This window comes from Elgaria multicarinata, chromosome 16 (genome assembly GCF_023053635.1).
Source record: "Elgaria multicarinata webbii isolate HBS135686 ecotype San Diego chromosome 16, rElgMul1.1.pri, whole genome shotgun sequence".
Lineage (NCBI taxonomy): Eukaryota > Metazoa > Chordata > Lepidosauria > Squamata > Anguidae > Elgaria > Elgaria multicarinata.
Window position 1 is genome coordinate 28620262 of NC_086186.1, and position 127061 is coordinate 28747322.

Consider the following 127061-nt stretch of genomic DNA (forward strand, 5'->3'; position numbering starts at 1 on the left):
AAGAGCGCCTGGGTTCGCTAAGAGTGGACTATGGTGTGAAAGGGCTGTGAGCTCAATTCAGTTCCCGAAACGAAACTCCTAGGCTGAGAATGTGCTCAGAGGCACTATGTTCTTTCATGCATTTTGCCCCTGGCTCTGGCTAGTGGATCTTGGAATAGAACTAACAAGACTGAAGTCTGCCTGCACCTACTGGAAGCGACCAAATCTCATATTGGCTGCGGATTCACTAAGCTGTTTTGCCGGCACAATATTAAAAGACACTATATGGACTTTCTTAAGAGGATTGTTATAAAGGCTTTTGAGATTTGTGCTGAAAACTCAAAAAGCATTTGGTAGATGCAGAGTGCTACTTTATTACCATGACTAGCTTCAGATATAGCTTCCCTCGGAGGATGTGGCTATAAAAATGTGTAGTCTGGAAGCCATGTCTAGGGTGGCCATACAGAAAGGAGGACTGGGCTCCTGTATCTATAACAGTTGTGTAGAAAAGGGAATTTCTGCAGATGTCATTTGTATATATGGAGAACATGTTGAAATTCCCTCTTCATCACAACAGTTAAAAGTGCAGGTGCCCTGCCCTCTTTTAAATCTGGTCACTCTAGTATAGCTCCTGCAGCTTTAACTGTTGTGATGAAGACGGGGTTTCACCAGGTGCTGCATGCAGGCAAATGACACCTACTGAAATTCCCTTTTCAATACAACTGTTAAAGATACAGGAGCCCTGTCTGTCTTTTCATATGGCCATCCTAGACATAGGACAAGTGGTCCTATGTGATTCAAAGTTGGGGAGCTCCACCTTATAGAATCAGACACTCTGCTTTACAAACACACTTTCAAGATTTATTTAAAAAGGGGGCTTTCCTATAGCGCTCTCTCAGGCTGTGGCCTCTCTCTCCTCAGGCCAGAAGCAAAGGGTGTGCCCTTAACTCCGTCCATGTTTCTCCCAGGAAGCACAACTCGTTCAGGCTGAACCCAGAAGTTCCATCACATTGTTATGCTCCGGGCTTAGTCAACAGTCTGTCGTGAATGGTCTGCGAACAGTCAGGCCTGAAAGTCTTGCACAGGGGTTGATTTTTCTCTCTGTGCTAATGACGGGTTTTCTTATTCTGCAGTTATAGCCATGCTGCCACATTGGCTCACATGTTTACAAGGCAGCGCATCATAAAGACACTTCTGAAGGTTTGTGTGTTTGAGTGTGATGGAAAAGAAGCCCGCAGTGGCTCAGCTTATGGAAAGAATTACTTCAGGTGTTTACAACTTAGAACTCTGTGGATGACTACTGGATAGGCGGTGCCCATGAAAAAAATATAATAAAAAGAAATTATGATGTATGTTATCCAGAACTCTGCTGGGTAGTGGATGGTTAAAAGCAAATGTCTCAAACTCCTCGTATGTGAGGTGTAGGAGAGATACAAAGTGGGGATCGTTTGATGGAAAGGGCTGTGTAAAAGTTGAAAACAGATAAATAAGAGGGAAGAGAACGCACTAAGAAAACTTCAAGATGAATAAATCTCAAGGCAAGCCCTCCGATCTCCGCACCTTGCATAAAACATCCTCTTCCAAATTGTTTCCTGTAATAACTATTAGGTTTGACTAGTTGCTGATGTGGTTATGAGTTCCATTCTTTGGGGGTGATTTTTTATTTTTTTTTAATAAACAGGCATTGGGGGGAAAGGAGGGGGAGAGCGTGATGCTATTTTTGCTGTGCATTTTTTCACTGGTGTGTGTGTGTGTATGTAAAACAGAACTGCATTAGTGAATCCAAGGATACTTTTGGACGCTCAGTGGAGCATCCTGCATTTCACTTTTGTATACTTACGGCGGCATGGCTTGGCCGCCCTTCGCCACTCCACAAAAAAGTTCCCTCTAAGTGTCCAGTTCTAAGTGTCCACCCAATAATGTTCATCAGAGAAACAGATCCTGTATTTATTACAGATCCTTGGGTGGCTCAGGGCTTCTTCACACAAGTGAAATAAGGTATGCTTATGACTGGCCACTCATGGAAGTTTGCGGGTCCATTTGCCAACGTCAGCAACCTCCTGCATGTCTCCTGCACCTTCCCGGAATTCTGTGTTTGTTTGTTTGTTTGTTTTAAAACTGTGTTGTCCTGATTCTGCTGAAATATCTCAGGATTTCCTACCGTGTACAGGGGAAGTTGTGCTACAAATCACTCACTAGAGGTCGCTGTCCCATTCAGGACTATGAGCAGCGAGAGGAGGGGATGTTTTCCATTACAGACCAAGTGGTCGCTCCTCTCTGGCCGTGTAATGCAGCCCACTACGATTGTGCAAGAGAAGCAGGAAGCAAAGCCCTGGTAAGGAAACACAATTTCCCCTTAATCTAAAGAAGCTCTCAGTGTCCTCCCACCTACCCACCCACTGCAGTGATTCTTTATCACAAGGGCCAGCAGAATCTATGAGGGCCCTGATTGTACGAACCTTTCCAGAACCTTTCCCGAAGCATCAGTGAGCTCTGAACAGATGGTATGCACACATCACTGAGACGTTCTCTTGAGTAATCCCTTTTGAAACGACCAGGAGCAGCATGGGAGCACCTTAGGACCAAACTAGACATGGTGCTAAATGCACTGTTGCTGGTCATCTCAGGGTGTTAAGGAAAATGAGTAGCAGCCATGAGGCCCCAACGATTTCATCAGGGGAGATTTAGCCCTTTCTTCCTCTGACATGATTCCAATGAAAATTGTCCCCCACCAACCAGGGGCTATACACCCCCATGGAGAAAGTCGCAGCTGCTGGTGGTGCGGTCATCAGGATTATGATGGGTGAGGAAAGTGTTAAACAAAAATCACCCCCCCCCCATGCCCACTAATCATAAAAAAGAAAGCCCTTACATGATTAGCAATAATCATTTAGCATTACATCTCATTTGGCCCTGGGACTCTTTCCAACTAAAGACACTGGGGAAGGAAATAGGGTTGGCTTGCCTTTCAGTGGAGCTTTTCAGCTTGTAAAGCAGCCAAGGTCTTGCAAGGTCAGAACTTTCCTGCACCTCAGGGTTAGCAAAGTGTATCTTTTAGGGTGACCATATGAAAAGGAGGACAGGGCTCCTGTACCTTTAACTGTTGTATAGAAAAGGGAATTTCAGTAGGTGTCATTTGTATGCATACAGCAACTGGTGAAATCCCCTCTTCATCACAACAGTTAAAGCTGCAGGAGCCCTGCCCTCTTTTTTATCTAGTCACTCTAGTACAGCTCCTGCAGCCTTAATTGTTGTGATGAAGAGGGGATTTCATCTGGTGCTGCATGCCTACAAATGACACCTCCTGAATTTCCCTTTTCTATACAACTGTTAGATACAGAAGCCCTGTCCTCTTTTCCATATGCTCACCCTAGTATGTTTATCAAGCACTGGCATAGGCATGCATAACCCTATAGGAGCACCCAGCACAGACTGGTTTTGTGCATGGGCATTCAGGGCCAGCAGTCAGACACCCGTGTTCCACTGTGACCTGAAGTCATTCGCATAAACGCATCCTCCTCATTTGACCACTGCAGCATCTAGTCGCCTCTTGCACATGTGAATGCTCTAACAGCCCAAAGCCAACATTCGTATCGCCCTCAGCCCAGTGCTTCCCCGTGGAGCCGGTTCAGCCATCCACCTGCCAATCACCAGGTGCAGCACAGTGTACTAAGCTGCCCTTCAGGTAGCTCGTTTTACTCGCTTTCACCTGCCGATCCAGGGAAAGTTGGGCACGCGCGAGTGCCGTCCTGCCTGTGTGGTTTTCCCTACTGTAGTTCACAGGGTTTTGAATTTCATAACTTTGGTACCGCTGCTGACCGCGTCTTCTGCAAATTGTAGGTGTGAGCTTGTTTAATCTGTTTAATGCTCTTTCTTTCTTTCTTTCTTTCTTTCTTTCTTTCTTTCTTTCTTTCTTTCTTTCTTAAAATAGGTTTTGAAATAGCAAACGGCAGGGTTGCCTCCTGGCGTGAGAGTGTGCCTTTATTTTCAGGTGCCAGTCGTACCGTGGGTTCCTCTCCACACTGGAAAAGAATTCATCAAAGAGAAGGCCCCTGATGCCAGAAAAGTTTCCATCTCGTAAGGAATGACTGACGGATGCTTCTGGCATCCCACGGCTCAGCTCAGAATCCAACACGGGGCCTCTCCAGGCGCAGATCCTGTTTGCCAGGGTCAGCTCTTCCTCGTTTTATTCTCGGAGACTTCACTCGTGCTTTGAGCCTTTTACAGTGTGGGCTCCCCTTGGAGGCGAGGTGGGGTCATGATCCCTAGGTGCATGAACTGGCCTCTTTACATGAAGGGCCCACAGCGAGCAGCATTAGCTGCAGACCCTCCTACAAGTTCCTCACCCGCTGTGAGCATGGCACGTCCCATACTGTTTGATTCACATGAGCAATAATCAAGCACAGAGAAGCTGAATGATGCACAGAGATGCATGAACCAGAAAAACAACTGTTAGTTCAGTCTTGAAACACTTGTACGGAACGGTGTGCGTGGATTGAACCACACACGGCCACACTGTGGTGCTGTTCACACAACACACTAACCAACACTCAGTGATTGTGTGGGGGTTGTTGTTGAACCGTGGGTTGTTAACCACCCTGAACAACCCAACTATTATATTCAGTGGTATATAAATGTTACAAATAAATAAATAAAACAAGCCATGGGTTCTCAAGGTGGCTTGTTCAAGACAAACAAGCCACCCTGTGGAAAATGCCCTCGGTTCAGACAACCTGCTTACCCACGGTTCAACCACTGCGTGTGGGTTAGCATATTGTGTGAACCCAGTCTAAGGCTGTGTCTGGGCTGGCTGGTTCTGAGTCTCTCTTCCTGCACCAGCCACATGATCAGTTGCTACCAGCAGTTCATAGGGCTGTGCACCCTCCAGGATGATGCCCATAAGGAAAATGACGACGGCTGGCAGTAGGTCCAGATTCCTAATTGGCTCTGGCTTGCAAAAGTCAATGATGCTTCCCAATAACCAGGGTCATGCAATCACCACAGCTCATCATAGCTTATTTAAGCCGGGTGGATTGGGTTCCATTCCAGCAGCCATTTTGAATATTCATGCCATGTGGTTTGTGGGTTTTTTTGCCATGGTTTGTCATGACATTCAAACCTGGGTGGCTGGGGTTGTTTGAGGGTTAAACAACCCTCAAATAACCCTACAGCAGACCATGGATTATTTGAGAGTTGTTTAACTGTCAGAAGACTCCTGCCACCAGGGTTCAGATGGCATGACAAGCCGTGGTAACTTCCCACCAGAGACTGAATAATCAATATGGCTGCCGGCTTGTGCCACAACCTACCGTGGTTTAAATAAGCCACGATGGATGCAGCGATCATGTGAACTGGCCGAATTACTGTGTTGTCTTGTTCAGTTTGGGAGGACTGTTCTCCGCACTAGCCCTTAGCTTTTCATGGCTGGGACTGGGAAGAGATCTTCTTCTGCACATACATCATTGACCCGCATGTGCAGTTTGTTCAGGCAGGCTGCTGGAGCCTGCAGATGAAGAAATTCTCTCTGCAGTGGCAGCAGCAGCCAGTGTGCTGATGGCACATGTGCGCAAGTAGATTGACACACCCTCGTCATTGCTGTGGGGCCCATGGGGGGTTGGGACTGACCCCCCACCACCACACACACATTTAATGGATTGGACAGTCATGCAATCATTTATGGCCCGAATTGCATATTATGCATATTTATGGCCCGAATTGCATATTATGACCCAGAGGGCCACCGTACGCACGCAGCGCATTGCACATATAATGCCCTGTGCCCGCACAGAGCGTTTCATCAGGACCTGTGCATTTTGTATGTGTGGAAACTTTATTTCCTGGGAGGGAAGCCGCTGCCGCCGAGCTCACGGAGGCCTGGCAAGAACATTCCAGCTGGCGTTTGATGCTCTTGATAGTCTCCCATGGTGCTTTGCAGGGCCTCAGCCTCAGCGCCTTCTCTTTTCCAAACAGATGTGCTTTGAAAGGGAAAAGGCTGCTGCCAGCTTGTCTGACTCCTTGGTCCTGACAACATCCGACCGGCCACATTATCAAGTCTTGCCGGGACTTATCAACAGACAGAGTTAAACAAGCTTGTGTTTATCTGGGGGAAGCTGAATCAATGGCGTTCTGGGACAAAGAGCTGGCCGGCACCAGGCAAATCTCTCGCTGGCATGGGAAAGGGACGGCCCGCCTGGCCTCAACAAAGAGCTGTCGTGAGGGAAAGGCACCAAGAACAAGGCCTGGGCTCCTGCTCTGCAGAGGCTGAGGCTGGCCTCACGGGGAGGAGGGCGCCCTGCTTTGGGAAGCCAAGGGGCCTCTGCCAGGTTGAATGGAGCAGAGCCGGATTTCGGCCCAGCGGATTCTTAATCGGATCTGGAGAGAGGTTCCCCGAGCAGAACTCTGGCCGTGTTCTCACGCACATGCAGGCTTCTGTAGGCTTCTCCACTCCTGCACATCAGGGTGGCCCTCCGGATGTTGTTGGACTACAATTCCCAGTATCCCTCACCATTTGGCCATGCTGGCTAGGCCTGATGGGAGTTGCACGACAATGACATCTGGGGAGCCACGTGTACGTGTTGGACAGGACCCCCTGTGGCCATTATCCGTCGCAACTCCTTTGAACCTCTGTGGTCAGAGGCATTATGGCAAACGCTGGACATGGACAACAGGGTGCGGCTGTTGTTAGGTCTGGGCCCAGGGGTCCCTGGGCCAGAATCGATTTCCCAGGGGGCGGATCTATTCCCCAGAGCCCCGAGTGTCTGTTGATGCCAATGGAAGAATTCTTTCTTTGCTTAATTGCCATCCACAGGGCGATTTTCAAGGGCAGGTTGCAGCTAGGGAGGATTAAATCTTCCTTCCCTGCATGGCAGAGTTAAGCTTTGGGGTGGGGTGGGGGAATCCATTGGTGCCATTCAAAGCTTTTCTTCTAAGCTTAATTGCATGGAGACAATTCTCTTCCAGGAGGGGGAGAGAGAGAAATGGGGGAAGGGGCAACCAGATACTGCAAATAACGGGGCTGTTCACACAACATGCTAACCGACACTGAGTGGTTGAGTGTGTGCTGTTTTGAACCGGGGGGTGGGGGGTGTAGCATGTTGTCTGAACGCAGCCAAGGTGGCTTGTTAACTATGCAGTGTGACTTATTTTCTTGAACAAGCCACCTTGAGAACCCATGGTTTGTTGCTGGGTTGTTTAGGGTGGTTAACAAGCTATACTGCATGGTTAACAAGCCATCTTGGTTGTGTTCCGACAACACGCTAATCCAAAGTTCAACAAACAATACCTGATTCAAAACAATCTCTACACGTCGTACTGAAGGCGCTTCCATGCGCCCCCAGTACGCCCCCAAAACAATGGTGTGTTCCTGCCTACCTGCAGCCCAGAAGAGACGGAGGAGGAGGAGGCTGGGGAATCCGGCCACGTCCTTGTCGCCGTTGCCGCCGCCTCCCCGCCAGCCTCCTGCTGCCGGGGTAAGAGCGACCCGGATCGGAGAGCTCGGCGGAAGCGGAAGCCAAGCTCTCCGACCCGGGTCGCTCTTACCCCAGCAGCAGGAGGCCGGCGGGGAGGCGGCAAGGACGCGGCCGAATTCCCCAGCCGCCTCCTCCTCCGTCTCTTCTGGGCTGCAGGTAGGCAGGAACACACCATTGTTTTGGGGGCGTACTGGGGGCGCATTGAAGCGCCTTCAGTACGACGTGTAGATTCCCTGCCTACTCAACCACTGAGCATAGGTTAGCATATTGTGGGAGCAGTGCCAAAATTGTAGCTGAAGAGAAACTACTTGCTGATTTGGAATGATCTGGGGAGGGTGTAAATCAATGGAAGGATTTATTTAGATGATTTGGATGAGAATTTCATTGCTTGGCTTTGCCTTCTGTACAATTTAAATAAATCCTAGTGATTATTTCTAAATTTGCATATATAGATATAAATTAACATACGCCGATTTTATACAGGTTTGTGCCCTATGGCACCACCATTTCCCCGTGTTTTCTCCCCTGCCACCCATCCCCCGACCCACTGGAAACGAAATAAATTACTGCTAGTTTCCAGTTCTGGACAGAAGATGACTTTTCTCAAAGGAAGAGCTTAGTAATTGAAAAGGGGAAACTTAACCAAACGAATCACATCCCTTTATAATCTTATTTCCTCTTGTATATCTGCATGGGGCAGGTTTGGGCAGAGTCCAAAGCCTCAGATTAATTCAATTCAGGAGGCGGCGGCTCCAGAGATCCTAAGTAGAATGGGGAGCAGTGCGGGGAGGGCGTGCGGGCGGCGGGGGGGGGGGGAATGCATCGTCAAAAACTGAAGATAAAGCCAGCCAAAGAATGTGCCTTTTCCTGAATGGCTGTCCTTTCCCTAGTGGGAGACAGGCCCAGCTACTTATGGAAAACACAGGTTCTGCCCTACATGTAAATATCTTGTTGCTTTAAAAACGCTGGCGTAAACCACACGCACGCACGCACGCACGCACACAACTGTCACACACACAACTGTCACACACAACTGGAGGTCAAGAGTGGTTCAGAATATTTCTGGCAATGCAAATGGAAGGGGCCCTCTCTAGCTTTCCACGCGTCTGTTGCCCTTCCTTGCTGAGCGTCTCTTGGAGATAGCCGGCGGTTTGCAGGAAGGAGCCTCTTCATATCTGGAGCGCTCTTATCTTCCTGGTGAAGTTGTTTTGACAGCATAAGGCCTGAGGCAGGACAAAGACCTTTTGGGGGGTGGAATGAAGTCAGGAATGGCCATTAGCAAGGAGTCTGCGTCAGCAGCACACGCTAGACGCAGTGGAGGCCGCTAGGACGAGAAGTCAAGAGGACAGGCCAGGACAAAGAGTCAGGAAAGGCCACGCCGAAGGTCATCTGTGGCTACAGCGCCGTCTCCGCATGGCCAAGGTCCAAACCGCTTGCTTCCCTGCAAAAGGGATTTGGGCCTCCTCCACCATCTCCTTCCAGATCCATTTGAAAACTCTTTTTTTTTTGCAAAGAGATCCCTCACTCATAGCCCAACCTACGGGTACAGTGTTGGAGCTGCTTTACCAGGGCTGCAATCCGTAATTAGGAAATGATCCATTCTGATTACTTGATTAATCCGTTTGGGCCAATTCTTATTGATGGTGCTATATAAATAAATAAATAAATAAATAAATAAATAATAATAATAATAATAATAATAATAATAATAATAATAATAATGTAAATTGTAATTGTTGGAGCTGCGGAATTTGGGGCACCCTTGGTTAGTGTCGGGGTTACATTGATTCCAGTATGCTTGTAATAGAGAATGAAAATCATTGCAAAGACAGCCTTTCTTTCTAACGATGGATGAATGGTAACTTCTGTTTTATTAACGTGTAAGTTGTCTGTCCCCTTGATTTAGCTTTTTATCATTATCACTGCCTGATGGCGCCCCCAAATAGTTTTACCTCCCTCACCAGTACCACAAATGCTCTGACTACAGACCCGAGTGAGTGTGGTCTAGCAAGTAAAATTTAGGGTGGAGGGGGGGGGGGTGCTGGGGCGTTGTGGCATCTGGGACGATGTATTTGTCATGCTAAAGTACACACCAATTCTCATGAGGCTTAATTTCTTCTTGCTTTTGCTAGTCGTGGAGTTGAGCACGGAAGCTTAGCATCCCAGTTATGAAGCCCTGCTCATAGAATCATAGAATCATAGAATAGCAGAGTTGGAAGGGGCCTACAAGGCCATCGAGTCCAACTCCCTGCTCAATGCAGGAATCCACCCTAAAGCATCCCTGACAGATGGTCGTCCAGCTGCCTCTTGAAGGCCTCTAGTGTGGGAGAGCCCACAACAACCTCCCTAGGTAACTGATTCCATTGTCGTACTGCTCTAACAGTCAGGAAGTTTTTCCTGATGTCCAGCTGGAATCTGGCTTCCTTTAACTTGAGCCCGTTATTCCGTGTCCTGCACTCTGGGAGGATCGAGAAGAGATCCTGGCCCTCCTCTGTGTGACAACCTTTGAAGTATTTGAAGAGTGCTATCATATCTCCCCTCAATCTTCTCTTCTCCAGGCTAAACATGCCCAGTTCTTTCAGTCTCTCTTCATAGGGCTTTGTTTCCCCTGATCATCCTGGTTGCCCTCCTCTGAACATGCTCCAGCTTGTCTGTGTCCTTGAATTGTGGAGCCCAGAACTGGACGCAATACTCTAGATGAGGCCTAACCAGGGCCGAATAGAGAGGAACCAGTACCTCACGTGATTTGGAAGCTATACTTCTATTAATGCAGCCCAAAATAGCATTTGCCTTTCTTGCAGCCCTATTGCACTGTTGGCTCATATTCAGCTTGCGATCTACAACAGTTCCAAGATCTTTCTCGTTTGTAGTATTGCTGAGCCAAGTACCCCCCATCTTGTAACTGCATTTGGTTTCTATTTCCTAAATGTACAACTTGGCATCCCATGCCTGAGGTAACTTCTCAGGGGGAGTCTACACCAGCCGTTTATTGCAGGATTTATTTATTTATTTATTTATTTATTTAATACATTTTTATACCGCCCAACAGCCAAAGCTCTCTGGCTATCATAGTCATCACTAATGAGCCACGTGATGTTCACCTGCTCCCGCGGCGATCTCGGCTCCACCTCTCAGTTTTCCCGGAATATCCCTGACTGCTGTTGTCGCGTTTTTTCCGGCTCTCTTCGACGGCATTCCTGTCCCTACATGTGTTGCTACATGTCTGTGCTTGTGCGCATCTCTCATGGGTCATTTAAAAAAGCCCTGTGCCCTGGAGCCATCTGCCTAACCCTGCCCACTTGTACCGATTTACATGTGGAAGCGCCATAATGGGGCACACGTGCTCCCGCAATGGCACTCCTGTAATTGTGGTACAGATCAGTCACGTGTGCCCCATGAGGGGCGATCGCGGAAGCGGGGAACCTTCGGGAGCGTGCCTCTTCCGTTGCGAAAGGGCTGCAGGTGGAGATTAGCTCCTTAGACTAGAATACGGTTTTTATTTATTTATTTATTTATTTATTTATTTATTTATTTATTTATGCATTTTATATCCCACCTTTTTTCCTCCAAGGAACCCAAGGTGGCATAAATAATCCTCCTCTTCTCCATGTTATCCTCACAACAACAACCCTGTGAGGTGGGTTGGGCTGAGAGTCTGTGACTGGCCCAAAGTCATCCAGTGGGTTTCCAAGGCCGAGTGGGGACTAGAACCCGGATCTCCGGACTCCCAGTCCAACACTAGCCACTACACCACACTGGCTCTCAATGTTGCACCACACAGTTACTTCCCATGTTGCCACTTTTAGATGTACACCTAAGATATCTATTGCACACCTAAACACATAAGCCTTTACAATTGCAATCATGAATTTGCAGCAAGTAGATGCAACACCCAGATGTCTTTCAGTGGCTGCTGCTTCTTCTGGAAAGTTTAGGGTTTTGTTCTTGCCTAGGCTGGCCATATGGAAAGGATGACAGGGCTCCTGTATCTTTAACAGTTGTATCAAAAAGGGAATTTCAACAGGTGTCATTGGTATGCATGCAGCACCTGGTGAAATTCCCTCTTCATCACAACAGTTAAAGCTGCAGGAGCCCTGCCCTCTTTTGTATCTGGCTTCACTGGCAAAAGACCTTTCAAATCAACATCTGATTCAATCTTAGTATGTAACATCAGCAAAATACATGTTTCTTAAGCTTACGTGTTTAAAGCCAAGTCTACCACAGCATTTGCTGCTGTTGTTTTGTTGCAAACACTGGATAATTGAGTTGTGCCGAGAATGTTTAATTAAGTGCACGTGGATGGATCCATTCTCCTGGTGCAAATCAAGTTAATGTTTCACAATTTTTTTCATAATTACTTAATGTAAAAAGCTGTAATCGCAGTCCATAACGACTTCCTAGCGGCAGGCTCCTTTATAGACTATGGAAATATGCCGTGTGTGGAAATAAACCATCTTGTTCACTGGGCTGAATTAAAACCAAATGCTTGAACATCTAATTAAAAAAAAGTTCTTCTTCAGGCTGGGAAAGGAGAGACTTAATGGCCGTGGCGATGCAAACGTTTTCTCTTCCACCGTTTCAGAGTTCGGCAAGAGTGCTCGTTCGAGAATACCTGCTCACAAGGTCCTGGTTGATCTGGTTTTTGTCATTTGCTGCAAATGCATGGCTTGGTGCCTGTGCATTCCAGATGCTAAGCAAGCCGAAGGAGAAGAAAATTAAAATAAACCCAAGGAAAAATAGAGGAAGAAGATAGTGCCCCAAACTGGCAATCTGTTCATATGCAGGAATTCTGATCTATGCTCTGAGCTCCCCCACCACATCCATTTAGATGGAGAAAGTAGGTGCACATGTGCATTCCTTTATGCGCAAAGATATGCTGCCTCCACTGAAATTCTAGTGGATTAGCCAACGTGCCCAAACGCTCCACTACAGCACACATGGGGTCTAGTATGGGCATCTTAAGTATTAACTTTAAGCATTAATAGATGAATAGCCTAAAGTATTAACCTGAATAATCTTAATAAATTAAGTGATTTTGATGAGATTTGCAGCCTATGGTTGGGATCCAAAGGAGTGCTGTGTGCATGCAGCTAGCACTTTGTTTTCTGATTTCTCTGCAACCGTTTTAATTGTTGAAGAGACAAGCCACTGTTCCATTTAAAAAGAGATTTGTCTCTTTGGCTGGTGAAACGGGTGCAACAAAACTCAATTTTCTCTTGCATAGGGTGACCATATGAAAAGGAGGACAGGGCCCCTGTATCTTTAATTTATTTATTTATTTATTTAATTACATTTATATACCGCCCCACAGCCGAAGCTCTCTGGGCGGTTTACAACATTTTAAAATAGTAAACATTAAAAGTATACAATTTAAAAACACACACACACACATAAAAACAGTATAAAAACAACAGTATCCATTTAAAAATAACAATTGTGGGGTCCATTAAAAACAAACTTAACATTGTTAAATGCTGTTAAAATGCTGTTAAAAATGCCTGGGAGAAGAATACATCTTTAACAGTTGTATTGAAAAGGAAATTTCAGCAGGTGTCATTTGTATATATGGGGAACCTGGTAAAATTTCCTTTTCATCACAACAGTTAAAGCTGCAGGAGCCCTGTCCTCTTTTGAATCTGGTCACTCTAGTATAGCTCCTGCAGCTTCAACTGTTGTGATGAAGAGGGAATTTCACCCAGTTCTCCATATATACAAATGACCCCTGTTGAAATTCCCTTTTCTATGAAACTGTTAAAGATACAGGAGCCCTGGGCCGGATCTACACTACTGCTTTAAAGCGCTTTATAACGGTTTTATAGCGCTTTATAACTGTTATAAAGCGCTTTAAAGCAGTAGTGTAGATCCTGCCCAGGGCTCCTTTTCCTACTCTTGCATCATTTCTTTGGACACTGACCACAGGCCGCCATCTTGCCAATTGTTACTGACATGTAGCCTCTTCCTGGATCCCCCAGGCTGGATACAGGTGGGGTCATACTTCGGGTAGAATTATTGAAATCAACGGGGCTTAAGTTAGTTTTGAGCAACTCAAGTCCCATCTATTTTAATGGGGTCTACTCTAGGTATGACTAAATCTGGATCTAGCCTGACCACCATCTAATGGGAAAGAGAGAAAAGTATTTTTGTTCTCAATCCCAGGCTCACCTGCAGTCTGAAAGGGCCAGGGGGGAGGCTTGCCTGTCCCAAATGGAACATAGCTGAGCAAAGGCCTCGTCCTGAACTTTTAACATTTAGCCTTCACCATGGCGTTGTCTTTGATGTGGTTTGGGGGATGGGCTAAAGATGAGTTTTGTTGATTTGGCGTAAATTACACACTGGCTATTTTTAGACTAGGTGGTGGAGTTTGATGCTTCTTGTAGGTTTGGCAAAATGTGCTCAAAATTGCAAAAAATATGCTTTTGATTACACCATGGATGCTGCAGTGATGTGGAGCACTGAAGCGAGAAACCTTTCAGTATTTATTTTAATCTTAGCTGAACAAAAAACATTTAACCTCTTCCTGTTGATTTTTTACGAATTATGGATGGAAATTAGTCCGAGATTGGCGCTGGTGATGCTGAACATGTAACCGCATTGCATCAGCAAATTACGCCTCATTTCTAAACTTTATGGGATAGTCCCTCAGTGTGGGTGGAGAAGTGGATGGTGAACCTGAAACATGTCCTGGATAGTATCACTATTGGTTTTGAGTGCAAATGAGCTGAGGGATGAGAGAGCCCTGCTAAGTCCAGACCTCTGGGCAGCCAGACACAATACCAGGCCAGGAAAAAAGGGTGGTTCCCCACACAGCCACCCACCAATTCAAAAAGAATGTTATTGGAGCTTTTCAAAGATAAAATAGGGTGACCCTATGAAAAGGAGGACAGGGCTCCTGTATCTTTAACAGTTGCATAGAAAAGGGAATTCCCTCTTCATCACAACAGCTAAAGCTGCAGGAGCTATACTAGAGTGACCAGATTTAAAAGAGGGCAGGGCACCTGCAGCTTTAACTGTGGTGATGAAGAGGAAATTTCACCAGGTTCCCCATATATACAAATGACACCTGGGGGGATTCTACATGTCGTACTGAGGGCGCTTCTATGCGCCCCCAGTGCGACCCCAAAGCGATTGTGTATCTTGCCTGGCGAAGAGACGAGGAAGAGGGTCGCCGGCCGGCGAGGAGATCGTCTCTTCGCCAGGCAAGCTACACGATCGCTTTGGGGTCACCCTCAGTACGACGTGCAGAATACCCCAGGTCTGACCGGTCAGGGGTCTTCCTATTGCCTGCCATTTGCACATCTCTTTTCTCATCTGGCCTGAAGGGGGCTCAGAGCCCTGGACGCTGCCCACCTCCAGGTAAGAGAAATAACTCAGGTAGGCACCATTCTCAGCCCATAAGGTTTCTGGGTCATACACCAGAGTCCCTGATGGCTGCACACCTGCCTGACATCATCTTCTCTTGGTGGGTGTATTGACGAGGGGTTGGCAGATGCCACCCAGCTCCATTTAAAGAGGATTGGTTGCGCTCCAGGTTCCCTTGCTTCAGCCTTATGTTCTATGTAGACACAGCCGTAGGCTGGAGGCCAACGTTTCCTTCTTTAGAGTAGCCTTCCCCCAACTGGTTGCCTTCCAGATGTTTGGGACTTCAGCCCAAGCCAGGCATGCCAACAGTAGTTCAACACATCCAGCAGGTGTGAAGTTGGGAAGGCCAGTGAAGACAGTGTGCCTACTTTTGTGTGTTCACACTGGGCCAGATAGTTTAGCCCAAACATTTTTGGCAGTTTGGAGTGAAAATGGCACCAGAAGATGAGAACATCAGAACATAAGAAGAGCCCTGCTGGATCAGACCAAGGGTCCATCTAGTTCAGCACTCTGATCACACAGTGGCTAACCAGCTGTCGACCAGGAAACTATAAGCAGAATACAGGTGCAACAGCACCCTCCCACCCATGTTCCCCAGCAACTGGTGCACACAGGCTTACTGCCTTGGATACTGCAGGCAGCACACAACCATCAAGGCTACTAGCTATTGGTGGCCTCCTCCTCCAGGAATTTATCCAAGCCCCCTTTAAAGCCATCCAGACTGGTGGCCATCACTACATCTTGTGGTAGTGAATTCCACAGTTTAATTATGCGCTGTGTGAAGAAGTGCTTCATTTTATCTGTCTGGAATCTCCCACCAATCAGCTTCATCGGATTGGATTGGATTACTCTCCCCGGGCAGGGTTTGTTTTGTTGCGATGCGTGATGGAATGTTGTTCCCAGAGGCCTTATTGGAGGGAGAAATGGGTGCACTCATTTCTAAACCCACCCACCCCAAATGCCCCTGGGAACGAAGCTGCATTATGATGTAGATCCAGGGCAGGATCTACGCTACAACAGTTTATAATGGTTTTGACAACTGTTCGGGCCCAGGACACATTCCATATACTGTTTTCATACCATTTTCAAAGTGTTACATCCTGCTTGGTGTAGATCAGGGGCATGCCTGTCTATATAGTTTCTTTACCCCGGCGTAAATGCGTAGATTCGTGTTTCAGGACACACGATGTAGCCGTCTATTTGCCGCAGCGCCAGGGTTTTAGCGCAATAATGCACATATTTGCATTTGTGATTTACCGCGACTTTTGCTTGCGACGTCCGAGTTTGCACCGCGTTATGGTTATGTGTTGGGGGAGTTAAATCGCATTTTGACATGTGGGCATAGTTTTGAGGAAAAGACAATGTGATTGGCCAATTTCCCACCTATCGGCTGCCTCGTTCCTTCGCACCGTTTTTAGTTTGAATTCTCTGATTCTGCGGAGCTCCACAGAGATAACTTATTAAAACAAAGAGGTAGGAACGGGCGTCCTCCGCTGCTGCCTCGTTCCTTCCCCCACCCGCACTCCCAGTTTGTCTGTTATATGAATCTGCAGAGCTCCGCATATAAAATTTATAGCTTTCATCGTCTCTACTCCGTAGCATCGTGTATGTGTATGTGCGCCTTTATAACTGCACTACAAAAATAATTCAGGACATAAATTGCTGTTGCTGCTGCAGTGTGACACTCTTTACCTAGATTCGAATCAACGAAAATTCAGGTTTATATTCAATGAAGAGCAATCCCATTGTCGTATAGACGGGGGCCTGGCCAGGTTTCAGCCAGAAGCAGTCAGAACTCTAATGGAGCTGAAGAACGTCCGAACAAAGCAGGACGAGCTTCCCACATTTCAAATTCAGTGAAGCAATGCACATTACTACCTAATTGCAGGGGTTTGGGGGTTTTATAACTATCAAGTCCAGAATCTAAAATGACCTAACTGCACCAGTGTTTCATGAGGGAGCTTGTGACCTTCTCTTTTGAATTATATGCACAAATGTAAGGGACAGGAAGATGGGGGGGGGGGGGCGTGATTCTTTCTTCCTGTTTCCACCTTTTCCCTGAACATCTGGGGCCATTCTGGCATTTGGGTGCTGTGCACCTGTTACGCCACAAATAGGAGAAAAAGTGAGGGAGGAAGCAGCAGCCAGGCACCTCTCCACCGTGCCTGGGTCCAGCTCCAGCTGAGAGCCCCCTCCCTCCTGCTACCAACTGTCTCTGGAGAGGCCACCAGTGAGGGAGGGAGCAGCAGCCAGGCACCTCTCCACCGTGCCTGGGTCCAGCTCCAGCTGAGAGCCCCCTCCCTCATGCTACCAACTGTCTCTGCAGAGGCCACCAGTGAGGGAGGGAGCAGCAGCCAGGCACCTCTCCACCGTGCCTGGGTCCTGCTCCAGCTGAGAGCCCCCTCCCTCCTGCTGTCAACTGTCTCTGCAGAGGCCACCAGTGAGGGAGGGAGCAGCAGCCAGGCACCTCTCCACCGTGCCTGGGTCCAGCTCCAGCTGAGAGCCCCCTCCCTCATGCTACCAACTGTCTCTGCAGAGGCCACCAGTGAGGGAGGAAGCAGCAGCCAGGCACCTCTCCACCGTGCCTGGGTCCAGCTCCAGCTGAGAGCCCCCTCCCTCCTGCTACCAACTGTCTCTGGAGAGGCCACCAGTGAGGGAGGGAGCAGCAGCCAGGCACCTCTCCACCGTGCCTGGGTCCAGCTCCAGCTGAGAGCCCCCTCCCTCCTGCTGTCAACTGTCTCTGCAGAGGCCACCAGAGAGGGAGGAAGCAGCAGCCAGGCACCTCTCCACCGTGCCTGGGTCCTGCTCCAGCTGAGAGCCCCCTCCCTCCTGCTACCTACTGTCTCTGCAGAGGCCACCAGTGAGGGAGGAAGCAGCAGCCAGGCACCTCTCCACCGTGCCTGGGTCCTGCTCCAGCTGAGAGCCCCCTCCCTCCTGCTGTCAACTGTAACTGCTGAACTTTGCAACTAAGATTGTAGTGCCTGAATTTCCTTTCCTTTTCCCCCTCCTCCTCCTCCCTCCCAGTCCCCTTTCCTTTTGTGTCATGTCTTTTAGATTGTAAGCCTGTGGGCAGGGACTGTCAAGAAATACTTTTGTAAGCCGCCGTGAGAGCCTTTTTGGGCTGAATGGCGGCATAAAAATCCTTAAATAAATAAAATAAATAAATAAATAAAAAGTCTGTACCTTTAGAAATCTTTTCCTCCTGAAGGGTTTTTTAAAAATGCAAATAACAACTGAGGAATTTAGTGGGCCCTCAGCAACCCAAGGAGAGATTACGAGACCCGCGTGAGGAAATGAGCACTAAAACAGGTCAACAAAGTTTAGAAACGTGACAGAGGGTCCGTTCTTGGTTTTATCCAGGAGGGATCTCCAAAAACCTACATCAGGACTTATACCATGTACACAGAGACCAAAGTAACAATAAAGGGAGCAACAGAATGACTGGCTAAGATAATAATAATAATAATAATAATAATAATAATAATAATAATAATAATAATAATTTATTTCTTACCCGCCTCTCCCTTTGGATTAAAGCGAGGAACATTAGTGCAACAATCTCTACCTATAAAGCAGAAAGTAAGTGTGTGTCATGGTTGTCCCAAAATGTTTACTCACTTCCTTAATGCTGTTCACCCAGACAGATCTTCATGTACATGGATCAGAAAAAATCTAAAAACATGAATTTGGGGTTTTAAAGTATTTTTTAAAAAATTAATTAAAAAAACACACTAGGTTTATGCCTAGAATTCCCAGCATGCCTTGGGCGGAACCCCAGCATGCCTTGGGTAGGAGGCTAGACTTACTGGCCTTTGGCGGCCATTGTGATTCCTAAAGTCAGTCAATCCAATTCCACATCAAAGGAAACAACCCACATAAATGGGCTGCATCCATTTGCGGTGCCTCCTCCCACTTGCTATGTGTGGTTTTAAATTCATAACAACTGCATGTCTTTGAGAGGCTGAACTCTGCACATGCTCAAAGGCACCCAGTCCTGATACCGGTTTTCTCAGAAACTGAGGAAAACACATGCACAGCTTTCACCCTTAAGAGAGAGGGAGGGAGGAAAGGGAAGCACTCTGTGCATGCCCAGGAACAAGGTTGATGAATGGGGGCACGTGTCTGGCCCAGTCCCGGCCCTTCAGTACAGGCTCCTGATGGATCACTTCATGGGTGAGAAGTGTGGGCTGAGGCAGTCCCAGCAGGGCTTGGCCGGAGTTGTGTGCATGTCCACTGACAGCCACTTACATCCCCTTCTTGGTGATGCTACTCCTGGATGCTCTGTCAAGGAGCAGCATAAGCCACGAGAGGAGGAAAGCGCCTCTCAGAGGATATGGGTGCCCGAGGACCACCGAAGGCATGCTGGGAGGTGTAGTACTGGCATCACTATCTCCCAGTCCTATCTCGGCCCCCACTAATTGACTTTCCCCAACTGCCACTAACTCCGCCCACCATTCCATTCTAGCCTCAGCTGTCAGTCATTCCTCCATTCACTCTTCTGTTTCAATAGCCTTGGGTGGGAGGGGATTTATCAGGCTGTGGCAGCCATCATCTGGAACTGGAAGTGGCACCATCCTGGTCCTGAAGGGAGAGCGCCTGGGTTGGCTGCCTCAGTTACTACTAGACCCCATCAGGAGCAGAAGGGAAGAAGGGCACAAGGCATGCTGGGAGTTGTAGTTTTTGCTTTCTTTAGAGACAAGAAAAATCATGACAACATCTTCAAGACGGAGCTGGCCAGGCATATAGAGGGTGAGAGAGAGAGAGAAAAGAAACTAATTTAATTTGTTTTAAAGTTACCTCACAGGCCTAGGACAGGCCTACCTTGCAGGGCTGTCAAGAGAGTAAGAGAGGGGCAAGAAAATTAATTTAATTTGTTTTAAAGTTACCTCACAGGCCTAGCACCAGCCTGCTACTTTAAGATGGTGGATCCGCTTCCCTACTATATGTTATTCAGATATCTGGGCAATGGCAGGTATATTTTGAAAACGTATTTTTAGGTTTGCATCTTTTTTAGATGGTAGAAAAGGGTGTTGTGTGTCCTGAATGTTTTTGAAGTTTAGACAGCTGCGCCGGCCAAGGTATGATGGGAAGTGTAGTAGGCTTTTCAGGTAAAACAAAAAATGTGGTTTATCACAAAGCACTAATTTAAAAGACAGTTCTTATTAACACAATTTCCCATTTATTCTAACAAAACAATTTACAGTACTAACTCAACCAAACTAAAAAAAAACAACCACCCTAAAGATGAATGAGTTGTATAGAAATTTATTATATATCAAATAAACGTTATAAATGTTATTCACGGACCTGAGCAACGCCAGGCATATCAGCTAGTACAATATAAATGGAATACATAAAATTAATTAAAAGAGCATATAAAACCAGTACAACAACAAAATAACAATCAACACATCTTAACAAATTCTTGGTTTCAAATTCATCTGGTAGACCTGCCGGAAAAGGCTAGTCTTTAAAGCTGTCTTAAACACAGAGAGAGCATTAAGCTGACGATTCTTCTCCAGCAGGCCCTTCCACAGTCTGGGGGCGGCAGAAGAAAAGGTCCTCTGGGTAACGGTTGCCAGCCTAGTTTTGGCTGACTGGAGTAAACCCTTCCCAGAGGACCTGAGTGTGTGGGGCAGATTGTAAGGGAGAAGGCAGTCCCGCAGGTAACCTGGACTCAAATCATGTAGGGCTTTAAACGTAATGACCAATACTTTGTACTTCGCCCGGAAACTAATTGGCAGCCAGTGGAGTGATTTCTGACCGTCTTAGTAGATCTGCTGGCAAGGTCACTGGTGGTCACCTGGCCTGGAACTGAAACCAGGAAAGGCCCTTTTGCTGCTCTAGGCATTAAAAGTGGTGGGTGTGTGTACCCCGCCCCCGGTGCCTTCCCATGTGATCAGCAACATAACAATCAGGCAACATGATCAAGAGCTGACAATGATGCACTTTCCTTGTTTTTAATTTAAAATTTTGCTCATTTCATTGTTCACCCCAGCCTTCCCCAACCTGGTGCCCTCCAGATGTGTTTGACTGCAATTCCCAGCCAGCATGGCCCTTGGGCACCAGGTTGGGGAAGGCTGGTTTACACTACGGTGCCCCTCACTAAGTGTGGCGCTCAGATTTCTGAGCTCTCCTGAATACAGATGAATATCCCACTGTCACCCATAAGCATGTGCTGAAGAAATGGTCACCGTTGAGGCAGGCGTTCCTGGGAGCGGCACCTCTCCAGGAGGTTGCATGCTTTGCCTCCCTTGTTGGGCCCTGACAGGGGCGCACGTGGCCTGGGGCTGCATCCAGTGAAAACTGGCTTGGACTGGCTCAGCTGAAGGTCTCAGTGCTGGTCCACCGGCCCACGTTTGCCACGTGGCGTCTACACTGCCAGGTGATAGACGAGAGACAGGCTCTGGTGCTATTGAAAAGTGTAAAAATCTTTAATAAAACCTTTTTGTACCAAAGGCTCGACGTTTCGGAGTAAAACAAAATCCTTCTTCAGGAGCTGACACTAGACACACAAGCTGCTGTAAAACAACCTGTTCTTGTATATTAGAAAGTCTTAAGCTTTTCTTTCTCCAAGGCGTTCTGTGAACGAACTGCGTTGTGCCGAAAAGTTCTTTCTCCAGTGCCGAAAAGTTTCCTTTCTACAGAGCCTTGCGTATGTGAATGAGGCACCCTCGCAGCCTCAGAAAGGCTTTTCAATGGAGTCCATTCACTTATTCAGTGGCAAGTCGTTCGTTACTGAGTAACTGATAACAAGGAGAACATTGGGAACTGCCTTCTACCGAGTCAAACCATGGCCCCATTGAGCCCAGTATTGTTGACACTGACTGGCAGCAACAGCTTTCCAGGGTTTCTGGCCCGATTTTTTCCTGCCCTGCCCGGAGAAGCTGCCAGGGATCGAACCTGGGACCTTCTGCATGCAAAGCAGATGCTCTCCCACTGAGCCATGGCCTCTCTGCAGAAGGAGACAATGTCTGTGCACACATGGACCGCCTCTGACTGATCAGAGTAATTTGGAACAGAGGAAGGCCTTCTGCCGTGCCTCAAACGGCCAGGGCCCACCTCTGCAGCACATATCCCGGTTGGCGTCTGTGCATCCTCTCAACCTCTGTGCTCTACAGGTATGCGCATGCACACGCATGCACGCATGGTCATCCAGAATGCGCAGGCTGGGAGTAGGCAAGCCAAGCTCAGGGAGCTGAGCTGCCCCCCACTCACACACTAGCCAGGCCCTCCTTCCATTGGACTGGCGGGCCCCAGACGGCCCAGAATGCTTCTCTGTGTTCAGGCCCACAACCGTGTCCTTCCCAGCGGTTACATCAAGCAAAGAGCTGCTTTTGCCAGATTGCCTCTGTTTAAGCTCTGTTTGTTTGTGTATTCAGCGGAGTTCTCTGTTATCGCCAGCCAGTCCTGACGCTGGGCTTTTCCTGTTTAAGATTCTGACTTCTGATTCTTCCCCCCTTTTCCTTTTGTTTTTTGTTTGTCTTTTTCCTTCCCAGTTGTTTCCAGTTTTAGTCCTCATCAGCCAGGGAATCGGGTTGACTTTTGGCACCCATGGGGTCATCTTTCCCCGTTTGCCCTTACGCCTGCTCCGTCTGCCAGCCCTGTGTCTGCTTTCTTAGCAGCAGTTCAAGGTGGACGATGCCTTCTGGAGCTCCATCTGATGAGCGTTTTATTGCACGCTCGCTACCAGGCACGCACGGATTTTTGCAGGTCCCTCTCACGGTGTCATCTGCTTCCTGCCCCTTCTACCCTTCTTTGTACCACCAAACAACAACAATGACAACACCCCAGTAAGTCCGACTTATTTTTAAAGATGGATGTTGCCGCTCTCTCCGGCTGTGTGCAGGAGAAGCAGCGCGATTAAAACGGCCCCTGAATGGGCGATGTGCACGTTGTTTACTTCCTCTTTCAAAAGAGGAAGTAATGAGGGACAAACGCATGGGCAGAAGCAATGATAAGCAAACATGATTTCCCCCTGTATGATGACGTACCTAGGGCATGTCTACACCAGCCAGTTATCCCAGGGTCAGCCCAAGGTTGTCCCTGTGCATCCAAACGATGCACAGGGAATCCCAGGGTCAACCGGGGACGACCTCTCAGTTGTCCTGGGATAACTGGGACTGCAGTTTGCCTGTTTTTTCCCACGGTCCCGGGACAACCCTCAGGACCGCAGGCGGTGTGGTGAGCGCTCCCAGGTCCTCCCTGCGAGTAGCGGGGCCCTACAAATGGGCACAGAGCTGGGGGGGGGGGGAATGCCGCGCCCATCGGGGTGGGGTGGACAGCATTTTCACCCCCCGGGATGACTCTCGGCATGTTGGTGTGCCAAGTTTTAAGGGCTTTTTTAAAACTTACTTCCCCCCAGATTTTAGCCCCACACTTCTGCAGTGCGAAAAAAACCATACAAACGCTGCACCAGGAACGTCCCTAGAATCATAGAATCATAGAATAGTAGAGTTGGAAGGGGCCTCTAAGGCCATCGAGTCCAACCCCCTGCTCAATGCAGGAATCCACTTTAAAGCACACCTAACAGATGGCTGTCCAGCTGCCTCTTGAAGGCCTCTAGGGTGGGAGAGCCCACAACCTCCCTAGGTAACTGGTTCCATTGTCATACTGCTCTAACAGTCTGGAAGTTTTTCCTGATGCCCAGCCAGAATCTGACTTCCTGTAACTTCAGCCTGTTATTCCGTGTCCTGCACTCTGGGAGGATCGAGACTTCTGTGACGACGCGCTGGCATTTAGACACAGGGGAATGATGCCGGAAGCAGATAAACCTGGGATCCCTTCCTCTATTCCGGAAGGCCCCAAAGTGTAGATGAGGCCCTAGACTCTGGGCACAATGGCCTGGGAAATGGCCCCATGCAATCTAGTTTGCAAAGTAAGCATTCCTGGGTGGCAGGTCAGAGACCGGGGCCTTGTTGGTAGGGTGACCATATGAAAAGAAGGACAGGGCTCCTGTATCTTTAACAGTTGTATTGAAAAGGGAATTTCTGCAGGTGTCATTTGTATATATGGAGAACCTGGTGAAATTTCCACTTCATCACAACAGTTAAAGCTGCAGGTCCCCTGCCCGCTTTTAAAATGGTCACTCTAGTATAGCTCCTGCAACTTTAACTGCGGTGATGAAGAGGAAATTTCACCAGGTTCTCCATATATACAAATGACACCTGCTGAAATTCCCTTCTCTATACAACTGTTAAAGATACAGGAGCCCTGTCCTCCTTTTCATATGGTCACCCTACTTGTTGGCAACACACAGCACGGAGACCAGTTGTGTCAAAATGTGTGTGTGTGTGTGTGTGTGTGTGTGACAGGGACACCAATGCCAGCCACAACCTGGACAAGGATGCAAAAGGGGCACCGGATGGCGTCATGCAGACTTCCCCAACATGGTTTCCTCCAGATGTTCTGGCCCATGCTAGCTGCGGCTGATTGTGATTGTCTTCCAACACATCTGGGGAAGGCTGGTGTCATATATTGAACAACTATTCGTGTTTAATTATGCAATGTTTTCTCTTTTGGGGACAAATTAGCCATGTTTTCATGGTGGTAGGTCTTCTGTTTGAAGAGAGATGTAAATTGGGTTGTTTTAGCATTTAGCATGAATGTGTAGGTCTAACTACGGGGTAGACAACATGGTGCCCGTGGGCACCAAGGCATTCTCCAACATTTTCCTTGGCACTCAACCCTCTAATTTTAATTTTCTTAAAAACATTTCAAAAAAATGTGATTTCCAGCAGCTAGGATGGCTTCAAAGCAAAGTGATGGGCCCCAGCCACTGCCATTTTCATTTCCCATGTGGGGCTCAGAGGCATTCATAAGGAATGAAGCTCGCTGGCTGCAGAACGATACTTTCCTCTGCACCGAGCCCAGCCTTCAAGAAAAACAAGGGAGAAAGAAAGAGGGGGGCCCTCACCGTCATTTGGTAAATTGGAGGCGGGGTGCAGGGTATGAAGGGCACTGGTAGGGGATCAGGGGATCCAGCTGAGAGCAACTGGGTTGGGAAGGGTTGTATGCTTGCATGTCTGGATGGTGACTGTCCTTGGAGAAAATGAGCGGGGGAGAGAAAGCATTTAGGATTGATCTGGAAGTGCAGTGGGAGGTATCCTGCAAGAGAGTGTTGTTTTCCACATACTTGCAGTGTGTGCGTACATGTCTCTGCAGAGGCCCCCAGTGAGGGGGAGGAAGCAGCAGCCAGGCACCTCTCCATCATGCCTGGGTCCAGCTCCAGCTGAGAGCCCCCTCCCTCCTGTTGTCAACTGTCTCTGCAGAGGCCACCAGTGAGGGAGGAAGCAGCAGCCAGGCACCTCTCCATCATGCCTGAGTCCAGCTCCAGCTGAGAGCCCCCTCCCTGCTGCTACCAACTGTCTCTGGAGAGGCCACCAGTGAGGGAGGAAGCAGCAGCCAGGCACCTCTCCACCGTGCCTGGGTCCAGCTCCAGCTGAGAGCCCCCTCCCTCCTGCTACCAACTGTCTCTGGAGAGGCCACCAGGGAGGGAGGAAGCAGCAGCCAGGCACCTCTCCATCATGCCTGGGTCCAGCTCCAGCTGAGAGCCCCCTCCCTCCTGCTGTCAACTGTAACTGCTGAACTTCGCAACTAAGATTGTAGTGCCTGAATTTGCTTTCCTTTTCCCCCTCCTCCTCCTCCCTCCCAATCCCCTTTCCTTTTGTGTCATGTCTTTTAGATTGTAAGCCTGTGGGCAGGGACTGTCAAGAAATACTTTTGTAAGCCGCCGTGAGAGCCTTTTTTGGCTGAATGGCGGCATAAAAATCCTTAAATAAATAAAATAAATAAATATAAATGAGGTGCTTGCATGTGTATGTATGTGAGAGGGAGGGAGAGAGAGAAAGAGAGAGAGTTCAGTGTGTGTGTAGGCACACATATGGGTGAGAGAATGGGCAGGAGGGTGCTTTTGCATTCATGTCCTGCTTCTGGGTTTCCACTGGACAGCTGGTTGGCCATTGTGTGAACAGAATGCTGGACCAGATGGACCCTCGGTCTGGTCCAGTGGGGCTCTTCTGATGTTCTTATGCAATGGCTATGCCTGTGAGCGAGTTTGCACCAGGGTGGTTCATAAGCCATAGAGTTGCTGGGTGGTTTGTTAATCCTCGCCAGGTTCAGATGTCACAACAACCCGTGCCCACAAGGGTAATTAGGGAATTCAGCTGGCACACAAGGAGGTAGTCAAGAAAGCCCCTGTGTCTTAAATTGGCAGATGTGCTCATAGACCCGAAAAGGTCGCCTTCCTCTTGATATAGGTCAGCCTTCCCTGATCTCGTATTTTCCGGGCATTTTCGACTTTATCTCCCATCAAGTATCATGGCCAATGTTCAGGAATGCTGGGAGATGTAGGCTAAAACAATTCATAGAATCATAGAATAGCAGAGTTGGAAGGGGCCTACAAGGCCATCGAGTCCAACCCCCTGCTCAATGCAGGAATCCACCCTAAAGCATCCCTGACAGATGGTTGTCCAGCTGCCTCTTGAAGGCCTCTAGTGTGGGAGAGCCCACAACCTCCCTAGGTAGCTGATTCCACCATCGCACTGCTCTAACAGTCAGGAAGTTTTTCCTGATGTCCAGCCGGAATCTGGCTTCCTTTAACTTGAGCCCGTTATTCCGTGTCCTGCACTCTGGGAGGATCGAGAAGAGATCCTGGCCCTCCTCTGTGTGACAACCTTTCAAGTATTTGAAGAGTGCTATCATGTCTCCCCTCAGCCTTCTCTTTTCAAAGCTAAACATGCCCAATTCTTTCCGTCTCTCTTCATAGGGCTTTGTTTCTAGACCTCTGATCATCCTGGTTGCCCTCTTCTGAACACGCTCCAGCTTGTCTGCGTCCTTCTTGAATTGTGGAGCCCAGAACTGGACGCAAAACAATTTGAGGGCATCAAGTTGGGAAAGGGTGAAAGAAATGTGCTAACCTTTTACAATGTTCCTTGTCAAAACACTTTGGGTAGCTTACATGAAATTTATTTATTTATTTATTTATTTATTTATTTATTTATTTATTTATTGCATTTCTATACCGCCCAATAGCCGAAGCTCTCTGGGTGGTTTACAAACAATTTGCCTGCTTGCCCTGCGTGCCCGTTTGAGCCCCTGCAGTTCCTCACAGGCTCTCTGTTGGCAGCCTAACGCATCAAGGGTGCAATCCTATGCATTTAGACATTAAAAAGTTCTAGAATTCCCAGGGAGTTCTAGAACTTTTTAATGTCTAAACATGTATGGGACCGGGGCCGAAAGTGCATTTAACCAGACACTGAATCCTGCTGGCCTGAAGGGCAAAATCAGAGGCACATGACTGATTACCTATTGCTGATTAGAGAACAGGAGCCAGCCAGCTGGGTCTTTTGCACAGCAGCTTCAGAAATAATGCATCACGAATCATTCAGTCTATGTGATTGTTGAGAACTTGTCATTTCAGCCACAGTAGCTTTCAGGACCACAGTGTGTGGAGGACAGAGCGGGCCAGCACTTGAATCTGACACGTCCAGCAAGGTGTCAAGGGCAGGCACCGTTGGGCCCCTGCCAAGGGCCCACAGCCCAGCAGGGGGACCCACAGACAAGACTTGTTCCTCCTCTTCCCCACTGGATGCTGCTTCTTCACTTGCCTCATTTAGGCCCAGACCATGTTGGTGGTGAGAAGGTGGAACAGGAGATGCCGCTGCCTCCTTGCTCCCTGGCTCTCTACTGGCCAAGGAAGCAAGTGGGAGAAAATGATGAAAAGAAGGAGGAGGAGGAGGCGGAGGAGGCGGAGGAGGAGGAACTGGTGGCCATGGCAGTGAGAAGGTGGACCCACTGAGGGTATCTTGCCCAAGGATCCTCAACTATGTAGAGCCAGCACTGCTCCCTGCCTGACCGGGCCCTCTTTGCTGGGCAGAAGGAGAACCAGCATGAGATTGGAAGCTTGATCCCTGAATGAGCTCATCTGATTCCCAGAAAATAGCCAGCCCCATGTCGTTTTCGAGTTGTTGAACTATCAAGGGCCAAGATTCCTCTCCTATGAAAAAAAAAAAAGCAGGCACAGAACTTGCAGACTCTCTCGTGCTCCCAATATATTCTTTTTGTCTCCATTGGCATGGGAAAATGTACTTTCCATTGCCCAAACATAAATTACTCTTCAAGCGAAAGTTTGGAATTCAGAAGTCTGCATTTTTAGTGGCATGCTGAGCAGAACCTTTTGGCAGCTGTACTGAGCAAACACACGCAGAAAGGAGAAGGGAAGAAAAGGGGGCGGACAGCATCAGGAGGGATGGAGACATCTTTGTGGCAAAGGCATCGTTCAGATCTATTCTGGGCAATGCATAGCCAAGGGATTCCATCCAATATCTTGGAAATCAAAGCCATAGCTTCAAACACTGGAAGGTGTCGCTGAGAATTTATTGCCCACAGCTATTTCAAATCAGCTCTCCTATTTTGGAAAAGCAAGCAAGATTGCTGATTGTTTGTCCTCAGAGCCAGCCCAAAATATTTTGTTGCCTGAGCCAAAGAACAAGATGGCATTCCCTCCCATCCCGCATTGAATGGATTGGCAGTTGAATCTTTGTTCATCGGACAGCATCCTCCACCACACAGAGCAGGCCATATGACACACAGGTTTCTCTTCCAGTATCTTGCTGCCCCCTCCCAGCATCTGCTGCCTGAGGTGACTGCTTCACTCTGCCTAATGGGAGGGCCGGCCCTGTTTGTCAGGATTCTCTCTGTGTGTTTTTAGATAAGACAAAGAGCCAGGAAGATCTCCTGGGCCAGTCACAGTGAATTTAACAGTGGCTGCATATTGTGTTCTTCACAATTCCCATTCTTTTCACCAGAGCTTGTGTAGCACATCCTGGTGGATTGTGCCCAACACTTTCATGTCGTCTCCCAGTGGTTCATTGCTGGGGCCATAGCTCAGTGGTAGAACACCTGCTTTGCATGCAGAGGTTGCAGGCTCCATCTCTGGCATCTCCAGGTAGAGCATGAAAAACTTCTGCCTGAAACCCTGGAGAGCCATTGCTGCCAGTCAGTGCTGACAATACAGGGCTTAAATGGACCAATGATTTGATCGAGCTCCTCATATTCCTATGCTAGACAGAAGGAGATATCCTTGCATCACCCTAAATCCTATAGCAGCTGAGAGGGTTCCTGGCTCCTTTCTTGACCAAGGATGGCTGCAACAAAAACTACAAATAAATAATGACAGCAGCCATTATAATAATACTAATAAAACCCTTTCCAACAAAGTCCATGAGGCATGTGACGCTTTTGGAAGTTATGCTTGTCCCAGCATTCACAGCATCTTTCCAGCTTTTTCAAAGGCTCTAATTTGTTGCATTTGGAATCCAAGACTGGACTTCTGCGCATACAGATGGGTATTTTCCTTGGAGGCGAGGCGAACAATTCAACAAGAAGGAACCTCCAGTCACACAGGACCTGCCAAAACCACATATATGGAGCAGAAGAGATGATACTTGTGTGGCTGAGATTAGAGAATGCTGTGTACAGCTCTGGTCACCATACTTTAAAAAAAAGATACTATAGGGCTGGGAAAAGTGCAGGAAAGGGCAACTTAAATGATGAAGGGGCTGGAGCATCTCCCCTATGAAGGAAGGTTACAACAGCTGGGATTGTTTAGCCTGGAGAAAAGGAGGCTAAGAGGAGACATGACAGAGGTGTGTGAAATTATGCACGGTGTGGAGAATGTCGATAGCGAGACATTTTTTTCTCCCTCTCTCATAATACTAGAACCCAATGGGCTCATCTCCTGAAGCTGATTGGAAGGAGATTCAGAACAGATAAAAGGAAGGACTTTTCCCACACAACGCATAGTCAAACTGTGGAATTCGCTACCACAAGATGTAGTGATGGTCACCAATTTGGATGGCTTTAAAAGAGGGGTGGATAAATTCCTGGAGGAGGCGGCTATCAAGGGCTACTAGTCATGAAGGCTATGTACTACCTCCAGTAGCAGAGGCAATAGGACTATGTATACCAGTTGCTGGTGTGTGCCGATGACGTCTAAATATACTTCTCTATGCCTTCGACAACAGCGTCAGCTAAGGATAGTGTGCCTCCTCTGAATGAATGCTTGGAGGCGGTAATGGGCTGGATGAGGACAGACAAACTGAAACTGAATCCAGACAAGACGGAGGTGCTTACTGTCAAAGGTCCCAACCTGGGTTTGGAGGTGTGTCAACCAGTTCTGGATGGGGCTACACTCCCCCTGAAAGACTACGTTCACAGCTTGGGGGTGCTCCTGGATCCGTCTCTCCAAATGACAGCTCAGACAGATGCGACGGCCAGGAGTGCCGACCATCAGCTTCGGCTGATACGCCAGCTGTGCCCCTTCCTCGAGTTGGAAGACCTAGGACTGTAACTTCAAGGCTCGACTTCTGCAATGAGCTCTTTGTGCCTAGTCCGGAAACTTCAACTAGTACAAAATATGGCAGCTGGGTTGGTCACCAGTACACCTAGGGGTGACCATATTACACCAGCTTCAAAATCACTTCACTGGCTGCCAATTAGTTTCCAGGTGAAGTACACAGTGTTGGTTCTTACCTTTAAAGCCCTACATGGTTTGGGTCCAGGTGACCTGTGGGATCGCCTCCTCCCGTACAATCTGCCCCACGCACTCAGATCCTCTGGGAAGGGTTTATTCCAGTCAGCAAAAACTAGATTAGCAACTTTTACCCTGAGGACCTTCTCTGCTGCCGCTCCCAGACTATGGAATGGCCTCTTGGGAGAGATCCGCCAACTCATTAGTCTTTCTGAATATAAAAAAGCAATAAAGACGGATCTCTTGCAGCAGGCCTACCCAGTCTAATTTTAAGCTGTCTCGCTGGCTGTTATTTTAATAATGTATTAATTTGTATATGTTTTAATCAGTTTTATGTATTTTATAATATTTTTTATTTTATGTTGTTCCCTGCCTTGATCTAGAGGGAGAGGCTGGTAATAAATATATTATTATTATTATTATTATTATTATTATTATTATTATTAGTGCTACTGCATCCATGTCCTGCTTGTGGGTTCCTGGTCAACAGCTGGTTGGCGACTATGTGAACAGAATGCTGGACTAGATGCAGCCTTAGTCTGATCCAGCCTCAGGGCTCTTCTGATGTTCTTTTGATAGTCTTCTCCGTCCCTCCCTTAAAAGAGAGTTTCTGATTGTTGTGATGGGGCCAGATTAAGCAGTGGTTAAGGCATGAGCATCAGTGTAGATCAGGCCTGCATCTCTTAAGCTAAATGCAGTCCACCACCAGACCTGTCCAGTTGTCTGTTAAGACCCTTGATAAATCCCCTGTTTTTCATGCCTGCATGGGGCTGAGAAAAGAGGGTGTCAGCCCTGCTCTGGGTCACAACCCATACCTGGAGGCCTGTGTATGGCTGGTCACCAGTTGTGCAGGCATGCAGTAAACCCTGAGGATCTGTCTTCTGGAGCAGAGTGTCCCTCTCCTGGGCCCATCATGAAAGTCAAGTTCAATCCTTGCATGACAAAAAATAGGATACCGGTGGGGTGGGGTGAATCCCATTAAGGTTTGCATTTATTTTTTTTAAAAAAAATCTTCCAGAAAAATCAATAGCAGTGTGACATAGAACGAATTGCCATGTTTTAAAGGCTTTGCTTGTTGACAAATGTCATTCTTGCTTTAGTTTAGAATGATCCCGGCAAAACTTAGCAGGCTTTTCATAATTGCCACTGGCACTGTTTAAGAAAACGTCAGGAATAAAGGAATAAAAACACCTCATAGCACTTTGGTTGAGGAGCTGGGAAGGAAATCAGGTCGATCAGGTTCAAAAGGGAGACAGATCATTTGTAAAAGTAGTAATCACTTGGCTTGCACTTCTGGGACAACAAGACAGAGATATTGTAGTGCTGTGCACTGATGTGGAGGTTTCATTCTCACTCCACTGAAGTCAGGCTATTTTAAATCCATAAATCTTTAATTGATTGGCACTATTGTGGAACACCTTGCTGTTCCAATTTGTCCAGTTTAATATCATTCATGTAACTTAATGCATGCTCCCTGCCTCCGTCCCTCTCTCCCCTTCTTACCCCATGCAAATCAACAGAAACTGCAACAGCCAAATTTTCAGCCTCGCTCCTGTGCCAAGTTGCTCTCTTTGCATGTGCTTTCAGGGACTTTCCCACCGCTGGCAATGACGTGAACTTCCAAACTCTGCCTGAAAACATAGCTAGGATGCTTGGCACCACGACTGCTTGCAACAGACGGTGACCTTGCAAGGCTCGGTGGCTGCCTGGGAGCTAGAAGGAACTAGGGTGACCATACGGAGAGGAGGACAGGGCTCCTATCTCTTTAACAGTTGCACAGAAAAGGGAATTTCAGCAGGTGTCCTTGCTATGCAAGTAGCACCTGGAGAAATCCCCTCTTCATCACAACAGTTAAAGCTGCAGGAGCCCTGCCCTCTTTTGTATCTGGTCATTCTAGCTATACTAGAGTGTAGCTATACTCGAGTGACTAGATACAAAAGAGGGCAGGGCTCCTGCAGCTTTAACTGTTGTGATAAAGAGGGGATTCCACCAGTTGCTGCATGCATACAAATGACACCTGCTGAAATTCCCTTTTCAATACAACTGTTAAAGATATAGGAGCCCTGTCCTCCTTTCCGTATGGTCACCCTAACCAAGACTCAATGAGCGAAACTTTCAGCACAGTTACCTGTTGCCAAGAACAGTTGTTGTTGTTGTTGTTATTATTATTATTATTATTATTATTATTATTATTATTATTATTATTATTATATTTATATACCGCGCCATAGCCGAAGCTCTCTGGGCAGTTTACAAAAGTTAAAAACGGTGAACATTAAAAAATGAACATTGAACATTGAAGTGAACATTATTTATTTATTAAATTTATATACCGCCCCATAGCTGAACATTACTGTTGATACATGTGATAGAAGGATTGTGGAAGTTCCTTATGAAATGTAATGCAGTGGATTAATCAAAATAAGACCTGGAATAGGAATGGTGAAATCCATATTGTGTGGAGAAAATCTGTTTCCTTCCTGAAGGTCAAATTAGAATGGACAGTGGCAGCCAGATTAGTTTAATCTCATTCACATATGAGGCGAGGCGGGGGTGGGGTGGGGTGGGGTGGGGGTCTCTCTTAACTTCAAAAGAGGTGCAGGAATGAGAGAAGCCAAAACAACAACAGCACCCTTAACTCCTTGTCAACTCCTTGTTGCTCCAGGCGCAGAGCAAGATGATCAGGCAAGACAGGCTGCAAGGAACGTGCCCAGGGCAACCAATCCTAATTAGCTAAGGCCCAGGGCAGGGTGCCCAGGGCAACCAATCCTAATTAGCTAAGGAAGGATGGGAGGGGGAGAGAATTCACCTGTCTGGCTCTTTTGATGTTAAAAACAGGGCCCCCCTCTTTTGATGTTAAAAACAGGGCCCAGCTATATATGTGAATTGGGGTAGGGTGACCATATGGAAAGGAGGACAGGGCTCCTGTACCTTTAACAGTTGTATTGAAAAGGGGATTTCAGCAGGTGTCATTGTTATGCAGGCAGCAGACATTCCCTCTTCATTACAACAGTTACAGCTGCAAGAGCCCTGCCCTCTTTTGTATCTGGTCACGCTAGACCAGATACAAAAGAATCTGTCCAAACCTTCCCTTGACCAAGTCTCAAATGTACAATTCTTGGCTAAGGTGATTGAGAAGGTGGTGTGTTGCAACTCCAGAGGCATCTGGGTAAAACTGGTTATCTGGATCCATTTCAATCAAGCTTTTGACAGGAATATGGGAATGAGTCTGCTTCGGTGGCCTTGGTGGAGGACATGGGTGGTGGGAGCATGATCCTGTTAGTTCTCCTGGATCTCTTGGCAGCTTTTGATAACATCAGCCATGGTAGCCTTCTGGACCACTTGGTGGGTCTGGGTCTCGGAGACACTGGGGCTGTCTAAAAGTCATCTTTGCCCCACGGTGGCTGCGAATCCCCACTGCGTCGGTTATATGACGCAGCCAACAATTCACAGCCACCGTGAGGCAAATAGATGAAGATGTGCAGCAGAAAAGTCAAGAACTTACCCCAACTTTTCCCACCACAGCGAAGTCACTACAGCTCTTCCACTGCCTGCCCCTGCCCCAGAGTTGCACTGGGGGCATTCTCGGGAGAAGGCAACCTCTCATTGGTTACCTGAAGCCGTGGGAGGGGCAGGGGTGGGGCCGGACACCTGAACAGCTGCCAGAGAGCCCACACTGCCTCCTCCAGACTGCCTTCATCAAGATTACTTGCTGCTACTCCACAGCAGCGATACTGCGGGGTTTGGCCAACCTGGCGCTGTGAAGGCAGGCTTCCTATTTTGCAGGGATTCCATGATTTTCTGTTGAGCCATGTCTAAAAGATGGTGCTGGGGGATTTCTGTTCAACACCCATGGTGTTCCACTGGGTTCTATCTAGTCCCCAATGTTATTTAATATTTACATGTAACCACTGGGGGAGTTTGGGAGTAAAGTACCAGCAATGTGCTGATGACTCCTAGCTCTATTGCTCTTTGTCACCTAATATTAAGGAAGCAGGCAAAACCCTTGAGCAGTTCCTGGGTTTGATAATAGGCTGGATGAGGGTGAAAAAGCTGTAGTTAAACCCAGGCAAGATGGAGGTGTTGTTGATCAGTAGAAAGGCTGATTTGGGGATTGGGATTCCACCTGTTTTGGAAGGGGCTGTGCTGCCCCAGAAGGATCAGGGCCATAGCTTGGGAGTGGTCCTTGATCCTACGCTGCCCCTGGATCTTCAGGAGGCAAGGAGTACATTTGCAGAATTACGCTTGGTGTGCCAGCTGCAACCCTTCCTGTGCTGGTCTGGCTTGGCAACAGCTATCCATGCCTTGGTTACATCATGATGACTGAGGTGTCATCAATATGCGGATGATACCCAGCTCTACCTTTCCTTTTCATCAAACCCAGGTGAGGCAGTGGCTGTTCTGAACCAGTGCCTGGGCACGGTAATGGACTGGATGAAGGCTAACAAACAGACTCAATCCAGACAAGACGGAGGTACTGTTAGCGGGTGGTTCATCTGTCCGGCAAGGTGATGTTTGCCCTGTCCTGGACGGGGTTGCACTCTCCCTAAAGGATTGGGTCCGTAGTTTGGGGGTGCTCTTGGATCCAGAACTGTCACTTGAGGCACAGGTGAACTCAGTGGCAAAGAGCACCTTTTATCAGCTCAGGCTGATATACCAACTGCGCCCTTATCTGGACAGAGATAGCCTAGCTACAGTTATCCAGGCTCTGATAACCTCTCGTTTGGATTACTGCAATGCGTTATACATGGGGCTGCCTTTGAAAATGGTCCGGAAACTTCAACTGGTACAAAACAGGGCAGCACGGTTACTAACAGGGACTGGCCGACGAGACCACATCACGCCAGTCCTTTTCCAGCTTCATTGGCTGCCAGTCCAGGTCCGGGCTCAATTCTAAGTGCTGGTATTAACATTTAAAGCCCTAAACGGCTTGGGGCCAGGCTATCTGAAGGAACGCCTCCTCCCATATGTACCTGCCCGGACCCTAAGGTCATCCTCAGGGGTCCTTCTCTGCAAGCCCCTGCCAAAGGAAGTGAGGCAGGGGGCTACCAGGAACAGGGCCTTCTCTGCTGTGACACCCTGGCTGTGGAATGAGCTCCCTAAGGAGGTTCGCTTGGCACCTACATTATATGCTTTTAGATGCCAGGTGAAGACCTTTTTATTCTCCCAGCATTTTAACAGTCTATAAATAAATTTTAACTTGGTGTTTTAAAATCGTAATTTTGCATTGCTGCTGTTTTTATCTGGTTGAGCTTTTATATTGTATTTTATATTATGGTTTTATACTGTTGTTTTATACTTTGAATGTTTTTAATTTTTGTGAACCGCCCAGAGAGCTCCAGCTATTGGGCAGTATAGAAATTTAATAAATAAATAAATAAATAAATGTTTAGACTACTGCAATGTGCTCTAGGTGGGTCTAACCCTGAAAAGTGTCCAGAATATTCAATTGCTGCAAAATGTGACAACTAGGCTGCTAACTAGTGGATGGTATCAGGACCATATTATACCTATTTTAAAAGATCTGCATTGATTGCAACTCCCATCATGTTGGCTGGGGAAGATTGGAACTATAGTCCAACACATCTAGAGGGCACCTGGCTGGGGAAGACTGTATAGTATTAGTGGTCCGTATAACATCTGACTTCCTCCATTTGCTCCCATTAATGCCTCTTCATCCCAAACTCTCTCTGTGTGTGTAGGGATGTGGGGGTTTCTTCTAAAACAGAAAGTAAATCCAACCTTTTCTCAATAAGGTGTCAAAAAATACATATGTATTAATGGGAAAGAAAACAGAAAACTCTTCCAAGAGGAAGGGACCTGAAAATAAATGACATCAACTGTGAATTGTGCAAAACCTTTGTGTAGGACCAAGACGTGTGGGATCCTATTTGCTCTGTTAATGAAGCATTTAATGAGCTCTCACACCCTTTCCTGCATTGCATGGCTTGCATTAACAAAGAGGTGTATGCTAATCAGCCAGCTGGCATTTGCATAGAGAAAATGGAAGGGAGGGGGGGGGGGGGAAATATCACTCTATATTCCATAAAACTGCCAGTCAAATGTTCACAAATTGTAAGAGTGAAAGGGAAACGCTCGGTGCCTGTCCCGGCTGAAAGCCAGCCCCGTTGTGCCAGTAACCTGTGCAGTGCCATGAGACAGAGATTCTACCTGGTGCTGGTGCAGAGCCGATGAAATAGTGCTTGATGCAAAAGGGACCACTCCTTCAGAGTTCCCTCCAATGTTACAGAACATGCGCAAGAGATGACATCTTTAACTGTTGTGATGAAGAGGGGATTTCACCAGTTGCTGTATGCATACAAATGACACCTACTGAAATTCCCTTTTCAATACAACTGTTAAAGATACAGGAGCCCTGTCCTCCTTTTCATAGGGTCACCCTAACCCCTTTGACCTTCAGACTTGCAGAGTCAAATAGGAAGCCTGTTTGGGAATTCTCTGCTGGTGAGTTGGAGTGCTGCAGTGCATTCCCCTTGGCTGAGGACTGTAAACTGGGGCAAGTCATTTGCCACCATGCACCTGGGGGGTGGGGGGGAGGAGGAGGAGGAGGCAGCTCCAACAACCATTGCAACCACGCTGCAACCTTTCCTTGTTTGAATTTGCTTCACAAGACTCTGGTCTGTGTGACTACCACGTCCCAAACGGTACAATGATTGCCTTAAACCAAGGGTATGCCAAAGGCCTGGGAAATATCTCCACAAGTATGCATTGCTCGGTTGTCTCTCCACATCTGTTGCTTCAGGCAAGCTTACCTTTCCTTTAGCAAACCGAAATTGGTAAAAGGTTGCCAAATCTCTTTGGACAATGTGATTGATACATTCTCCAAAATGAAAGCAAGGAAGACGTCATTCAAGATTAATTCTATAATTCATCAATTGTAATAAAATGGTTTTTTAATTTGAATTAAGTGAATTTGGATCATTTCTACTTTTAATTTTAGTAATCAAACAAAATACTTATAGATATTATGATAATTTATGAGAGTGTAAACCATTCCTTTTTGCATTCCATTAAAGTAGCTTTGCCTATGAATTGGCACTCAAGGTTATTCATGAATTTATCATAATTAAATACTACATGCTACATTTTACTATGCTCAGCAGTATATGAATGCCACAAATAAATAAATCAATAAAATGATACAATGCATTTATTATGTTGATAGTCCATGTACTTCATTACACTTCTTATCAGCTGACAGCATTTGTGGGGGGGGGGGGGGCATAGGAAGGAAGCTCCAAGAATTTATTTTGCCCTAAGTTACCTCTCCGCACCCCCTTTCCTGGTCAGTATAGAAGGACTTTCTGCCTACTGCTCCATTTTTGCCCCTCCTAAGCCTCAGCGCTGGTCAAGTACTTGCTCGAGCTGAAATACCCAGTCTCAGCAATCGATCTCTGAGCGTCTGGGGTGGGGGAAGGCACATGGATTTGGGTACAGCCACCCACAGCAAGGCCTTGAAGAGTACAGGACCTGGTTCCCCTCCCTGCCTTGTAGAATCATAGAATAGTAGGGTTGGAAGGGGCCTATAAGGCCATTGAGTCCAACCCCCTGCTCCATGCCGGAATCCACCTTAAAGCATCCCTGACAGAGGGCTGTCCAGCTGCCTCTTGAAGGCCTCTAGTGTGGGACAGCCAATGACCTCCCTAGGTCATGGGTCCCATTGCCGTATTACTCTAACAGCCAGGAAGTTTTTCCTGATGCCCAGCTGGAATCTGGTTTCCTGTCACTTGAGTCCATTATTCCGTGTCCTGCACTCTGGGATGATGGAGAAGAGATCCTGGCCCTCCTCTGTGTGACAACCTTTCTAGTATTTGAAGACTGCTATCATGTCTCCCCTCAATCTTCTCCCGGCTAAACATGCCCAGTACACTGACTGTTTTCTTCTTCTTGTGCCCATAGCTGCTTCCAGAACATTTGGCTTGCTTTCCTCAGGGCTGCAACGTCATGGGATTTTACAGGCCACTGAAACTCTCTGCAACAAGATTTCAGTTTGAAGCTCAATGACCACATGTCCTCTTTTACCGAGGGCAATCCTTCATTTTGAAGGCATCCTCTATTTGAAAGGCTGCCCAATCCAAGCCCAGTATAGAGATAAAGAAAGAAGAGCTAAAAGGGCTTTGACTTTGCCCAACAGCAGCACCTGGGCAGCATCCTGAACAAGGTATTTATTTATTTATTTATTTATTACATTTTTATAGCGCCCAAGAGCCGAAGGTACACGGGTCTCCCGGTCACTGTCTGAGACGCTATGGTGAAATGTACTGTATTTCTATTTAAATTATAATAATTATTTCTAAACTTTTATCTCTCTACATACATCTGCGTATACAAATGTTATGCAAGTCGGGTGTCCTCTTATTGGTGACGCATGTCTTATTTTTTAATGGATTCCCAAGTGGCTGCTTTACTGCTGGCCTTTGGAAGAGAACCACATACCTCTGCAGCCAAATTGCACATTTTGACAAGTAACACTAAGAATGTTAATGTTGGACTTGCTGGCTTAAATGGTCCCTTCCAAGTGTGATTCTATGTGTGTATTTTATGGCAAATACTCACTACACATATACATTCCTTTCAGATTCCGGTTAACTCTTACAGTTTCCAAACAGAGAACCCTGGAAATTATTTGTTATTGAACCCAAGATCTCTGCATCAATTACGATTCCCAGCGTTCTCAGTCACCCCTCCGGGAATTTGTAAGAGAAGCAACGGCAATTAAACCAGTCTGGGACTGGGATGAGCCCATAAGTAATGTATAGCAGGAGTGAGCCCTTTGTCCATCATAGAGAAGGGGCATGTTGTGTCCATGAAGGGTTTTCATCTGTTCTGCGTACCGAAGGAAATACAACAAGCATTTTGAGTGCCTGTTGAGAAAATGGAGCGCCGAGAAAAAATATGGAACAACAACAAAACATACCAACCATGGTTAGGAAAGCTATTTCACTGCCCTCAATTATGAATTTTGGTCTGCTGAGTTTAACTCCCCACCCACCCCGCCCCGGCTCATTTAAACTTGCCATCTCTCAAAAGGCAGCCCTCCTTCCCTGGAAAAAACCCGACACTGATAGAGCAACCGGAGTGCCGGTTCCAACCCAGGGGCTGGCCGTGAGGAATTGTCGAGGAGAGAGCCAAGGGGGAAGCCGTTATCTCAACAAGGTCTCCTTGATGTCTCGCTCACAGGGGCTCCAGAGGGGAGTCTAGGCCGGCCAGCCCAGCGCCTGGAAACCGAAGAGCCGAAGCCTGCCAGGTTGGGCGATAACACGCCCTGCTGCCCATCTTGATTTGCAGACCCGGCTGGGGAAGTCTTGAGAGAGGGCGGCTGTTGACAGTTTTTCCCCTGTGAAAACGCAGGGAGGCCGCGGCTCCCAGCCTTGCAAAAGGGATGGTCCGGAGGCCCTTGCGCATGTTAAAAGGCAGGCGATTAGATAGCAGGCCGGCCTATCTTCCTCAGCGTTCTGCTGATGCAGCCTTCGCTGGGGTTAAATGGGAGCCATCGAGCTTAACCAGACAGACGCCGATGCTCTCCATCAAACTGGCCAGCACCAGATAAGCTCCCCAAAGTTACATGCCTTTCACGTCTCCGATGGGCTGACCTTTGCTGGGTCCTGGCTGTGGTTTCTTGCAGACGGCCAGTGGAGCCAGTGACTGGATAATGGAATATAATATATAGGGGTTTTACTTCAAGGCGTGCAACCCTCTCCCTCCCACCCCTCTCCATTCCCCATATCTGCCCCAGCTGCAAACAGCAGGAGCTTATTTTCCCAGGATCCCTTAAGCCTCTTCCCTTGAGCAAGTTCTCAGCAGAAAAACACAAGTGACGGAGTACCTCGGAGCAGGTATTTTAACCCCTTTCCTTGCTGGGAAGGCTGCTAGTCTATCTAAATGGCAAGGGACGCTGCTCTGCTCTTTGTCCAGTTGGGTTGCCGCCCGGCCTCATTCACAGAGTTTCATGACGACGACGTCGTCGTCTTCCACTTGTCACCCTCCAGTGTTTTCCTGCCTATCTAGTCCAGCATTCGGTACCCAGAGGGGCAAACCACGTGCCTCAAGGAGAAGTAGGACGTGAGCCCATTAGCAGACTGCTCACTTGAGGGAACGGTATTAAAGGCAAAACTGAAGTACTTTGGCCACCTAATGAGAAGACAGGACACCCTGGAGAAGAGGCTGATGCTAGGGAAAGTGGAAGGCAAAAGGAAGAGGGGCCAACCAAGGGCAAGATGGAGGGATGATATTCTGGAGGGGACAGACTTGACCTTGGGGGAGCTGGGGGTGGCGACGGCCGACAGAAAGCTCTGGCGTGGGCTGGTCCATGAAGTCACAAAGAGTCGGAAACGACTGAACGAATAAACAACAAACAACAAAACGTTAGCGCTCCCCAGCCGTGGCCTCTGATACTGGATGTGACACACAGCCATCACAACTTGCTGCCATTGATGGCCTTATCCTCCATGGTTCTTTTTTCTGTCTTTCTGATCCCCTTTAAAGCGGTAAAAACAGGAAGGATTTTAGGTTCGACAGAGATCAAAACTCAGACTGTAGGAGTCAGAGTCTAGAGTGCTAACCATGTACACCTTGGAACCTTAAAAATGGTTTGAACGTGGTTTAATGGCCATGCCCACACCCCCACTGCCTATTCCAGAATTCTGGAAATCTGAAATTTGGTGCAGTTTCTGATCACCCCTTCTGAAAGGCTATTAGATCATACTGAGGATGAACATCCATGGGGTCACCTTGGATAGCTCCTTCAGAGTTCCGACTGACACCCGGAGTGGATTCACTGCCCTGTTGACATCACAGCCAGCAGCCTCCACTGACAAGACCTACTGTGAAAATCACGAGCGGATGCTGGCCTTTGACCCATCAAACGTGGCAAAGGTGTGGCCGGATGGAACAAAAGGTGTGGACAGGAGGAGGCAAGGCACAGTGTGGGGCATGGAGGCATCTGCCCGTTCCCGAAACACGGCTATTATTGGTCGACTGGCCAGTCACTTTGATTGGCTGTAGGAGCGCAATGTAAGGGGCAGGCACTAATCCGGACTCCTCTCGCCTACCGAAGCAGACGGTGTGCTAGTTGAAGCACAACTCTGCCAAAGGTGCCCTCTGGTACTGGGCTCTGTGGCTGGGATCCGTGGGTGCACTGCATGAGCAGAGGGGAAGGGAAGGTGGCACATCATGGCTTAACCCCCCAAAGTCCTGGCACGGGTCCCCTGCTGTACCTAGGGAGTTGCTCAGGGATGGGTGTGGCAGCTAGATTCCTGTCTTCCTTTCCCCTTCAAACTGTATCACTGCCATCCTGGGGGCTTTGAGCTTCATCCCACGTACCTGCTTCCCTCGGATTATCCCCGTAGCGCTAAGCTTTTGCAGTTGTTGTTGTTTTTGCTACCGGGCAACAGTGATCCTTTGCATACCAGGAAGTGAGTTGAAGGGAGGAAATGTAAAAAAAATCATTAAAAAATCAACCAAATTCAAATTTGGTATGCTTAAAGCTCTCCCTAATATCTATTACTGTGCCAATTTTGGTGACTTTCTCTTTAAAGCTTACGCAGATGTAAGCATTTCTTTAAAATCCTGCTCCTGCTCCCCAGCGGCGGCTCGGAAGATACGCTCAAAATGCAGGGGCTAAATATGGCGAGTCTTTTGGCTTTATTGCACAAGTAAGGCAGGATGCCTGGGAGTACTTCACAATCAAAGCCGATTATAAGGTGGGAAATGTCTGAGTCCTTTGCATGCAATTTGCAGTGATTGCACAGTATAATGCTGGTGTGATAAAGCTCTTTGTCTCTCAGAGGCCACAGTCTCACCTTCCAGGAGTGGGGCTTCAACCCACGTCTCCTGTTTCCCCTGTCAACGCTCTACAAAAACGTGCCACGACGTCAAAAAGCTGTAAGGAAAACTATTCAACTCTTAACGGTTTGTTGGTGGAGTTCTAAATTGGATAGTGTTTTCTTCTGCGTTTGTGTATAATGGCAATTTGCTAAGACAAAATAAAGATCTTCTCCTACACTCTTCTTTCATCCTTTTGTTGTTAACCTCGTTGCTGCGGAGTCTAGGGCATGCCCAGCACATGTCATTAGGGTGTGCACCCAGGGAAATTTATTTATGGAAGAGGGGCTGACCAAGGGCAAGATGGATGGATGATATTCTGGAGGTGACAGACTTGACCTTGGGAGAGCTAGGGGTGGCAACAACCGACAGAAAGCTCTGGCGTGGGCTGGTCCATGAAGTCACGAAGAGTCGGAAACGACTGAACGAATAAACAACAATTTATTTTTAAGGCGAATGTTCATTGAATTCTCAACCATAAAGGACATTATTTTTAATCATTTATTTTTTAAACACTGTTGACGCTGATGCCCTCCTCTGCGTTTGGCTTGCCTGACTACAGGAGGGCCATTGCAGGTGAGGGGGGCGGAATGAGGTGATGCTCCTCAAGCCCCCGCATGGGGGGGGGGCTTTGTAGTGACACTGGCCAGTGGAGGGGCTTAGGAGGCAATATTAGCCTTCGGGGCCTTTCCTCCTAGCCTCTTTGAAGCAAGGATCCCAGCAGAGAGATTCCTTTTCTCTCCTGCTGCCGGGAGCTGTTGGGGGCAGCGGAGCAGCCAGAGGGCAGCCGGAGGACCATTCCTGCTGCATCTGGATCCCTACTCAATGGTCCCCCAATTTGGTGATTATTGTTTGAGAAATCAGGGTGTGCCTGGGCACACCTGGCACACCCCTTGCGCACACCTATGTGCGGAGGGCATTTTTCCTTCTTCAGGGGGTCCTCACTCTCTCCTTTGCAAAATGCTTGTTGCTCTCTTGCAAGCATGTTACATACTTTGTCGTAGACATTGTCTGTGTGGACTCTTTGGTACCACAGCAGGCCTCAAACTCTTCACTGGAGGGCCCTCTTCCTGTAGGCTGCTGCCAGCTGTCTTGGGGCTGCCAGGGGACTTGAACCCCCTGTTCTTCTGGCAACAAGCATCAGTTTCTGCCCTCCTAACCTCTGGGTCATGGACTCCTTTGACAGGAAAGGCACTGTGGATCCTTTTTAGCAGCTTGCTTGTGCATTATACGTGGGAGGGATGTGTTCAGTGACATCATTGCAGCATCCTTACCGCTATTGCTTGTTGATGGGATGTCACCAGGTGCTGCATGCATACAAGTGACACCTGCTGAAATTCTTTTTTCCCCCAACTGTTAAAGACACAGGAGCCCTGTCCTCCTTTCCATATGGTCACCCTATGCAGCACCTGGTGAAATCCCCTCTTCATCACAACAGCTAAAGCTGCTGGAGCCCTGCCCTTCTTTTGTATCTGGTCACTCGAGTATAGTTCCTGCAGCTTTAACTGTGGTGATGAAGAGGGCATTTCACCAGGTGCTGCATGTATACCAATGACACCTGCTGAAATCCCCTAGTCTATGCAACTGTTAAAGATACAGGAGCCCTGTCCTCTTTTTCATAGGGTCAGACTATATCATAGGCTAACCTGTGCCTGGCTCCAGGTTTTTAGGGGCTGTTGGGCAAAACGCCCCCAGTGGGCCCCTCCCTCCATGAGCCCACCTTCTCACCGCAATGGCCCCCAGCTGCGATGGCTCTGCCACCGGTCGCAGACAGCTGTGGCTTCTCCCGCTCCTCCTTCTCAGCACTGCTGTCATCTGGACCAGAGTGAGAGGCAGGGGAATGAGCAGGTTGCGATGGGGAAGAGGAGAGGCTCTTGGCTCACCTGCTGGGCCGTGGGCCCTCGGCAGGTGCGCGACCGTGTCGACCCTTGACACCGGCCCTGATTGGAGATGTGGCGTCATTGTATTGCTCTGCTCCTTTATTATTATTATTATTATTTATTTATTTATTTATATAGCACCATCAATGTACATGGTGCTGTACAGAGTAAAACAGTAAATAGCAAGACTCTGCCGCATAGGCTTACAATCTAATAAAATCATAGTAAAACAATAAGGAGGGGAAGAGAATGCCAACAGGCACAGGGTAGGGTAAGCAGGCACAGGGTAGGGTAAAACTAACAGTATAAAGTCCGCACAACATCAAGTTTTAAAAGCTTTAGGAAAAAGAAAAGTTTTTAGTTGAGCTTTAAAAGCTGCGATTGAAGTTGTAGTTCTCAAATGTTCTGGAAGAGCGTTCCAGGCGTAAGGGGCAGCAGAAGAAAATGGACGGAGCCGAGCAAGGGAAGTAGAGGCCCTTGGGCAGGCGAGAAACATGGCATCAGAGGAGCGAAGAGCACGAGCGGGGCAATAGTGTGAGATGAGAGAGGAGAGATAGGAAGGAGCTAGACCGTGAAAAGCTTTGAAGGTTAACAGGAGAAGTTTATATTGGATTCTGAAGTGAATTGGAAGCCAATGAAGAGATTTCAGAAGCGGAGTAACATGGTCAGAGCGGCGAGCCAAGAAGATGATCTTTGCGGCAGAGTGGTGAACAGAAACCAACGGACTGATGTGAGAAGAAGGAAGGCCAGAGAGAAGAAGGTTGCAGTAGTCCAACCGTGAAATAACCAGTGCATGAACAAGCGTCTTGGCGGAAGAGACAGACAAAAATGATCGAATCCTGGCAATATTTTACAGGAAAAATCGACAAGATTTAGCTACTGCCTCAATATGAGGAATAAAGGAGAGCGAGGAGTCAAATATAAAGCCAAGGCTACAAGCTTCCTTGACCGGAGTAAGCGTAACATCATTGACAGTAAGAGAGAATGAGAGATGAGGAGAAGGTTTAGGAGGAAAAACGAGCAATTCAGTCTTTGCCATATTGAGTTTCAAACGACGATGAAGCAGCCAAGCTGAGATATCTGAAAGACATGCCGAGATACGATCGTGAACATCAGGAGAAAGTTCCGGAGATGACAGATATAGTTGTGTATCATTGGCGTACAGATGATATTGGAGGCCATGAGATTGAATAAGCTTGCCCAAGGGCAACATGTATAAGGAAAACAACAATGGACCAAGCACCGAGCCTTGCGGAACCCCTACTGAAAGGGGAAAGGAGGAAGACGAGCTGCCATTAGCCAACACGCTGAAAGAGCGACCCGCTAGATAGGAGGCAAACCAGTTATAGACAGAGCCACAAAATCCAAGGTCATGCAGGGAGACCAACCTAACAGAAATCTCTCAGCCGGTCCCAAACATTGGGCCACAATAAATTGTCGGTTGCCATCAATCTCCCATGATCTTGGGGCTGCAACTCCGGACCAGCTCCAGTGCCAAGTGGTCAAAGAAAAAAGTTGCAAACGGTTTCCACTCCCAGAAGTCGCTTATTGAACTCCACTACTAACAAAAGTCCTCTTAAAGTGGTTACATTTCCTTGATTTTAGGGGCCCTGCCTTGAATGGTGCTGGTTGTGAACCAACCACTCAGCGCTTTGAGTGACCATTTTTGGTTTGCAACCAACCAACCTTAAAATAGATGGAGAACCTTTGGTGAGGAAGAAACTCTTTCCGGACGAAGCACACCGGAGATTCTCTCTGTGTCCTTTTGTGAAGGCCTATCTGGGTCTCCCATCTCAGCTCGACTTCCAGTAGCTCTCTTATGCCCGGCCTCCCTCTCATTGTGAGTGGCGCATTTTGGAAATGACCTCAGGCGCTTGTCAGAGACTGGCGACCCATGCTCAGAGTGACTAACCCAGCCTGTCTCCAGCCCTCGGACAAGCCCCGTCGGCTAAATAAAGGACAGGCCCTGACGTGCGAAGAGAAAGTCAAACAGGCAGACAACGAAAGCTTAACGCTGTATAACAGGCAGGCCGTTGGACAACAAAAGGTGGAGGTGGATACATGTCATGTCAGGGGGTGGCTTTGGGGTTCGGGGCTCGACGTCTGCGGCGACAGCGGCAGGGCCCGGTAACCCCCCCTCCTCTCCCTTACCTGCCTCCGTCCGCGGTCCGTCGGCTTCTTCAATTGAGCCCGCGGTTGCGGCCCAGACTTCCTGGTGGAACCGCGGGCTCAATTGAAGAAGCCGACGGACCGCGGACGGAGGCAGGTAAGGCCCCCCTCCCCCTTGGTCCCTTACCGGGCTCTGCTGCCGTCGCCGCACGGGCGGCGACAGCGGCAGGGCCCGGTAACCCCACTGCCCTCCTCTCCCAGCCTTACCTGGCGCCACTCCCCTCCACTGCGGAGCTCCGATTCGGAGCCGGAGCTCCGCAGCGAAGAGGAGCACAGTATGGGCGGAGCGGCGCGGAGCAGGCCGATCCAAAATTTTCGGATCGGCCCGCGGGGCGGAGCGGGGGGTCCGTGCACACCCCTAATGTATTGGATCCCCCTCTTTTTTTTTAAATCTGTTACTGTTTTTAAATTTAATGTTTTAAATTTTACTGCAGGTTCAATTCTATTTTAACTTTTGTAAATTTATATTTATATGTTTTAATTGTACAGGTTTTAATCTTATAAACCAGCTTGAGTCCCAGTACAGGGGAAAAGGTGGGATAGAAATCAATCAATCAATCAATCAATCAATCAATCAATCAATCTAATAATGATGATGATGGTGGTGGTGGTGGTATGTTCCCCGGTTCTTTGCTCCCTGGAGATGCCTGTGTGAAGCAGTCCTGCTGCTGCCCTTTAAGAGTGAAGCCGCAACGCTGCAGAAAATATTTACTGAGTTGGTACAAGTGGCTCTCTCCTGGAGGGGCTGGCGTCTGCTCTGAAATGTACCAGACGCCAAGCTCTTCAGCAAGAGCTGCCACAACAGAACTTATTGCCCAAGGCAGCTGATAGAGAGGGGGAGGCGGGAGGGAAGCCGCCAGGCCCGGCTGTCTGCCTTTGTGTTTTCCAAGGAAGGGAAATTATTCTTTCTTTTTTGTTTAGCCTGCCTGCTTTAGCTGGCTCTGACCTGCTCCTCTAAGCAAATTCCATCATAATGCATGAATAAGCTTTTGCGTTAAGAGGACAGAGCGCCATTTCTACAGAAGAAATGAATTTGTACGTGTGTGTGTGTGTGTGTGTGAGTGAGAGAGAGATGCCTCTAACCTTGCTTTTACTTGTAAAAATTGAAATGTATGTTTTAATTTTATTTCCCTCCCTCTCCACCAGTTATATTGCTCCTTTGCTGCCCAATCCTACGTACAATGACTAGGAAATACATCCCACTGAGTCTAACAGGGATTAGTTTGCACAGGATTGTAACCTTTAAAAAGGAGGGTGTAATGAATTTGAGTTTAGCAAGTTAATATTTATCATTATTGAATTTTAGAAGAATCAGGAAGATTTAATGCTATAATTTTAATATTTCTCACAGCCAGATTTATTTTTTTAAAAAGAGAAACTGAACACTTCAGATTGAATTTCTGAGATACGCATTCGTGGGAAAATGTTGTTTCAGCTCCTGATTTTGACTCCGGTTGCCTCAAACGAGTCGTGCCGGCTGGGCTGGTTCCCACATGCCCGTCTATCGCTGGATGACTGCAACATCTAGGCATGGCTTAAATGTGTGCTTGGACTGTCACTACTGTTGAAGCACACGACAGCAAATGGATTGCTTGGAGCTTGGAGGGGAGTTGGAGGGGGTGAATAGTGACACATCTCAGGACTAGCCAGGGGGAGTAGCTGCTGAGAGACTGCCTGTCCACACTCCTTTGGTTCTTGCTTAGCCCAGAACAGTTCTCTGCCCTCTTCTGAGAGCTCCATCACACTTACTTTTTTTTCCTGGTATGCACCCGCGATTTCCACCTCCGTTTCATTAGCGTGTCAAGCGCTGGTCACTCGTTTACCTTTTCACTGCGCCGGCGCGCACTTCCTGGTATTACTGCCCCACCTCCTTCCTCCTCCAGTTCATTGGTTCTTGTGGTTCATGGACATTCTGATGGACGTGGGTGCCCTCCCCGGCCCCCTGCTCTGGTTTTGTTGTCTAAAGTTTAGTGTTTTAGCGTTTGTGCCTACTGGACACTTTGTACAGTAGGCAAAAAGAGGAGGGAAGTTGAAATGGGTGGATGATAGCGGAACAAGAGTGGGGTTGGAGCAGTGAAAGTCCGTTCGAATGACTCGGCGTACTAGAGGAGAACGCCCCCACCGTCCTCTTTCATCAGCAAGAGCACCCTTCAATGCACACGCCCCCAAGAAGGTAGGTTCTGCAACATAGCACGAGGACGGCAATACACAGGGATGGAAGGGCGGTTCTACCTCACATGGAGAAAAAATGCCGCACTTTCCCCGCCCTAGGAAAACACGGAAAATGGAGGGGAAGAAGCAAGATGACTGCAGGACAGGGACGACGTCGTGTGAGGGTCGCGATAAGGCAGGACAAAAGTGCGATAAAACACTGGTGTGATGGAGCTCTGAATTTCTCAGCATCTGCTGGTTCTTTGCTCTCAGCAACCCAGGTCTCCCTCTTGCTTCCCCCTCTTGCTCTGATGGGGAGCCCCTCCAATGTATCACCCAAAAGACCAGGATGCTATTCAGCACCCATAGGATCCAACCTGTACCCACCGTATTGCAACACCAAAGCCAAAAAACGACTCCTAACTTTGCTGAAGTGATGTCCATGTCTATTACAACCCCTGCACATTTTCAAGGAGTGCAGAGAGAATTGGTTGAAGGAAGATTATGCTGGCAAATGTCTCCGGCCTTCTAACGCCTTCACCATCCTTCATCCAGAGACACGTAGAGCACCCTTCTTCTGTTCATCAGAGGGGGGAAAGAGGTGGTGGAATAAGCAGACTACTGTGAATTATTATTTTTAAAAATCCTTTAATGGTGCACATTATTATGAATTATACGAATGTTACAGCAAGAGACAATCGTGGTCTCTGTTATTCCTGCCTGGGGTTAAAACCCCAGACAATGTGGTCAGTTTTAGGAGGCTGGGAAATGGACGGCACACTTTTAGTCAGCGGAGGAGGGCCTTCTGCCTGAAGTACCTCTGCTTATGGCTGCGGTTACTATAAAGCCTCCATTGTTTTCTGGGCCTTGTTGCATGCTGGGTGATTACACGGTGTTGAAGACGTGTTATGCTTTGCTTGCCAAAACAATAACAGATCATTTACATAAACAAGGACATGGTTCAGATTCCACACACCCCCTTCGTCCCCCAGAAATATGTGGTTGGGGGCTGCAGCTTCATGTTCGTAAGAATAGCTTGATGTGGGGAGGGGTTATATGTATTTATTTATGACGTGTTTGTCACCCCATAACCAAAATTCTTTGGGTGACAAACAGTTAAAAACAATTTAAAAACAAAACGGACAAAGCGCAATATCAGGAGGAGAAGGACAAATATCCAGTAAAACCATATAGCCATGGCAAAGCAGAGAATGACATTATTCCATTCTAGGTGCTTAAGCAGGTTACTGCTGGTCTATACTTGTCAAGATCATCTGGGTCGGCTTATAGCCACCTACCATGCATTTATGCTGTTTGTTGTTTATCTATTTGATTTGTACACCAAATGGCACGCAAGGTGGCTCTGTGTGTCCTTTGTACGTGCATATTTTGCAAACGCGCAAACTAACTTCGGTTGACAACAAAATGTTGTTACAGCTGTGCAAAGTCGGGGGGCGCGCGCGACCTTTTATCTAGGCTTTTGTTGAGTTAAAATGAAAAGCTTCTGTAATGACTAGATGAAGCTTGCTTAAATAGGCACTGATGGCTGGTGGCAACTAGCTTCGGAGCATGGAACACCCGCTAGGGTTGGAATGAAGAGAAACAGTTTGGCAGTTTGGACTTAGGTGGTGTCTGTACGATGGCGCATTGGCGCTGCGAGCCCCCAAGCCTGCACACTTGCAGGGTTGTCCCAATGGCAAGGACCTAGAGCGGGGTTTGCCTCAATCAGAGGAGGAGCTGCTGCCGCCCCGTGCACTGCCGCTCTGCCATGCAAGTGGTGCTGCGCATCTGAGCGTGTGTTCCCCCGCCCCCAGTTTTTTCCAACCTCGGGCTTTCCCCGCCAAACATTCCTGCTACACATTAGAGCACGGAATTCCAAAGAGTTGCATGCCCTAGTTCCACATGCCAATGGAAGTTTTGGATTTCAGTTTCTCAAATGCAAGTCTCCCTTCCAGTCATATGGGAAATTCTTTTTTCTCTTTGCTTTTTTAGGATGAGAGACATTTCAAAACCAGTTTCCACAGCCCTCAGCCCTTCCACTGCCGCTGGAGGAACCGCGACCTTCCAGCTCCCTGTCCCGCCCCCTCCTCCCTGTCCGGCCAATGGAGACCAATCAGGGGTTGCTATTGGCTGGGACACACCTCCACTGCAAATCCAGAGCAAAGCCACAGACGGAGGTGCACTGTCGTCACCTTGCTCTACAGAAAAAGGCTGGGGTAAAGGCACTGACTTTTCGATTTCGTATCTTCCAGGGAAGGGCCTGGGATGGCTCCGCTATGGCTGCTGCATCATATAAATGACCGAGCGCCACTGCGGAGCCACCCTGGGGCTTCCCCCTCGTTTAGACAACCCCTTCGTCAGTAAAGAAGACAGAATATGTTTTGCAGCTGTCTGGCTATAAGAAGCTTTGGCAGGCTTCACGAGCCTGCTGGGGCAGAGACGCTGCTTTTAAAACCCACAACTGTCTTTCCTGGTGTTCCCCCATGCACAACATTTATATTAGAAAAAACATCAAGTTGTCACTACCCTTTTCACAAGGAACTGAGCCTATAAAAGTCTGCCTCCAGAAGCTATTACTGCTGCTTCTGGGGAAACCAAAAGTGGGAAATGATATTTTTGCAGTCACCACAGCTGGTCATTCATGCTGACCGGCACTATTAATCACATCAGCAAGAACCTGCGATTCCTATTGGGTCCTCCTGATGGGTTCACCCCCTGCACATTATATGGATGCAGGTCCCTAGGTATCCACTTGCGTTTTAATTTTTAAAAACGCAAAACACAGCACAGGCAATTGAAGTCACGCCAGCATAGATGGCACATCAATATAGCATTATTTTTTAAAAAATAATACATTATTTCTTTGATTGTAAGATGCATACTAATTTCAGTACCACCAACAGAAAAAAACCACCCTGAGACGCACCCCATTTTTAGAGAAGTTTATATGGGGGGGGGGGAAGTGAGTCTTAGAATCGAAGAAATATACTTTCACTTTACCTATTCAACTTGTATGCAGAACACATCATGCGACGTGCTGGGCTTGACGAATCCAAGGCTGGAGTTAAAATTGCAGGAAGAAACATTAACAATCTGAGATATGCAGATGACACCACTTTGATGGCTGAAAGCGAGGAGGAGCTGAGGAGCCTTGTGACACAGGTGAAAGAAGAAAGTGCAAAAGCCGGGTTGCAGTTAAACCTCGAAAAAACCAAGATTATGGCAACCAGCTTGATTGATAACTGGCAAATAGAGGGAGAAAACGTGGAGGCAGTGACAGACTTTGTATTTCTGGGCGCAAAGATTACTGCAGACGCTGACTGCAGCCAGGAAATCAGAAGACGTTGACTTCTTGGGAGGAGAGCAATGACAAATCTCGATAAAATAGTTAAGAGCAGAGACACCACACTGACAACAAAGGTCCGCATAGTTAAAGCAATGGTATTCCCCGTAGTAACCTATGGCTGCGAGAGCTGGACCATAAGGAAGGCTGAGCGAAGGAAGATAGATGCTTTTGAACTGTGGTGTTGGAGGAAAATTCTGAGAGTGCCTTGGACTGCAAGAAGATCCAACCAGCCCATTCTCCAGGAACTAAAGCCAGACTGCTCACTTGAGGGAATGGTATTAAAGGCAAAACTGAAGTACTTTGGCCACCTAATGAGAAGACAGGATACCCTGGAGAAGAGGCTGATGCTAGGGAAAGTGGAAGGCAAAAGGAAGACCAAGGGCAAGATGGAGGGATGATATTCTGGAGGTGGCGGACTCGACCTTGGGGGAGCTGGGGGTGGCGACGGCTGACAGAAAGCTCTGGCGTGGGCTGGTCCAGGAAGTCACGAAGGGTCGGAAGCGACTGAACGAATAAACAACAACAAATAACGATTCCTACTTCCCCATGCCAGACTGTTGTTGTTTTTTGTGGGAGGGATTACTGAGTTCTTGCAAAGGAAGCCTGAGGTGTTGTTTTTATAATTAATAGCATAATAAAATATTGCACAACAGATTATCCAAATATACAGTGTTTCATTTCTGTGTTGCTGATAGAAAACAAATTGCCTATATTTTATGGTTTTAGCGCTGATGACCGCATGCAATCGCTGCCCCCTCGTCCTTTGCAGCAGGAGGGATTCCTCAAAAACAGACTGTGAGGCTGAGCTGTTCATCTACCTCCTAGTGGACACTGATGCTAATGCAGCATTCGCCCCTCATAGTCCTTATGATGTTAGGAATCATGTCGGCCGTAAAGCAATTAAATTTATCATGGATTTTTATCTGATATTTGCATAGCTCTCACCTTCCACACCGAAGTTATGCTGGCATTAGTTTCAAACAGAGGTTGGTTAATATGCAAAGTCGTTCAGCTACAGAAGTGTTTTGAGTTTGGGCCGTCCTGATGACTGTGAACGAGCTTAGGGCCCTTGAACAAGAGAACTATGATGGTCCAGCCACTGGGAATGAAACATCCATCAGAGTTTAGGAAGTTCAACGCTCTAGCTAGCGGGACGGGAACCAAATAACAATTTGGAACCAGATTTCTTGTTTACGTTTAGAAAGTGGTGCTGAGACTTTTGCAGAATTTAGGTGACATTGTGGTGCATCCACGGAGGTAGGGTGAGACGGCGGACTGGAAACGCTGGCTGTGCTACCAGCAGGGCCGGTGCTACCATAGAAGCCACTCAGGTGGCCGCCTAGAGTGCCAAGCTAAGAGGGGCGCCGCACAGTGCAGCACTCACGTACGTTGTTGGCTGTGAGCCAGGCCAGCCAGGCCCGAGGATTCAGCTGGGCCTGGGCGGGCAAGATGGCGCCCCATGCCCGCCCAGCCGAAGCAAAGCCAGGGACGTTGGGATGGGGTGGGGCTCCATGTTCGGACTTCCGCCTGGAAGCCGCCCTCCCAGAGCTGCTCTAGCCACCCGGAAGCCGCCTTCCCAGAGCCGGAAGGCTGCCGCCGCCAGAAGAAGAAAAAGCACGCGGTGAGCTCGACCCTGGCTTAAGCCAGCCTCTGCCTTATTCCCGAGGAAAGGGCACCAGTTCGCCTTGCCTCTCTCCTCAAACAGGCCGCGATGTCCAGGCAGGCGGGCAAGCGGGACTCCCTCTCCCTTCCCCCAGGAAAGCTGGGGACTTGTGGACTCCTCGCAAGGCAAACTCTCCTGCTTCCCGATCCTGCGTGCGTGGATCAACGGGACTTGCGTCCGAGAAAGCATTGCACCGGGAGGCACCAGTGCGGCCCGATCCACCTATGCCTCCTTACTCGGAAGCCTTATTCCCCCGAGTAAACGTGCGGAGGGGGTCGGGACACCAGGCTGCATAGCGGGTTGCGTTCGCACGGAAGTAAGTCCCGGTGAATTCCAGACGGCTCGGTCCCAAATCAATGTGAGCCAGTCCCAGCTCTCCACATGGCGCACACGTTCGGACTTCCGCGCAATTTGGGTGTGTGTGCAAGTAGCTCGCCTTGCCTAGGACGCAAAATAGTCTGGCACCGGCCCTGGCTACCAGGATCCTTACTTGCTTCTACTATGCTCCGCTTAATATATTTGCACGTAAAACAGGGACTACAAAGCCACCCAAAGCATCCAGCGCTCTCTCACCTGGAGGAGAGTTGCGCTACCACTGGCATCTGTGATTAAGGCCAGGCTCCCGGCTGAGCCCCAAACGCGGAGCTACTGAAGAGGCCTCCCACTGCGCCTCTCCATGATCCACTGCTCCGGCTTTGCCTGCTTCCAGTCCCCTTTCGCCCTGTGGCTCGAATCGTTCAGATACGCCCACTGCTAGTCAGTGATGCACCTGGGTAATGTTAGGACTCCGTGGCTGAGTTCGGACCACACGCTTATCAGCTGGGTGAGCAATAGGAACAGACTGGGAACCAAATGTTGATGAGCGTGTCGTCTGAACTCAGCCTGAGCTTCGTGGATCTGCAGGCCTTTCTAGATGGCGAAATGTCTACGGGCGGTCGCGTTTCAAAAGGTGGTAAGCCAGCCCTCCTGTGGTGGTGGTGGTGGGTGGGCTCCTGCGCATTCTGCCCCAAGTGAGCCACCTGGTTGTTGCAGAACTCTCCAAGCGCACAGGAGGCTCCTCATCACACCTCTGCCTGCACACACCTGCCTCCCGTCAGGAGGCCTGCAGGGCCCTGGTCCGCTTGGAGAGGGCTCCCTCTTACCCGCTCAGAAACAAGGCCCTTTTGGGGGCCAAGACCAGCCAGGCCCTTCCGAAAAGGCAAGCCGGGGCAGGGCTGATCAGTCTGGAATCTTGAGAGCTGGAGGAAGAGGAGGCAGGACAACAAGGAGGGAAGGGCCCGATCCTAGGCAAGCCTCCTCCTGGCTTCCTCGGGAGGAAGCCCCGCACGTGGGGCTCCTCTGTTTGCCCCCATTCCCGGGAATAGTAGAAACCAACTGCCTCAACTCAGGACATGTCGCTGCTCTGTGCGTTTACTTGTGTGTAAGCCCCACTGACTTCAATGGGACTCCCTCCCCGCCTTTCCCAGCCGCAGCCGCTTCATTCAAGACAGCGAAGGATGGAATGTTGCATAAAAATTGCGGCGAGCAGCCAATGAGAGCAACGGAATTTCTTTCATTCAGTGACAATCTCTTGATCTCCAGGAGGCAGCGCCAGCTCCGCCGCTCAGCCAATCACTGCGCTGCAGGGGCGGAGCGCCTGCCTGCCAGAGGCCAACCAGAGCTTTCGGAGCCTGAACTTTTGCCACCCTGAACAAGTTAATGTATCCCGGGGGCGGGGCCAGCCTCGCAGACTCCGGCTGGGGAGAGGCGCCTTAACTCTTGGAGCGCCGGGCGGAACGGAGAAGGGCCCCCTCGCCAGAGCCAGCCGGGCATCATCTCAGCCAGGTTGCCACCTTCCCTGGCCTGGCCCAGCGCCTGTGTCTTGAACAGCAGCCTGGCGGGAAGATGGGAAGCAGCTATCGCTGCTGCTGCAGGAGATTGCCAACTATGTGAGCCTTCTAAGACTCACGGCCTGTTTTTTGCAGATCCAATTGACAGAGGCGAAGGCCCTGATCAACCACCCTACCTACTGTTGTTAAAAACTTGGGAATAAGGCAAGGGTGGGGTGTGTCTCTTTCTCACTCACGCACAGCTGAACAGCCATTCCAGCAAGCTGTACTGAGCGAGATGAGAGTGAGTAGGTGAGTCATTCCACCAGCCTTGCTGAAAGACTTAATTTTTTCCTCCTCCCTCCCCATTCCTTTTTCCTTGCGTGTCCTGTCTTTTTAGATGGTAAGCCTACAGGCAGGGACTGTCTTCTTTTACACATTATTTGTAATAAGCCACACTGGGAGCCTCTTTTGGTTGAGGAGTGGGATTAAAATACTTTAAATAAACAAACTATAACAGCTTAGTACAATGGGATGGAGGAAAGTGCATCAAGAATGGATCAGACCAAAGGTCTATCTGTCTGCCCCAGCAGTGGCCAGCCAAATGCCTCTGTGAATTGCACAAGCAAGGGATGAGGGGAGCAGCCCCCTCCCCCAGCATCTGCTTCTGAACATGGGAGAATCCATTTCAGCTCCTTTAGCGTTCTGACCGAAACCCGGAGCGGATTCACCATCCCACCGACATCAGAGCCACCAGCCTCCACACAGCCTGCCCTGCAGCTCCCTACCCTACAGTTGCAAAGTAACATTCAGCTGCTTGGCCAAGTCAGATTTTGCATATGGAATGACGGCCACACCTTTGCCTCCAGCAGCAAAATGTCTTCGGCCGGCCCTGCATACCTGACACTTCTATGAACCCAAAGTGTAATGGTATATACAGAAATGTATAAAATAATTATTGGCCGTCTTGAGGCCCAGCATTGGGCAAAAGGCGGGATACAAATAATAATAATAGTTAATGTTCACAATGGAAGGGAAGGGGAGAATAACCAGAAAAAGTATATCGGTTTATAGAGAAAACAACTTACCCAAAGAAGTTGACAAGGCTCTTTTGCGCCACTCAGGTAACTGTGGAAATACCAAATACTGTAGTTTATTTTGAATACATTATACATTATTTAGCCTCAACAATGTGACAGACACTTCTCTTATATGATCTGGGGGTTAAGTAGGGTTGGGTTTGAATTTACATTAAAACAACTCAACAGCTTGTGTTTGCAGCCTCTCAGGTTTTACAAGATCAAAGTTTTATACAGTTTAGGCCTTTGCTAATTTATTAAGATAGGCCTGGTGTTGGGGCCTTTGTTTCTAATGCAAATTTTGAAATGAGATTTTGTAGATGCTATTTAAAAAAATACCAGCAAGCCTGTATTTACAAGCTGAAACAAGGAGAGAGGATTCACCATCATAGGCTGCTCCTGCTGCAGGCGGTTTGGGGCATACGGACCAGACTTCCCATAACAAAGGGGCGGTATTGTGATGAGACCGAGGGAGCGGAGTGAGGGATGTGATTCTTCTTAGGACAGAGCGCCCCTCATATTCTGCTGACCTGGGATCTGGGATATTCCTTTAAAACAAATGGCTCTCCCAAATATGGCAGCTGTATTTGGGGTACATCTATGCAAACTTTATCCTTTTTTCCTGCTTCCCTTGGAGTAGTCTCAAATATTTCATATTGTGCCTTCCTTGGGCTTCCACCTACATGTAGTTTCTTCCTTCCTGAGAATGCAAGAAAACTCCTGCAGGTACTTCTGCAATGGCTATTAATCACAATGTCTGTATATTATCTCCAGTATGCGGGGCAGTATGCTGGGGAATATGGGCAGGAGGGGGCTTTTAGAAAACTGGTTGGCCACTGTGAGAACAGAATACTGGACTAGATGAGATGAGACTTTGGTTATCCTTTGTTATAAGGTTACAATGTTTGGGGCTTTTTCAGCTGGAGAAAAGGTGAGGAAGGGGAGATGTAATCAAGGTGTACATGGAGTAGGGGAGGTGGATAACATAAGGACATCAGAAGAGCCCTGAGGTTGGATCAGACCAAGGGTCCACCTAGTCCAGCACTCTGTTCACACAGTGGCCAGCCAGCTGTCAACCAGGGACCAACAAAGCAGGACACGGTGCAACAGCACCCTCCCACCCATGTTCCGCAGCAACTGGTGCACACACAGGCTTACTGCCTCAAATACTGGAGGTAGCACACAACCATCAGGGCTAGTAGCCATTGCTAGCCTTCTCTTCCAGGAATTTACCCAACCCCGTTTAAAAGCCATCCAAATTGGTGGCCATCACTTTATCTTGTGGTAGTGAATTCCATAATTTAACTATGTGCTGTGTGAAGAAGTCCTTCCTTTTATTTGTCCTGAATTTCCCACCAATCAACTTCATGGGATGAAGTATTTTGAGAGAGGGAGAAAAATGTCTCTCTATCCACATTCTCCATACCATGCATAATTTTGTACACCTCTAGCATGTCTCCCCTTAGTAAGAACGCTTAACTTCTGTGAGACTATCCCAGAATTCTCTTCTGCTCTGCTTTCTCTCCAGGCTGACACAGAGAAGACAGCCTGGGAAAAAGCTGGAGAAGGTTCTAACTGCTCACGTTCCTCACAGAATCCAGCATGATACATGTTGGACTAGGGCAGGGGAGAACCAGGATCAAATCCCGCACTCGGCCACACTCACTTGGTGACCTTGGCCACTCTCACTCAGTCTAACCTACCTCACAGGATTGTTGTGAAAATAAACTCGGGGAGGGGAAAACTCTGGGCTCCTTGGAGGACAGGTGAACCATCCATGCAATAAATGTACACATCCTTTGCAAATTTGCAAAGAATCCTCCTGGAACCCCCAATGCAGCAACAAGGTTTGGGGGCAAACATAATGGCGGAGCAAGCCCATTCGGTGCCCGTGTGGCCTGATCCCATGTGGGGCCGTCCAGAAAAAAATCCCTCTGAGGCTGCAATTCTATGCACGCTTACCTGGGACTAGTAGGCCCCATTCATCACCGTGGGATTTAAGCATGCCTAAGGGGGCACATTCAACGTTGCTGATTCCTCAATGAGTGCATCCTTAAAAAGCGGATATAACTAATGTAGTTGATCAATGAACACTTGATACAGAATCAACCCGGAGGAGGAGGAGGAGGAGGAGGAAGAGGGTTTAAATGAAACAGGAGACCCCAGATTCTAGCGGCTTCTCTCAAGGCAGTTGCCCCTGACGCTGGAGCTGCTCTTTCCAGTCCCCGCCGCCACCCGCAATCCAGCCCTCTTGGTGCTCTGCCTAGGACGCCGAGGAAGCGCACGGCAGGGCCCCGGGGGGGTGGGCTCCCGTCCCCGGGCCGTCTTCGCCCACCGCCCCCGCCCGGCAGGAGCGCCTTCCCTGCCCGTCCTTAGGCTGTGGGGCCGGCGGGCGAAGAGGGGCTGCCCGGAGCCCCAAGCGCCGCGCGGGGAGGCGGGGGAGGCACCGGGAGGCGTTCTCCTTTAAGAGTTAAGAAACTTGAGACCTTGTTTGCGCAACCCTCAGTGCAGCTCCGCGCCGCCAAAGTGTCTAGACTGGCACATGATGGGAGGGAGCCAATGACTCCAGCGCTCTCCTAGGGGGCCCTGCGTGTGTGTTTTAGGAGAACAAAAAAGCGAGCGAGAGGCGAGAAGGGGGGGAGAGCCAGCGAGCCCGGGTCCGCCGCCGCCGCCGCCGCCGCCGCGCCGAAGGCACAGAGCTCAGCGGCCCCCAAGCCGGAGGAGGAGGAGGAGGAGGAGAAGGGGGCGGCAGAGAGCGAGAGCGAGAAGGCGGCGGCGTGGTGGTGGTGGAGGAGCAGCAGCCGCCGGGGGCTTCACCCGAGGAGGTCCGCTCTGCCCCCACGAGCCCTGCCTGCCTGCCTGCCTGCCTCTCCGAGCGCCCAGGGCTCCGCTTCGCGTGGATTGCAATGCCGCCGCCGCCGCGCCGCCGCGCCTGAGCGGATCGCTGCTTGGCCACCACCACCCCGACCCGCGGCGGCTCTTCTCCCTCTCGCGCGCGGGGACCCTTCCAAGTCGGCGCAGCCATGCGCGAGGGCTCGGCCAGCCCGCTCCTCGCCCCGGGGGGCGGCCGGCCTCTAACTTGGGAAGCCCGCGGAACTTTCTAACCCGTCCAGCACAGCGGAGCGAGCGCCCCGACGACCGCCGCCGCCGCCCCCCGACGACCACGACGACGCGGGTTCGCAGCGCCGGCTTCCCACGATAAACCACACCAGCCCGAGCGCGGGAAGGGGGGAGGCCCCCCGTGCCTTTGTTGCTGCCGCGGGGACGGCCCTCCCGATTTTCCCGTGTTGTTTCCCGGAGGGCCGCCTTTTCTGCCCGGGCCGGACTCGCCTGGAGAGCGCGCCGTTCGCCGCGGTCCTCGGCCCCGGGCTCGCGGGGCCCGGTGATCCATGTAGGGCCGAGGGGGCCGGCGGCGGCGGCGGCGGCGGCGGCTCATCCCCGGCTCGCGCCCTCCCCTCCCGCGCCGCCGGCCTGCGCCCCCTGCCCGCGCTGCCTTCCCTCATGTGGCAGCGCGGCGGCCGCTTCTCGGCGATCGGCGGGGCCGGGCGGGCGGGGAGCCCCAGCGGCTGCTCCGGGCACGGCCGCCGTTGCGGCAGCTCCCGCTGGGTCTCCTTCATGCGGCGCACGGTTGCAGGGATCTGACCCGGAGCGAGCGAAGGCCGGCAGCTCCGCGCCCGGGCCAAGCGTATGTTCAGGTCCAAACGGGCAGGGCTTGTGCGGCGGCTTTGGAGAAGCCGGGTCTTTCCCGACGGAGGCGGAGATGGTGGCGGCGGCGGCGGCGGCAGCCTCAGGAAGAGCCGTGAGCGAGGCGGCGGCGGCGGGAGCCCGGAGAAGCCGCCCTCGAGCGCCAGGCGAGCGGTGACCGGCGGAGGCGCCGTCGAGGAGCCGGGCGCTTTGGAGCGGCCCATGGCGCACGGCGAGGGCGACCCTCCGGCGCCCGCGGAGGGGGAGGCGGCGCGGGAGGAGGAGGAGGAGGCGGCGGCGGCGGCGGAGGAGGGCAGCCGCAGCGCCGCCGAGGGGGCGAGCCCGTGGCGGGCGCAGGAGAGCGACGGCAAGACCGTGACGTGCTGCCTCTTCACCGAGAGGGAGCCCGACGGCGCCTGCCCCGGGCCCCGGGAGCTGCCCGCCCGGGAAGGGCGCTCCAGACTGTCGCTGGCGGAGCAGGAGCTCAAGGCCGTCACCTACTCGCTGCTGAAGCGCCTCAAGGAGCGCTCCCTCGACAGCCTGCTCGAAGCCGTCGAGTCCCGCGGAGGGATGCCCAGCGGCTGCGTGCACGTCGCCCGCGCCGAGGTGCGCCTGGGCGGCCAGGCGGCTCCCCCGCACCTCCTGTTGGGCAAGCTCTTCCGCTGGCCCGACCTCCAGCACCCGGCCGAGCTGAAGGCCCTTTGCGAGTGCCGGAGCTTCGGCCTCCCCGACGGGCCCACCGTGTGCTGCAACCCCTATCACTTCAGCCGCCTGTGCGGCCCAGGTAAGGATCCCTTCGCTCTCCTGGGGGCCCGGGCCGGGCCGGGGGCCCTGGGCGGCGGGGAGCCGCGATGGAACTGGGTCCAGGGCCCGCACGCGACCACCCCCGTGCCTGCAGGGCTCCCTGGCCTTTGGAGCTGAGCTAAGGCTTCTGAATGTAGATGCTGGGGACCAATGCTTGGACCTTTCCTCTGGTCCAACTGGAGAAGGACTTCCTTAGGGCTGTAAACAAGTCCTTGGAAGTGTGTGTGTGTGGGGGGGACACACCTCTGGTCTTTGGGCTGAATGCAGACCCCTGGACTCACCCAAACTGCCACTGCCCCCCCCCCCCACTGGCCTGGGTTCAAGTTGTTGAACTATTTATTCTGGCCCCCACCTACAAAGCTGATGGAAGGAACCTTGCACAAGTTGGAGATGGAGAATGTCTCTTTCTCTCCTTCCCCCACAAAGGTAAGAGTCATACCTGTAACTCCGCCCACTTTTAGTCTGGCCCCGCCCACTGCTGGAATGCAAGACCAGGTTTTGAGGGAAAGGAAAGGGGTTCCTTGACCGTGTGGTAAAGGTTAGCAAATGCATTGTGAGATCCCACAGAAGGTGCCATGCCTGACACAAAGTGACCTCTGTCCCAGAAAATAGATGCCAGAGTCAACTTCCTTAGGCCTGGAAGGTGCCAGAGGACACTTGAGCGTTGGAGTCTTGTTCGTTTGAGCAGTGCTGAGCTCCAGAATTTGTATTTTATTCCAGATCTCAAGCTTGGAAAGGCGACACAGTGACCTCAGGGCCTTAATTTTTTGCATAGGGCGTTTCACAAAGTTCAATGCCTGTTGATGGTCTGTATATGTTAATAAGCATGAGCATCTTTGAGCATGTGCAAACTGCACTTTGGGATGATGGCACATTGCACTGAGGACAGAGGGTGAGGCTTCCAGGAAGTCTTGAGCCAGGGCACGTCTGTTTAGGGTTAACAACTTCCTTCCTTTCCTTCGTACACCAGGAATTTTGGTCTGAATTCACTTTGCCCAGCGCACAAATGGTTCAAACGTTTTCTGAGGCCACCCAGTTTTGGTATAAGAGCTGCTTCTCGCAAGCGCTGTGAGGTGTCATGAAGAAGTGCCTTGCCTCCTCCTGGAATTCCTTTGAAATGTGGTGTGAGGAGGCAATTGCAATCTCTTGAGGTGTTTCTGGAAGCAGTCACGAAAGCAAGATCCCAGCACATCCTCCCCAGCCCAACAAATCTAATCATGGCTTCACCACCCGAGCCCTTGGTTTGAATCTGCCCTTGGTCAGTGGAACTGGTCATCTCAGGTACAGGGCTTTGCACCTGAAGTCCGTGGACATCTGCCACTGCTAGGCATCTAGACCTGGCAGAGACTGCTAAGATCAAGCAGTGACCTGTGTGTGTGGATGGGTCATCATGGATCTGACCCCACAGAGAGAATGGCCAAATGAAATCTCAGGTAGGCAATCCTTTTCAGTGGAGTCACACTTCCATCTTCCAGCAACCAGAGCCAAGTGTTGAGAAATCAAGAGCTGTACATGCTTGTTTGGGCTGGCCCTTAGGCCTCGCACCATCTGTGGCAAGTAGCTACTTCTCACTGCCAGGGCTGGAGAACTCTCCCCAGGACCTTGGTGGGCCTCCCTTTTTCCTGGAGGTCCCTTTAAGAAATGAAGTAAAAGGTGGAGGGTTAAGCTTTCAGCCCCTCAAAGTAGTTTGCTGGAAAATCCTATAGCTACAGTTGCCACTCTCTTCACCCACCCACCCCCACCCACCCACTTCTAACTCTGGATTGGCAATGGTGGTGGTGGTGGGCTGATAGTACATCCCCTGGCGGTAGAGTGAGCATTGCTAAGAGGCTTCTAGTAGTCCGATATGTGTATCTCCTTTGCCCGAATGCTGTTAGAACGAGGAGCTTCACGGTTGACGGGAAGATAGATGAATGAATGAATAAATAAATAAACAAAACCTAGAGATGTTTTAAAGTCTACCAGCCAGAAAGCCCCAGAGCGAAGCAAAACTGGCAAGGTTGCACCTTTGCTTGCATTTCAGTTCCTCCCCCTTTTGGAATTGATTGTAGCTTAAATCAAGGAACGCGCTCTGGGTCTGTTTTTATATGATGTGCTTTTTGTATGCACACACAGACACACATGCACTTGTTTTCTTAAATTAAAAGTCAGTTTTGCATCAATTTGCCCATGTCCTAAAACAAAAGTGTGTAGGGATAATGACTTCATACACGGGCTTTCATTGCACTGCATCCTAGCTTAGTGTTTGTTCTGTATTCAGTCTGCGTAAACCTTTGCCAAACGTGGTCTTACAAGCGTACTCTGAGGGCTGATTCACACATGCATGGACATCCCTTGATTTCTCTAATCTGCACGTGATTACTGTGCACTTGCTGACTGGCAGCTGATTGTGGGAATGGCCTCCACTGAAAAGCATTGTGTTGGACGTGATGCGAGGGGCAATGCAAAAGTTCTGCCTGTGGTGTTATGCCTGGGGGGTGGATGGCCCATGCGCACGTACACATCTTCACTTGATGTTGCATTATCTGGTGATGCTCACACAGGTGTGAAGAACGCTTAACACTGCTTACTTGGAAAGCTGATCTCTTCCCTGGAAATTTGTATGTCAAGCTTACCTGTTGTTCACCTTTATTTAATGTATATAACCCAAGTTCTGCCTCTCCATGGGCACGTTCAAAGTAGCTAACAAAATAAACAATACTACCTGGTTCTCCCAAACAGTAGATGACAGTTGTATCGCAGTTCAGATTGCAGATGGAGGGGGGGACTCAGTGCTACTCCGTGCAAAAATTTTCCTTGCACATACAAGGCAACCAGACTACCTGAAAAATCATCTCCTTCCGTATTTACCTGCCCGTTTCCTCAGGTCATGTTCAGATGCCCTTCTCTGGATGTCTCCACCAAGTGAGATTCAGTGGGTAGCTACCAGGAAAAGGACCTTTTCAGTGGTAGCACCCCAATTTTGGAATGCTCTTCCCAGAGCATCTCACTTGGCACCCACCTTGTGCTTCTTTCAGTGCCAGGTGAAGACCTTTTTATTCTCCCAAGCATTTTAAAAGCTTCTTGGAGTTGCTTTCAGATTGTTTTAATTTTCTGCTGTGAGTCTTGTTTTATTGTTCCTAGTTTTGTCTTATTTATTCAGTTTGAACTGTGGTGGGCTTTTCAATCTATACAATATGTAGTTTATTGGGGTGTTATGATTTTAAATTTTGTAAACTGCAAATAGAGCTATGCTTGAGTGGGTGGTATATATGAGCATTGAAAAAAATAAGGAATAAATAGAAAACTAGGTGTCAGGAGAAAGGATTTTGGCCTCGGCTTCAATCTAATATGCAGAGACTATTTTTATCTATGGAAAATTGTGCAAACCAATGAGCCCCCATCTCCTATCTGAAGTGTTAGAAGCAGGTTGGCTCCTTCCCTTGCTGTTTGTGAGAACTGGACATGGGCAATGCAAAATGTATTTATTTTAAATATTTATAGGGCCAAGAAAGCAGCTCACATAACAAGAACGAAAACATGCATGTTAAAATGATAAGAAGCCCTCCTCCCTCTGTGACAACCCTCATGTAACCCATGGGCTGTTTTAGGGTTATGCGAGGGTTGTTTAACCTTCACATAAGCTGCCGTCATTCAGTTTGCATGACACGGTAAGCCATGGTGAACAATGAATATTTAAAAGGGTGTTTGGAACACACCACAACCCATGGTGGGCTGCAGCGATCATGTGAACTAGCTTCATTGAAGTGGGGCGGGGGGGGGGGAGTGGGGGACTTTCTTTTCCTGCCCATTCAGTGTCTCCAAACCATTGTCAACCCTGATCTACATTATGCTTCCTCTTGTTTTGCTCCAAATCCCTCTTGGCAGGAATTGTGGCTACATTGTTTTGTACAGTGCCATTTAATGCTAAATAAAATATTCACAGCTCATGGGAATCCCACGCATTCGCCCTCAGTTCGCAAACATTTTACCACACACGATCCACAAGCATTTCAGCTGGTATAAGCCAGTGGCTAAGAGACTGGCTTATACCAACCCACCTGCCAGCCCCGGGTTCAAATCTGTCCTGCTCCAACTTACTAGGTTGCTGTAGGCAAGCCACTTTTTCTCAGTCTCCCTGTCAGCAATTGGGGTGGTGATAATATGAGTCTACTTTACAAGGCTGTCACAGGACTGTAACAAGACAGTATATGAGAAATGCCTTGAACATTTGAAAGCCCCATAGAAATGCTAAGTGCTTATTATTTTCAGAGCCATCAAAGCTAGAAACAACAGCAGGGGACCCTAGTGAATTCTGCACCCAGTCCCAGATTCTGTGCTTGGGCAGAATGATCCATGCAGTCATGGCTGTGTGTCCTGCCTTTTGCCCCTAATGCAAAATGTGGAGATGCGATAGGGTGTACTGGCAGGCTTCTGGTGTAAAGCAACTGGGAGACTTGGTGTAAATTTCCCTTCCGGTAAGAGACAGTAACTCATGTGCCTTTAAAGCGATGAGGCGCAATGGAGTTCTCTTTTAGTGATGAGCTCGTTTTAAGTAGTTTGTGTGTCTGCCTTTCTAGGAAAGCCTTCTCCAACCTGAGGCTCCTCTATTCAGTGTGTTAGAATACGACTCCCGACATCCCAGCCAGGATGATGGGAGCTGTAGTCCAGTGAATCTGGAGGGCACCAGGTTGGGGAAGGCAGATGTAGACGGAAGGATTGGCGCCGTGAAGAACCTTGGCGCCATGAAGAACCTACAGAGCCTTCTCCGTAGCGGCACCCACCCTCTGGAAAACCCTCCCTCGTGTGGTTCAGGAGGCAAAATATGTAACATCTTTTAAATGCCTCCTGAAGACATACCTTTTACACAGGCTTTCCCTGGTTTTTAATATAGCTGGTTTTGTATTGCCTTTTTAACTTTTTAATGTTTTAAATTTATATTTGTTATATTTTATGGTTTTTAATTTTGCACTGCCCAGAGAGCTTTGGCTGATGGGCAGTATAAAAATGTAATAAATAAATAAACAAAGGGTTTGAATAAGTTTTGATCCTGAGGTGTATTAGGAGATGAGATTCATGGGTTCCTAAGGTAGTAGAGTGCATGATTTGCATATAGAAGGTCCCAGGTGCAAAATTCGGCCTCTGGTAAGAATGGAGACTAGTGGAGGCTGGTGTCTCCATTGTCATTGGGGCAATGAATCTGGCTCTGGGTTTCAGTCAGGACCTTGGATAGCTCCTTGACATTTCTGACTGAGACCCAGAGTGGATTCATCGCCCCGCTGACATTGAAGCCACCAGCCTCCACTGTTGGGGTCACTCCTGTCTAAAAACCCCGATAGCGGCTTCCAGTTAGTGTAGTTGGATTGACAATGTGACTCGATATCGGGCAGCTTCCTGTGTTCCCACTGCAATGGGTGCTTCCTGCTGGTCACCACATCATGTTTGAAATAGCCTCCAGTAGCCCTCTCCCTCCGTAGCTTTTAGGGAAGGGTCCTAGCTCAGAGGTATAGCCCCTGCTTTGCCTGCAGGAAGTCCCAGATTCAACCCCCAACCTCTCTAGGTAGGGCTGCCAGTCAGTGCCGACAGTACTGGGTTGGATGAACCAAAGGTCTGGCTCAGCAGAAGGCAAGCTTCTGATCCCCCTCCTCCTGGCCAGATTTCCACGGGTCCTTTTTGTGAATGCAGTCACTTCAAGGAGCACCAGAAAGGAAAATGCAAAATTATCCCACCTGTTTACACTCACAAAGCACCTTTATGTCATGCTTGTGCTCTGGCCAGTAAGGAGTTAACCTTTGCAATGGGGCTGGAGTTAAAAAGAGGCAGAATTCCACTGACGCCCCCGTTCTCCCCCCGCCCCACATAGCTCCTTGTGGCAATTAGGCCCAGAATCACAACCTTGTACTCTGCAGTAGTTAATCGGGACTAAGCCCCGTAAGTCACAACCACGGATGAGATTCCGCTCTTCCGCCCCTGTTTTGCCCCCTCCGTGAGGGTTGGCACTTTTGATAAAGGGGGCATCTCCCACAGAGCTTGGCAAGAAAATTGGCTTGTGAGGAGGAGAAGGGGACACTTCAGAAACTTCCAGGAGGCTCATTCCCAACTTGTGTTGCTCTTGGAAGAAATTCACACACACAAATTCACCCCCACCCCTCTCCCACCCCACCCCGCAGAGAATCATCCCCTTCCTTGCCTACATTGCTGGAATTTCTGCTGCTCACTGAAGTGTGCCTTGATAAGTCTCTCCGTGGCAAGAGGGGGCCGGGGGGGGGGTCCAAGGGTCTCCTTTGCCTCCTTCCTCTGCTTTGACAGCAAGCAATTGATGTGTGTTTTTTAAACAAACCTCCCCCCTCCAACTTGGGGGAATTTAAAAGACAAATCCACTTTGAATCCACTTTGGATGCCTGGCAAGTGGGAGTAAAATCTTGGCCTTTTCAAGGCAGGGGAAGAAAGATCTGGAAGAGCTGTTGACTCCCTTAGCAGTGCAAACCTGAGAATATTTACACGGAAGTAAGTCCCTTCCCACCGAGGTCACCCCCGCAAGGAAGTGTGCCTCGGACTGCCGGCTCAGGTTGCGCGGGACACGGTTGGCCCCCTTTTCTTTGGAAAGCAAACTTGGGGCCCTTCCGTTGTTTTGGGGTAATTGTATCGGTTCGGTTATGCCGAAGGAGACGTAACTTCTGGTTTTTGAGGCATGGAAAACCACTGTTTTCTAAGGGCAAAAGAATATGAGAATTAAAGAGAACCGCACACACACATACAAATCCTTTCCCTCTCCCCCACTTTCTTTTTCTTTCTTTTTGGGGGCCTGGCATTATCCCTTTCAGTTGAGATCAGTTTCAAGTTGTGCTTAACACTCCCCCCCCCTCTTCTCCCTTCTTTCCTAAGGAGGTCCCCCACCCCTCTTGCTATTTAGGTGAAGAAGTGGTGATAATATGCAGTTTGCATTTTGCTGGCGCCAGTCTGACTGGCAATTTATCTGACTGCCTCTCTTAAAGCTGCAGTGCCTCTTTTCCCAACTTTTTTCTCTCTCAAGTGTTTTTTCTCCCTTTTTAAAAACTTTTTTTCCTAAAGTAGCAAAACCTGTACTTCTCTGCCGTAACCACTTTAGAGAAGGAAGAACTAGCTATCTGAAACTGAATGTATTAGTTTACATGAAATATCTCTTCTACCAGCAGTGAAATTCAGTTAAATCTGGAAATTAAGCGTCAAAGAAAGTTTTGCTGGGTGCTCGTTGCAATATCCTGGATCTTGTTAGCTCTTTTCTGGCGTGTTTCTGCTTAGTTTTCTCCCTCCTTAATTCATTGCTCCCTTAATTCATTTCAACAGAAAAATCCTCAAGAATACGAGAAGTTCTACTAATAATTTCCCCTTTAGGGGAAACTCTCCTTAATTTTATTTGTTTTGCAGTCCGAATTCTGCCTTAATTCAGTCACTTTGTATCTTTCCTACAGGGAGTAGGATGGAATCTTTCTCTGGAATATTACTGGAACACCAAATACCGTGTTCTTTGTAACAGATGCGCATTAATGTGAGAAGTGGGCTTTGGTGGATCCAGTATTGCTGAACACCTCCAAAGGAAGTGTAGCTTTCCAAAAATGTGACAGTCTTATTAGGAATGTTCCTACTGCAGAGTTAAACTGGTTTCATTCTACAGATATAAACTGGTTTGACTATCTCATCTCCTAAAGGAAACCTGGAATTTGTAGTTTTTTGAATTGGCTAAAGATCTTGGAACAGTGAATTTTCAGTCTATGAAAAATACAACTCCCAGATTTCCTTGAGGCTGATGAAATGAGGACAAAGTGGCATAAACTACTTGATTTTTTAAATTTACCTTGTTGAGGACTCCATCATGTGATTCCTTAAGCTTGCAATATTCAGAGTACTAACTTCAGAGTAATTTGCATTGAATTAGTGGTACTTACTCCCCAGGCCTGCAGTTCTCAGTGTACACTAGTAAATAACTTCTGGAACTTGAAAATCAGTGGTACCCAGTTCCAAGTAAGGGATTGATGTGTATTGTGCCTTTTTAACTTCAGACAACATGCTAAGCCATGGTTAGGCCTCTAACCCCTTTGCAGCAAATGTTTAGTGAGCATGTTTAAACCGTGGTTATGTAGCCACTGGCTAAGGTGACCATATGAAAAGGAGGACAGGGCTCTTGTATCTTTAACAGTTGTATTGAAAAGGAAATTTCAGCAGGTGTCATTTGTAGATATGGAGAACCTGGTGAAATTCCCTCTTAATTACACCAGTTAAAGCTGCAGGAGCCCTGCCCTCTTTTAAATCTGGTCACTCTAGTATAGCTCCTGCAGCTTTAACTGTTGTGATGAAGAAGGAATTTCACCAGGTTCTCCATATATACAAATGACACCTGCTGAAATTCCCTTCTCTATGCAACTGTTAAAGATACAGGAGCCCTGTCCTCCTTGTCGTAGGGTCACCCTAGTAGCCACCAAGGTTAGGAATGGTTCACACAACTCATGTAACATTTTGTTCAAAATGCTTAACCGTCATGGCTTAGCGTGTTGTCTGAACAGGGCCAATCTCAGTGAACATCAGAGCTGCAATAGGCCAACCAAGGTAGCTTACTTTCATTTGATGGGACGGCGCTAGAGGACAATGGGGCTGAGGGTTGCAGCTGGTCAGTTCCTCAAGATCCATTCTGTATATACCTTGATGCAGCTTTGCCCAACCTGGTGCCCTCTATCTCTGTTGGACTACAACACCCATCATACTCAGCCAGCATGGCCATTGGTGAAGGCTGCCTTGAAATCCCATGACTTTTCTGGACCTTACTTATGAATCTTTGATCTTCTTGGGGTGACAGACGCTCAGACCGTGCCCCTCTAAATATGACGAATGGGATTCCAGCCTTAGTTCAACCAAGTGGTTACTTCCTTGGGGTGGGAGCACGAGCTTTCTGCAACTTAAATTCCCAGATGGTGCTAACACAAGTTCTCCTTCCTTTTCAGAATCTCCACCCCCTCCTTACTCCCGGCTGTCTCCAAATGATGAGCAAAAGCCACTGGGTAAGTTCCTTGTCCTCCTCAATTTTCACTGCAGTTTGTTGGGCAGAAATAAGAAGTTGGGGTGTGGGTTGGTGTGTGGGTGGGTTGGTTTACATACACATGAATTGTTCCTAACTGCGAGGATACTGCAATGCGTTATACGTGGGGCTGCCTTTGAAAACGGTCCGGAAGCTTCAGCTGGCCCGTTTACTAACAGGGACTGGCCGGCGAGATCACATTACGCCAGTCCTTTTCCAGCTTCATTGGCTGCCAGTCCAGGTCCGGGCCCGATTCAAAGTGCTGGTATTGACATTTAAAGCCCTAAACGGTTTGGGGCCAGGTTATTTGAAGGAACGCTTCCTCCCATATGTACCTGCCCGGACCTTAAGATCATCTACAGGGGCCCTTCTCCGTGAGCCCCTGCCAAAGGAAGTGAGGCAGGTGGCTACTAGGAGGAGGGCTTTCTCCGCTGTGGCACCCCGGTTGTGGAATGAGCTCCCCAGAGAGGTCCGCCTGGCGCCTACACTGTACTGCTTTCGTCGCCAGCTGAAGACCTTTTTATTCTCTCAATATTTTAACACTTAATTTTAACTTAAATTTAAATCTTACTGTTTTAACTCTGTATTTTAATCTTATATCAATTTTGTTGCGTGGTTTTATCCTGGTTGTGCTTTTTATACTGTATTTTGTAATTGTGCTTTTAACCTGTTGGTTGTTTTATTGTGGTTTTAATTTTTGTGAACCGCCCGGAGAGCTTCGGCTATTGGGCGGTATAAAAATGTAATAAATAAATAAATACATTTTGGCAAATGCTGGACAGTTGAGAGAAACGACAGCCTTTGGGCTTACAGATGTTCCAGTGATGCAGAGCTTGAGTGGCAAAGGTCACCTTTTTGCAGTATCATCACCAGGCTTCCCTGACGTGGGATCAGAGGCGACAAGTGATGTAGAATGCAGCCTCGTGGTAATCTCAGCTTTTATTTTAAAATAGGGGAGGGGAGGGTGGCTGTATGAAAAGTAGGACTGGGCTTCTGTACCTTTATCAGCTGTATAGAAAAGGGAATTTCAGCAGGTGTCATTTCTGTGCATGCAGCACCTGGTGAAATTCCCTCTTCTTCATCACAACAGTTAAAGAAGGCAGGGCTCCTGTAGCTTTAACTGTTGTGATGAAGAGGGCATTTCACCAGGTGCTGCGTGCATACCAATGACACCTGCTGGAATTCCCTTTTCAGTACAACTGTTAAAGATACAGGAGCCCTGTCCTCCTTTCCATATGGTGACGCTATGCATACAGCACCTGGTGAAATGCCCTCTTCATCACAATAGTTAAAGCTGCAGGAGCCCTTAATGATTCTTTAATTCATATGTTTTGGCAATGACCCATAGTTGCCCCTCTTTGCGAGGAGGTTAAGATTAGGATGAACTTTGTACTGAAACAATCTATAATATGGAACAGTGTCCATGTCCTCCTAAATTACCTACTGGCCTCTTGAAAGTTAACACATGGTCAGTGCAGATTGATCTTCAGAGCCCTTATGACAGCCAAAAGACTTATACTTTTGGAAGGACAAATTCTTACCTTCCATAATGCAATGGATCGAGGACCTAATAACTTTACTAACTTTTGAACGAGTGTTATATAGACGCAACTTGCGAGTGGATAAACATATGGATATCTGGTCTGCTTTTCTTGAAACCTTTGTATAACTCTCTCCCCCCCCCTTTTTTTTTAACGGTACATACGATGGAAAATGATAATTTTATATACACAATGTATGGTTTCCCCCCTTTTCACAATGTATTTTCTGTTCTGTTGATATTCACAATAAAAAAGAATTTTTTAAAAAAAAAGCTGCAGGAGCCCTGCCCCTTTGACCAGATACAAAAGAGGGCAGGGCTCCTGCAGCTGTAACTGTTGTGATGAAGAGGGAATTTCACCAGGTGCTGCATGCATACCAATGACACCTGCTGAAATTCCCTTTTCAATACAACTGTTAAAGATACAGGTGCCCTGTCCTCCTTTCCATATGGTCACCCTAGGGGAGGGTAACCTTGGGCCCGTGGGCCTACTTGGGCCCAAGCATTGGCCTAGTCCAGCCTGAGAAGAGTTGAGGACTCGTGTCCTTCCCAAGCCCTGCCCAATGAGGGCACGAATGGGAATCCCTTTCTTACCCTGATCAGAGATAAGGAGCTAAATTTGGGACTCCCCTTAACCCCTTCCTGTGTCGCTTGTACCCCAATTGGGCCGCGTGTGGTGCAGGAACAATCAGTGCAGCTCGGCCAGGGTTTGCAGGAGTCAGTTCCTGCTAGTGCTGGCCGAGTCCTTTTCTCTTTGCAGAGAGGCACAAAGCTCCGCGCCTCTCTCTGTACTGAGAACATTTTTGAAAAGTGAGTGGGCCGTGGTTTTTTTTTGATGATGTCATGGGGGTGGGACTTCAGTGAGGCCCCACCCCTTGACATCATCCGGCCCACCGGCTTGGTCCGGGGGTAATCTGACCTCTGGATCAAAAGTGGTAGCCCTTCCCCTGGTTTTAAACCAGAAAGCACATCGTTAGTCCACAAGGCGAGACGTAGCTTTGGAATAGGGTTAGAAGTAGGAGCCCCCCCTGGCTTCCAGAAGGTTGGTTAGTGGAATCGGAGAGAATGGGTTGGTCTTTTGTGCCGCTCAGCTTTCCTTAGGCTTATCAGTCCTGGCTTTCTGATCTCTAAATTGTGATAATCCTGCTGTTTCTTAAAATAAGCAGCAAGCTGTCCCTAAGCTTGCAATGCCACCATTTTTAGTGACAGGGCTCCTGTACCTTTAGCAGCCGTATGGTACCCAGAAATTCAACAGTTACATGATGGTTGGGTTTTGTCCCATTCCTCCCCCCCACACACCCCTTTTACCACAGGGGTGCCGAACCTTTGCCAGCCTGAGGGCCAAATTCCATCCCAAGGGTGGGTGGGGCATATTTTAGCTTAAATCTCTTATTGCCGGGAACTAAGCATTTCCGCCTTTTAGAATGGGAAGAAAGCCAGGAAACTACCCAAAATGATTGATAGTCATGGGATGGGGGCAGAGCAAGGAGGTGTGGCCATCCGTGGAACCCTGGAGGAGCGGATTTTGCCCCTGGGCCTGTTGTTCTCAGCCTCTGCCTTACCGGCGTGGCAACGCAGCAATGGGGAAAACTGTATATATTCCATCTGCCGGCGCTTGGCCAGAGGAAAGGTGGCAACCTTACTTTAAACACAGCCCCGTGCGATGGTGAATTGTGAAGACGTCTGTTTTTGTTATGTTTAGTTAATCATCAAAGGAAACATGGTCAAAGAAGCTGGGCATAAAAAAAAAATGTGACCTACTTAAAAACTGGCATAATCCGAAAGGAGTGTTGCCTTCCAAAGTATATATTGTTGTTGAGAAATTTTAAACATAGACTTCGGTGGATGTGTTGCCTCACTCTGCCTTTGGCTTCTGTGCATTGCGAGGCTGTTCAAGGGAAATGGGGATTTTGCTCCACGAAATCGAAATGGGATGGATGGGATTGAGCCCAAATCTGTGAGCCTTGATCAGGTGCTCCCCTGCCCACTAGGAAACCATTATAAGGTCCAAATGAAGTGATTTTAGGGCAGAAGAGGGAAAATGTAATTGGTTGCCCAGTTCCTTTGTTCAGAAAAGAGCAATTGCACCAGAATCTCTGGCATTTTTCTGAAGCATTGACATCCCGACAAGATATCTAGAGGCATCTAGTGAGTATCAAGTAGGTGGGGGTGGATAGAAAAGGATCCTAGAATGGTAAGAGTTGGATGGAAGCTGGTGAGTCAAACTGAGTCAAGGCAGTTGTGGGGAATGTACAAAAGTAATTTGTTAGGAACGATGGGATGGAAGCAGAGCCATGTCCACCCATCCCTTGCAGTGCATCATGGGCTCTGCTACCTCTGCCCTCTACGTCAGATCCACCACAGAGGATCAGTAGATAAGGTCTGCAGCATTTGTGACCCGTCAGCCTGAATGCCATATATTGAGAGAACTGACCAAGCCCTCTGGTGGGCTGCAGTCAGTGCGTTGGGTCACAAGTTGATTTGTGGCAAGACGTTTCCCTCCATGGAAACCCCTGCCCCAAATATGTTTGGGCAACAGAACATCCCCCATGGCCTCCTGAGCACAGATTCAACAGTACCAGCTCAGACTGGCTAAATGAACAGCGTCCAGTTCTTCCTACCAATCTGTGTTTTGCTGTCCAGTCCTGTCCCTGGAGGTGATTTTTTTTTCTTTTTTAAAAAAAGGGGTGTGTGTCAAGAAATAAAAAGTTTGGACTCTTTCTGGTTGTCTTCAGATGGTAGGTGTATTTCCTAGACAGAATTTGGAGTGACATACCAAGAGATGGGACTTTGCTTTTCAGGCTAGTTTGGTTTAAAAGAAAAACGCAAACACAAAGTTGATTTTGGAGCAAACATTCAGAGCACATTTTTAATTAAAGGGGCATTACTGAAGGGGAGAGACAGCGAGCGAGCAAGACCAACAAAACACTTTTAACTTGTTAAAACAAAGTTTCCTTGGTTTCAGCAGGGGAGGAAGGAAGGAAGGAAGGAAACAAGAATAAACAGCTTCAAGAATTTTAATAGTGATAATTAAGTATAGTAACGATGAATTGTTTGGAGGCTTAGTGTAACCTTACTCGTAGAGCTCCAAGTTCCTACTTGTCTGATCCACTCAGCCTTGATTATTTTTGAAGCCTGCATCCTCCCAGTTTCATTGTGTCAAGAAGTAAAGGGGAGCAATAGTTCTGCATCAGCATTCACATGGACAAAGCAAAACCGCATTAGCCGGTTTTTACGAGCGGCTCCAGCCCAGTGGTGGAGCACGTCCTTTGCAGGCAGATGATCCCAGGTTTAGTTCCTGGTATCTCTGGCCTGGTGATGGGAATAATCCCTTCCTGCCTGAAACCCTGGCAAGCCAATGCTGTCAGTTGGCAATACTGTGTTAGATGGACCACGGGTTTATAAGCCAGCTTCTTATGATCAGAGAATCATGGAATAACAGAGTTGGAAGGGGCCTACAAGGCCATGGAGTCCAACCCCCTGCTCAATGCAGGAATCCACCTTAAAGCATCCCTGACACATGGTTGTCCAGCTGCCTCTTGAAGGCCTCTAGTGTGGGAGAGCCCACTACCTCCCTAGGTCATGGGTCCCATTATCGTACTGCTCTAACAGTCAGGAAGTTTTTTCTGATGTCCAGCCGGAATCTGGCTTCCTGTAACTTGAGCCCATTCTTCCGTGTCCTGCACTGTGAGAGGATCAAGAAGAGATCCTGGTCCTCATAAAATATGTTCAAGAGTTTGGGATGGTTCCTTAAAAATGCATCCCCCACTTCCCCCCCCCCTCACAAAGACAGTAGAACCTAATGGAGCCATGTGAGCATATCCAAAAGTTGTGTTGATCTCTCTTTGCTTGAGAGGAAGTAATCCTCTCTATGGTTGACGATGGATGCTACTCCGGCAAAACGTTCATAGAAAGGGATGGCTTGGCAGCAGAGCTCTTCCTTCAAGCTTCAGTTTCATTCATCTTTCTGACCCTTCCCACTTAATGAGGGAACACGTTTAATCAAGGCCCCTTTCACCTAGGTCAGGGATAGGCCCCCTGCTCCCCTCCAGATGTTTTCAACCACAGCTCCCGTAATCCCAACTATTGGCCATTCTTGCTGAGGCTTCTGGGAGTTGTGGTCCTCAACATCTGGAGGGCACCAGGATGGCCTAGATGGTCTTCTGGGGGAAGTGGGGCGGCATCTGCTGGAGAGTCCGATCAAGGACCCTCGTCTCAGGCCTTGCTGCTCCCACTGAGCACGCATTCCACAGCCATTCCGTCCCTTTCCTCTTTGCCAATTTCCCCCGAAACAAATGGATGGGCCCTCCGCCTTCCAGTGTCTTGGAGAAAGTGCCCCTGAGAGGAGGCTGAGAATTGCGTAATCAGGAGCAGGGCTTGAATGTTCCCTCTTCAAAAGGGTGTCACAACAATTGACTGAGCAAGAAGATGGGAGCTTCAAGAGAGCTAAAGAGTGGTTAAACGGCCTGTGTGGACGTATCCAGGCTTCCCAGTGGATGACAACGTGTGTCTCCGCTTCAAGGTGAAAAGATGTTTGTTTGTTTTTAGGGAAATCACAGTTGACTTTTCTCTTCTCATTCCCCAGATCTTTCGGATTCCACGTTGTCCTACACTGAAACAGAGGCTACGAACTCGCCCAATATCACCCCCGGAGAATTTTCAGGTTGGCAGACATTTTGATTTGTTGAATCCAAGTGATGCTTTGGGCAACTTCCTTGAACTCTATTTTTGCGGGGGACAGGGGCTTTCAGGAAATACTTCAGTGAGCTGAAAGTGCTGATTTTGAAAATGGGGAACAAAGAGGGGATGGTCAGTTATCTCTAGTGGGACTAGCGCAAAGGTCTGTAGCCTCAGGGTTACACTAAAGATTTGGCGATGGCCTTGCTTGTACCGGAATAAAAGTGAGGATCCAGTCATGCCAGCACCGCCCCCCCACCCCCACCCCACAAGCAGCTTTGGGAATTGTAGTTCTGTGTGTTGCTCAGAATCTGGGTTTGAACGCCATTATTAAACAACCGACCTCAGGGTTCCCTGTGGGAAGTCAAAGCAGTTAAATTTCTTTAAAATCAATTTAAATTTGCCATGTAGACATGGTAGAGTTAGTACTGTTGAAGTGCATATGTTGATCTACCCTATTTCTTTGATTCTAAGAAGCACTTTTTTCCCCATATAAAGTTCTCTAAAAATGGGGTGCGTCTTAGAATCGCGGGTGTGTCTTAGGGTGTGTGTTTTTCTGTTGGTGGTACTGAAATTAGTGTGCGTCTTACAATCGATGGCATCTTACAATCGAAGAAATGCGGTATGTTCATCAAACTCTCTTTAAAAATAGGGGCAGTGGGAGGGGAAGAAAAGCAGTTCACCATTTCTGTGTGTTTGCATGTGGGTATTGAAAAAACAATTAAGCTAGAGTTGGAAATCCCGTGTCTATCCTATGTGGCATTTCGTAATCCGTGTGTGTTCTGTGCAAAGGCAGGTTTGTGTAAATACATCCATTTATCTGATCATCCATTTATCCAAAAAGCATTTAAAATATCACAAAGATCTGTGCCAGCTCACGTTTTAATGTGGAAATTATCTGGTTTTCCATGTTGGGTGAAACCTGACACTTGATGACATGTCCCTGAAAACATTGAAAGATACCTGTTACTATAAAATTAAAAAATGCATCTCATGAATTGCTGTTATATTTTCTATTATGTTTCTGTCGAAAGCTTCTCTCGAGCCATATTGATGGCTTGGGAAAGAAATTGGCTGCAGTTGGGCGTGTGTTTGCCCCAATGAGCTAAAGGTTGTCTCCTTCGCAATAGTCGCTCCTGTTTTGCAGGACTTCGTTTGCCCAAGGGAACCTGTGATAATCAAGTTCTCACACTCCTCTTGTTGTTTGTTGTGGAACGGCAGGTCTGGAAAGAGATAGCTCGCTTTAATCAGTCCTGCCTGTTTCTTGTGTGAAAATGCACTGCATAGGATGCACGTGGTTCAAGTGTGCCCTTGGTTTCTTGCTTCACCAGCAAGGCTTGCGCTATTTGCGAAGATCAGAATGTACAAGAATTCTTCGTTGTTTTCCTAATGTGAGAGGTGGTCGTTTGCATTTAGAGATAAGTTTGGGAAAAGCAGCAGTAGCAGCTCAGTAAGCCCAAATGAAATGTGGTGGTGGTGGCCAGAGCAAAGAAACCATGGGTGGAATGGTGGACCTGATGGAATATTCTATTGCATTCTACTGAAACTGGTTGAATGGTTGGCAACTAGCAACCCTTGAGGCCGGGTTTTGCTCTCGGAGCATGGACCCTCTCCCGGCTGCAGCAGCTTGTTGCTGTTAAATATCCAGTTGGAATTGAACCTTTAAGTGTGCATTTTGTTGATGTTGCTGTAGCCATAGCAAAGGAACAGTTTCCGGGGAAATGGACCTAGCACAGTGTTCTGTTATCCTGTACTGAAGCTGTGGTGGAGGAATTGGCAGCTAGTTAACTTGCTACTCTTGGGGGCCAGATTGGCCCCACGGACAGTGGGGCTTCTCCTAGCTGCTGCTGGTGCAAAAGGTCTCACAGGAGTGTGAGACCTATTCAGAACAACAAAGAGAGCCGAAACCTAAAGGTGGACCCCGCGTGGCTCCTGCAGGCCTCCCAAGTCATCACAAAGCAGCACAGGAATCCATGCTTTCCTTGAGCTCCCCTTTGTTCAAGATAGACCTCGTGCCAACTCAGAGAGTGGGGAGGAAGTGTTGAAAAAGCATCTAGCCATTTGATTCTGACATGCAGGAATTTGAGATATTTCTCTGGCCCCGCTTCTCAGGAAAGAGCATGTGCTGCTTGGGTGGGGCTTCTCCTATCTTGGCTTCTGACTCAGATGTGGAACAGCAGTGAACACAGTTTGCTTCTGACCACGGAACTGAAAGGCGGGCGCATTGCGACTTTTATGCCCTGGGACCTTTGTACTTTTGGCTCTGAAGTAACGTCTTGAACAGCCCGGACCCAATTCTCTCTTGCTCTCTCTTTAAATAAACCACACGTGAAAATACAACGGCTGTTCGCTTCCAGAGGGAAGGCGGTGGGTTCGTTTCTGCGGTATCCTTGCTCTGCGTAGTTGACAGAAGAAGAAAAAAAAACGGGTTCGAACTTTTCTATTTGAACAAAGTAACGATCACTTTGTGAGCAGGATTGCAGTGTAATTGGATATTCCCATCTTCTGCCGTGGAATTTCAAGTGGCATAGCTCTTCATAATGCTGGTTATTTATCTTTCCCCCGTGGGCAGGATTACATACATAGGATCACTGCAGTTTAACCCCCGGTCTGCATACTTGAGCAGCTTAGGCCGCGTTCTGTTCCTGGGGCAACTGATTAGATATTTCCATCAAATTCATGCACTGAGAAATATAGATGAGGCCTACATTAGGACTGCAAGATATATTCTTCTGGCACAATCCAGCACAAGGTTTTCTTGTGCTGGTGTAACGAAGGGGCTAAGAGCTACCAATACAGAAGTCCCCAGTTTGATTCCCATCTCTGCCATGAACTCACTCAGTGGCCTTTGGCAAGTCCCCACATTCTGCAATATGGGGGGGACAGTCATAGTGACTCACCTTGGAGCAGCCTTCTCCAACCTGTCCAGCACATCTGGGGGGCACCAGGTTGGGCATGGCTGTTTTAGATCATTTTTGCCTCCGCATGTGAAACACTTTGAACACTTGGAAGTATTATACAGCTGTTTCTTCTGATGAGGCCCAGCACTGGGCAAAAGGTGGGATAATAATAATAATAATAATAATAATAATAATAATAATAATAATAATAACGACGACGACGATGATGTAAGGAGAATAGCTCCCTGTGGTGTGCCCTATAAGAATCCAGGCACCACAAATTGGGGACCTGGGAAGCAGGTTCCTGGAGGCCCACCCCTTAGCACCACCCCTGAGGATGGCTAGGGTGCTACTCAGCTGTGGCTCAGTTGGGTTACACCTAGCCCTATAAAGCTGTTGAATCTGGCCCCGATTCTTACAGTGAGAGCTCTGAGTTCATGCATGTGCTGGACTGCATTCAGACAGACTGCCTGCCTGCCTGCTTGCCTTCACTTACTTACCTGATTACTTGCCTGCTATGTGGCGTACCTACCAACCTAGTCGGTACCTGCTTGCCTCCAGGCGTCCAACCCAGACATGCCCTTAGGTGTCTGAAACAATATTTCCATGTTACAGCAACACCTTCTATTTGGCACCTGCCTTGTGCAGAACTGCCATTGGCACTTGATCCCTACAGGTGCCATCCAAAATTCCTTCTCAACTCCAGGGGAAAGGATTTCTCCAGGGCTAGTCAAGCAACCACCTTATAATGGGTGGGCCCCAGGGAGTCCGTGTGTGTTGGGACTAAAGATCCCACTGTCATCATCAACCAACGTAGTTGTTGCTGGCTGGGAGTTGTTGTCCCAGCCTGTCTGGAGGGCACCAGGTTGGGGAACGCTGAGTTGGGCCTTTGTAAGTTGAAACCTGCAACTTGAAGTGGGGCTAGAAGGCGGCAGCAGGCCTTTTTGTCTGGCTGCGTGTAGTGAGTGAGAAGCGTCTTGGAGTAACTCCGCCAGAGAGCTGATATGGATGGGGGAGGACTTGTTGTTTCTTACAAAGATGGCTATGAGAGGCTGGTAGACTAGGAAAAAGAAGTATTTGACGACTTCCAGCATCTCACCTACCAACATGGAAGAATGTGTTGTTTGGGTTAGAAACATGAAACTCTCTTTGGTTATGGCTTTTTTCCTTTTCTTTCTGTGAGAGAAATTTATGTGGAACTTTAGAGAGGAAAATAAGGGAAGACGTTATCCTAGATTTCAAGGTCAAACTTTGTAAGGGCTCTACAGGATGGAGACCAAAGCGTATTTTTTGCACTGAAAGTATGAAGACAAACCAAGAACAACCCATAAACGTTTTGCAGTGGATAAAGCCAGGTAAATGAGGCAGTAGGCCCCAGACTCTGGAACTATTGGCAGGCAATGAGGCTTTTTCATTCCGGCAGCCCTTTCGTATATAAGCTGGTCAGTTATACTGAAGAGGATTTTAATGGTTTGGTGCTGTTTATTTCTTCTATTTAATTTACTGTGTTTGTTTCAATGTGTGGTTTAAATAGGATTTTATTGTTAGCCACTTTAACACCATTTTTTGGCGGAAGGGTGAGATTTAAATAAATTAAATCATACAATAAGTAACAGATTATCTCAACCTTCCCTAAACTAGCTTTAGATCCTCTCTTCAAAGGACATTCTGCGGATGGGGTCTTCATGTGTGGTCCGAAATACGGCACACTGAGACAGGAGGAAAAATCCCACACTTTCCCTTCTACCAATCCCATGGAAGAAGCTAAGATGCCACAGGCCTCTGGTTTACTTGTACCTGGCTCATTGATTGATTGATTTCATTTCTATACCACCCAACAGCCGAAGATCTCTGGGCGGTTCATAAATTTAAAACTAAACGGTACAGTGTAAAATGTAAAATATGGAAGCTTAAAACCACCATGTAAAACCACAATATAAGTACAACCGGAATAAAATGCAGCAGCAACGCAGAGATTCAAATGCAGATTAAAAACAGCAGAGCTGAAGGACTAGAATGCTAAAATGTCTGAGAAAATGAAAAGGTTTTCACCTGGCACCCAAAGGAGTACAACATTGGCGCCAGACAAACCTCTCTAGGGAGCTCAATTCACAGCCGGGGGGCCACAGCAGAGAAGGTCCTCTTCCTGGTGGCCACTCACTTCACCTCCTTTGGCAGAGACTCAAGGAGAAGGACCCTTGAAGATGATCTTAGAATCCAGGTAGCTACATATGAGAGGAGGTGGGCAGAAGGTAAATCTCCAGATATTTTGGACTTCAAATCACAGTATACCTGATCACTGGCCTGGCAGGAGCTTCTGGGTGATGAAGCCCAAACCAGCTGCAGATCCACCTTCTGCTCACCCCCTTTCTAGGGCATGTGACCTTGAACGTTTTGACCTGCTCCAAAATGAGTATCTTCTGATCCCATACTTTTGTGGACTCGTGAAAGGCACTGCAATAAATGTGTTATTAGCCTTTAAGCCACCATCAGATCCTTTGTTTTGTTTTAAAGTACCAGAGTAAAAAAACAGCCGTCTTTTTGGAAATTCAGACTTTTCCTAACCACTCCAGTTAAAAGGTTTATTTGTAATCAGGGAGAAAAGGCATGTCCACTTCGGAGGCCTGAGAAGTTATTTTCGCTGCCCATTCCAAAGAGGGTTAAAAGTTTCACAAAAACAAAGGGAAGGAATGTATTCTTGAGGAGGGGGAGGAGAGAAAGGATGCTCTCGTCCCCCCCTTTTTTTTTAAAGCAACAAAATTGCCCAGTCATGCTGTTGCTCTGTGATTTTCATTTGAAAAGGTTTATAGAGTCGTTTAGGCCCTATGCAGAAAACGTTCACAGGAGGCAAAGAATTTTACTTTTATTTTTTTGGAAGCAAACTGGAAAAGAAATGCACTTCTATTTCCCATCGGCAAAATAGGTCCACAGAGGGGGGGAGGGGAGGGGAAATGTTCAATACAAAAACATGTGGCTGAAGTACCTCCAGGATGTGGTCTTCCTACCTCTCTCTCTCTCTCTTTTGCATTGAAGCAGTAGCTTTTGGCAACGGAGGGGGAGGCGAAGCGATGTGGGGGCAAGCGTGCACCCCCAAGTCACCATATGCCTGGGACGAGGCTCCTTGTGAAGAAAGACCTGCCTCCTTTTATACATTTTGGTGTGGCTGTTCTTCACGGCCGCGTGGAAGCCTCAACCAGTGCCAAATACAGTAAGCCACCTCGTGGGGGTGGGGGGTGGAAGGAGGTGTCACCAGGAGCGCATCATGGGCCTGCTCCAGCGTTCGCAAGCGCTTACTAGATCCCGGCCTTGCAAATGAGTCCACAAAAGTGAACACACACTGGATGTAACCTTTTTGGTTAGTTTTGAATTGATCCATATCTTGTGAGTTTGCATTGCCAAGTGTGTTTTCTTTCTCTCTCACTTGCTTTGTTTGGGGAAGTAGAAACAAAATCAACAAGATTGTGCATGGCTTAGCAGTTGAACTTTAGCAGCGAGCGAACAGCATGTACCAGCCCGGTCGCTCGTTCATGGTAAGATGGAATAATAATAAAAAAAGCCCAATTCTGGCTTACCGTGATGTCCAAATGCAGCCGGTATTCCAGTTTTGCAGTCAAAAGGCAAGTTTCGCTGCCAGTTAGGTTTCCAGTAGGCCAGCGGGGTGTAGGTCTTGGTGTTTCTCACATGAGGCTGGGCTAGCCGTAACAGTGGGAGGGCCACGTACTCTTTCACAAAGCTCACCCCTTTCTCATGGGAAAGGTGGCCTATACATATGGCAGATCAGTCGAATAAACCTGCCTGATCCACTTTGATTTGCTTGCGAGAGGGAGAAATAGTTGGATGTTGGACATTGTTTGTTTGGAATTCTTCGAAACGAGGTCAGTAACGTAGGAGAAAGTCTGGGTCCTTCTGGGAACCTGTTGAGAGACGTTCTTTAGAGTTACAGTAAGGGAAGGATCACTTTCCCTCCCTCTTCTCTCCCCCCCTCCCCAAATTCTATGCTGCTTTGATGAGCAGGGAGGCTTTGCTTCCAAACTATGTGACTAAAGTTTTTCCACGGAAGTAACTTATTAAATGCGCGGCACTCATTGAGCCGATTGAAGTCCACCCGTTTGGTATTCATCAAAGGTGCCTCCTTTTCCTGGAGATGCCAAATCCAAGCTCAGCAATTTACTTTTTTGGGAGAAAGGGGGAGGGGGCCCTGTTTGGAGAGCCAGAGATCTTGGAAGAATGCATTATTATTGTTGTTGTTGTTGTTGTTGTTGTTGTTATTATTATTATTATTATTATTATTAAATATCAAAATTCTCCCAAGACAAAACTGGGGAAATTTAGAAAAACACCCCTAATTTCAAAGAACTTCTGAAGGCTGAACTCTCCCACTTTGGGACATGGCCTGTTTGTGTGGATTCAACTCTGAGAATACGGCATCTACCTTTCTAGTTAATCTGTCTAAGGCTTTGAACTGCTCAGGACTCAGCTTGCGTTACTGGCAGGGGCGTTTGAACAGTTGAGCTGGACCAATGCCTGTTCTTTTCTCCCGCCCCTCCTCTTGCAAGGTTTTGTTGTTGTTGCTGTGCACCAAAGAAGCCAAAATATTTCCAACAAGAAAATTAGCATTTCCAAGCTGGAAATGTCTTACACAAATTAATAAAATGCATGCCAGCAACTCTCTTATGTGTATGTTGTGGAATTTGGGTGGGGTCAGAGCTGGTGCAGTCAGAGGAAGGAAAGAGCAACAGAGTGGTAGGGCAATTGCTTTACATGCAGACGGTCCCAGGTTTGACACCCAGTCTCCCCAGGTAGAGCAGGACAAATGCCTCCCTGAAACCCTGGAGAGCCGCTGCTGCCAGTCAGCGTTGACAATACTGGGTTAAATGAACAAGGGGTCTGACTCGATATCAGGCAGCTTCTGGCCCCCATCTATATGACAACGGGATTGCTCCCGAATTTTCGTTGATTCGAATCTAGTTAAAGAGCGTCACACTGCAGCCGCACCAGTGATTCATTTCCTGAATTTTTTTATTAATGTGCAGTTATTAATGCGCACGTGCGCATTATCGCATTATCACATATACAATGCTATAGAGTAGAGATGAACGAAGGTATAAATCTTATCCGCGGAACTCCGCAGATTCATAGAAAAAGAAACGAGTGGAGAAAGGAACGAGGCAGCAGAGGAGGATGCAAGCGGGGGACTGAACAAGTCTCCTGTCTCTCGCTGCTTGTTCCCCCCTCTTTGTTTTCATTTTAAAAGTTCCATCTTAATTCAACATCAAAATGGTGGGAAGGAACAAGGCAGCCAGAGGACGTGATAGGTGGGAAGCCGAGGAATCACCCAATCACCTTGTCCTACCCTCAAAGCTCCGCCCACATGTCAAAATGCAATTTAACTCCCCCAAAGACACATAGCCATAACGTGATGCAAACTTGAACATGATCGAAAAGTCACTGTAAATCGTGAATGCAAATATGTGCATTATTGCGTTAAAAACCCAGCGCTACGGCGAATGGGCAACTGTGTCATTTGTCCTGAAACACAAATATGCCCATTTAGGTCGGGGTAAACAAGCTGTACAGACAAGCCCCTGGTGTTCGTAAGTGCCTGGATGGGGAAACATGCCTTGAGTAGACTGATAAAGGCCCCCAGTACTCCTACACCGTCTGTCCCCCCTCCGATTTTTCATAGGCTACATCACATACACAGTGATTTCAGGTTTTTTAAAAACTCTTTGATTATCAAGGATAGGATAATGGTTAATCTGAAAAAGATCTATACCTGAACAGAACAGAACAAGGAGGGTCTGGATTATCCTGTTCCAGATGAGAAATTCCAGCTCCAAGGATGGTGTCTTAGCAAATGGAAGTGTGTCGGATTGATGTTTAGCTTTTGTGTAAGAGCAAAAGAATTTGCATAGAAATGCCCCCCCTTTCTTGGCTGACCTTATTTCAGAGTTACAAAATTCTGGATCTAAACTGCCGCAGCAGCACTCATTCGTTTTGGAAACGAGCCCTTCTTCATGGGCAGGGAGGGGAAGAGAAGTACGATGCATTACGATGTGGATTCCTTTCCTTGGTTCCTTTGTGAGGAACAAGTACAGAAATTAGGGGTGTGCATGGACCCCCCGCTCCGCTTCACTTCCAGATCCGCGATTTTCGGATCGGGCCGCTTCGCCCCGCCCCCGCTCCACCCATTTCCGCTCCGCTTGGAGCTCCGGATCCGGATCGGAGCTCCGTTTTTCCCCCCCATAGGGTTGCATTGAAAGCTAAAAAAATAAACAACTTTTTTTCTGTGAAAGTTAGAAACCTCACGTTTGGCACCATGACACCTCATGGACGTATACACACGCACGCCAAGTTTCAAGGCAATCCCATCATCCCCTGATTTTTGGGGAATTTATGAAAATCGGGCACCCCATTCAGACCCCTTTCGATAGCTCCTAACAGAAACAGCGGAGGTTGCCCAAGGACCTGCCATATGCCGCATCAGGGTCTTGGTCCACCCAGCTCGCAGCGGCTACCTCGTCTTCCCTGGCTTCTCAGTGGGCTCACGGTCGGCGAGGAAACCTGTTGAACTCACTCCTGCTGTTGTCTTGGGGTGGGTTGTGAATGGGGCGCCTCTGCAAATGTGCACTTTGAAGTCGGTGGCATTTTGTCACACCCCGGTTTTAGAAGCAGCTGTGTGCGCGCCAAACAAAACAAAACCTGAGATCCGGAGGCAGATAGTTCATGGCTAATTTGCCTCACGGAGGCGACGGCACGGGATAAGAATCGGCGGTGGCGGTGGCATCCTGGCTGTTGCCGTTCCGCGGCTCTTTGTTCTCGGCTGGTTTTGCAGCTGAAAGAAGCCAACTTCAGAAGGCCTTGGAGGTTTACCTGTGTTCGGGTTTTAAACCTAATTCAACCAGGCTTCCACCACCCCTCCCACCTGGCCTGGATCCACCCTCATCTTCGCATCTCTTAACTGATTGCAGCCTTTCTTGTGTCTCTCTTCAGCTGTCTCTCTCACGGTCGAGTCTCTGCAGTGAAACATTGATTTGATGCCACAAAATCAGTCAGTTGAATGATCACAAAGATACCCCCTTTCATATTTTAGTATCCCCCCCCCCCAATCTCTGGCCTATTCCACTATAAAAGCCATATGAAAGTGGCATTTGGGCCCCAACAGTTGTCAGTGCACTTCAATACCGCTATAAAGCAGTAGTGTGGCTCCTGCCTTTTATATACCGCTTTCATAGTGCAATATCCTGCTTGGTGTAGATGAGTCCTCTGAAACACCACCGCCGATCCCATTTCAAGACAAAATATGGGATTGACTGATGTTGGATTAAATATGAGGGATTGATTATGGGGCGTGACTATAAGATTGACTATGGGGCTGTCCTTTGTGTGTGCGAGACAATGAACAATCATGTGTCCCCCGTTGCTGATGTCCTGTCTTACCATCTTCTGGACTACCTGTAGTCCAGGCTGGAAAAGTGTTTCAAGCGTTTTTGTATTACACCCTGTTGAAGGGTAAAAAGTACCCCAGAATATGGAATATTTTTCAATCAGTTCTCCATTGATAGAAGCCGGCTTTTGATTCATTTTCTTTTCTGCATGGGAAGGGGCAAGAAATAAAAGGGGGGGGGGAACGCATGCAAGCTTATTCTCAGGGTGAGGGTGGGGCATAACTCCAATCCAGGGTTGTGCAGAAGGTCTGTTGCTAGGACTGGGAACTTCGGTTGGAGCAAATCCTTGAGTGGTGGTGAGGACAGGGAGGACCTGAAGGGCTGTAGCAAGCAGAAAGTCTGGGCAAGGGCAAAAGGCCAGGCTCTTGGTGTTGAAGCCCAGCCTGTCCAGTTGGGAGGTGGCCTACTCCCTGCCAGGGGCAGGGGTGGCTGTATTCCATTCTGAGCCTGCGGGCATCTCTGAGGTCTGTGCCACTACATTGGGCCTCAACCTCAGCTGTAGATTCCAGGGCTTGAACTAGGAAACTCACAGTGAGTTTGTTGCCTGCCTGCCTGTTTTCTTATTGCAGACCAAGGCCACAGCTAGACCTAAGGTTTATGCTGGGATCATCCAGGGTTCGCCCCTGCCTGAGCACTGGATCCCCTGTGTGTCACCTAGATGAACAGGCTTGACCCCTGGATGATCCAGGGATAAACCTTCGGTCTAGCTATGGCCCAACTCATATTAAATGAATAGATTTCAAATGGCCAATTGCCCTGTGGAACAAAAGGATCTTGCTGGCTTCTACTTATCTGGTCCTTTCCGCTGCTGAGAATCCTGCCGGCCGCTCTATGGCTCTTTGTGTTGCTCCATTTAGTTTGCTGTCGCACCAAACCTGCAGCTGCCTTACTCCATTCCTGGTGGAACTGAGAGGCCACTTCTTTCTAAGATGGAGACATCGACATGTTTGTGAGACTGTTGTATTGATGGAGGCCGAGATGGTGGGTCGAAGTCAGTGAGGCTGTCTGCTTCTGAGAGTGTCTTGTTGAATTTGTCTTTTCCCATCTGTTGCCTCCAGATGCCCAATCATCTCTTTTTCAGCGCCTGTCACTTATAAAGGAACACAAAGAAATTTTGACTGTGGTCTTTTTAAATCCTCTCCCTTCTCTGTTTGGAGATGAATTCGGAATGTTCTGTTATCCTCAGTCACGCACTAAGGATTAGATTATGTGCTAGATGACTCGTACGGGTCTCCATCAAAAAAACCACAGGGTCACACACATTAGCCTTCATGCAGAACTTGGTAGCCAAGCCAGAGATCACATGTAGAATTAGAAGTAGATGTCATTGGCTGCTGAGGCTTGAACTTGGAACCCATGGATTTGGGTACTTCTTCCCCGTATGGAGCGGCTCCTGGGTTGTAGGGTGGAATGTTCCTGGGGCAGTGAAAGGTTCTACAGTTCTAGAGTGACTCCTGATCTGGAAGGATTATAAAGACTTTCAGGATAGGCTGGGAATTTTGCTGGGCAACCACATGGCTCCCAGCTCTAGCTGTTGCTGCCTATGGCCCAGCACTGACAGCAGAGCAGGTGGAGGGAAGTTCAAGGTATTTTAGTCGCTCCCCGGTTAGATTGCTGCAATGTGCACAACATAGGGTTGCCCTTGAAGAGCGTTTGGAAATTTCAGCAAGTGCAAAACATTGCAGCCAGACCATTGTCCAGAAAATGGTCTTAGTCCTTCTATTTGTTTGCTTATTAATAGCATTATTAACTTACAGCTCAACCCATCTTGAATGATTTTGGGGAGGGGGGGGTTGGCTTGCACAGACCCAATATATTTTGCCGCCTCAAAAGACTACAGCTGTGTGATCCTAGATGTGGTGCAGGAGTTACTGAGTCCAACCCAGCAGTCTGGGAGGGCTCCTGGATACACCTTGTTCATGGATGCCCAGGTGATCGCTGTGGCTAGGAGTATCTCTGCTCAGCTTTGCCTGGTGGGGCAGTTGCACCCTTTCCTGGAGAAGGAAGACCTGGCCGCAGTGACACATGCCTTAGTCGCCCCCCCGGTTAGACTGCTGCAATGTGCACAACATAGGGTTGCCCTTGAAGAGTGTTCGGAAATTTCAGCAAGTGCAAAACATTGCAGCCAGACCATTGTCCAGCGCGCATCATATGGGCACTGTTCCACTGGTCTCACAGCAGTTACACTGGCTGACAAGTTGTTTCTGGATGCTGCTTCTTACCTACAAAGCACTGAATATTTTGTGGGCCAGACTATCAGAAAGACACCTGCTTCCGTATGACCTTTGCCATGTTCATCTTAGACCTGGCTCAGTATTCCACCACCAAGTGAGTCTCAGTTGCTGGAACAAAGGTCAGGGCCTTTTCTGTGGCCATGTCCCTTTTGTGGCATCCCCTCACTAGTGGGATTAGACGACCTTCTTCATTGCTTGCCTTTCAGTGAGCAGTAAAAACCGATTTGTTTTGCTCAGTATTTAATGTCTATTAATGTAGAGTTGATTGGTATAGAATTAGTGTCTCCGACATGGATGTCAATCTTGCTGTCTGCCAGGCTCCCAACCTCTTCTTGAGCTCTATTTTATTTTTATTTTTTAAAAAAAATTAACTGGGATGCTGGCATGTTGCAAAGTGAAAGGCTGTCCTCCAGGACCATCTTTATTTGGGTTCAAAAGAGTAGTTTTGGGTTTTGAAACTCACACCCCATCTCTGCTTTGTAATTAGGTTCTTTGGCAAGCTACTTTTCCTTTCGTCTCTCTAGTTTGCCTTCTGAGAAATGGGTGTTTTGTGACTGGCCATCCCCACTCCGGGAGCCATTTTATGAACGGGCAAGTCCTGCCCCATATCAGGCATTTTGTGAGAGAAACTCATGACAAATGTGCCCATTAACCCCAAAAGGTTGGGACTCTTGTCTTAAGATTTTACTCCCCCTGTACATCCCCTGCAGTCAGCTGAAGAGTCCCAATGGCTGAAGTGTACGTTGGGAACAGGGGAAAGGGCCTTCTCTGTGGCAGCCCCCAAAATTTTGGAACTTCCTGCCCTGAGAAATTTGCTTGGCCCCTTCACTTCCTGTTTACGCAAGCATTTGGCATGCCTCCTGTTTGATGGTCTTGAACTCCCTGTTATGTATTTCCTCTCCTCTGACTTAATATTTTTCTGCATTGCTTTTACAAAAAATTGGAGATACAGCATGAGAAAAACACACGAAAATTCAAAGACTCAGTGAACACATTTGTAGGGTAACCTTCCCCAACCTGACGCCCTCCAGATGGAGTGGACTGTGGCTCCCATAAGGCCATTGTAGTGCAACACAAAGTGAAGGGCACCGGGTTGGGGAAAGCTGTTGTAGAGGATCGGTGGACCAACCATTCCTCACGCATCTCCTACTTGACCTCTGGTGAGGTTGCCCTGCATCCGGTCCGTGCGCCAATTGTGTCATGGAGATGCGGACAGGGGGATATGGACATTTCACACGCTGCTCTCATTTGGATAAGGAGACACCAAATCCTGAAAAGGCTTCATGAAAGCCACTTCGCTCATGTCCCATGTTTTCCTCAACAATGGTGTTGGCTAAAATGCAAAGCTGCAGGGAAAACACACACACACACACACACCCCGCTATTACAGAGAAAAGCAAACTATGTCCAACAGCATTTCCCAACTGTAAAACAAGGTTCACTTTATTTATTATTTTGAAAACACAAATTGCTTCCAAAAGCAGGAAAGCGGAAGGACACAGCCTGCCGGAGTTGGCCGGCCCGCCGGCACTGGGCCAATCCCATAAATGTTTGGCAGTCGGCAGAATACAGAGCCCTCTTCTATTGAAAAGGGGCTGGTTACTGCTAAAAATTTTTTTTCCTGCATTCCCAATGGATTCATAAAACACTTTTCAGATTTCAGAATGCACTTCCTGAGCCTCTCCAAATTTGAAAGCGAACCCCTTAGGAAGTGGCTGGTCTTAACCTTTTTGCGATGCAGAGAGAGAGAGAAAAGGGAATGTCTTTCTCCAGTGATCATCATAAAACCTTATTCGAAGCCATCTTTATACTTCTCATGGCATCTAACCCTAATCAACGTACCAACATCCATGTGCTTTTTCCAGGCGTAACCTTCCAGTCACTCACTTGCTGCTCCCACCGATTCCAGCATAAAAATGTAGATTTCTACCTCAGTTTACAGCCCTATGTGCTGCTGCACACGTGAGCTCCTGCATGTGCGGAACATACCCGTTGGTCACTACACAAAGTTTTGTTTTCGAGTGGGACAAGGCACAGGCGCAGAATCATAGAATAGCAGAGTTGGAAGGGGCCTACAAGGCCATCGAGTCCAACCCCCTGCTCAATGCAGGAATCCACCCTAAAGCATCCCTGACAGATGGTTGTCCAGCTGCCTCTTGAAGGCCTCTAGTGTGGGAGAGCCCACAACCTTCCTAGGTAACTGATTCCACCGTCGCACTGCTCTAACAGTCAGGAAGTTTTTCCTGATGTCCAGCTGGAATCTGGCTTCCTTTAACTTGAGCCCGTTATTCCGTGTCCTGCACTCTGGGAGGATCGAGAAGAGATCCTGGCCCTCCTCTGTGTGACAACCTTTGAAGTATTTGAAGAGTGCTATCATGTCTCCCCTCAATCTTCTCTTCTCCATGCTAAACATGCCCAGTTCTTTCAGTCTCTCTTCATAGGGCTTTGTTTCTAGACCCCTGATCATCCTGGTTGCCCTCTTCTGAACACGCTCCAGCTTGTCTGCATCCTTCTTGAATTGTGGAGCCCAGAACTGGACACAATACTCTAGATGAGGCCTAACCAGGGCCTGTCATCTAAATGGCAGGTTGGCCCATAGTTATGGCGTCCTTCCTCGTGGAGGCTCATTTGAGCCCAAGGCCGTAGCTAGACCTAAGGTTTATCCCAGGATCATCCCGGGTTCATCTAAGTGTGGCACTTAGATGAACAGGTTTGACCCCAGGGCAATCCTGGGATAAACCTTAGGTCTAGCTACGGCCGAAGCTGCAGGACTTGATGAAAGAGTTTCCAGGCCTTTGCTTTTTGAAGTAAGCTGCTTGGGCTGGGGGCTGGGGGCGGAGGCTGTTACCTCCAGCAAACAGAAGTTTGGGCATTTTAATAGTAAAGTTTAGAGAAAAAATTGAAATTTTCAGGAAAATTGAAATAATGCAATATTAGCACTTTTTACAGATTGAAAGTCACTTTGTTACTTTAGAAACATAAAATGTAATTACCCTGTTTCCCCGAAAGTAAGACATCCCCCCAAAATAAGACCTACTTCCAGTTTTGCCTCTCGCTGTAATATAAGGCATCCCCCCGAAAATAAGACCTTTTTTTTTGTTCAACAATAAATGTGTACCGTATTCTTCTTCATGGAAAAATAAGACATCCCCTGAAAATAAGACCTAGCACATCCTTGGGAGCAAAAATTAATATAAGACACTGTCTTATTTTCGGGGAAACAGGGTATGTCCAGGTTGGTTTGGCAAAAAATTATTACGTTTGGTATATTAAAAGTACAGTGTATTCAAACTATTATTACAAACTGAGTTTACTTTTTATAAATAAATAAATAAATAAATATATCACCTTTTTGGTAACAAATGGAGCTACAAGCAGGAACGCCGGGACTGTAAGGTTTTGCCAGTTTATGAGGAGCAGGCAAAAAATATTGTACAACAACAGAAGAAACCATCAACATTAGTAACAAAAAAAAAAAAATGTCTCTGCTAGTCCTCCACAGCGTCAAATGGATATAAAGCACCCATTCCCATAAAAAGAACTGAGGGGGAGAAAAGGGGGGACCAAGATTCAATGAATATGCATGAAATTTAATCAGACTCATTTTCTGAGCTATAGCCATCGCTATCAGTTTCAGTCTCTGCCTTAGTGGCAGTGCTGCTCCCTAGAGGCAGAATTGCTTCTTGCTCTTGCATTTGAGAGTTGTAGTCTCAGTTTGCAACCTAGGACTTGCTTGTCCTCGGTGCACAGAAATTGTAATAATCTAATACTGTATGTAGGTTTTAGAAATCATTTGGAAAAGTAAATATCTGAACACCTTGTCTTAAACATTTTATTTAGCATGCAAAAATAAAACATCCCATAATCCAGTTTTTCTTCGTTTTTTTTCAATTTTTCCAATTTTTCAGGGGGACACACAAAAAAGGCTTCGGAAAAAGAAAAAGAAAACTCCCCCACCACCAATTTTTTCTGGGTTTTTCCCCAGGCCTTCACATCTCTAGTATAGTTTCAATCTGAGTTGCACCCTTTTTTTTTTTAAGTGGGAATTCATACGTTGCTTTTATCAGGACTAAGCCTGAGACAGTAGTAGCCATATTCTTAGCGGTGCCAGTAAAACAGTGTGCCATGCAGTCCAATCCGCCACATTGTGAAGGAGGCCACTCCTGTTCTTATATTTAAGAACATAAGAAGTGCCCTGATGCTGGATCAGACCAAGGGTCCATCTAGTCCAGCACTCTGTTCACACAGTGGCCAACCAGCCATTGGCCAGGGATGAACAAGCAGGACATGATGCAACAGCACCCTCCCGCCCATGTTCCCCAGCAACTGGTGCACACAGGCTGTCTGCCTCACATACTGGAGATAGCACACAACCACCAGGGCTAATAGCCATTGATACATTATTTTAATTTATTAATCAAAATAATTCTATGAGCATGTGAGATACTTTAGGGACAGTCGCCCAGAAGTTTCTTGGTGGACCATTCAAAATGGGAAAAAATTCCCTAAAGGTAGAAAATGTGAAAACCACGGTGCCGTGCAGGTTGACAAGCTGCTATAATGTCACTGCTCAGCTGCTAGCTGCCCTGTCACTTGCTTTACCTGCCCCTTGTTTCTTTCACCTTTTCTGGACTGTCACTTCTCTTCTACTTGCCTGGAGGTAGCTCCAGTGGAGAACTGCCCCAGCTCTTACCTCTGGCACTCATGGGGGAAATTCATTTCCACCTGGTCTGAAGCCTGTTGCATCTGCCGTTCTTGTAATGGCTTATTCACGTCAAACGGGACATTTTCTTCGAGGCCCAGTTAAGCCCCATTGTAGTTGAAGGCTGCAACTTAAAATTGTTGCAGCCTGTTACACTCTGGGCCAGGGCGAGAGATGGTGGAACCCTCGGTAGCACGCTGTGACAAATTTGCACGGCACTTTGAAGATAAAGTCGCTCAGATTCGTCATGAATTGGACACCACACTTAATGCAGCTCCACTAGTAGAGGTGTTCAGAGCGCCGTCCGGTTCAGTTTTATTGGATGAGTTTCAGTTAGTGAGGCCCGAGGATGTGGACAAGGTGCTTGGCCAAGTCCGGTCGACCACCTGTGTGCTTGACCCTTGCCCCTCGTGGCTCATTACATCAAATAAGGAGGGGATCGCCGGCTGGGTCCAGGAGGTTGTAAATGCCTCCTTGAGAGAGGGAGTGGTGCCGGCCTCTTTAAAAGAGGCGGTAATTAGACCACTCCTGAAGAAGCCTAATCTGGACCCGGAAGATGTTAACAACTACAGGCCGGTGGCTAATATCCCTTTCCTGGGCAAGGTGCTTGAGCGGGTGGTTGCAGGACAACTCCAGGCACTCTTGAATGAAACGGATTATCTAGATCCATTTCAATCGGGCTTCAGGCCTGGTTTTGGAACAGAAACTGCCTTGGTCGCCCTGTGGGATGACCTCTGTCGGGAGAGAGACAGGGGGAGTGCGACCCTGTTGGTTCTCCTGGACCTCTCAGCGGCCTTCGATACCATCGACCATGGTATCCTTCTGGATAGGTTGTCTGAGCTGGGAGTTGGAGGTACTGCGTTGCAGTGGTTCCGCTCCTACTTGGATGGCCGATTCCAGAAGGTGGTGCTGGGGGATTATTGCTCTGTGCCGTGGCACCTAAGCCATGGGGTTCCACAGGGCTCTATCTTATCCCCTATGCTGTTTAACATATACATGAAGCCGCTGGGGGAGGTTATCCGGAGATGTGGACTGAGGTGTCATCAATATGCGGATGATACCCAGCTCTACCTTTCCTTTTCATCAAACCCAGGTGAGGCAGTGGCTGTTCTGAACCAGTGCCTGGGCATGGTAATGGACTGGATGAGGGCTAATAAACTGAAACTCAATCCAGACAAGACGGAGGTACTGTTAGCGGGTGGTTCTTCTGTCCGGCGAGGTGATGTTTGCCCTGTCCTGGACGGGGTTGCACTCCCCCTAAAGGATCGGGTCCGTAGTTTGGGGGTGCTCTTCGATCCAGAACTGTCACTTGAGGCACAGGTGAACTCAGTGGCAAAGAGCACCTTTTATCAGCTCAGGCTGATATACCAGCTGCGCCCTTATCTGGACAGAGATAGCTTAGCTACAGTTATCCATGCTCTGATAACCTCTCGTTTGGATTACTGCAATGCGTTATACGTGGGGCTGCCTTTGAAAACGGTCCGGAAACTTCAACTGGTGCAAAACAGGGCAGCAAGGTTATTAACAGGGACTGGCCGGCGAGATCACATTACGCCAGTCCTTTTACAACTTCATTGGCTGCCAGTCCAGGTCCGGGCCCAATTCAAAGTGCTGGTATTGACATTTAAAGCCCTAAACGGTTTGGGGCCAGGTTATCTGAAGGAACGCCTCCTCCCATATGTACCTACCCGGACCTTAAGATCATCTACAGGGGGCCTTCTCCGTGAGCCCCTGCCAAAGGAAGTGAGGCAGGTGGCTACTAGGAGGAGGGCTTTCTCCGCTGTGGCACCCCGGTTGTGGAACGAGCTCCCCAGAGAGGTCCGCTTGGCGCCTACACTGTACTGCTTTCGTCGCCAGCTGAAGACCTTTTTATTCACTCAGTATTTTAACACTTAATTTTAACTTAAATTTAAATTTTACTGTTTTAACTCTGTATTTTAATCCTATATCAACTTTGCTGTGTGGTTTTATCCTGGTTGCGCTTTTTATACTGTATTTCGTAATTGTGTTTTAAACTGTTGGGTGTTTTACTGTGGTTTTAATTTTTGTGAACCGCCCAGAGAGCTTCGGCTATTGGGCGGTATAAAAATGTAATAAATAAATAAATAAATAAATAAATAAAATACAGCACAAGCTGCCTTGAGTGCCGTTGTTTGATAGAAAGGTGAGTTACAGATCAAATAAATAAATAAATAATGCTCCCTTTGAAACAGTTATTACAAATTCCCTGTGAATAATTCCAAGGAAGCTGTTTCGGTGTTAAACCAGTGTCTGTCGGCAGTAATGGACTGGATGAGGGCAAACAAATTGAAACTTAATCCAGGCAAGTCGGAGATGCTCCTGGTCAGTCGAAAGGCAGATCAGGGAATAGGGATTCAGCTTGTGCTGGATGGGGTTACGCTCCCCCTGAAGACACAGGTCCACAGCTTGGGTGTACTTCTGGATTCAGCCCTGAGCCTGGATGCCCAGGTTTCGGCGGTGGCCAGGAGTGCATTTGCACAGTTAAAGCTAGTGCGCCAGCTGCTGTAACGCACTCTATGTGGGGCTGCCTTTGAAGAGTGTTCGGAAAGTTCAGCTGGTTCAAAGAGCTGCAGCCAGAGTGTTGGCTGGGGCTGGTTACAGGGAGCACACAACTCCCCTGTTAAAACAGCTTCACTGGCTTCCAGTCTGTTTCCGGGCACAATTCAAAGTGTTGGCTATGACCTATAATGCCCTATAGAGCTCGGATCCAGGCTGAAAGACTGTATTCTTCCTTACGAGCCTGTCTGTCCCCTGAGATCTTCAGGTGAGGCCCACCATCACAGGCATGCCTGGTGGGAATGTGGGAGAGGGCCTTTTCGGTGGCTGCCCCAGGGCTCTGGAACTCCCAGGAAAGCTAGACTGGCTCTCTCCTTGATGTGCTTCTGGAGGCAGGCAAAACATTTTTGTTCCAGCAGGCGTTTGGTGAATAATCTGGACCTCTGTCTATGCCTAGGACTTTTAAAAAGGCGGGATACAAATATAATAATAAATTTAACTCAGATTTTGCATTCATTTGCCAAAAAAAAAAAAGTACTCGGACTTGGTAATGGTGGGAAGTCTCAAAGAACTAGTGGCTATATTTTGCCATGAGCGTTGGGGCTTAATCCTAAGCAACACAGGGGAGTAGTCGATAGGAGAGGAGGGCAGGGAAGAGGCCTGAAGAGCGGATAATGGGAGTGCCCAGGCCCGAGAAATGATCAAACTTACATTTTGCTTACAGGTTTGCAAGCTCATCTCTGAAGCCGCAAGTACTAGAAGCTTGCTCTTTTTTTATAATAAAAATAATAATAATACTTGGAATCTGTAATTCTGTACCCAACACTTTTTTGGATCATGGAAATGCAGAATCCGTCAAGTAGATGCCATCCAGCCATTTAAACCCAATTTTCAAGACCTCCATTCTAAATGCACCTCCCTGCCTCCTCTCATCACCAAAGGTGAATGTCGGCTGAAGTATGAGAACGTACAGTACAATACTTGTTTTTCTGTAGAAACATTTCAGGCAATTCCTCTGGATGCATCTTTCTTTCTTTCTTTCTTTCTTTCTTTCTTTCTTTCTTTCTTTCAAGGTAAAGTTTCCAGTTAATTGCAGCCACACATGCTTGGAAATGCCCTTAGTGTTTTCCATTTCAGCGCCACCGATATGAATCTGGCAATCCAAAATTGGATTCAGCTGTGGTAGAAAGAGCCAAGACGCCGTCTCGAACACAGCGCGGTCCGGGCAAAGGAGCTTGGCTCTGGCCTGGCTGAACTTGTGTCGCAATTTACCCCTTGGCTTGTGAGGCTGCCCTTTCGGAGGCCGCCTTGAATTGTGGCTTACAAGCTGGCCTTTGGCAAGCCAATATTACTCCGCGCACGGGGGGGAGTTTGCTGCTTGCATCTCTCCTGGGGCCGGTTGAAATTGTCCCAAAGAAGTGAAGGGCAAGAGCTCCTCCTGGCTTTTTCTCTTGGTCTTTAGGAGCTTTGAAGAACACGCACAGACGCAACGCACACGGGCCAGTTTTGAAACTGCGCGACTTTCTTCTCTCTGGTCAGGCTGTGCACTCCCCTTCTAACCTCCTCGCTTCTTTGTTCCCCTGACAGTGAGAAAAAAGTAGACCTGACTGCAGAATTTGCTAGAACATCTCAGGTCTCATTTCTGGTGGCTTTTCTTCTCCCAACTGGGGGTGATTTTACCTCTATAAAACTTGCCAGCAGTTCTTCCTGGTTTTGCTGTTGGTCATGCCCGGTATAAACACTAATTTGGGTTGTCCTATAGTGACCGTGTCGCATTAAAAAAAAGCGAGAGAAACAGGACTCCTGTAGTCCGGTCTTTTTAGTGTTCTGAAGTCGTGAATCCTCTTTTTAAGTGACGATAAACTTGACTGCCACACTGGGGGTTGGGGGTGGAGGGTCTTTTTCGGGTCGTGCTGGCAATGTTTGCATCATTCTTGCCCACTGAGCGTTTCCCCTCCTGCCTCTCGTCCCATTGAGGGAGGCACACTATTATTTTCAATCCTGATCGTCACTCTGCCTCTGCCCCCACCCCACCCCAAGCAACCTCCATTAGTTCTGTTCCTTCCATCCCCCGGTACTTATTTAGGCATGCCGTGAAAAAGGCACAATTAAAACCAGCTGGTTATGAAAATGAATTTTTCCCTTGAAGGCAAGAGCAAAACTGCGCACAGAGAGAGGCCCGGCGGTCTTGGTGTTGGTACTCGCTTCCGCGGCTGCACGTTCGTTGCTTGTTCCTTAACGCTGCCTGGCGGCCTTTCAGTTCTCATAGCCTCATTGGTGCGTGTTGCCCCTAGCTGCATTGCTGTTCATGCGCCCACCGCTCCCCGCCCCTTTCCCCCGGTCGCAACAGCATTAGCGCAGGGTGCTTTGGGCAGCACATGAACCCCCAAAGTCGTGTTTCGTCTGCTGGAAACTTCTTTAGATTTTGGTGCTACATTTGCACATGCATGCAGGCATCCCAGCTTGATTTTTTAAAAAATAAAAATAGAAACAAGGCAGTGTTTCAACATGGTTCAACAGTTGTGAATTGATGAGTAGGGAGGAACTGGCTCTGGATCTGTCCCCGGAAGATTCCAACTATCTAGGAATCAATGGTGATGACTTGGAAGTGTTTGGGGTATGCGGTTCTATATTTCGCTACCTCTAATCAAGTCTCGTTCATTCAGAGTGGGATGTAACAGGCGGTTCTGCAATATTCGGGTGTGCCTGTGTTGTGGGCTGAAGTTGAGTGTGTGTGTGAGTACAGAACCAGGAACCAATGGAACTGCTAAAACTAGGGTTGGAGAGCCTGTGGCTCATGCTGATGTTGTTGGACTACAGCTACCACTATCCCTAACCGTGGCTGGGGCTGATGGAATTGGTCCCCTCCCCCAGTTTAAGCTTTGGCAAGATATGTTCCCAACAACCAGTCCCAGTTAATCGTCTAGTGGAGCTGTACTTTGAACTAACTGTAGTTTCCAAACAGTCTTCAAAGGCAGCCCCATGCACAATGCATTACAGTAGCCTGGCCTGGAGTTACAAGTCACTTTCCCTCGGGATCTGGCAGTATTATAAAAAGTTTATTTTTTAATTCTTAATTTTTAAAATTAACTACTTCATGGGATTTTAGGATAGTATCATCAGTGGGAAAGATCCAAAAGCCAAACAAGAGTCATACTTTATTGGGGCCAACTGAAATGCCATAAAATAGTGTGCAAGCTTTTGAGTTCTGCAGAACTCTTCTTGAGGCTGAATATTAAGCAAATGAACAAAATGGCGGTGAGGAAGCTGGGCATGACGGCAAAGCCCCAAAGCCTGCTGGCTTTTATATTTAAAATACGGGGGTGGGGGGACACAGCATTGTTGCGTCTTTGTCCCCCAGGATCCGTCGGTGCAACCTGTGCTCTGTTCTGCACCTAGCATAGTCAGATCTAATTAAGTCTGCCAAAGACCTCCTGTACACCATTGTAGGTCTCTCTCTCTCTTCCTCCATTTTGCTGTTTTGCTTAACATCCAGCCTGTTGGATCCCAAAGCTTGCTCACTGTTTTGAGACAATTCAGTTCTGCATTTTGGAGAGTATCAGTGAAAATCTGGAACATCCATCTTAAAGATGGGGTATCTCAAGATTGCTGGGGACAGGGAGGGGTGGCAGTATGAAATGGTTTTGAAAGTGGAACCATGTCTAGACCGTGCCTTATCCCAGGGATTGCCCTGAGATCATACCTGTGCGAAGATCCCTCCATTTTCCTAGGATAACTGGGACGGCTTTTAGCCTGATTTTCCCCACTGTCTTGGGATCATCCTGAGCCCACGGGAGGTGCGGGCAGCCGTCCCCGTTTCATCCCAGCTCCTCGCGAGTAAACGCGAGGAACCAGGCACGGGGCACGGAGCTCTTCAGGTGCTCCATGCCTATCGGGAGTGGGGTGGGGGAAACACGATTGTGTTGTTGTTTTTAAACTGACCTTTTTGTTGGAGCACTTGTGCGCTCATCTTCAGTAAAAAAACAAAATGGCAGGCGCGACGTCCTCCTTCCTCCCTGGACATCATGCGCCACGTGTGGACAAAGGGGAGGATCTCGTGATCAGCATATCGCGAGATCCTCCTCCCTTCCCTTCCCAGTGCAGACATGCCCCAAATCCCATTGAGGATCTGTTTAAGATGGCCTGAGATGACATTCCTTCATTTTGTTCTGCCCTTCCGCCCCGTGACACTACACAGCCACACTGGGCCCTGCTAGAAGCATGGTTGAAAGACAAGCAAACACCTTTCTTGGTTTATAAGGGAAACCTGAAACTGGGTTATTTTTGGCTTTACCTGGCATCCAATTAGCTCGCCCCCCTCTCGGCTCCGCTGCTCGCTCCTGTTCTTTTCACAATTTAGGTCAAATTACAACATGCCATGGCTGTTTCTTAAAGCAAACACCCCCATGCTTATCCCCCTACTGTGAAAATTGAGTGGAAAATCAAATTGGTTGTGAACCCTGTAAAGAGCCCAAGAATGGCTTGAATGCCTGATCTGAGCTGGGTCTCCGTGGCTCAAGAACCAGTAACCCAGACAACATGGGTCTCGATCCCAAGGGGTTTGGGGTCTCTCGGGTTATATTCCCATGAACGCTCGCTGCAGGTAAAGAGCCCCTCGCCACACATTCAGGGCTGTGCTGCTCTGCCTGAGAGAGGGCATGAACGTGAGGACGGCCTGTCAGCACAGCCTGTCCGCCCTCCCAGCACAGATCATGCGGATGGTCGGGCGCTGCGCATGGCCATCTCAGAATCAGGGTCCCTTCCTAGGAAGCTGTGGCGGCGAAAGGCCCCCCAGATCGCAGGTTGTGGCTTTGCCCTTGGCTCCCCAGTCCCTGTTGCCAAAGGGGAGTCCAGTTGCCAGCGGTATTTGTTATTTACTTGTTATTAACATTTATAAAATGCCTGAAGCGATCAAGGCAGTGTACAACAATGTAAAACAATGAAACCTTAACATACTTTTTTAAAAAAACACAAGAAGTACATTAAAACAACTGCGTAATTTATTTTTTATTACATTTATATCCCGCCTTGATTCTTCCTTAAGGAGCCCTAAAGGTGGCATATGTAATCCTCCTCTCCATTTTGTCTTCACAACAGGAACAACCACCCTGTGAGGTAGGTTGGGCTGAGAGTCGGTGACTGGCCCAAAGTCACCCAGTGGGCATCATAGCCAAGTGGGAACTAGAACCCGAATCTCCCAACTCCCAGTCCAACACTTTTAACAACTTGTAAAAGGCTAAATAAAAAAAACAATACTCCGTCTTTACACTCTTTCTGAAGTGGGGACTGATAGTAGTTCTTGTGGGAGTACCCTGAAAATTAAGTTTCTTTGTGGACGTTACTACGTCCATATTATTATTAACTCCAGGCATAGAGAAGGTCAGCTGAAGATTTTGGGCAGGGGTGGCGGGAAGCTTTTGCCCATGGCCATCAGCATGACCGCTGGTCACGAAGGCTGGGAGTTGCCCTCCAGTTGTAGCTGGGGAGGCCAACTGATTATTATTATTATTATTATTTATTTATTTATATAGCACCATCAAGGTTCCCTGCCTGTGATAGAGAGGTTCTTCTCGTGTCTGTGCTGCTCCTCAAGAGAACAGTGAGGATTAGGAGTCATTTTGCATATAGGCTAGATTGTAAGGTCCCAGGCCAAGATATGAGTATTATTTAACGATTCTTATGTTCTGATTTTCTGCCCCTGTAAAGAAAATACTTTGGGGGAAAGTTAGTGATGATGAGTCCAGAATTGTCAGTGGTTGCATTTTGGAGACATAACAGGTTTTCCTCAAATGCTTCTTGTTTAAAGTACTTCCTAAAATGTATACATGGCAATTGATAGGCCTTAAAATCTTTCTCAAAGTTGCTAGCCGTCTATTTTTTCAGGACAGGCTGAGCAGTTTTGGGCCGGGGGTGCGGGTGGGGAACCAAACACTGATCTTTCAGAATACTAACTTTGGACCCCATAGACAACACACTCTTTATAAACCCTTCTGTTGTATTGGGACAAAGGGATGTTAGAATGTGGTTCTTGTGCTCTCATTGGTCAGTATGCTAAAATTTGGCAGGAAACGCTGTACCAGGATCTGCAGGCCCGTTAATAGTGAATAAACTCCCATGGTCACCCTTTCCCAACCTTGCCACCTACGACCCTTTTAAAGATACCAACAATTGAACGTGGGATCAAACATGCGCTTTGCCACCGAGCAAATGTGGGCTGCTTTTTCAAAAGCAAACATTTGTGTCCATTTGAAACAAGCTTCTTTTCTTTGCATTCAGTGACCAGGCAGTGAGTTGTTTAAAATAAATAAATCACGTTCTGTGTAAGTGGACTCTAGTCCACGAAAGCTTCTGCCATAATACACTTCTTCTTATTATTTATTTATTTATTTATTTATTTATATAGCACCATCGATGTACATGGTGCTGTACAGAGTAAAACAGTAAATAGCAAGACCCTGCCGCATAGGCTTACATTCTAATAAAATCATAATAAAACAATAAGGAGGGGAAGAGAATGCAAACAGGCACAGGGTAGGGTAAACAGGCACTGGGTAGGGTAAAACTAACAGTATAAAGTCAGAACAAAATCAACAAAGTCAGAACAAAGTCAGAACAGTATAAAGTCAGAAGCCCTCACAAGGTGGCTTGCAAGAATAAAATACATAAAAACAGTTAAAAATATTAAAAGCACTTGGCCGTCTTTATTTATTAATTGCATTTATATCCCACCTTTTTTCCTCCAAGGAACCCAAGGCGGCGAACATAATCCTCCTCTTCATTTTATCCTCACAACAACAACCCTGTGAGGTAGGTCGGGCTGAGAGTCTGTGACTGGCCCAAAGTCACCCAGTGGGTTTCCATGGCTGAGTGAGGACTCGAACCCGGATCTCCCGACGACCAATCTGACACCTTAGCCACTACACCACACTGGCTCTTTAAGATGGGGTGGGGGAGCTTGTGGCCTTCCAGAGGTTTTGGCCTGCAACTTATATCAGGAATGGTGAGGAATGGTGGGGAGTTTTAAGCCAAACAGGCGGCCCACCTCTGCTTTAGGGTGTTACAAACCGGTTTGTTATTTTTTGCTGCAAGCGACTTAACATGGCAGCTGCCCTCCGGAAGCAGAAATTGGGATTCAGGCCACACTCTCACACTGGTCTGATGTGGCTACAGCACTTACTCTTTGCCATAGAACCGTGAAGCAGGACGGAACAACAAGCCGGACACTTTTCCATTACTTGGTGCCCTCGCTTGCGTCAAAGGGAAAAGGCCGCGCACCTCCAGATACGTCGGTAATTAGTGTGTTTTCCATTTGGGAAGCTGTGGAGACTTTGCAGTAATTTGCTGGGTCACCTCATTCCCCCTAAATGGCCGCTGTTTTAGGCAGTGCATCAGGGACATTCATCCCTGAACGGTTTCTTTATTGCAAGTGGGTCCTGAGCGTAAAGCTAAAAGAGAGAGAGATTTTTATTAAAACGCTGAGCTTGGAGCGGGGTGGAGTGAGGTGGAGAGTGTGTTTATTTGCCCTGCAGAATACAACTCTGTATCCCTGCGAGATGATGAAGCACGAGGAAAGTCGGAGAAGACTTGGAAGGCATTTCAAACGCCACGGATCTGGAGAGGAAAGGCCTGCTTTTCACTTACTTGCTCCCATAATGTTTTCTCATGCTAAATCATTTCAGCGTTCCTGCATTCCTTGCGTTTCTTGGGGCGCTGCTAGGTTTTTTAAAAAATATATATTGTGGTAACCTTGTGCCCCCTGCTGCCATCAGAACGGGTTTCTTGGAAGCAGTTACGGTTTTAGAAAGGGGGAAACTGTTTCAGGACACTCAAAGGTTCTTTAGTCTGGCTCAGAGGAAGCGACGTCAACAGGGGCTGACCTGTTTTCCTTTCCAAACAGCCAGTGATGTTTTCTGTCGAAATAACACTGCAATGGAGGCATCAATTTCTGCTCCCTCGGAGGAAGATAGGATAGAAATGAGGAGTAATTTGAATGACTTGATTGAAGTTGGACTCACACTGTTTGCTAAGCCCCAAACAACAGGACTAGCAGCCTCACTCAATGGAGCAGGGTAGTATACTTTAGCATCAGATTCCCATCTGAAAAATACTGTGAATAGCAATAACCTGAATTACCATGACCTATCTCACAAGGTTATCATGGGATGAAACACAATGGAAAATGGAAAATTTAACTTCTGCTGAAATAAGTACAATTAGATTTTAATGAGCAGTTGCATGTGCTCATTAGTGTCTTGTATTTTCTCCCCGCCCCTAGCAAAAATCCCAAACTCTACTAACTACAAACCCACATTTCTGCAATTAGAATAAATATATCCAAACAAAAGGCATACGAACGCTTTTAATTAGCTTTACTTCGTTCTGCTTCTGCAATTCAGATTTTCTGGTATCTGGAGTAGGGCATAGACAAGTAATAAATTACAAATAGTGACATCTAGTGACAGAATTTAGTATTAGCCCTCCAAAGAGGATTTTTTGTTTTTAAAAAGAAAATATCACAGAACAAAAAAGAGCCTCAAAACAAGCCGTTCTTTCCACATCTATTTATATTTTTGTATTATTTCCTTCATTTTTAATGCTGGTTGGTTCAGAGGAGGCTAAGGAGATCCATAACATCCCCTTAAATGCAGAGGTGTAGACATGCTAGTGTGATGCAGCAAAAACAACAAAGAATTTTGTGGAATCTTAAGGACATGAGCTTTCATGGACACAGAGGTACTAACATCAAATTGACAAATTGGGGGTGGGGAAAGAGGTAAACAGTGTTGTCAGATGGAACTGAAATGCAAAGAAGCTCAGGCAGTGATGGTTCTCTTAACTGTAGACATTCACACAACCTTGCTGGCTGATAACACAGCCATCTTTGCAGTGGTGAGCCAATTAACATACGGTAGTGTGACAAAAGATCTGTAGTGCTATTAACATATGATAATATGGAGTGTGGGAAAACATTTCAGCCTCTAAGAACCATTGTGAATGACCGTAAGGTGGCCATTCTTGAACAAAGGAATTTCAAAAACAGATACCAACATAAAACAGATGAAATGTAGTTCTTCAGGAACACATTCTTATTGCTTGTGGTTTGAATAAGGAAAAAGGGGTGTGTGTACTTGTCTCCCTATATGTTAATCAGCTTGCTATAACAATGCTGTGTGGGTTATCACCAACACTGCCCCTGTTAGCTTGTAATGGTAGCCCATGGGTTAAAGAACACATGGGCTGTCAGGGGTGAGTAGGAGAGAGCCTGCTGCCTCCCATGCACCCGCCACTTCCACTTTTACAGCACAATCCACAAGAGTCTTTTTCGTAGGTTGTAGAGACATGTGAACCCAGACCTATGGGTTGTTTAGGGGCTGAACAACCCAGTGATTAAGCTATGGTTTGCTGTTGGGTCATCTGCTGGGTAGTGGAGCATGCCATCCATTGTTGGATGGCATGGTCCACGACCTATGAAGGAGCAGATCGTAAGTTGTGGAGCAAAAGCGGAAGTGGCAGGCCCACTCATGCACGAGATGGGTTGTTGAACTGATGGGTTGGCATTTCATGCAGACCAGGTCAATGTTTTGTGAATGGCAACTGTTAAAGTAATCATCGCTGTCTGTACTTTTTTGCAATTCAGTTCCTCAGATCTGCCAATTTGAGGTTAACACTTTATGCATCTGGTGAAATGGACAGTGTCCATAAAAGTTTGTGCCAGAATTCAGGTTTGGGTTTGGGGAGGGGGGGGATTGTCTTTAAAGTGCCACAACACTCTTTTTTGTATTGGCAACTTGACTAATTAAATATCTGTGCCAGGAATGGATTCTTTCTTTGGCCTTCAGGTTCCCTCTACCCTGGACATGCATCTAATTATTCTGCTTCTATACTGCTTGACATCCCAGAATTTCCAAGCTGTTTTCACAGAAACACATACAATACAATACAATATCAAAAGCAATGTAAAAACATTTTAAAATAATAAATACCTTAAACACATTACAATAAAATCAGTAAAGAGCCAGCATAGGATATTAGAGTGATGGACTGGGAGTCGGGAGATCCGGGTTCTAATCCCACTCAGCCATGAAGCACACTGGGTGACTTTAGGGCAGTCACTGATTCTCAGGCCAGCCTACCTCACAGGGTTGTTGTGAGGATAAAATGGCGAGGAGGAGGTCTATATAAGCCTAATAAGAATAAGAATACAGAACAGTGTCATGGAATAGTAGAATAAACAGGATGCATGAAAGATCAGATAAACAGGTTCATGCTCTGTCACCCGTACTTTGCATATTCAGATTAGTAGTAGTAGAGTGTTATTGTTTTCTCTTTACGGAGTGAGCTCCATGTTCCCCACCAGTTCAGTGTACACCACAGGGATTTTTTTTAGTGTACAGCTGGGGGGGAAATGTGCAGTTGGAAATCTGATAGTGTGCAGTTGAAAAAAGCGGTGAAAATGTCAGACGTGTTATGTGTATGTGTTTATTAAGAACTTAACAATAGACAAAGTCAGGGATGGCATGTAACACAGATTATATAAGGATGCAGGAGAAGGAGCCCTTGATGGTGTGACTGATGCTGTTGGGTCTTGTGACAGTGTGGCCTGAATAGATGTGGGGCAAAGTTGGCACTTGAATCTATTGCATGGTCTGGTTCCTCTGTCTGTGTCTCTGTCCTGTGTACTGTTGCTGGTTAGCATCCGCTTCAGGTTGGGAGGTGGTCTGTAGGCCAGGCCTGGTCTGCCTCCCAAGTCTCGTGAGAGAGAAGCGTCTGTGTTGAAGATGGGTTGGAGTTCACTGATGATCCGTTGCAGTGGTTTCAATTGGGGGCTGTAATCTGTCTTTACATTTAAGGTGACAGGGCATTTGTGCAGTTGGAAAATTTGCTTTTAAAAAAACTTGGTAAACCATTATTTTCTATTACGTTGGATTAGTTTCATCAGTAGGAACCTAACATTTGGTAATCCATGATTTGGTTAATCGTTACATTCTGCACGATTAATTAGATTTTACCAGATCTAGTAAAATACTCAACTATGTTTTATCGGACACAACTCTCACTTACCATCATTAAAAATGTTAACACTTCATTGAAAGCCTCAGTTGTTATGTGGCACATAGCAGAGGAGGAAAGTTGGAGGATAATGATGGTCTGATTTATTTATTTTATTTGTACCCCCCACCTTTCTACCAAAATTTGCACTCTGGGTAGCTTATGTTCACAAATAAAGCTTGGTAAAAACAATAATAAAACAAATACATTAAAACACAATTTAAAACACAGCTGCAGGGTAAAAACAGCATTTAACCCAAAAAACCCACTTACATGCCGAAGGCCTGCTTGAATGGAAAGTTCTTTGCCTGCTGGTGGAAGGACAGTGGTGAAGAAGTGAACCTGGCCTCCCTCGGCAGGGAGTTCCACAGCCTGGAAGCGGCCACTGAGAAGGCCATTCCTTGTGTTGCCACCAAATGTGCCTCTGAAAGCGGCAGTCTCGAAAGAAGGGCCTCCCCTGAAGATCGTAGGACTTGGGCAGGCTCATATGAGAGAAGGCGCTCTTTCAGGTACGAGTTGATCCTGAAAGTCCAAGGAGTCAGGCAAAAGAATCCCTGTTGTACAAGACCTGTCCTAGCTAGAGTCCTATAAATGTACGAAACTGCCTTAATATTGAGTCACACCATTGGTACATCTAGTCCAACATCTACTCCAACTATACGTGGCTCAGATTCTCTGGCAGAAGTCTTTCCCAAGCCTGCTACTTCAGATCTTTATTTTTTTTCAACTGGCGATTAAACATGGGATCCTCCGCATATAAAGTATTTGCTCTACCAGTCAGCTTTGTACCCTTTTTGCAGTCTTTAGGGATCTTTAGCTGACGCTGCCGTTACCGTATCGCTTCAGCTCATCTCCACGGTCATAGGGGTGAGATGCTTGCTCATTCGGGCAGCGGGGAGAATGCTGAGAATTCTCAGGAATCTAATGGGTGCATTAAAGAATTGGTTCGGAAGCCAGAAAAAGTGGAGTTCCCTTGTAATCGCAACCCCCTGGTGTCCCGATTGTAAAAAGGGTCTGACTTGGGAGAGGATCTGCTCTTTCCTTTTTTTTCATTTCTAGTTATGCCTCTTGGTTCTCGGCACACAGAAATACTGAGGGTTCTTGTGCTGTTTCCTGAAGTGCACAGTTTTATCCAGCTAGGGACGGCATGCGGATGTTTAGACCACGGAGGAAGTCAGCTTGCTGGTTTCTCAGCTCTGTATACAGTGGAGAGCCCTTCCAAAATAACAGACCGTAGTCTTAAGTGCCAGGAAAATTGGAAGAAGCCAAGCCCAGTCTAAGCAAATAATTGGTGATGTGGGCTGCTGCTGCTGCTGCTCCCCCGCCCCGTTCCAATTTTGTACTTAACTCAAAAGTTGGAAGATTATTTTGTTGCGTTGGGGAACATAAATCAATGGCCTGGGGTTAAAGAAATAAAGCACCTCGCTAGCAACAGACCGTGAGTCCAGCTAGGCAGTTCTTGTGAGCCACTGGCTTTAGAACGTCATTTTCTTTCTGCCTGGGTTCTTTGGGTTCATATTGGTCTGCTGGCGGAGCGTATTTGTTCACTGCTGAGTCATCGGAAGGGATTGTGATCCACTTTCGCACTACTGGCTGAAGGATGCAGCCAAACGGATGGAAAGCATTATCCCGCTGTGTTCCCGAACCAACACTGTTTCTGTGTGGTTCTGGGGTTGGGGTTAGAGTACTCCAACCTGGGCTTCAAAGTATGCGTGGCCGCACACCGGCTCCTGGCTTCTGTGTAAACGGCTACTTTTGCACCTCCAGATTTTGGCCCTCTGCAGCAACTCAGCCGCTGTGCAGCTCACCAGCTCACCCCTGCCAGCAAAACTTCCGCAGGGAGTTGCATTCTCGGGTTGTTTTGTAAATTCATGTTGCTTTACAATGGAGGCTTTTAAGAAGTTCTCCTTCCTCCTGCCTCTACTTCAGGCTTTATCTCCACAGCAGGGAAGGTCCTCCTAATGTTATAATTACCTGCAAACATTGTGGTTCTCCGAGGGGGGAGGGGGGAGCAGGAACCAGGGAGTGGTGGTGTGTGTTTTTTAAAAAAATTATCTTGGAATTGCAGCCTGTTGCAGTCATGCCATCACCGTCAAAGCAGGGTTTAAATTACAGGCTTGACTGTGGCTTTCCCCCTTTTTCTTTCAGAATTTTTGCCAAGTTGCAATTTACTTAATGAAATCCTGCTATTTTGTTCAGTGGGGATATCTTTTGCAGATGTTGATTTAACCCAAGTTTGAATTCCACCCCCCGCCCACCCCGCTTTTTAAACTGTGAACTGCAGTTTTCTCTCTCTCTCTCTCTCTCTCTCTCTCTCTCTCTCTCTCTCTCTCTCTCTCTCTGTGTGTGTGTGTGTGTGTGTGTGTGTCTTAAAGCAAGTTTGGATTCTGCTCCAGGTTTGCTCCGTGGAATGTCGGCTACCAGCAGTTCTCTTTGCAGGCGACGGCAGAGACCAGATAGATTCACCAGCACATCTTGCCTTCGTCCTTCCCTCTTGCTCCCTCCCTGAAAAGCAATAGGAAATCTTACAAAAATAAACCATAGTAAATAGAACTTCAGCATGTGCCTTCTCTGGGATCTTCCACCCACCCTGCGGATTCATAACAGCAAAACAGATCAGATGTGTCTTTCCCCCTGGGCAGCGGCTCATCCTCCTCCTCCTCCTCCTCCTCCTCCTCCTCCTCCTCCTCCTCTTCTTCTTCTTCTTCTTCTTCTTCTTCTTCTTCTTCTTCTTGCTCTGGTGTAGGTTTCACGGCCCTGAGACTTATTTTATTTAGATCTGCCACCCGCCCTGTTCCTAGGGCTCTGTATAGGTCACAGGATCACAGATGCCAAGGGATCCTTGTCCAAAATAGCGCCAATTTCCCAATTTTTTCTTTCGGTGGTGATGGAGTGATGGCGTTCACGTTCTGCTGTGGTTTGGCTTTGTGTTTGCTGCTGTGTGCATTGCTATGATGAGGTAGTTGTCTGTCGGTGACATTTGTTCCCTCCCTCCCTCCAAGGGTCTCAAGGTGGAGTACTTGGGATTATTCCATTTTACAACACCCCTGTGTGGTAGGCTAGACAGAAAGCGTGCCACTTGCCCAACCGCATCTAGCAAGCTTCCCTCAGTTCCAATTCAAGTCCACCAGTCTGCTTCTACATGAGCCTTCCCCAACCTGCCCCCCCAGATGTGTTGGACTACAATTCCCATAACCCCCAGCCAGCATGGTCATAGTCCAGCACATCTGAAGATCACCAAGTTGGAGAAGGCTGCTTTAAATTTTAATTCGCATGCTCAGATAAGCGACATACAAATACCAAGTTTTCTAATTTCTCTAGCAATCAGGCCACCTTGGATTGTGTGTACTAAATGTCCACTTTCTCTCTCTTCGGAAAGTACCCCAGTGATGTTGATGCTTGTGTTCCTGAGCCACTCCCATCAGTGAGGCCCAGTTGAGTTCATGGGAAGACTGCAGCATCCCTGAGTGGCCCTGTTCAGACAACGTGCTAAGACACGATGGTTAAGCGTTTTGAGCTAACCATGATGGCTGAGCGTGTCATGTGAACGCCGTTTTTCCTAACCATGGTGGCTATATAACCATGGTTTAACTATGCTCACTAACTACTTGCTGCAAAAAGAGCAGCACCAACCTTAGCGTACTGTCTGAACCAGGCCCTTTATGTCCACAAGATCCAGGTTCTTCAGACATCTCCAGGCAGACACACTTAGAAGTCCAAGGTTACCATCTAAATCAGGGGTCCCCAACCTTTTTGGCACCAGGAACCGGTTTCATGGAAGACAATTTTTCCACGGACCAGGTGGGGTGGGGTTGAGGGGATGGTTTTGGAAAGCCACGCCCGTCCCCCTACTCTAGCGTCCTGGCTTTGCTTCGGCTGGGTGGGTGAAAGCAGCTCACCTGCGCAGCGCAGTTCCTAACAGGCCACGGACTGGGACCGGTCCGTGGCCTGGGGGTTGGGGACCCCTGATCTAAATCAAAGAGGCTTAACCCAAACTTGAGTTCTCCTGTGGATAATTTCTTGCGGGGAGTGTCATGGCTGGAAGTCCTGCCGCCTAATTCTAGATGTGTAGGGCATTTCCGTGGTGAAGGGGGAAACGCTCTGCACATGCGCTGAAGTATCTTGTATGTGTATGCCTAGCATTCTCAATGCATTTTCAGGCCTCTCTGCCCAAGATTCTGTTTTCTTTTTGACTGTGGGGTTTCCATCAGAAAATACCTTAAAAAAAAGAAGGAAGAAAGAAAGGGCTGGGGTTTCTTTAATGCGGACGCCAGCCGATGAATGTTCCTTCTTGCATCTTGCGGTTGCAATACTGTAAGGAGCAGGAGGGAGCTGGCAAGCGCAAGCTGTGCCCACCGCCTCAGCCAATGTAGGAAGTGGTTCGGCTGCCCAGGAATGTAACTCGCACCCTCAAGATTAATTAATAACAAGTGCTGGCTCCGTGCCATTCTCCGAGGAGCCGAGAGATAAAGCGGACAAAAGAAAGTGAGTGTAGCATGGGGGAAGGAAGGCTTTCTAGCAAAGGGGCATTTTCAAATGAGGTGATTTATTAGTGGATTCTCTTGGACCTTTAAACACACACACACACACACACACGCACACAGAACAGTGCTTAGATTTTTCAGAATTGTAGCGACGTTTCCTGCATGACCCAAATAACACCGAGGTCAGGCTTCCCCAAACTAACGCCTTCCAGGTATGTTGGACTGCAACTCCCATCGTTCTCAGCCAGCCATGCTGGCTGGGAATCATGGGAGTTGCAGTCCAACACACCTGGAGGGTCTCAAGTCAGGGAAGGCTTAGGATCTGGGAGCAGTGGTTTATTTATTTATTTATTTATTTATTTATTTATTTATTTATTACATTTTTATACTGCCCAATAGCCGAAGCTCTCTCAGGTTCAACTGTTGGCCTTGGTCCATCATCGGGTTGGACCCCCGCGGGCAAATTCCACGTTGCCTTTGCCAAGGAGTTGCTTACTTCTTGCTAACGCAGCCCTAGATCACTAGGTGAACGGCCAGCAGCTCTAACCGGGCTCGTTAGCATGATAAGCCCCTGCGAGGACAATACCATCCTATACTCAGAGATGCCGCCTGGAAATGAGGGACGTGCGACGAGTGCCTTCACCTGCGAGAGATACTCTTCGTATTCCTCGGATGTTTTGCCTCAGGAAGCCCTTCCAAAGGCACCCTGTGTTTTTTAGCCAAAATTTCGGCGGCCGCTCTCACGGAAGCCAGAGGCAGCCGTTGCCGTCCGTCACGTGTGAAGGGGCGGCCGGGCTTCTCTCTCTGCCTTCCAACTCGGCAAGCAAAACGGACGGGCGAGGAAGGGTCTTGGGAGAAAGGGGCGGGGGAGAACAGCGAGCTTACGGCGGAGAGCTAGAATGACTTAACTCTGGAGGTATGTCTCTGAAGCGTTGGCTTGTTCAAACAAGCAGTCTGGGGCTGTGAAAACCCGGCTCCGACAATGCCCCCAACCTGTCACGGATCGCTTGCCTTGGGACGCGCCAATCTCGCATCGTGAGCAATGAAATAATGGGGTGGGAGAGCCTTTGAGGAGAGCGAGTTGGTCGTAGGCCATGCCTCTTGTAAAAGTTTCCACCACCAGATAACTGCCTCTCTCGCTCCATTGGAGCTTTTAATGTAATCGGATAGTTTCGGAGGCCGGGTTAGCTCGGTTTTATAGTGATGCATTCCAGCTGAAACTTGTAAGGCTGAGGTATTTTAAGTATACTGGCTTGATGAAAACGATTTGAAGTATTGTTGGGGCAGGATGGGGTGGGGGCGAAGTTTGGCGACGTCCCCCCCACCCCCTTCTGCGTTAGAGCAGTACCGTTTTCTGCAGGCAAATATTTAACTTCTTCCTTACTCAACCACTTGTTACTAAGCATGTCAGTTATTGGCGGCTTTTCCTGCTAGAAGCGAACACAGGAAAAGCACGACGGCACCTGGTATTGGGTGAAAAATAGAGGGCTATGAGAATTTGAGCAAGTTTCTGGTCCTCAGGAAAATCTGCTTGTGGGTAATTAGTGCCTGGTCAGATCTCGAGAGAAATCATAAGCGTTACGCAAAATTATTATTACTTTTTTTAAAAAAAGGCAGAACAAATAAGGAAAAAGGAGCATAAGCAAATGTATTCCATTTTCACAATATAGATACCCGTCACAGACACTTCCAGAATTCTGCTTCCCTCCCCCCCCCCCCCACTTAGAATCTGAGTTGCTTGGCTACCTTTTTCATTTTTTTTTAAAGAAACACGGATTGTTCTCAGTAATGGCTAAAAGGGGTTTGGAAAACAGGTCAAGCTAGAGGCTGGATCTGTGGCTGAGGCAGAGGGCTGTGGGTAGCAGCCTGTGGGTTCCTGCTGCACCCAGTGACCTCTCTGCCTCACACCAGGGGCCCATCTCTTCCCCCAAATGCCCTTAAGTTGCAAGAAAAGTGTCATCCAAGAAACTTTAGGCAATGTCAGACCATTAACCCATTTAACCCAGTCCTGGCAAGCGCTCTTCTTCGACCAGCACTGCTGCCACTTTCTCAACCCTGCTCAGAGCTTGGACTAAGGAATATGGACATACGAAGCGTAGGTCTGTGGGCCATTTTCAGCCCACCCACCCCGGATGCTCCCACAGGCCAGCCTCCATGGGGCATTCCCCCAAAACCGTTGCGCCCATTTTGCTGCTGAATTTTCTTGGCAAAGCTTTGCAGCATCCCAAAGGGGTCAAAATCACCTTTAGAACAAGCTAAATTTGACTCATTTACTGCTTCATCTTACTAAAACCACCATTTCCCCCAGAATCCCAGGGAGCGGTGCGGGCCATACAGGCAGGGTGTCGCCCACCCCACTGTAAAGGTTTCTTTTCGTTTGACATAAGTGGTTCTGCTAACCAGTGCTGTAGTTCTTTTGGAACTGGGAAGTTTGGGACCAGATCCCCACTCCTCCGTGAAGCTCACCAGGTGATCTTGGGGTGGCCTGTCCCAGACCCCCCGCCCCACAAGCAACCTCACAGGGTTATCGTGAAGCTCAAATGGGATAATCCCCATATCTCCCACCCTGAGCTCCTTGGACGAAAAGCTGGCCTGCAACTGTGATGAATAACAATCCTAACCATACTTAGAACGCACTAAAGCCCCGATGAACTTACTGAGACCCTAAAATAGAGATGTAAAATGTCCGGAAATTTTGAAGCCATGGAGAAAAACCGGTTAATTTTTGGACAAATTGGAAAAAATGCAATATTAGCATTTTTACAGATTAAAAGTGTAGGAACATAAAATGTGGTTCAAGTTGGTTTGGCATAAAATTATTACATTTGGTATATTAAAAGTACATTGTATTCAAACATTTATTACAAATGTTTTTTAATAAATTTTTACTTTTATCGTTGTAAAAAATGGAGCTACAAGCTCCTGAACTGCAAGGAGCAGGCAAAAAATAATTTAAAAAAACTACAGAAGAAACCATCAACATTAGTAACAAAAAAAATTATGTCTCTGCTAGTCCTCCACAGGGTCAAGCGGACATAAAGCACCCATTCCCATGAAAAGAACTGAGAAAAGGGGGGGACCAAGACTCAGTGAATATGCATGAAATTTAACCAGACTCATTTTCTGAGCTATAGCCATCACTATCAGTTTCAGTCTCTGCTTCAGTGGCAGTGCTGCCCCCTAGAGGCAGAAATGCATCCTGCTCTTGCTTTTGAGAGTTGTAGTCTCAGTTTGCAACCTAGGACTTAGAGAAATTGTAATAATATGATACTGCACATAGTTTTTAGAAATCATTTGGAGAAGAAAATATATGACTACCTTGTCTTAAACATTTCATTCATCATGCCAGGATCTCTTCTCGATCCTCCCAGAGTGCAGGACACGGAATAACGGGCTCAAGTTAAAGGAAGCCAGATTCCAGCTGGACATCAGGAAAAACTTCCTGACTGTTAGAGCAGTACGACAATGGAAGCAGTGACCTAGGGAGGTTGTGGGCTCTCCCACACTAGAGGCCTTCAAGAGGCAGCTGGACAACCATCTGTCAGGGATGCTTTAGGGTGGATTCCTGCATTGAGCAGGGGGTTGGACTCGATGGCCTTGTAGGCCCCTTCCAACTCTGCAATTCTATGATTCTATGCTAAAATAAAACATTCCATAATCCATTTTTTCCTTTCTCCCCTCCCCCCCCTGAATTTTTCCATCTTTTTCCCCAGGCCTTCACATTTCTACCCTGAAATTTGGATTCTTTGCATTTCATTGCAATGTCAAAATGCAGAGCTCCTCATTCTTCGTGGGACTCTTAAGGGTTAAATGGTGCTTCCTTTTAAGTGCCCCCCACAACACCACATAATAACAACCCCTGTCTCTAATGGGTGCTGCTTTGGAAGGGGTGCAAAGGGTTAAACAGGCAAAGTGGTTGTTAATTGCTCCCAAACTCCAGCATTTACAGACAAAACCTTCCCGTTCTACTGCAGCTGGTGTGACTTGGAATCAGAGGGCCCAGAAGCCCTGCTTATCTTGGAGAGGTGGGATGGAAGTAAGTTGAATGCTGAGTCAACCTTGTGGGGGTGCTAGGAAAACAGATTCGCTCCTCTGCTCTGGTGCCCAGGGGTAATGCAGTGGGTGTTTAGGGATGCTGTCTCATTTCCTTTTTAATTCTCTTTTTTTTTTCCTAACCCTGCTCTGGTGCCCATCAGTCAGGGTTGGGCAACTTCTGACGTTCCAGATGTTTTGGCCAACAACTCCCAGCATCCCTCACCATTGGCTCTGCTGGCAAGGGCTGATGGGAGCTGAAGGCCAAAATAATTGGGGGGGCACAAGTTGCCCACCTTTGCAACAGAAGCCTGACCCACAGAGATTTAACTGGTGAAGCAGTTTCCCCATGAAAAAAACCACTGAAGGTTTTGAGAACGAGACTTTTTGCCTGATTGCTTCACTGCACTGTTTTGAGTGTTGTGCTCCAGTGTCTTCTGGGCCCATGGCAAAAAGACCCTGCGGATGTACCTTTCAGACCGCACGTTATTTCTTTTCACGCCTCTGAAAATCTTGAAACCACTTCGGACGTTTGTGCAGTTGGGCCAGCTTTCTTCAAGACAGAGTAGGACGCATTTCTGCAGGCTGGCACCAGGTTTCATTCTGGTGCTTCTGCGGTGGCCCGTTGGGGTCAAGAAACCTGCCCCCACTGGACTTTGAGATTTCTCGCCATCCCTTCTTCCGTGTGTGAATGTGGGGGTCGGTGACTGATTGCTGCCCACGCTGTGTGCACTCACCCCGCCCTCTCTGATCAAACACGTTTTACAAGCTTTTGGAGCTCCGTAGAAACATACAAGACCCATGAAGAGGGACAAGTGTGCCGTCTGTGGACAATGACGGGCTCTGTCGGGCCATCTCCAAGTCTCTGTCGTTTGTCAGCAAACTTTCAGTCTGACTGATGACCGTACTGGGATTTGGAAGTAATTCCTCCACCCTGGATCTTAGCATCAATTGACCATGGTGTTCATTTGGTTGTTCTGGGCAGGTTGTAAGTGAGCTCTCTATTGTAAACTCTCCAGAGATGGGAAGTCTGATCAGTGCGGCTTATCAAAGCAGAAACAACCCACTTCCACCCTCCTTTCCTTGGGAACAGACTGGGCATTTATTATCATCAAGTGATTTGGACCAGTTTCCTTTTCCTGATAAAGACATCAGTGGCATTTTGCAAAGACCAGGAGTGGCATTTCTAAGCCCAGAGCAAGCAGGTTGCAAGAGGGTGGGTCTATGCCAAGGGTTGAGCTGGCAGCCTTAAGTCATGTGACGCCCATGTCTCTTCCAGCCTCCCCCCCCCCCCGCCATTCTCCAATCACTGCTGTTTCCCCTGAATGACTTCCAAAGTTCAACAGGAACTGTTCCTTCCGCCACAAGGTTGGGCAATTAAGCAGCATTTGGGTTTTCAGATCTGCACTAAACGTTGTGTCTCAAGAGGGACATTTCCTTTGGAAAATGGTAAACTTCAAAACATTCTCATTTTCCTACAACTTTGAAAGAATAGAGTCTTACACTAAGATTCCTCAAATATATCGACCAGCATGTATGTATGCTAGTAACTGGATATATCTTCTTTAGCATGTCAAAACCTATCTAGTCCCCTAACGCTCAGATGTTTAGAATTTCAAAACCTAGTATATTCCACCAAGATCATTTAGCCTGGTATCAAAGTCAATAGCTGGTATTTTACCAGCCAGATAACATAGGAAGAGCACCAGGAATAGACCTAAATTTGGAAAATGCCAACAGTCGGAATCAAACAGTTGAGCCACAGGTCAGAAGATTCGTACTGGATCTCTGGTGGGGCTTGTGCCAGGTACATGTGGCTTCCTGTCCCTTCTCCGAATCACTCAGCCTCCACACTGTGACTTGCAGCCCACCCAAATTGCTTAGTCTCTTGGCCACTGAGCTGCAACCTGTGTCTTCCATACCAGGCACTGTTTCAGCCTGAAACTTTAGGAATTTTCTTACCCCGTTCCCCACCTCAGACAGTGCACTCCAACCCTAATAATTTCCTTCGGAAATATAGTCTAATCCCTGCAGGCTAAACTGCAAAGACTCTATGTGGCACAATTCCTTTTGTTGCTGAGTTATGGGCCAAGCTCAGGGGAAGGAGGTTTACCAAATGATTGGCTAAATTATTTACATATTGAGGACGTATGCCCTATGAGGAAAGGCTGAAGGAACTTTGGATGTTCAGTCTGGAGAAAAGACTGAGGGGAGACATGTTAGCAGTGCTCAGGTACATCAAATGGTGCCACAGGGAAGAGGGTCAAGAACTATTTTCCATGGCCACAAAAATTAGAACCTGAAATAATGGCTATAAATTGCAGCGACCTAGATTTCGATTAAATATAAGGAAAAACTTCTGGACGGTATGATCTGTACAACAATGAAACAGTCTACCTACAGAGGTTGTGGGTTCTCCATCTCTGGAGGTTTTTCGGAAGGGGCTGGACAGCCACCTCTCATGGGTGGTTTAACTGGTTTTCCTGCACATAGCAGCGGGTTGGACTAGGTGATCTTTGTGTTCCCTTCCAACTCCACAATTCTAGGATTCTATTCTGAATTATTATAAATTATTGATATAATTTGGCCAATAATAAGCAAACAGCCAAGAAGAAAGCATGTTCTTCAATGTTTAGACTTTAAAAAAAAGTTTTTCCTGTGACTGTTACTCCTGAGTACCCCCAGGAAAGAGGATTGATTGACAAAACACGGAAACATTTTTGAGCTGCAGCCAGATTTTTTGTCCATTGGCATTGTGTGTCTTGAGAGGTGGGAAAAGCTCCATTCTCTCCCCCTCCCCCTTTTCCTTTTTAAAATGGTAGAGTTACAACTCAAGTTAAACTCCAACAAAGCCCATGCAGTTCAGAGATTGTTCCCCAGGCAAGCAAGGGCTACTTCCCTCACGAGTGAAATTTGAGAATGAAAAGGGGTTGGGATGGCGGGGCGGGTGGGGGCTGGGGGTCGGTGAGGCCTCTGTTTTTGAAATCCGGCGAGTCAATAGAGTCTCTCAAGCAAAATGATGGCCTCCGCTTGTGTGTGAGTTAATCGGACTTGATGGCATGAAGGCAGCGGGGTCGGGAGGCCGCGGTCTTGCAATAGATTGTTAGAGACCTGAATACCAAGCCTGGAAGCCAAAGCTCCTTGGCGAGGTTCATGTCTCCAGAGCTCCTCCTCAACCCAAGAATGCCGGGTTGGCGTTGGGCAGCCGCGACGGGAAAGCCAAGGCCAGCCGGAGCTGGGAAAGCCGGTCCCCACACATAGCCGCACGCGAGGCCATGGCGGTCTTATAATTGTCTGTTGGCTTATTTATTTCAGCTTGGCCTTTCTCAGTAGCTGAAGCCCTTCTGACCGGCTAAAGGAGAAGGTGCTTAGTTAGGACAAGAGAAGAAAGGACCCCACTGCGTGGCGAGTCAGGTTCCTTGAAGGAAATGGCTCCGGAGCGTTTCTGGAAAACGTGCAAATAATCCAGACTTTGAGCTGGGACGGCTGGAAGATTTCTCCGGCTCCCGCAATACCTCGGGCTTCCTTTCGGCATTGCATTTTGAAAACGAAACGCTAGCTGTCAAGGTTGTGTAGGAAGGGTTGTTGGATTGTGGCTTTCTTCAGAATTTGTGTGTAATGGACAAGGACCTTCAAGGCTGGAGGACTCCTGCTCGCCTGAGCTTACCTGGTCCCTTCGCGCTTCTCATGCGCCCCTAAACTTGTCCGCCTTGAAGAGGAACAACAAAAACAGAAGCCCCTTTTGGAACTGGCTTACCGGGAGTCCAAGAGCTCCATCACACCAGCAATTTAGTGCCCTCTCGCCATGCCTGGTGTGTGGATTTGCAGCACGACACTCACATGACGCCGTGCCTGTCCTGCTGACACCCCGCCTCTTCCCCAGCCTTTCCCGTCTTTTCTTAGAACACCTAAAATCTGGATTGTTTTCCCCAAGCCCGTTTTCCTTTGTTGGGGGCGTGTGCTGTGACGGGAGCCTTGCTGTCGGCTTGAATGGATTGCATCAATGCATCAGGTCCTGGCAGGGAAAAGCGATCTCTCCCAGCACCCGGCTCTCAGCCTCAATAGAAAACCCAAACCTTGCATCCCAGGCTCGAAAGCGTTTTTTAAAATCATACAACAGCCGAATCTCTGCAGAGACAGGATTCTACTCCCCCGATGCCCCTAAAGAGCCAGACTAAAGGGCCGTTCCATTTTTGCTGGGCAGAAAGGCGGCCTGGTTGAAGTACCCAGCTGACAGGAACTGCTTGTATATGTCTTGTTAAAGGGGGGAAGGGAGCAACCAATGAACTGGAGGGAGAAAGGGAAGAGGCGGGGTGGAGTGGAAGAGCAAACAAGCGAAAGAGCATTGGAGGTAAAAAACGCGGAGATAAAGCGGGGGGGGGGGGATTACGTGTGATGGAGGCCTGAGCCAGGAAGATGGGGTCTGAGGTTGGACAGTCCAGTGAGCTCTCTGGGACTATAGGGGTGCTATACACACACACACACACACACACACACACACACACACACACACACACACACACACTCCCAGAGTAGGCAAAATTAGAGTTTTGTAAGATTGGCCACTGCAATTTGCAGGCCATATGAAGGTTCAGGGTTGGCCAGGCCTTGTATACATGCCTGACCTTCTGCACAGGGCCCTCCAATTCTGTTTCCTGACTGCAAATGCCAGAGTGGGGATTTCATGGCATGGGGGTAGGTGGGGGGCTGGAATGTTGTGGGGCTCTGGACACTTGAAATGAGCAAGGAAAAGCATTGCTCTCATGCATGGGTCAGGGGCGTAGGGGGGAGCTTTAATCCCCCTTTAATTCTCAAAGTAAATTCTAAAGGCAGGAGATGCCGGATCTGTGACACAAGTGAGGTACAGCCGCAGCAGCAGGAAAGAGCCCAACGAAACGCATGGCATCCCTGGAACTGATGCAGGCAGGGTGGTGCCTGGGTGAAGGATTTCTGTTTTTTTTACGGTTATCCTTGGAATCCCCCGAATGGTTTTTTTGGAAGGGAGCCTGCTGAGCCTTCCAGATTACACGTCTTGAGAGAGACAGTTTCACCTTTTCAGGGGCCCTTATAAGGACGTGGATTCCTGGGCTGCTCACTTTCCAGGCCGTGCTGTGCAAGACGGCCTCTAGGTCATCACTCTGCCACACTTCCCAGGGGCTGTGGAACCTGGAAGGAGCAAGGGGTGGGTGTGGGGTTATGCTCTCCTTTTAAGTCTAAGCATGTGATTGATGTCCATGCAGTCCTGTTGAAAGTCCAGTATAACTAGTTTGTAAATCACAGAAACTGAGTGAATGTCGGATAAATGGTGTTTGGGATAATGGTACGCCTAGTGCTATCACTGGTTGAGGCCGCGTCTTCATTCCTTTTGTTTCTTCTTTTCTTAGATGCCAGTATGTCACCTGATGCTATTAAACAAAGCCACTGGTGCAACGTTGCCTACTGGGAACATCGGACGCGTGTCGGGCGCCTCTACACAGTGTACGAACAGTCTGTCAGTATATTTTACGACCTACCTCAAGGAAACGGCTTCTGCCTCGGACAACTGAACCTGGAGAACAGGAACGAGACTGTCCGGCGGACGCGAAGTAAGATTGGATATGGGATTTTGCTCAGCAAAGAACCAGATGGCGTATGGGCGTACAACCGCAGCGAACACCCCATCTTCGTCAACTCCCCAACACTGGACATTCCCAACTGTCGGACTTTGATCGTGCGCAAAGTGATGCCTGGCTATTCGATAAAGGTCTTTGATTATGAGAAATCTTGCCTCTTACAGCACACCACTGACTTGGAATATCCCGACGGGCCTTACGACCCGAACAGCGTCCGGATAAGTTTTGCAAAAGGCTGGGGTCCCTGCTACTCCAGACAGTTTATCACCTCTTGTCCATGTTGGCTAGAAATCTTGCTCAACAACAGCATCAGATAGCCGCCAGCCTTTGAGGAGAGCGAAGAGGAACACAGACTATCCCAAAATATCATCTACCTAGATTTAATATAAAGTTTTATATATTATATGAAAATATATATTATACTTGTAATTATGGAGTCATTTTTACAATGTAATTATTTATGTATGGTGCAATGTGTATATGGACAAAAAACGGAAAATGCACTTTGGCTTATAAGTCTTTCAGTACAGTTTTTTTTATAGGAGGAAAAAATATACAGCAAAAATTGGAACAGCACCATGTTTTGGCTGTATCGTTTTTTAAAATAGTAATACCCAGACAAAAAGCTAATACCAGTCACTCATTGATAATAAAGTATTTGCATTATAGGTCCCCCCCCTTGTCTATTTTTTAAACAAAGAAAGAAGATGGAAGGGAGGGGTTATTATTATTTTTTATGACAATAACTATCTGGCATTCTGGAGTCCAAAGTGGAGACGGGACGGTTGCATATCGGTAACTTTTCTTCCATACCTCCCCTCGCTTTACCTAAACACGAACACTTGCATTACCGGAAAGTTTTTCATTCCCCAAACTTGATGATGATGGCAATAATCAAAAGCAGGAACATTCCGGGTGTTTACAATTACGCAGGATCCAGCCCCTTGCAGTGTAGCATTCTCCGGTTTACAGATTCTAATATTTGCCACACTGAGTCCCCCTGGGTCTCCCTCCAGCTGCTGTCATGTGGACGCAAAAGAGCATTTGTGGCGCACCGCCATTTTTGCCACTCGGGTAAAGAAGCAACCTGGGCAAGGCTGGAAAGCCCTAATAGGATGAGACCTGATGGAAAGTGTGCAATCATCTGTCCTAAAAAATTGGAACCAATATGACCCAAAGTCCGTGCCAAGGGGGAAAAAAAATCTTGATTCTTTAGTCTGAAAAAATGGCGCAAATCCGCATCTCTTTCTACATTGTGCAGGGCTATTTCTGCTTCTGCTGGCCACAGGGTGGGCCAAGGAGCTCAGTAAGACACTGAAGCCTGCTCCTGCTGCCCCCCCCCCATCTCTATTTTCTGAGGTGTCACAATTTTCTTGGTACACATGCAGCCTGATCTTTATAGCCTTAATGGCTAGAGATTTGCAGGCGGGGGTTGGAGTGGGGTGTTGAGGTTGGAAATGAAAGATTCTCTTCGAGCTGAAATAAACACCCCAATACTGAATTTCTAAATTGCCCAAGCTCCAATTATTTGGTGTTTTCCCAGCTTTGAGGCAGTTTTCTCTATTCTGAAACGTAAAAATGCCCCTCCTAAGTTTTCATTGCCAACAGTAAGAGCTTTAAGTTTACCATATGCTGGCATTTTGTCCCTCTCCCATGCGGCCTTTGCCTGCCCCTGAGAGCTTCTCCTAAATGGAATTCTGCCCAGCCTGAAACGGGTTCTGAGATATCGTAAATCTCAGATCTCCCCACCTGGTGAGAAGAGAGTCCTGTTGTGCAACAAGGAAATGGGAAATGGTTTGGCACACTTGGAGGACTCCCCTCCAGCTATTTGCTCCGTAAGCCCTTGTGCATGGATTTATGCTACGGATGGAACTGAGACGATGGGTAATCTAGATTTCTCTTGGAGGACTTTAGCCTCTATGACTCCAGGCTCTAGCAGGGCCTCCATGTTTTTGCCATCGAAACCTTTGCAAGAACCTATCAAGCCCACTTTATAGCTATAAGGAAGAAATGTTTTCCATTTTTCCAAAAGGGTCCACAGAATGATGATTTTTTAAAATATTGTATGCTGCTCATATGGATTATAATGAGATAACTGAAAATGAAAGTAAGAACCGATGCTAAATCCAAGCTATTTCTTGCTGGTTGTGTTGTATTTTGTTTGGATTTTTTCTCTTGCTTTTTGAAAAGTAGGAGTACATGTGAAAAAGATCTAGGTGTCTTGGTTGATTGTAAGCTGAATATGAGCCAGCAGTGCAGTGCAGCTGCTAAAAAACCTAATGCAATCTTAGGCTGCCTAAATGAAATCATGCCTCCATCAAAGGGAGTAATATTCCATGCTGGTCAGGCTGCATCTGGAGAACCGTCCAGTTGTGGTGCCTTATTTTAAGAAGGACATTGACAATCTGGAATGCATCGAGAGGTGGTCAACCAGGAAGGTGAGGGGTCTGGAAACCAAGCCCTGTGAGGAACAGTTGAAAGAGCTGGGATGCAGACGATGGAGCAGACTTGTCCTCTGCTGCTCCACAGGGCAGGACTGGAACCAGCAGGTGGAAATGGCAGGGGAGCAGATTCTTGAGTAGGAAACACTGCATGAGCTGTTTGACGGTCAGCGAAGGCTGGTGGCTCCGACATCAGTGGGGCAGTGAATCCGCTCTGGGTTTCAGTCAAAACTCTAAAGGAGCTATCAAATACTTCCGACACGATACTTTGCGGACAGGCATCTGGATTCAATGGACAGCCTTTTAGAGTTCTGACTGAAACCCAGAGCAGATGCACTGACCGCTGACCTCGGAGCCACTGGCCTCTGCTATTGACAGTGAAGCGGACATGGGTTCTTCACTGGAGGTGTGTCAGCAAAGGCTGGACTGCTGCCTTTCATGGATGCTGCAGCTGCATCGCAAATCTTGCATTGAGCCAGGGGCTGGACACGATTTCTTAGATCCCTTCCACCTCCATGATTCCTTGATCAGGGGATCCGTCTGTATTTTGCCTCTCCCCTCTTAAACAATTAGCCCTCTCTGGACTAATCTATACCTGCAGGTCTTGGGGGCCAGGGAGGATCTTGGGCTTTCTAGCTTCCAGGATGGTCCCCCAGCATGCACACGGCAGTGCGACATCCCAGAAATCAAGAGGGGTGTTCCTGGCGTGGCGTGTGTGGTTTTACGAAGGGAGAAGTTTGCAGAATTGTTTAGGCACAATTTCCGCCAAAAGTAAGTTGTTATTTTTTAAAAAAAACCCTCAAAACTCTGTGCCCCAACACACCAAGAGCCATCTCGGGGATGGCGAAAATGCTGCCCCTCCTACCTCAATGGGCATGGAGCACCCCCTCCCACAGCTCCGTGCCTGTTTGAAGAGCCCCACTACTCGCGGAGAGGAGGGAGACCCGGGAGCCTGCACCACACCGCCTGCGGTCCTCGAGGTTGTCCTGGGACCACGGGAAAAATCGGCATAAGTGGAGACCCAGTTATCTTGGGACAACTGAGAGGTCATCCCTGGTTGACCCCGGGATCAGCTGTGCATCATTTGGACGTACAGGGATGACCCTGGGATAAATGGCTGGTGTAGTCATGGCCTCTCTCTCTGTCTCTCCAACTATCAAGAACTCCATCCTCCTTTTGCCTGATTGGTTCTGCAAGCTCCCAGCCCCACCCACCCCAGTTTGGTTCAGCCACTCAAACATATAATCATAGAGGGCACCATTTCCCCCATGCACCATCTCCATGAATGAGTTCACCAAATCCCCTTTTAATGAAGGTTTTAACACAACAGCTGAAAAGCATTACCAGCTCCAACACTTCCAAGTTCCGCTGCTTGTTTATAGCAACCAATTTGTGCCGGGGGATGGGGGTTTCATAAAGACCACCCCCAAAGTGCCCCTCTTCCCATGGCCGCAATTTAAGACCTTGCTTGCAAAGTACCCCACTAGTTCTTGTCGGTCCTGCCTCTTTCGGTTCCCATCACACCTAGGTGGGACCCGTGGCGAAGACCACTGGAGACCACTGGGGTGATGCAAAAAAGCTACTCCAATCCCAATGCCCTGCCCGCAAAGGATCGCCTCCAAGTCGGCTATTGGGCAGTATAGAAATGCAATAAATAAATGAAAATAAAAAGTCCCTTCGTACTGGCCTCCTCTTTCAAGCAGCCACACCCACTCTAGGGCCCTCCAGAGGTGCTGGACTGCTACTCCCAGCCAACATCTGGGGAGTGCTGAAGGAGAAGGCTGAAGGGCCTTTCTCGGCCTGGTTACCTGAGGTCCTGTTGACTGGAGATGCTCCTGGGGGCTGAACTGGGGGACCTTTTGCACACCTTGAACGTGCTCTGCCGTGGAGCCTTTCTGCACCCCCGCAAAAAGGGGGGTTCTAGAATAAGGACCCCCACAAGCCTATCCGGAGGGAGCGACATTCTTTTGGATCCTCGCCTCCTCCTGGTGGTACAGCCCTCCTTTCTCCCCACCCACCTGCCTTGACCCCCTGCTCCATTTTCCCAGCATCACCTCCTCTTCCTCTCTGTGCCCCTTCGAGAAGGACGCATGCTTCCGGCTCACCAACAGCAGCCCTCCTCCCACTTGACCCTGGCAAGGTCCGGCTTCCATCGCTGGAGCCTTTCTAACTAAGCCTTCCTCACGCCTTGATTTACGCCTCTCGCCTGGTGCTTTCCGCAAAGGTGCATCTGGGCGGTGGGAACAGCTTGGGCTTGCTCTGAAAAAAAATATGAAATAAAATAAAAACTCCACACTGGCTTACAGTTATATTGGATTCTATTAAATTAAAACACATAGCACATATATTACACAATAAACCACAGTTATTTCATGGCTCAAATTAAGTTTTATTTGGGCAAATTACAAGCTTTCTTACAGTTGTGCCTTTGTGAAGCCAAATCCTTTTTAATAAAATAATAATAATAAAGCAAGCATATTTGGCAAGCTCTTTTAAAGTGTGTATTCCCCATAATTGCATGTGCTCTGTGATATGTGCAACGTAAACACATGCACAAGTGCACGCGCACACTCGCGGATTTGGGGGAGGGGATTGTGTCGCTAACGATCTCTCACTTGGGATGAATTCAAATAAAGGCGATTCCTACCTCTCCTCATTCAGCCTTTTGGCTGATTTTTTTTTTTAACGCTCCTTTCCATTTTTATTAGTTTGGCTGTGGAAAGCACTAGCAATACCCTTCTACTCATTAAAAAGCAGACTGGCATTTCCCAGAATTCTTGAGGAAATATGACTCACCAGCCTACTTTCTAGGGTCTGTTTTGCTTGCGCTACTTAAATAATAAAATAAAACCCAGTTTAGACAACTTCGGAGTTAGAAGGAAAAAGCTAACCACAGATGAGGACATTGTCTGAGCAGTCTTCACAACAGGGTATCATTTTCATCGAGTCATAGAATAGCAGAGGTGGAAGGGGCCTACAAGGCCATCGAGTCCAACTCCCTGCTCCATGCAGGAATCCACCCTAAAGCATCCCTGACAGACAGTTGTCCAGCTGCCTCTTGAAGGCCTCTAGTGTGGGAGAGCCCACCACCTCCCTAGGTAACTGATTCCATTGTCGTACTACTCTAACAGTCAGGAAGTTTTTCCTGATGTCCAGCTGGAATCTGGCTTCCTGTAAGTTGAGCCCATTATTCCGTGTCCTGCACTCTGGGAGGATCGAGAAGAGATCCTGGCCCTCCTCTGTGTGACAACCTTTTAAGTATTTGAAGAGTGCTATCCTGTCTCCCCTCAATCTTCTCTTCTCCAGGCTAAACATGCCCAGTTCTTTCAGTCTCTCTTCATAGGGCTTTGTTCCCAGACTCCTGATCATCCTGATTGCCCTCCTCAGAACACGTTACAGCTTATCTGCATCCTTCTTGAAGCATTACTCAAGATGAAGCCTAACCAGTGCCAAACTAGTACCTCACACGATTTGGAAGCTATACTTCTATTATCCAGCCCAAAATAGCATTTGCTTTTTTTGCAACCACATCACACTGTTGGCTCATATTCAGCTTCTAATATCTACAACAATTCCAAGATCCTTCTTGCTTGTAGTATTGCTGAGCCAAGATGCTTCCTCTATCTTTAA

The 127061-nt window shown here is 47.9% G+C and overlaps 1 protein-coding gene across 1 annotated transcript; it reads left to right on the forward strand.

Moving 5' to 3' along the window:
• Nucleotides 1-59874: 59874 nt before the first annotated feature.
• SMAD6 (SMAD family member 6) lies at nt 59875-121620 on the forward strand. Its single transcript, XM_063142663.1, has 4 exons — nt 59875-60747; nt 69722-69778; nt 75921-75998; nt 120763-121620. The coding sequence occupies exons 1-4, from the start codon at nt 59967-59969 to the stop codon at nt 121305-121307; spliced, it is 1461 nt and encodes a 486-aa protein (XP_062998733.1). The 5' UTR covers nt 59875-59966; the 3' UTR covers nt 121308-121620.
• Nucleotides 121621-127061: the final 5441 nt, after the last annotated feature.

Coding starts and splice junctions, on each gene's coding strand:
- SMAD6 (XM_063142663.1), top strand. CDS start 59,967: ATGTTCAGGTCCAAACGGGCAGGGCTTGTGCGGCGGCTTTGGAGAAGC. Junction 69,779..75,920: donor TGATGAGCAAAAGCCACTGG/GTAAGTTCCTTG, acceptor CTCATTCCCCAG/ATCTTTCGGATTCCACGTTG. Junction 75,999..120,762: donor CACCCCCGGAGAATTTTCAG/GTTGGCAGACAT, acceptor TTCTTTTCTTAG/ATGCCAGTATGTCACCTGAT.